Source organism: Dendropsophus ebraccatus, chromosome 7, assembly GCF_027789765.1.
Source record: "Dendropsophus ebraccatus isolate aDenEbr1 chromosome 7, aDenEbr1.pat, whole genome shotgun sequence".
In the NCBI taxonomy this organism is placed as follows: Eukaryota; Metazoa; Chordata; class Amphibia; order Anura; family Hylidae; genus Dendropsophus; species Dendropsophus ebraccatus.
This window is the reverse complement of record NC_091460.1, coordinates 7,126,918-7,271,096: the sequence shown is the minus strand read 5'-3', so window position 1 is coordinate 7,271,096 and position 144,179 is coordinate 7,126,918.

Sequence of the window (144,179 nt, the reverse complement as noted above, 5' to 3'; positions counted from 1 at the left end):
TTGGCAGAACTCCCTCCTCACTATATTCCCTGAACTATCGCCCTATAATTAAGAGAATAAAACAAGATCTCCAGAGATGGGAATCTCTACCATTGTCAATTCTAGGCCGTACCCACTTAATCAAAATGATGTGTTTTGGAAAACTGTTATATCCAATGCAAACAATACCCCTTTTACTCAAACATTCTGACGTTTCCCTACTCCAATCATATTTCACTAAATTTATTTGGCAATCAAAGAGACCTCGTATTGCCTATTCCACTCTCTGTCTCCCTACTCCTAAAGGTGGCGCTCAATGCCCAGATATTAGATTATATAATTTAGCTCTCTTTCGCCATGCTAAAGATTGGATTATGGACACGTCATATTTCTCCAATATTTTAATTGAAAAAGCTTTAGCAGCACCTTGGCCTTTACCCACCCTGCTACATGCTAAATTACCAAAACTACCCCCAGAAATTAAGAGAAGTGTTATCTTTAAAGACACCATTGCCACATGGAAGGCGATACGAAAATTATATGGTTTTCACCACTTTACCCACCTGACTCAGACAAATTGGACTACTCAGAGTGGCAGAGTGCACATGTTTCTTCTGTTGGGGATCTGCTGGATACTAATTCCAGCACTTTCTTATCATGGGATATCGTCAGAACACGATTTAAATTGTCTTCATTTAATTTACCTCAATACGATTCTATAATTGAATTTCTTACTTCCAGAGTGCGGGACATAGCAGAAGCAGAAAGTGATATAGAATTTGATAATCTATTCCCAACACCACCGGCTCATAATTCTTTATCACATACATATGGAGAACTTAGATCACGCTCTCAAAAGAATTTATCTAGACAATTTTTTTTCAAAAAATGGTCCTCCGTAATTTTTTCAGAGGATCTGACCCAACAAATATTGAGAGGATCTCAACTAGTGCATTCTGCCACTCCTAATGTGGTTCTACGTGAAATACATTTCCGCTTTATACACAAGGCTATATATGCCTTTAATATTCCTTTTTCCAACTCCCACACTTCTCACATAAACAGTTGCCCGAAATGTTCACTTCCTAAAGCAGACTTGTTTCATTGTGCCATTTTGTCCACTTGGGGCCATGCCATACCACTTCTCCCTCTTAGTTATCTTTTTCATTTTATTGATACAGACTCTACTACTCCCTCTCCTAAATTACTTACTTCTAAAGGAATTCATTTAACTCTATTAGTTTCCCTGAAATGTTTATTAACCCCTTGCCTCCGCAGCCTGTTTTGGCCTTAATGACCAGGCTCATTTTTCAAAATCTGACCTGTCTCACTTTATGCGCTTATAGCTCAGTGATGCTTTAACGTATGCTAGCGATTCTGAGATTGTTTTTTTGTCACATATGGCACTTTATATTAGTGGCAAAATTTGGTCACTACTTTGTGTGTTTTTTGTGAAAAACATCAAAATATCATGAAAAATTTTAAAATTTTGCATTTTATGAACTTCTGAAATTCTCTGCTTCTAAAAAAGGAAGTCATAGCACATAAATTAGTTACTAAATCACATTACCAATATGTCCTCTTTATTCTGGCATAATTTGGGAAACATATTTTACTTTTTTAGGCTGTTATGGGGCTTAGAAATTTATTAGCAAATTATCACATTTTGTGAAAGTTTCCAAAACTGATTTTTTTTTAGGGACCAGTTCTTTTTTAAGTTGATTTAGGAGGCTTGTATGCTGTAAAACCCCATAAGTGACCCCATTTTGGAAACTAGACACCTTAAAGAATTAATCTAGGGGTATAATGAGCATTTTAACCCTACAGGGGCTGGAGGAAAGTATTCACAATTAGGCCTTAAAGAAATCGAAAATTTTAATTTTCCAATAATATATATGTTTAGATTAAAGTTTCTCCTTTCCAAAAGGAACAAGAGAGAATCTGCACCCCACAATTTGTAACACAGGTTCTCTTGAGTACAACGGTACCCCATATGTGGGCGTAAACCACTGTATGGGCACACAGCGGGGCTCAGAAGGGAAGGAGCGCCAATTAGCATTTTCAGTGCAGATTTTGCTGAAGAAGTTTCTGAGCGCCAGGTGCGTTTGCAGCGCCCATGTAGTGCCCGTAGAAGAGAACCCCCCCAAAAGTCACCCCATTTTGGAAAGTACACCCCTCAAAGAATTCATCTTGGGGTGTGGTGACCATTTTGACCCCACAGGTATTAGAGGAAAGTATTTAAAATTAGACAGTAAAAATGAAAAACTCGAATTTTTCCAATAATATGTTCGTTTAGTTTAAAATTTCTCAATTTCACAAGGAACATGAGAGAATCCGCACCCCAAAATTTGTAACGCAGGTTCTCCTGAGTACAACGGTACCCCATATGGGGGAATAAACCACTGTATGGGCACACAGGAGGGCTCAGAAGGAAGGGAGCGCCAATTAGCATTTTCAGTTCAGATTTTGCTGAAGAAGTTTCTGAGCCCCAGGTGCGTTTGCAGAGCCCCTGTAGTGTCCGCAGAAGAGAACCCCCCCATAAGTCACCCCATTTTGGAAAGTGCACCCCTCAAAGAATTCATCTTGGGGTGTGGTGACCATTTTGACCCCACAGGTATTAGAGGAAAGTATTCAAAATAAGACAGTAAAATTGAAAAACTTGAATTTTTCCAATAATATGTTTGTTTAGTTTGAAATTTCTCAATTTCACGAGGAACAGGAGAGAAGCTGCATGCCCAAATCTGTAACGCAGGTTCCCCTGAGTAGAACGGTACCCCATATGTGGGCATAAACCACTGTATGGGCACCCAGCCGGGCTCAGAAGGGAAGGAGCGCCAATTAGCATTTTCAGTGCAGATTTTTCCGAAGAAGTTTCTGAGCGCCAGGTACGTTTGCAGCGCCCCTGTAGTGCCAGCAGAATAGAACCCCCCCAAAAGTCACCCCATTTAGGAAAGTACACCGTTCAAAGAATTCATCTTGGCGTGCAGTGAGCGGTTTGACCCCACAGGTATTAGAGGAAAGTATTCAAAATAAGACAGTAAAAATGAAAAACTCGAATTTTTCCAATATATGTTCGTTTAGTTTAAAATTTCTCAATTTCACGAGGAATGGGAGAAAAAATGTACCCCAAAATCTGTAACGCAGGTTCTCCTGAGTACAACGGTACCCCATATGTGGGCATAAACCACTGTATGGGCACACAGCAGGGCTCAGAAGAAAGGGAGCGCCAATTTGCTGGAGCAAAACCGCAGCTAGTAATGGTTATTAGAATAGCGCAGTTACTAAAATACAAAAAAAAAATGAGATTACAGGTAATGTGGGGTGGTTACGGATAATCTGCGGTGGTTACGGGCAACGAGGGGTGGTAACGGGCAACGTGGGGTGGTAACGGGCAACGTGGGGTGGTAACGGGCAACCTGGGGTGGTTACGGATAAACTGAAGTGCTTATAGGTAATCTGGGATGGGAACCTGTAACGTGCGGTGGTCGGGGGCAACGTGCGGTGGTCGGGGGCAACGTGCGGTGGTCAGAGGCAACGTGCGGTGGTCAGAGGCAACGTGCGGTGGTCAGAGGCAACGTGCGGTGGTCAGAGGCAACGTGCGGTGGTCGGGGGCAACGTGAGGTGGTCGGGGGCAACGTGCGGTGGTCGGGGGCAACGTGCGGTGGTCGGGGGCAACGTGCGGTGGTCAGAGGCAACGTGCGGTGGTCGGGGGCAACGTGAGGTGGTCGGGGGCAACGTGCGGTGGTCGGGGGCAACGTGCGGTGGTCAGAGGCAACGTGCGGTGGTCAGAGGCAACGTGCGGTGGTCAGAGGCAACGTGCGGTGGTCAGAGGCAATCTGGGGGGAATTACATGTGATTAGGGGCAACCTGGGGGGGTTACAGACAATCTGCGGTGGTTACGGGCAACATGGGGTGGTTACAGACAATCTGGGGTGGTTACGGATAAACGAAAGTGCTTATAGGTAATCAGGGGTGGGTACATGTAATTTTGGGTGGTTACGGCAATCTGGAGGGGGTCACTGGCAACGTGTGTGAGTTAGAGGCAACGTGCAGTGGTTAGAGGCAACGTGCGGTGGTTACGTGCAATATGCGGGGTTACGGGCAATCGGGGCTGATTACGGACCATCTGGAGGGGCTCACTGGCAATTTGGGGTGGTTACAGGCAACGTGCGGTGGTTATGGGCAACGTGCGGTGGTTATAGGCAACATGCGGTGGTTATAGGCAACATGCGGTGGTTATAGGCAATGTCCGGTGGTTATAGGCAACGTGCAGTGGTTAGTGGCAACGTGCGGTGGTTAGTGGCAACGTGCAGTGGTTATGGGCAACGTGCGGTGGTTAGTGGCAACGTGCGGTGGTTATGGGCAACGTGCGGTGGTTAGTGGCAACGTGCGGTGGTTATGGGCAACGTGCGGTGGTTATGGGCAACATGCGGTGGTTATAGGCAACATGTGGTGGTTATAGGCAACATGCGGTGGTTATAGGCAAAGTCCGGTGGTTAGTGGCAACATGCGGTGGTTAGTGGCAACATGCGGTGGTTAGTGGCAACATGCGGTGGTTAGTGGCAACGTGCGGTGGTTATGGGCAGCGTGCGGTGGTTATGGGCAACGTGCGGTGGTTATAGGCAACGTGCGGTGATTACGGGCAATCTGGGGTGGATACGGGCAATCTGGGGCGGATATGGGCAACCTGCGGTGGTTACGGGTAATTTGGGGGGGCTAGGGGTAATCTGGGAGTAAACTGCAATTATTACTATAATAAAAAGTGTGTGTTTTATTTTTTTGTATGTTTTTCACTTTTTGTACTTTATACACTAATTTTCACTGTATTACTATGATTACTGTGATATTTTCTATCACAGTAATCATAGTTCAGTGACAGAGACCAAATTGGTCTCTGTCACTTTAAATTTTCAGAGCTAACTGATTCTGGAGCGCATGCGCACTTCAGAATCAGCCTGGACGTCGAGGAGGACGGAGCTCCGTGGATCAGGTAACGTATGTGCGGAAGGGGGGGTGACTGGGGGACGGGGGTGACTGGGGGGGGTGGGGGGCGACTTGGGGGGGGGCACGGTGACACTTTTTATCCCCTGTCACCAATGATTTATGGTGACAGGGGATAAAAAGTGCTGATCAGCACTGGGAACAGGCGATCGGCGGTATATAGTATATACCGCCGATCGCCTGCTCCGGGACCACACGGGGGGGTCCCCGATCACTGCCCCATGCTCTCCGCTACCTCCGGTGGCGGAGAGCATGGGGCTTTGATCACTTATTCATTTCCATCCCTGCCAACAAACATCGTTTGTTAGCAGGGATGGGGGCGGCCATCTTGGATCTGATGGCCGCCCGGGGAGGGTGATCGGGGGGCTGATCTGGGGTCTGAGGGGACATTTTTCATCTCCCCCCACCGTGGATTCACGGTGGGGGGAGATGAAAACTATCGGCGGCGCCGGTAATGCCCGGTACCGGCGGATCGCCGCTAAAGAGGTAGTAGCGGCGATCCGCCGGTATCGGAGGACGAGGGGAGGGGGCCGGGGGACACAGACTGAGTGGCGGTGGGGGGAGGCAGCGTTCTGCAGCCTCCCCCCGCCGCCCGATCGGCGGGGGACACTGAATCTCCCCATAGACGCTGCGGTCGCATTGACCGCGGCGTTTATGGGGTTAACTGCCCGGGGGGGAGCGCGGCTCCCCTCCGGGCAGTGGCAGCAGGAGGATGCTGTGTGACACAGCCTCCTCCTGCTGCCCGATCTCACGCAGGGACAGAAGGGGGAGGCAGGGAAAGCATGACGTCCAGGGACGTCATGATGCATTCTGCCACTGCTTTTCATGACGTCCCTGGACGTCATATTGGGGGAAGGGGTTAAGACACTGGATACTGGATACTTTATCAGACATTTCTGAGGTAATCTCCGCTCTGAAGGAGATCTTTCATTGGGAACTTTTGGATGTATTGCGCACCAAAGAAAAATCAACAAAAACATTTATGTCCAAATGGACACAATTTCTAATTCATGATTTTACTATAGAAGAGAGAGACGATGTCATTAATCAATTTAAGGACACTGATTGGTATTGCATGGCCGCCCAAAAGGGAACTCTGGGACCCCACCAAATATCTTACGCTTTTCCCTTTCTCTGTTAAAGACAATTCTCTCCATTCTATTGGTAGCATATTTAATCTGACATCTATACCATGTTTTAAGGTGATATTATAAATTACTGTTTTTCTACTTATGTTTTTGGTAAGACTACGTTGTATTGTATATGATAATATATCTTTTAAGGTTATTACAAAGGCTCATTGTATCTGTATGATATTGTAAACATACAATCCTTTGTTGCCTGTGAGCGACTTTCTTTTTGAATATGTAATGAATTTTCAATATGTATGTTCAAATATTACATAAGCCACTAATAAAAATATTGTTTTAACAGATGTTGAGATTGATTTTTCAAAAAATTATTCAGCAATATAAACTGACCAAAATGGGCTTTTTAGCCACTCTGGAAAAATTTGACCACCAACTCCTCTGTATCAAATATTGATTAATCTAACAGATGTTCAGATTAATTTAAAAAAAACTTATTTAGCAATGCAGACTGAGAATTGACTTTTTGCCCAGTCCTGAAAAATTGGTACCATTGGCGGCAGCAAGAGGAGCCCAGCGGGGTAGATGGAGGTTGCGGTTCAACTAAATTAGGTAGCAGAACATGGCAGGAGAGATGGAGGAATTTAAAAAATAACCAGAGTTGGTGGTGTCCACCCCTGCTTTCTCATCCTCCTCCACTTCTTTCTCCTGACCGTCACCAGAGCCCTGGATAGCCTCATGGGCTCTGCCGTGGGAGCTGTACTGCCGGCCTGCACCCGCCCTCGACCTAGAACCAGTGCTTAAAGGAGACCTATACAACTGTGTAACAGTTAGGTCATCTACATTATCCGGTAAATAAGGTTCCTTGTCTGCCTCCTCCTCCTCCATCACTGATGAGACCTGCTGCCGAAGAGTGCTTAGCGCTTGTTCCAGTAAAAATATCAACAGAACCTAAAAAAGAATAATCATTTTCTTATATTTGGTCTTGCATCTATCTGTTGGATGGGGGGTTCTTTTTAACACTCATACCATTTTTGGTTATGTTTAAAGAGTGAAGTGTGCATATAGACCTTGCATATTGGAGCCCTTTATAGGACTAAAAAAAAAAAAATCAACAGATCTACCCACTCTCGATAAATCCACGTACACAAATCAAATGTACAATTAATTACTGGGTATAACAGATGTGAAGTATTTTTTTAAAGACGGACAGAGGACGTATTTCAGCTTATAGGAATGCAGCTGTAAAACTTAACAAATGCACGTACACAAATGAGGTGTACGTTTTATCACTGTATAACAGATGCCTACTATTTCGTATTTTTCCTGACGGACAGAGGACCTTTTTAAGCTTATAGGAATACAGCTGTAATAACTCAAGAAATTCATATACACAAACGAGATGTACGTTTAATCACTGTATAGCAGATGTCTACTACACAGATGTCTTCCTACACCTGATACTGCTCGCCTACCACCTCTGGTTCTCACCATATTTACAAGATAGATATAAAATCTTAGATAGACAAAAAAAATCAAATGATCTACCCACTCTCGATAAATCCATGTACACAAATTACATGTACGATTAATTTCTGGGTATAACAGATGAGAAGTATTCCGTATTTTTTTATGACTGACCGTATGTCAGCTTCTAGGAATACCGCTGTAATCAGTGAAAAAATGTACATACACAAACAAGGTGTACATTTAATCACTATATAACAGATGTGTACTATTTAGTTTTTTTCCTGACAGGGATCTTTGGCAGCTTATAGGAATAGAACTGTAATAGCTCAAGAAATGCACGCACATAAATGAAATGTACAAAATACACTTTTAGGCACTATGTATAAATTGCCAAATCCAATATGCAGCCTGTAATCCCCAAGATAATTATTGCTGTGGCTGTAATGGTGTCTATGGACAGGAAAATGCTTGTTGCAAATATGCTAGTGAAACTATGATGACCACCCCATTAATCTCACTGCCTATCTCTGTAATCTCACTAATCTCACTGCCTATCTCTGTAATCTCACTGCCTATCTCTGTAATCTCACTGCCTATCTCTGTAATCTCACTAATCTCACTGCCTATCTCTGTAATCTCACTAATCTCACTACCTATCTGTGAGATAGCTGTCTGTACAGAAAAGTGAGTGAGGAGACAATGGCGTCCAGAAAGCTTCATGGGGACAACTCGAAATGGCTGCATGCAGGCAGATGATACACTGCGATATCTGTCTGTACAGCACAGTGAGTGAGTGAGGAGACAATGGAGCTCAAAACGCATGGCAGTGTGGCAATGTGCAGGGAGACGATGCTACACTGCGATTGGCATTCACACAGCACGCTGAATGAGGAGAAAATGGCACCCAGACTGCGGCACAGTGACTTTTATGTGACATGGTCATGTGATTTTAGCAGCCAATGAGACCCCTACACCTCAGCAATGACGTTTCTGCTCTGCACTTATTGGCTGGCAAAAAAGGCGCTCGAACACTAACTCGAATGCTAACTGAAACGAACAGTAAAATGTTCGGTTCGAGTTCGAGAAAATCAAGATGTTCGACTTAAACTTTTCTCGAACAATTCAATCAACACTACTTCTTAGCGGTACTTAACCCTTTAAGGATGGGGCCAATTTTTGTTTTTGCGTTTTCAGTTTTTCCTCATTGTGTATAAAAGGCCATAGCACTTGCATTTTTCCACCTAGAAACCCACATGACCCCTTATTTTTTTGCGTCACTAATTGCACTTTGCAATGACGGCTGAATTTTTGCATAAAGTACACTGCGAAACCAGAAAAAAATTCAAAGTGTGGTGAAATTGAAAAAAAACAAAACGCATTTCTTTTATTTGGGGGGAATGTGTTTTTACGCCATTCGCCCTGGGGTAAAACTGACTTGTTATGCACGTTCCTCAAGTCGTTACGATTAAAACGATATATAACATGTATAACTTATATTGTATCTGATGGCCTGTAAAAAAATTCCAACCGTTAACAAATATACGTTCCTTAAAACCGCTCCATTCCCAGGCTTATAGCGCTTTTATCCTTTGGTCTATGGGGCTGTGTGAGGTGTCATTTTTTGCGCCATGATGTTTACTTTCTATCGGTACCTTGATTGCACATATACGACTTTTTGATCGCTTTTTATTAAATTTTTTCTGGATTTGATGTGCAATTTTGCACTTTGGGATTTTTTTGCGCTGACGCCGTTTACCGTGCGAGATCAGGAATGTGATTAATTAATAGTTCGGGCGATTACGCACGCGGCGATAGCAAACATGTTTATTTATTTATTTACTTTTTTTTTAAAAACCTGGGAAAAGGGGGTGATTCAAACTTTTATTAGGGGAGGGGGCTTTTTACTAATAACAATACTTTTTTTTTTTTTTTTTTTACACATATACAAGAAGCCCCCCTGGGGTTAGGGTTATTCCCCCTGAGGTTAGGGTTATTCCCCCTGGGGGACTTCTAGTATAAACACTTTGATCTCCCATTGAGATCTTTGCTGTATACTTACAGCAGCCGAAAACAAACGAGTGCCCAGCCGGGGACGGCGCCATCTTGGAGCGGTCCCCGGCCGGCAGCAGTAACGGAGATCGCTCTTCCTCCACTAGACACCAGGGAAGTGCTGCATCCGGTAATCGGAGGCAGCTGTCATCTTTGACAGCTGCATCTGATTACTGTATTAGAGGACACGAAGATCGGACTGTGCCCGCTAATACCCGCGGTCCCAGGCTACAAGCGGCACCCAGGACCGCGGCGGTTCAGAGCGGGGTCGCGCGGCCCCGCTCTGTACACCTCTTACGGGCACATGACGTACCGGTACCGTTACGTCATGCGTCCTTAAGAGGTTAAAGGGGAGCTATCAACAGGTTTGGCCCAAATAACCTGCTGGTATCACTCAGCCGTTCTTTACCTTAGAGCACCATCTGCTGGCTGTATTTAGTATTCACTCACTTGTAAAGGAAAAGGCCTCATGGGTAGGGCAAAGCATTCTGGGCAGCCAGATCAGTCAGAAGCAGGAAGTTCCCCACAGTACACTATATAGCATCCTCTTGTATTACTAAGTTCACTACCCTGGACAAAGTATATCTGGTAAGAGAACTCTCTCTGTTGCTGTGATATTATCTTATGTAGAACTGTTTGCTGAATTAGATTGCAGTTATTACTCATGGAGATGGTGATTGTTTGGAAGCCATGTACACATCGATAGGCAGCCATCTTGCCATGTGATTTCACTGTTAACTACAATGTCATAGTTATGTTATTTTATGTTCATTACTTATACCCTTGTTTTTGTATTCTTTTAGATTTACCATAACCGTAATCATAATCACAGTCACATGCTCACATGTTCGTGCCGTTAACCAATAAACAGGTTGGACTAGAGAGAACAGTCTGCTTGTTTTGGAAGACTGAAAACTTTTATGCCGCATGTCAGACGTGCAGTCTGGACTAGTGTTCTGTCTTCTAACACGTTCTCATTGTGTGCAACAGTAAAAACGTGTAAGAAAACAGAACACTGATCCACAGGTTAGGAGCATGTGCAGGAAGCAGCCCGTCACAAGCGGCCTAACTATGTATATATAACTATGCCTACTGGGTGGGCTAGGTGGGCCTAGGGGGTGCCCCGGGCGGATGGGCAATGCCCAGAATGCTCCTAACCTGTGGATTAATCGTATTTGAAATTGTCAAAAAGCAGCACAATACTGGGACCAACAGAAATAAGAATAACAGCAGAGCAGTCCTAATGAAAAGAGCGGCTTGGTGATACCAGCATGTTCATTGGTTGGGTTAGTGCTTCTTTAATAAGGATGTAAAGAAATACTCTAAACTTCCAATCTCTTGGGTGGGTCGTGTCTCCACGTCCAAGATGCTGCTGCTCCCTAAGATACTATATTATTTGAGAAATCATCCTATTTACTTAGCTCCAGCAGCACTAAAAGCAGTCATTACCAAGTATGTGTGGCTTGGCCAAATGGCAAAAGCATCAGAAAAGATTCTCTGTTTGCCTATTAAATAAGGTTGATTAGGGTGCCCTAACAATACATATTATTACTACACATTGATTGTTGACCAACTTAAACAATGGTGGGTCCTGGACAATAGTAGACCATGGGTGGATATTGACACGGCACTGTCATCGGATTGGGACAATTGGAAAATCGGGACAATTAAAAATGGAGAAGCTCCTGATAACTCACTTATATGATTGTTATAGCAGAACTCTACCCATGAAAGTAACCCTGCCCAACTGTCCTGTTGGGCAGAAATGAAGTGACCAAGGTAGTCTTCCAACTCTTGGTTTACGCGTTCTACCTGGCCATTGGTCTGTGGATGATACCCCGAGGAATAGTCCAGCTTCACCTCCAAGAGTCGATAAGGTGCTCTCCAGAATCTTGCCATGAACTGGACGCCACGATCAGACACGATGTGAGATGGAAGACCATGCATCCAGGGATGAAGCAAACCATCTTAGAAACGTGGTCTACCACTACCCAGATCACAGTGTTACCAGCAGAGGGAGGCAAGCCTGTAATAAAGTCTATCCCAAGATGTTGCCAGGGAGTCTCTGGTAGTGGAAGGAGGAGATCAGAAGCTTTGGCTCGAGGTGTCTTGTTACATACACAAACTGCACAAGCGGAGATGTAGTCCTGAGACTAAGCCACCAGTATTGCCTGGAGATGAGCTCCAGAGTTTTGTTTGCCACAGTGAACTTTGAAGAGGAATTATGCTTGTGTACCTGTCCTAGACATTGACATTTCCTGACTTCTCGGGACAAGACGGGACCACATGCCCCTTGCCTCCGCAGTACAGACAGAGGTGTACCGCCAGACATCACTGATGCTCCTGCGGGGAAAGCTTGTGATGCCACAGCTGCATAGGTTCCTCAGCAGACGGAACTGCTGGTGGAAGGATCAGTCTTTGGAATATAGGTGCCAGATGGCGCGGTCTTCTGAGGCGGGCAACCTACTTAGAATGTTCCCTTAATCTCATATCAATCCATATTGCAAGGAAAACTGAGTTATTCAGTATGGTGGATCTTTCACAACCTGCCAGCTCATACTTTATTCTGTCAGCTAGTCTCTCCTAGAAGACTGCTAGCTAAGTGTCCTCAGTCCACGTGAGCTCAGCTGCCAGGGTCTGTAACTGGATGGCATAGTCGCAAAGGTTTGGGACCCCTGGCACAAGCAAAGCAAGGCTGAGGCTGCAGATGTTGTTTGACCAGGCTCCTCAAATATAAACCAGAACTGAACCAGGAAGAGCTGGATACTAGAAGTCTCCAGACCTCTACATTCCCAGAGGATATTCGCCCATGCAAGTGACTTACCGAAGAGCAGGGAGATAATGCAGGTCACCTCGGAGTGCTTGGTGGGAAAGCGGTGGAGCTCAAATTGTATGGAACACTGGTTCAAAAAACCACGGCATTGTACAGACAGTACAGGCAAATGTGCAGATACAAGACCCACCAGATGAAAGCAGCAGATGCAGGTGACAGATGCTGAGGACGAAGACACAGGTGCAGGTCACACGGTGCAGTTCACAGAAAACAGGTAATTTGATGCAGGACCGGCAGCAGGTGAAAACACGGGTATGGTCAGGTTCACGCTCGGGACAGGAATACTGTAAGCAACTGGGAGTGTAAGATCAGACAGCAGGAACACAACAGCGGGAACACAGGAACCAGGTTGGACTGGGCAGGAACACTGTAGCTGGAACACAGGAAAACTTTTGCAAAACAGTTTCCTAGGATTGGATCCAGCCTTTCCCAACATCCTGGAAGGAGTATCAGGGAGTGGAGCAGTGATGAAAGGCCATCTCAGGCCATCTCACAACGTTTAGGGAAAGACAGACACCCGGTCACCACCACCTTCACCATAACTAACCTGCCACCATACTTTTCTTTACTTTGGTTTCACTTTCAAGCAGGGCCAGAAACAGAGGGGAAGAGACACAGCTACAACAGTTGCTCCTGTGGCTGTACATGATAGTCCACCCTGTTGTTGTAGCTAATAGTCTCACCTATCGCCCGTTACTTTATCTAGAGTCTCCCCTGTTAGTGTACCTGATTACTGTACCTGACTGTACCTGAAAAATTGCTGCTAAACATGTAAACCCTACTATATTAGAAAAAGTAAAAGGACTTTAACCAAATATTGCTGACATAGAGGAGACATTTTGTCAATGTGAATTGTCACCTCATTTATGTTGCATGACTATAGAGTGACATTTTTTCCACAAAGAAAGTGTTAATGTATCAACCAAAATTTACGACTAACACGAAGTACATTTTGTCTTAAGAAAATATTCTTTTGATAGGATTACGTTTCGCAAAGTTAACAGCTCAGAGATCGAGACTGGTCAGATTTGAAAAATAGGGCTCGATCCTTAGGCCAGATTCACACATCTGTAGTGCAGTCCACGGCCCGCACTAAGAATGTGTATCTGTAGTGCTCCGCACTTCACGGAGCACTACATTACACTTCATTCACCCTAGCGATCCGTGCCGCAAAAAAAATGACCCGCATTACAACATGTCCAGATTTTTCGCAAGACGGATCACAGCCCGTATACAGGTACGCACGTGTGAACGGGGACATTGGATAACATTGGTTTCATGCTCTGTCCGCAATTGCGTGCCCACAATCGCGGACAGAACAACGGATGTGTGACTTAGAGTTAGAGACTGTGAGTTAGAAGGTGAATATATGAATAGTTTCCACCTAATCTATGGCTACTGATTTCATTTTACACAGCTCCAAACCTGCCGATTCCCTTTATGTAGCTGTAAAGTTAAAAGGAGTTTATCGGACGTTACATGTTGTGACAGGACCAGGGGCAAAGTGGTGGATGGAATGTATGTTTCACCAAGGTTCCTGTCATATGTGTGTTAAATAAGCCGCCAGGGAGTTAGCGTAGCAAGGAGACTGGTTATTTGCTTTAGCTTTTGGCAAGGACTGAATAAAGGGGAGAGATGGGGGGCTCCTACTCCACTTGGCCACTCCAGGTATTGGGAGTGACTCTGGTTACTCAGGTGCAAGCCCAGGTGTGCTATAACAGGGCAGACAGCTCACAAGATGATGGCTCTTTCTGCTCCTGGGTAAAGTCTCATTGTGAGTACACTGTGCTGCATGTTCTGTTTGAGAGCTGTGCAGTAGGCTCAGCTCTGGTCAGTTAGTTGTGCAGTAGGCTCAGCTCTGGTCAGTTAGTTGTGCAGTAGGCTCAGCTCTGGTCAGTTAGTTGTGCAGTAGGCTCAGCTCTGGTCAGTTAGTTGTGCAGTAGGCTCAGCTCTGGTCAGTTAGTTGTGCAGTAGGCTCAGCTCTGGTCAGTTAGTTGTGCAGTAGGCTCAGCTCTGGTCAGTTAGTTGTGCAGTAGGCTCAGCTCTGGTCAGTTAGTTGTGCAGTAGGCTCAGCTCTGGTCAGTTAGTTGTGCAGTAGGCTCAGCACTGGTCAGTTAGTTGTGCAGTAGGCTCAGCTCTGGTCAGTTAGTTGTGCAGTAGGCTCAGCTCTGGTCAGTTAGTTGTGCAGTAGGCTCAGCTCTGGTCAGTTAGTTGTGCAGTAGGCTCAGCTCTGGTCAGTTAGTTGTGCAGTAGGCTCAGCTATGGTCAGTTAGTTGTGCAGTAGGCTCAGCTCTGGTCAGTTAGTTGTGCAGTAGGCTCAGCTCTGGTCAGTTAGTTGTGCAGTAGGCTCAGCTCTGGTCAGTTAGTTGTGCAGTAGGCTCAGCTCTGGTCAGTTAGTTGTGCAGTAGGCTCAGCTCTGGTCAGTTAGTTGTGCAGTAGGCTCAGCTCTGGTCAGTTAGTTGTGCAGTAGGCTCAGCTCTGGTCAGTTAGTTGTGCAGTAGGCTCAGCTCTGGTCAGTTAGTTGTGCAGTAGGCTCAGCTCTGGTCAGTTAGTTGTGCAGTAGGCTCAGCTCTGGTCAGTTAGTTGTGCAGTAGGCTCAGCTCTGGTCAGTTAGATGTGCAGTAGGCTCAGCACTGGTCAGTTAGTTGTGCAGTAGGCTCAGCTCTGGTCAGTTAGTTGTGCAGTAGGCTCAGCACTGGTCAGTTAGTTGTGCAGTAGGCTCAGCTCTGGTCAGTTAGTTGTGCAGTAGGCTCAGCTCTGGTCAGTTAGTTGTGCAGTAGGCTCAGCTCTGGTCAGTTAGTTGTGCAGTAGGCTCAGCTCTGGTCAGTTAGTTGTGCAGTAGGCTCAGCTATGGTCAGTTAGTTGTGCAGTAGGCTCAGCTATGGTCAGTTAGTTGTGCAGTAGGCTCAGCTCTGGTCAGTTAGTTGTGCAGTAGGCTCAGCTCTGGTCAGTTAGTTGTGCAGTAGGCTCAGCTCTGGTCAGTTAGTTGTGCAGTAGGCTCAGCTCTGGTCAGTTAGTTGTGCAGTAGGCTCAGCTCTGGTCAGTTAGTTGTGCAGTAGGCTCAGCTCTGGTCAGTTAGTTGTGCAGTAGGCTCAGCTCTGGTCAGTTAGTTGTGCAGTAGGCTCAGCCCTGGTCAGTTAGTTGAGAACTGTTCAGTTAGTTGCCAGACGGCGGAGGTTTTCTTTTGTAATATTGTTTCTTTTATCTGCTGCACAAAAAAATAAAACTGGTTGCTGCCCGTTGCACCTTACTTGCTGGTGTGGACTAAGTTTTGTGCCAAAAAGCGCCCATCTAACCCAGGAGATGGTGATCCCATGAGCTAATCTCCTCACAATGTTTTTCCTTTATGCTAAAAAGTGCTAGAAGGTTCCTGTATAGACTTATCGAAATCCCTTCCTTAGTCCTTTTAGTTCAGTCACATGATCCGAACATTACATCCACCCATCGTGTGTTGATTTCTCTGCAAATTTACCTCCCAATGTATAGTATCTCCCATCATCCCTCATGTGCCGTTCATTGGGCTGGGCTTATCTCAGCTACAGAGCTTTCCTGGTCCCCACCCACTTAGTGATCTGACCGGTGGGCTCCCTGCTTCTATTGCATGAAGCCCGATCTCCGCACATCACGAGGACACCAAGAAATTTCTAATAAATTGCAAAAAGCAATAAAAAAAAAAGGAAAGAAACAAGAGAAAAGAAGAAGAGGAGAGGACCGGAGATATCAGGAAGAATGAACAATTACAATGAAAATACATTTACTAAATTTCCCTCTAACACAACTTATTGTAGGTCCTTCCTTTTTTTTTTTTTATCTGTTCTATCAGGCTGCAGCCGCCACTAACAGGAGCCTAAGAGTTTACTTAGTGTCTACAGATTTCAATGAGAGTAATATAAATCCATTATTATCTATATCATAAAAATGAAAGTCTGTCTGTCTGTCCTTCTGTCTGTCCTTCTGTTTGTCTGTCTGTCCTCTATAGACTTCCAAACGCCTGAACCGTTTGACCCCAAATTTGGCCCACAGGTACATTGGGTGCCCGGGAAGGTTTTAGCAAAGGTCCCGTCCCCGCCAGATGTACAGGAGGGGAGGGGGAGGGGGAAGAGCGCCCCATAGAGATGAATGGGAAAATCTCCTCACTGCAAACACAGGTGATATAATTAGTTGCAGCAGACACGGCAGTTGGAGCCTTAGCAACCAATAGGATTACTGCTTTCATTTTCACAGGGAGCAATGGTTGCTAGGGAAGCTGCCTCACAACATCCACAGTAATAACTGGTAGACCCCCTACTCCAACTATACAGTACATGTATACAGGACCCCCTACTCCATCTATACAGTACATGTATATTCAGGGCCCCCTACTCCATCTATACAGTACATGTATATACAGGACCCCCTACTCCATCTATACAGTACATGTATATACAGGGCCCCCTACTCCATCTATACAGTACATGTATATACAGGGCCCCCTACTCCATCTATACAGTACATGTATATACAGGGCCCCCTACTCCATCTATACAGTACATATATATACAGGACCCCCTACTCCATCTATACAGTACATGTATATACAGGGCCTCCTACTCCATCTATACAGTACATGTATATACAGGAGCCCCTACTCCATCTATACAGTACATGTATATACAGGAGCCCCTACTCCATCTATACAGTACATGTATATACAGGACCCCTTACTCCATCTATACAGTACATGTATATACAGGACCCCCTACTCCAACTATACATTACATGTATATACAGGGCCCCCTACTCCATCTATACAGTACATGTATATACAGGACCCCCTACTCCATCTATACAGTACATGTATATACAGGGCCCCCTAATCCATCTATACAGTACATGTATATACAGGACCCCCTACTCCATCTATACAGTACATGTATATACAGGGCCCCCTAATCCATCTATACAGTACATGTATATACAGGACCCCCTACTCCATCTATACAGTACATGTATATACAGGACCCCCTACTCCATCTATACAGTACATGTATACAGGACCCCCTACTCCATCTATACAGTACATGTATATACAGGACCCCCTACTCCATCTATACAGTACATGTATATACAGGACCCCCTACTCCATCTATACAGTACATGTATATACAGGACCCCCTACTCCATCTATACAGTACATGTATACAGGACCCCCTACTCCATCCATACAGTACATGTATATACAGGACCCCCTACTCCATCTATACAGTACATATATATACAGGACCCCCTACTCAATCTATACAGTACATGTATATACAGGACCCCCTACTCCATCTATACAGTACATGTATACAGGACCCCCTACTCCATCTATACAGAACATGTTGTAGGGATCTTCCCGGGGATGGTGTGTTTGGACACAGTTAACAGCAGACTTGGACTTATGAAAACAGCTTGGTGTTTATTTGCAGCATAAACAGTCCATCATAACAGAAATATAGCAACACCGTGCTTTTAAGAACAAAACAAAACAAAAGGTCCTGCCCGTCTGGGCACTTACTAACAAAACAGATCACCTATCTGTCACTTCGATAAACAGTATCGCAGGGTATGAATAAGCCCCAGCAGCGGTGGTATCCCTTGCTCCCAGCAAACAGAGCATGCAGGCTGTTCACTCCTGGCTGAGAGCAAGGACCTGTACCCTCTGCAGGGCTTTTACCTTCTGAGGCTGATTAGGGTGAGATCTCACCTGATCCCAAAACCTGAACTGGATCGGGTGGAGGGAATGGCAAGTCCCACTACCAACCTACCCGCCATTCCAGTAAATCCAGGCCCGGTAACAATAAATAACACCTCAGCAGCATAATGCTGCTGAGTAACAGATCTCTCCCAGATTTACCATCTCACACTAAGCAGTAACCAAGGTGAGATGTATCTCCCCTCGAACACTTTACCAGTGACATGTCCACAATGTATATACAGGACCCCCTAATCCATCTATACTGTACATGTATACAGGACCCCCTACTCCATCTATACAGTACATGTATATACAGGGCCCCCTACTCCATCTATACAGTACATGTATACAAGACCCCCTACTCCATCTATACAGTACATGTATACAGGACCCCCTACTCTATCTATACAGTACATGTATACAGGGCCCCCTACTTCATCTATACAGTACATGTATACAGGACCCCCTACTCCATCTATACAGTACATGTATACAGGACCCCCTACTCCATCTATACAGTACATGTATACAGGACCCCCTACTCCATCTATACAGTACATGTATACAGGACCCCCTACTCCATCTATACAGTACATGTATATACAGGACCCCCTACTCCATCTATACAGTACATGTATATACAGGGCCCCCTACTCCATCTATACAGTACATGTATACAAGACCCCCTACTCCATCTATACAGTACATGTATACAGGACCCCCTACTCTATCTATACAGTACATGTATACAGGGCCCCCTACTTCATCTATACAGTACATGTATACAGGACCCCCTACTCCATCTATACAGTACATGTATACAGGACCCCCTACTCCATCTATACAGTACATGTATACAGGACCCCCTACTCCATCTATACAGTACATGTATACAGGACCCCCTACTCCATCTATACAGTACATGTATATACAGGACCCCCTACTCCATCTATACTGTACATATATATACAGGGCACTACAGGTATACCAAACTGTGACTGGGTAACATTGCCACACCAGACATGACCAATACCGCCATACTGTGCTGGATAACACTGTCATACTAGACCTGACCAATACCGCCACACTGTGACGGGATAACACTGCCATACCAGACCTGACCAATACCGCCATACTGTGACTGAATAATAATGATATATAATGGTGATATAATTAGCTGCAGCTTTGCCCAGCAGTAAACGGCAGTTGGGAGCCTTAGCAACCAATAGGATTACTGCTTTCATTTTCACAGGGAGCAATGGTTGCTAGGGCAGCTGCCTCACAACATCCACAGTAATAACTGGTAGACCCCCTACTCCATCTATACTGTACATGTATACAGGACCCCCTACTCCATCTATACAGTACATGTATACAGGACCCTCTACTCCATCTATACAGTACATGTATACAGGGCCCCCTACTCTATCTATACAGTACATCTATACAGAACCCCCTACTTCATCTATACAGTACATGTATATAGAGGACCCCCTACTCCATCTATACAGTACATGCATACGGGACCCCCTACTCCATCTATACAGTACATGTATACAGGACCCCCTACTCCATCTATGCAGTACATGTATACAGGACCCGCTACTCCATCTATACAGTACATGTATATACAGGACCCCCTACTCCATCTATACAGTACATGTATACAGGACCCCCTACGCCATCTATACAGTATATTTATACAGGACCCCTACTCCATCTATTCAGTACAGGTATACAGGGCCCCCTACTCCATCTATACAGTACATTTATACAGGACCCCCTACTCCATCTATACAGTACATCTATATACAGGGCACTGCAGGTATACAGGACCCCCTACTCCATCTATACAGTACATGTATGTACAGGGCACTACAGGTATACAAGACTCCCTACTCCATCTATACAAAACATCTATATACAGGGCAGTACAGGTATACAGGACCCCCTACTATATCTATACAGTACATGTATACAGGGCCCCCTACTCCATCTATACAGTACATGTATACAGGCCCCCCTACTCCATCTATACAGTACATGTATACAGGACCTCCTACTCCATTTATACAGTACATGTATACAGGGCAGTATTACCAGCTGCTGTTGCCCTTAGCACTAAACCTGAGGACACCCCATCCTCACTAACCAATTAGCATCATGAGAGATTGGTAGATAATAGCTCCAGAGGTCACATTTAACACCGCCATACCAGACCTGACCAATACCGCCATATCAGACCTGACTAATACCGCCATACTGTGACTGGATAACACTGCCATACCAGACCTTACCAATACCGCCACACTGTGACTGGATAACACCGCCATATGAGACCTGACCAATACCACTGCACTGTGACTGGATAACACCGCCATACCAGACCTGACTAATACCGCCACACTGTGACGAGATAACACTGCCATACCAGACATGACCAATACCGCCATACTGTGACTGGATAACACCGCCATACCAGACCTGACCAATACCGCCATATTGTGACTGAATAACACCGCCATACCAGACCTTATCAATACCACCGTACTGTGACTGGATAACACCGCTATACCAGACCTGACCAATACCGCCATACTGTGACTGGATAACACTGCCATACCAGACCTGACCAATACCGAAACACTGTGGCTCGATTACACCGCCATACCAGACTTAACCAATACCAACACACTGTGACTGGATAACACTGCTGTACCAGACCTGACCAATACCGCCATACTGTGACTGGATAACACCGCCATACCAGACCTGACTTATACCGACACACTGTGACTGGATAACCACCGCCATACCAGACCTGACCAATACCGCCATACTGTGACTGGATAACACTGCCATAGCAGACCTGACCTATACCGCCATAATGTGACTGGATAACACTGCCAGACCAGACCTGACCAATACTACCATACCCCTCTTCGAAAAGATTAGATTTTCTGGCATGTCTGAACAGGAGGTGGAAGACTAGAAAAATAAAAAAAAATTAAAAGTTGTTTCATTCCCCCTGCTCCCTGGTGCTGCGCCCATGCAAGGTGCTGCCCTAGGCAGACCACGAGTGCCTAATGGTAAATACGACCCTGCAGGTATACAGGACATTACAGGTATACAGGACCCCAAAACTATACACTACAGGTGCACGGGACCTCCACCAACTATATACAACAGGTATACAGGACCTCCACCGACTATATACTACAGGTATACAGGACCCAAAACTATACACTACAGGTATACAGAACCTCCACCAACTATATACTACAGGTATACAGCACCCCCACCAACTCTATACTACAGGTATACAGGACCCAAAACTATACACTACAGGTATACAGGAACTTCACCAACTATATACGACAGGTATACAGGACGCCAAACTATACACTACAGGTATACAGGAACTTCACCAACTATATACAACAGGTACACAGGACCCCAAACTATATATTACAGTTATACAGCACCTCCACCATCTCTATACTACTATACTACAGGTATACAGGACCCTCAAACTTTACAGTACAGGTATACAGGACCCCCGAACTATATACTACAGATTACTACAGGTATACAGGACCCCAAAACTATACACTACAGGTATACAGGACCTCCACCAACTATACACTACAGGTATACAGGACCCCCAAAACTATACACTACAGGTACACAGGACCTCCATCAACTATATACTACAGGTATACAGGAACCCAAAACTATACAAAACAGGTATACAGCACCCCCACCAACTCTAAACTACAGGTATACAGGACCCCAATCTATACACTACAGGTATACAGTACCTCAAAACTATACACTACAGGTATACAGGAACTCCACCAACTATATAATACAGGTATACAGGACCCTCAAACTATACACAACAGGTATACAGGACCCCCAAACTATATACTTCAGGTATATAAGATCTCCACCAACTCTATACTACAGGTATACAGCCCCGCCACCCCCCCCCCCCAATTATACACTACTAGTAAACAGGACCTCCCTCAACTATACACTACAGTTATACAACCCCCCATTACACACTACAGGTATACAGGACCCCCTCAACTATACACTACAGATATACAGCCCCCCCCCACCCCCCAACTATACACTACAGGTATACAGGATGGATGTTTGAAGTTTTTAGTTTATTTCTAATATGCATAAGCTACAATTTACATAAACACTGCAGAATTGTCGGGTATATAGGGGCATATAGGGCTACTGACGATTTCCCCTTAAACAAAAAATACAAGGACATAGATTGGCCTCCTTGGCACCTTAGAATAAATCTAATTAACACACTGAAACTTTATACCCGGGCAGCACCGGGTACATTTTCTTGTCTATATAATAAAAATGAAAGTCTGTCTGTCTGTCTGTCTATCTGTCTATCCCACATAGACTTCCAAACGCCTGAACCGTTTGACCCCAAATTTGGCACATAGAAACATTGGGTGCCCGGGAAGGTTAGAGTGAAGGTCTGTCCCCGCCAGATGTACAGGAGGGGGGGGGGGGAGGGGCAAGAGCTCCCCATAGAAATGAATGGGAAAATCTCCACACTGCACACACAGATCATATCATTAGAAATGGCAGTTGGGAGCCTTAGCAACCAAAAGGATTACTACTTTCATTTTCAAAGGGAGCTGGAATCTGAATGGTTGCTAGGGCAGATGCCTCACAACACCCACAGAAATAACTGATAGACCCCCTACTCCATTTATACAGTACATGTATATACAGGGCACTACAGGCATACAGGACTTCCTACTTCATCTATACAGTACATGTATACAGGACCCCCTACTCCATCTATACAGTACATGTATACAGGACCCCCTACTCCATCTATACAGTACATGTATACAGGACCCCCTACTCCATCTATACAGTACATGTATACAGGGCAGTATTACCAGCTGGTGCTGCCCTAAGCACTAAACCTGAAAATGCCCCATCCTCACTCACCAATTAGCATCAGGATAGGTAGATTGGTAGATAATAGCTCCAGACGTCACATTTCACACCGCCACACCAGACCTGACCAATACCACTATACTATGACTGGATAACACCACCATACCAGGCCTGACCAATACCGCCATACAGGGGCGTAACTAATGTCTCCTGGGCCCTGGTGGGACAGGTCAACTTGCCCCCCCCCCCTCCTTTTACGACCAAGTGATGCTATTGGTATTATATATATATACACACCAAGACAGATATTACCAATAACACCAGCACATAGGAAGAGAAAATATTATCGCCATAATGTTACTGACCAAATCCTGTATACTGAGACCAATATTAAAATTAGTATATAGAAAGGATATATTACCGCCACACCACAACCACTACCATCACCACCATATTGTTACTGACCAAATCCATACTGAGATTAATAAAACACAGTACCAGATAAAAGTAACAAATATTACCACCACATACTGACTAATACCATCACATACTCACTAACACCACCGCCACTACTAAATAACACCACCACATACTTACACCACCGCTGCTACTGACTAATACCACCACATACTGACTAACCCCACAGCTGCTACTGAATAATGCACTGTACACAGATCACTATCACCTCATACAGTCATATAGAGGTAGCCCCAGCTCTACACAGGTTTTATACACTATATACATTACAGTGCAGTTATATTAAGTGACTCACAGGGGACATCTTCTCTGATCAGAGTTGTTTTCATTTTCTTTTCCTAATCTACTGGGCCATTATGAGAACTTCTCCGAGCCACAAATCCACCGAATCTGCACTCTGGCACCATTCTCATCTACAAACTGCACATCTGTATTGCCCCCTTTATGCCCTCATTTAGTGGGTAGGCTGACACTATGTGATTCCCCCTTGTAGTATACGCGCCCCTCTTTGTAGCCTCCATATAGGCCCCCTTTTCCCCTTATGTAGTCCCCTTATAGATGGCACCCTCTCCCCCTTTACTTATACTCCCTTATAGATGCCCCCCTTAGTTATACTCCCTTATAGATGGCCCCCTCTTCCCCCACCACCCTTATATATGGCCCCCTCTCCCCCCTCCCTTATAGATGGCCCCCCTTCCTTAGACCCCCTTATAGATGCCCCCCTCTCCCCCTCCCTTAGAGATTGCCCCCTCTCCCCCCTTTCTTATAGATGCCCCCCTTACTTATACCCCCTTATAGATGGCCCCCTCTCCCCCCTCATTTATAGATGGCTTCCCTCTCCCCCCTCCCTTATAGATGGCCCCCTCCGCCCCATCGATCGCCCCCTCCCTTATAGATGGCCCCCACTCCCCCCATTATACATGCCGCCCTCTCCCCCTTTCTTATAGATGGCCCCTTCTCCCCCATTATAGATGGCCCCCCTCTCCCCCCATTATAGATGCCCCCCCTCTCCCCCTTCTAATAGATTGGCCCCCTTTTCCCCCCTTATTATAGATGGCCCCCCCTCTCCCCCATTTTTATAGATGGCCCCCTCTTCCCCTCTCCCCCCAGTGCACAGCAGATAAAAAAAACTCACCTGCCATCCGCTCCCCCGTTGAACCTCACGCCTCCTGCTTTCGCTGTCCGCGGCTGATGTGCGGCTGCCGGGGTTGTCCCGTCCTATCCCCGGCAGCGCACGCATCAGAGAGGTCCCGTGCGCCGGGGCTGGGACTTCCGGCACAGGAGCATCTCTGACGTGCGCTTCCTGTGCCAGAAGTCAGGGCCCGAGGCGGCCACCATACCAGACCTGACCAATACCATCTTACTGTGACTGGATAATACTGCCATACCAGACCTGACCAATACCGCCATACTGTGACTGGGTAACACTGTCATACCAGACCTGAACAATACCGCCATACTGTGACTGGATAGCACCGCCATATCAGACCTGACCAATACCGCCATACTATGACTGGATAATACTGCCATACCCAACCTGACCAATACCGCCATACTGTGACTGGATAATACTGCCATACCAGACCTGACCAATACCACCATACTGGGTAAAAGAAATGTATTCCAGCAGTCCAATAAAATCCGGTATTTGTTGTGTTAATTCCATAAAATTGTTTCGGCCCACTCTACGCGTTTCGGCCCACTCTGAGCCTTGATCACAGCATATAACAAAGTTGTGTACAGACTAACTTAAACCAACCTTCCACTGAGGAGGGCGGAGCAATTGCACACATACAGAGAAGGAAAATAAAGAGAAGGAAAAAGATAAATGGCAAAAACATACATATAAGACAGAACACAGAGAAAATTAAAAAACTAAATCCAAAAAACATGATGCAGAGAGCACACTATAATGTGTAATACTATGTTATTCCAATAGTTGTGCTTCACTCCCATCATGTAGTATTATAAAGAATCATGTCCCAAAAACTACATAGTATACTGTAATGATCTCACAAATTAAATAAATATAGTATTAGTAAGAGGAGGGTAAACAATTGAATATATAATAATAACACAACTATAAACTGAGGAGAAAGAAAAAATGAAAATGAATTAATAAATGTATAATCAATCCGATCTATAATTCATTCCATTTGGTATTCTGGTTTGTAATTTCAGAATCCAGAATGCCTCCCGGTTTAATAAAGTACGTTGTGTGTTGCCTCCTCTGACGTTCTGACATATTTTTTCTATTCCAAAAAACCTGAGTGTGTGAACTTGTCCTTGATGTTCATTGATGAAATGTCTGGCTGCACCTGAGGTGTTAACCGTTTGGTATCGTATGTCATGAATGTGTTCTGAGATGCGATCTTTTAATTTTCGAATTGTGCATCCAACATAAATGACGTTACATGTTGTGCATATTATACAGTAACCAACTCCTTTGCTATTACAATTAATGAATGATTGTATGGAATATGTTGTTTGTTGTTTGGAATCACTAAAGGTTTGAGTTTTGTGTGTGAACTGGCACATATTACATCTAGCTCCATTGCAAGGAAAAAATCCTTTCTCTGTTAGCCAAGTGGTGTTGGATTTTAGAGATGAGCGAACCGGGTTCAGGTTCGAGTCGATCCAAACATTCGGCATTTGATTAGCGGTGGCTGCTGAACTTGGATAAAGCTCTAAGGTTGTCTGGAAAACATGTATACAGCCAATGACTATATCCATGATGTCCACATAGCCTTAGGGCTTTATCCAACTTCAGCAGCCACCGCTAATCACATGCCGAAAGTTCGAGTTCGGATGGACTCCAGCATGCTCAAGGTTCGCTCATCTCTATTGGATTTGTTTTGTTTCAGTACAGTAGGTGAAACTATATTACTAATGGAAACATCTCTTTTTGCCACAATTCTGCAATTGTCCTGCAGAACTGTGCACAAAAACTGGTCTTGGTACAAAATGGGTATATATTTTTGGATTATGTGCTTAACCCCTTAAGGACAGAGCCTGAAATGGCCTTAAGGACAGAGACAAATTTTATGAATATGACCAGTGTCACTTTATTCATTAATACCTTCGGGATGCTTTTACCTATCGGGCTGATTCTGAGATTGTTTTCTCGTGACATATTGTATTTTACATTTCTGGTAAAATGGAGTCGATACTCATAACGAATCTTTATGAAAAAACACCAAAATAACGTGAAAAATTGTGAAAAAATGCATTTTTCCAACTTTGAAACCTTTCTGCTTATACAGAAAATGGTTATACCACATAAATTATATATTAAATAGCATTAGCAACATGTCTACTTTATGGTTGCGGTATTTATTAAACTATCTTTCATTTTTTTTAGACAATAGGAAGAACGGCTGTTGTATTGAAATAATGGCCGTTATTTACTGTTATATGGCGGCCATCCACTCAATTTCAACATTGTGTGAACAGATCCTTTCTGTGTTTTTAATCCACTCCTGGTTTTGGTTGCAATATGAAGACCTGACATGAGGACCAAATACAGCCTGAAATATACATAGTGTGAACCCAGCCTCAAAGTGTATTTGAGGGGCCTGTATGTTAGAAAGCCCCACAAAGCACCCCATTTCAGAAACTGCACCCCCCCCCCCCCCAAACTCTGCAAAAGCACATCCAGAAAGTTTTTTAACCCTTTAGGGGAGTCACAGAAATAAAAGCGAAGTGTGTAAGAAATTTGAAAAAAAAAATTCTGTGCAGAGATTTTATTGTAATCCAATATCTTTCATAATGATAAACCTATTACCAGAGAAATGCACCCTAATATTTATTGCCCCGTTTCTGCAGTTTATAGAAATACCCCATATGTGGCCCTATTGCGCTATTTGACACAACCACAAGCCTCAGATACAAAGGAGCGCCTAGTGAATTTCAATGCCTCCGTTATATTTGGTCATTTCTGACTGTACCACTTCAGGTTGGCAGAGGCTCTCGGGTGCCAAAACCTAAAAAACACCCCTAAAGGGACACCATTTAGAAAACTGCACCCCTCAAGGAATGTAACAAGGGGTGCGGTGAGCATCTGCACCCCACAGGTGCTTCGCAGATTTTCAGAACAATGTGGTGTAAAAAAGGAAAAATTCTATTTTTTACACTAAAATGTTGTTCTAGCCTTCATTTTTCATTTTTACAAGGGGATAAAAGAAAAAAAAAACACCAAACGTGTAGCGCAGTTTCTCCCGAGTACGGAAATACCCCACATGTGGACATAAAGTGCCAAGCGGGCGCAGGACGAGCCTCCAAAGGGAAGGAGCGCCAATTGGCCTTTGCAAGCTGGATTTTACTGGAATGGATTTCAAGGGCCATGTCGCATTTACAGAGCCCTCGTGCTGCCAAAACACTGGAAATCCCCACAAATGACCCCATTCTGGAAATTACACCCCTCACGGAATCTAACAAGGGGTTCAGTAAGCATATGGACCCCACTGGTGACGGGCACAAATGTGGAACAATGTGACGTGAAAGGGAAAAATTTCATTTTTTCACTTTCACGACACAAATTTGGCTGTCATCAAGGGGTCCATATGCTCACTGCACCCCTTGTTAGATTCCTTGAGGGGTGTAGTTTCCAGAATGGGGTCACTTGTGGGGAATTTCAAGTGTTTTGGCAGCACGAGGGCTCTGTAAATGCGACATGACCCCCTCGTTAGATTCCTTGAGGGGTGTAGTTTCCAGAATGGGGTCATTTGTGGGGGTTTCTACTGTCCTGGCCGCAGAGAGGCTTTGTAATTGCATCATGGCATCCTCTAATGGGAATGGTGGCCATACCTATTTAGCTGGGGAAAAGGGACAATTATTAATTTATTTGGGGGTATTAGGCCAATTATTAGTTTATAAGGTTGAAAATGACAGGTGTCCATCAAATTCAACCTGTGTTGATCCAGAGGAAGGCAAAAAACCCTTGTGAGGCAGACGACAGTAGCCTCATCACTGGGAAAAAATTCCTTCCTTCCTCCATAATGGCGATCAGAATAATCCCCGGATCAACGTGACCCCTGAAATAGGAATAAGGGACAGAATTTAGATAATGTAGAACCCCAATGATGTGTGGTGCGCCTTGGAGCAATCCTGTATGCAGAGGCCGGGGGGATCAGGACAGGTGTTACACTGGAAAATGGTGTCCTTCCTGATCCCCCTGTTACGCCACACTCTGCACTTCTTCTGGGGTCTCCCTTTCTCCAGTGTGGGGGACGTCACCTGGAAAATGTTGCCCTGGTGCGATATGGGGTCCTTCATATCCAGAAGCGCTGGGTCATGCATGGTTGCTAAATATTAGGGCTCTATTACTGCTTCTGATATTTTCGGATCGTGCCACAAGCTACAGTAGCTCGGGCAGCGACGGACCGGAAGAGGGGGTGCTGGTATAAAAGTTATCCCCGTACAGGTGGTGACCTTTATCCAGCAGTGGGAAGATCAGTTCCCGAATGATCTCCCCACTAACTCGGAGGATGGGGGGGGGCATCTGGGGGCATGATTTGGGTGTCCCTTCCTTCATACACTCTAAGGGTACGTGCACACTGCGGAATGGCGAAGGATAACCCTTTGTGCATTCCGCAGCTGGCACCCGCCGGCGGACTGATGGAGGTGCGCGTCTCCGCTCGTGTCACACTCCATTATATGCACGGGCGGATTCTGCCCTCTGTCCAAAGAATGAACGCGTTCATTCTTTGGACGGACGATGGAATCTGCCCGTGCATAGAATGGAGTCTATGACACGGGTGGAGACGCGCGCCTCCATCAGTCTGCCGGCGGGTGCCAGCTGCGGAATGCACAAAGGGTTATCCTTCGCCATTCCGCAGTGTGCACGTACCCTGGATCTGTAAGTGTACCCTGAGGTACGCTCACAGAGTTTGTAGAATTTCACGCCATACCGTGATCTCTTATTGGGACGGTACTGGCGGTACGCTACGCTACCCCCCAGACACGTCACTGGATGATGAGGATGAATGGAGGAAAGAGGGACCCCCCCCATTCATCCTCACTGGCAGTTTCGGTGTCGGAGGCAATAATAACGTATGCATCCGATGCCGAAAACATCTTTATATGGGGATTAGTATATGGGTATGTTAATGTGTAGTGGTGTAGTGTAAGACTTTATTCCATGTAGTGTAGTGTAGTGTTTTTTACGTGTTTTTTTGACAGTAAGAAAAAATATCCCTACGCCAAGAAAGGAGCTGCTGATAAATGCCGCACTTATGTGCGGCACTTATCAGCAGACAGTGGCGGTAGGATATAGGGGGGGAAAACGCCCCTACGCCAAAAAGGAGGAGTTGCTGATCAGCGGCGCACTTACGTGCGATGCTCATCAGCACTCAGCGGCGTTAGGGCGCAAAAAAAGAAAAAAAAAATTGGGAAAAAAAAAAAAATCTTTTTAACCCAAAGCAACTGATTAGTGAATGATATTCACTGATCAGCCGCTAGGGGGCAGTAGAGCGACGCTGCCTGAGATTGATGAGACCCGCCGAACCCGAGGACCCGAGCGTTTCCGAAGATTTCCGACGCTGGAAGACCGAACCCGGAAGTGAAGCGAAGAAGACGCGAGGACGGCGCGGACCGCAGATCTTCGCTCCGGACACCCAGATCAGGTGAGTATGGTACACCTGCACCACGCACACCTGTTCTGCACCCCTCAGCTACCTAGCTGAGGGGTGCAGAACCCGACAAAACAGTTTTTTTTACAGTTTTATCACCATGATGGGCCGGCCGGTACTGGCCGGCCTATCACGGCGATCGTGGGGGTGGCATCGGCGCCATCTTTCTTGGCGGACACTAATGGCGATTGGTGCTATCTCGGACAGCACCAATCGCCATTGCTTTCCGGGTCATCGGAAAGCTGTTTTTAGCTGCTATATGCTGATCTGTATTGATCAGCATGTAGTAGCGATCGTCGGCACGGGAGGGGTTAATCACCCCCCGTGCCGACGAGCAGAGATGGCCTGCTATACATTATAGCAGGCCATCTTCCCCGACCGCCGTGTGTGAACACACAGCGATCGGGGAAACATCGGGTGTAAGTATACGCCCGTTTACGTTAAAGCCCACCCTGCGGGGGCGTATACTTACGCCCAATGTCGTTAAGGGGTTAATGGCTGGGAATTGTTTACTATAAACTGTGGAGAAAACAACATTACTTTTAGTTTTTTTTACTATTCTCATTACGTGCACTGTGGTTGGACAATAAGTCCTCCCTATGTCTGTTGTCCGCTATTGTTTTGGCTCTAGTTATCATCCATTGTGGATAACCACGTTGTTTTAACCTTAAAGTGTCACTGTCGTGAAATTTTTTTTTGCAGAAATCAATAGTCCAGGCGATTTTAAGAAACTTTGTAATTGGGTTTATTATCCGAAAAATGCATTTTTATCATGAAAAAGCAGTTTGAAGCTCTCCCCCCTGTCTTCATTGTTCTCCTATGGAGAGAGCTAAAGAAAAGACCAAAACAGGACAACAAAGAGTTAATCTACAAATCCCTCAAGGGATATCTCCTGTGACAGTCACCAGTGACCTGTCTGAGCTCGGATTACAGCTGTCACCCAACTCCGTGCCTGTAATCCTCTGTTATCTGCTTTCTGCTGCCGGCTAACTCCCTCCTTCCTCCTCCCCCCTCCCCTCTCCCTAGAGCAGACAGGGGACGTCTCCTGCAACAAGTCACAATTTTCAGATTTTTCAGAGTGGATGAAAAAGAGGAAGGAGGGGGGGGGGGGCTGGGAAAAGGCTTTTTACATGCAGATAATGGCAGATTTGGCTAATAAACCCAATTACAAAGTTTCTTAAAATCGCCTGGACTATTGATTTCTGCAAAAAAAAAAATACGACAGTGACTCTTTAAAGATAATGTAGATGCAAGGTGTTCATAATCATGGTTTTCTGAGCAAGATCTTTTTAATCTCAAAAATTCTCCCACTGGTACCGCTTTTATTGTGTGAGAACGCTGGCAACTAGGGATGAGCGAACCGGGTTCGGGTTCGAGTCGATCCGAACCCGAACGTTCGGCATTTGATTAGCTGGGGCTGCTGAACTTGGATAACGCTCTAAGGTTGTCTGGAAAACATGGATACAGCCAATGACTATATCCATGGTTTCCACATAGCCTTAGGGCTTTATCCAAGTTCAGCAGCCACCGCTAATCAAATGCTGAAAGTTCGGGTTCGGATGGACTTCAGCATGCTCCAGGTTCTCTCATCTCTAGTGGCAGCTATCAGCTTGTAATATGCTGTTGCCAGCAGTTGGCTTCCTAAATTGCGAAGTTACCCCCCTTTGTTCAGTGGAGTCCCCCCTCAGACACAGATCCAAAAAATTTACTTTATCAAAAAACAAATCACTCGTAAAACGTAAATTTAAATGATTAGAATTGAGAAAGGAAATGAAGTCTGTTACCGCCGCCACATCATGACCCCACATGAACAAGAGGTCATCGATGTAACGGCCGTACTAGACCACGTCTCCCAAAAAAGGATTTTGTACATTAAACAAAAAAAGCACTTCCCACCATGACATATAAAGATTAGCAAGCGTGGGCGAGAAACAGAAGCCCATCGGGGCTCCTGTGATCTGCAAAAAACTCTGACCTTCAAATAAAAAATTATTGTATCTGAGGAGGTACTCCACTGATTTAATGATGAATTCATTTAAAGTGGAACTGTATAGGTTACATCTTTTCAAATGAAAACACAATGCTGAAATCGCAAGATCATGAGGAATGTGTGAATACAACCCTATCACATCACAGGTTAACCAGTGCATACCCTCTTTCCACTGAAAATTCTTTAAAGGGAATCTGTCAGCTCCTGGGCCCTACCTAAGGTGCTGACAGTGTGCTCTAGCTGGCAGTCCCCCAGTGAGCATGGTGCCTTTTTGGTAATTTTCCATGCAGCAGATTATGTACAATCTTATGTCACAGAGCAGTTGTTCGTGCCACACTTTGGTATGCATCCTCCTCCCTCTTCGTGAATAATTAATGCTGCCTCCTGCTCGCTCAGCTGTCAGATTGCAGATCAGAAACACTAGGGTATAATACTGAATCTCTTCTCCCTAATGTGTTGGAGCTGTGGTCTAGGGGTAACTCACCTGTCTAGAGACCTGCCAGCAGTTCAAAACCCCTGATGGAAATGAAATAGATGACTTTTTTTTTTTTCTTCTCATTATTGTATCATTTTTAAGGCTATGTATTTTTGCTCAGTATTTTGGTCAGTATTTTGCAACCAAAACCAGAAGTTTATTAAAAACACAGAAAGACTATGTTCACACACTACTGAAATTGAGTGGATGGACACCATTTAATAGCAAATAATTACTGTTATTTTAAAACAACGTCCAATATTTGCCATTAAATAACGGCCATCCGCTCAATTTCAACAGTGTGTGAACATAGCCTTTCTGTGTTCTCAATCCACTCCTGGTTTTGGTTGCAAAATACTGACCAAAATACTGAGCAATAATACTGTGTGTGAACATAGCCTTAAAAATGATACAATAATGAGAAAAAAAGACATCTATTTAATTTCCATCAGGAGATTCAAACCAGAGAATGAACTGCTGGCAGGTCTCTAGACAGGTGAGTTACCCCTAGACCACAGCTCTAACACATTAGGGAGAAGAGATTCAACTAACTGAGTGTTTCTGATCTGCAATCAGACAGCTGAGCAAGCAGGAGGCCGGGCAGCATTGATTATTTATGAAGAGGGAGGAGGATGCATGTCAAGTGTGGCACAAACAACTGCTCTGTGACATAAGATTGTACATAATGTGCTGCACGGAAAATTACCAAAAAGCCACCATGCTTACTGGGGGACTGCCAGCTAGAGCACACTGTCAGCACCTTAGCTAGGGCCCAGGATCTGACAGATTCCCTTTAAGGAGGTTAGCACCTGTTTACTATCCAGCAAGTATGCCTGAAAGGATTGGGCCATTGGTTGCAGTAATCCATCTATCCACACACTTAGTTTTTCTTGGAGAGACCCAATGCTAGAGATGATGGGGCGCAGACGGGGGGGAAAATTACCTTTGTGAATCTTTGGTAACCTGTGAAACACGGGCACCAACGGATGTTCTACTGTGAAATATCTTTTTTCAGTTTCAGAAAAAATCCCCATCTGCACCCCATCATCCAGCAGTGAGTCTAAGGGCCCCATTAAACCAACAGATTATCTGACAGATTTTTTTGAACCAAAGCCAGGAATGGACTATAAACAGAGAACAGGTAATAAAGGAAAGACTGAGATTTCACAAGAAAGCCTGCGGTATGTGCAAGTATCATTGAGGATCTCAAAGGCTTGGTTTAAATATAATTCCCTATCCAGGATTTTTAGTTGAGTCTTTTTTCAGAATTGATCTAGGACCTCTGTTACGTTTCCAGTTGTAAACCGTGTCAATTGCATAATTATTAATGTCTCTTTGGAGCTTCCTTTGCTTAAGTGCCATGAGGGTTTTTTGGAGTTCGTTCACATTATCATTCATCTTTTTTTCCAGAACTTGAAAGTATTTATCATCCAGAAAGGGAGTAAGAAGCTGCTTTGTATCTTGTATGTCTGCTTTCAGACTATTCAGCTTCATCTGCTCTTCCTCCACAATCAGTACCATTAGCTTAAAGGGGTTATCCAGCGCTACAAAAACATAGCCACTTATCCCCCTATTGTTGTCTCCAGTTCAGGTGCATTTTGCAACTAAGCTCCATTTACTTCAATGGAACTGAGTTTCAAAACCCCACCCAAACTGGAGACAACAGTAGGGGGAAAGTGGCCATGTTTTTGTAGCGCTGGATAACCCCTTTAAATGAACATTCTGATAATGCATTGTTCCATGCTTCTATGAATTTTTTGCTGAATACAGTAGTAGGTAGTTTACGTAGTCTGAACCACCATACTGTGACTGGATAACACTGCCATACCAGACCTGACCAATACCACCATACTGTGACTGGATAACACTGCCATACCAGACCTGACCAATACCGCCATACTGTGACTGGATAACACTGCCATACCAGACCTGACCAATACCACCATACTGTGACTGGATAACACTGCCATACCAGACCTGACCAATACCACCATACTGTGACTGGATAACACTGTCATACCAGACCTGACCAATACGGCCATACTGTGACTGGATAACACTGCCATACCAGACCTGACCCATACAGCCATACTGTGACTGGATAACACTGCTATACCAGACCTGACCAATACGGCCATACTGTGACTGGATAACACTGCCATACCAGACCTGACAAATACTACCATACTGTGGCTGGATAACACCGTTACATCATACCTGACCAATACCGCCATACCCCACCTCAAAAAGACACCAGATTTTCTGGCAAGTCTGAATGGGAGGGTACTGCCCCTCTGCAAGGTGCAACCCTAGGCACCAGACCATGGGTGCCTAATGGTAAATATGACCCTGCAGATATACAGGACACTACAGGTATATAGGACCCCAAAACTATACACTACAGTTGCACAGGACCTCCACCAACTATATATTACAGGTATAAAGGACCCGAAACTTTACACTACATGTATACAGGACCTCCACCAACAATACTTCAGGTATAAAGGACCCCAAAACTAAACACTACATGTATACAGGACCTCCACCAACTCTATACTACAGGTATACAGCACCCCCACCAACTATACACTACAGGTATACAGGAGCCCAAAACTATACACTACATGTATACAAGACCCCAAAATTATACACTACAGGTATACAGGAACTCCACCAACTATATACTACAGGTATATAGGACCCCAAACTATACACTACAGGTATACAGGACCCCCAAACTATATATTACAGGTATACAGGACCTCCACCAACTCTATACTACAGGTATACAGCACCTTCATCAACTCTATACTACAGGTATACAGGACCCCAAACTTCACACTACAGGTATACAGGACCTCCACCAACTATATAATACAGGTATACAGGACCCCAAACTATACACTACAGGTTTACAGGAACCCAAAACTATACACTACAGGTATACAGGACCTCCACATCTCTAAACTACAGGTATACAGCACCCCCACCAACTCTATACTACAGGTATACAGCATCTTCACCAACCGTATACTACAGGTATACAGGACCACCAAACTGTACACTACAGGTATACAGGACCCCCAAACTATATACTATGGGTATAAAAGACCTCCACCAGCTATACACTAGATTTATCCAGGACCCTCAAACTATAAACGACAGGTATACAAGACCCCCACCAACTATACATTACAGGTATACAGCATTAACTATACACTGCAGGTATACAGAACTTCCCAAACTATACAGTACAGGTATACAGCCCCCCCCAACTATACACTACTGGTATACAGGACCTCCCTCAACTATACACTACAGGTATAAAGCCCCCCCATCTACACAATGCAGGTATACAGGACCCCCCCCCCTACTATACACTATAGGTGTACAGCCCCCCCACCCCCCAGCTATGCACTACAGATATGTGGGACCCCTAAAAACTATACACTGTAGGTATACAGAACCCCTCCAAATATGCACTACAGGTATACAATAATTCCACTGATTAACTCAGATGAAACAATACCTTTAGCTTGGCCTCCTAGGCACCTTAGAACAAATCTAAATAACACACAAATCTAATTAACACACTTTAAACCCGGGCAGCGCCGGGTACATTTTCTAGTGAATACATATAATTCCATTCTCAACAACCGTACAATAGTGGTGGCTCCAGGATTAAAGGTGTGAACAAAAAATATTTTTAAGACCTCTGTATCCCAAAAACAGAACAGAGTAAGAAAAAGTTTTAAGTACATATTAGATGACAGCGACCCATCATTCCCATAGACACCTGGGTTTCTAGTTGTAATTTTGTTGATTTTTTTGCTGAACTAAAGCTATAGAAAAGAACTGTATACTTTATGTGAAATGCTCTTTTTCTCTTGATGTTTCGGTGATGGTTCATGAGATGTTCCCACATTACAAACCAGACAGTGACATTACTTACCCATGACAATATTTTAAAGGTACTCTATTTATCCCTTTATGATTAATCTGTATGATCATAGAATGTGCAGTGAAGATTCCTCCGATGATGATGTCTCCTTCCTGATAATACTCATACTCAAATCTATAATTATAGCTGTTAAGATAACATCCTGATTTCTGAGTATCACATTTACAAATCAGAGTCAGAAGAATAAACCAGAACAGACAATGTCCAAAAAGGCAATTCAGAAACTTCCTAATATCCAGATCCATTGTGGGGCGTCTAGTCCTGTCATTGTAGAGTCCTCAGTGACGGCAGCCCAGGCTCTCTGTGATGCAGTGTGTTCTCCTATAAGGCTGTGATGGGGAGCTGTTATATATCTTATGTCTCCTATTTATTAGCATAGAAACCTGTGTTACATTAATACAGTTACAGTAAAGCCATAGAGTGGTTACACCGGGGAGCGGCTCATAAGTCACGGCCTCGACTTGTTCTCTACTAGGATAGAAATATAATTTTACCATTCTTTGTATTTCATAAAAAGCCTCTACAATAATATTCTACGTATGGGATCATACTGAACTACAGATCATAAGATGGATTAACTCAAATATAAGGTTAATAAAGTGTCTTCTGAAAACAAAAAACTGACCTCTCATAGCCCAAAAACTTCCTGTAACATGTGTAAGTGCATGACAGGAACATTCCCAGCCACCTCCCTATGTCTGTCCCTATCACAAGCTTCCTTTCAGTTCTGCCATTTACGTATTGCGTTAACACACAGGCCTGCTCCAGCCTGCAGAAGTTCCTATGAAAGTCCTTTACAGAGCCTGAGCCTGAGTAACCAAAATACTGTATCCTGAATTTGTCTTCAAACTCCTGCAACTTAGGCTATGGCCTGTTAACTTACTAAAGAGGTTAACTACCAGAGTTGTATGGATCACACCTGTTCACGTTATGGAATATTTTTGCTTTCAAGTGGTTGGAGAAGTTGCTTAAGCCAATGCACCCTGCTGCCTAGTGCTTGGTTCCCTTGGCATGAGTCAATGGACTTTCTCTGTCCAGTCATTCAAATGTGGGGCTTATACTACTGTACTCTGTGATCTCTTCCAGTATTGAGATCCAAAAATTAGAAAAAACTATTGCACTTCCTTATAAATGACCTTTCTATACAAACAATAGTGAATCATAAAGAAAAATCATAGATGCAATAGCTGCCAGTCCCTGTGTCCTAAGTTGGACAAATAAGATAAAATCCTAATTGAAGGCAAAAGCATCTCCAATGCTGGTATTAAATGAAAAAAAAAAATTCTCTATTTCAGCATGGTAACTTACATAGTGACGTTTCCACCATTAGGGTCTTTATTAGTGATGAGTGAGTACTAAAATGCTCATGTGCTCGTTATTCGAGACGAATATCTCCTGATACTCGAGTGCTCGTTTCAAGTAACGAACCCCATTGAAGTCAATGGGAAACTCTAGCATTTTTGCAGGGGACCCAAGTTCGGTAGAGGAAAGGTCGTGTGAAAACCTGTCAACCTCAGAAAATGATGAAAACACCATGGAAATGGAAAGGAAACAGCAGGCGCACCATGCATGGATGCCTCTGAGGCTGCCTAATCGCACCATTATGCCAAATTCTGGGCAACAGCCTTGTAAAAACAGAGGTAGGCGTATGAACCACCCAAAAACTCAGCCTGACACAGCATGGCGATGAGAACACAGGCAACCATTAAAACAGAGGTAGCATATGAGCTACCCCAACATTTAGCCTGACACAGCATGGGGGTGAGGACAGAGTGACCAAGGTAGAAGCGGTAGCCAGTGAGCCTCCCAATAATTAAGCCAGACACAGCATGGCAGTGAGCACACAGAGAACCATTAAAAATTGGAGTGAGTCCAGGGGCTGGGATTTATAGTGGGCACGAACCTAGGTGCTGACAGCTAACTGGCTAGGCCATCTGTCAGTCACCATCAAGGGTACATTTGATGCCGATCGACCGGGCTGGCTGGTTGCCAGTAGTGATGAGCGAATAATAAAATATTTGAATATTCGATATTCGTACGAATATCTCCCAAATATTCGAATATTCGTTTGAATATTCGATCCCATTAAAGTCTAAAGGAACAAGTATTCCATTATTAAAAACCTCTATTCGACCACTTGGAGGTAAAAACCGGAAGCTGGGGGATTTGAACGCTTATCGAATATTTTTCGAATATTCGGCGAACTATTCGATAATATTCGATAGATCGAATACCTTACTATTCGATCGAATATCTATTCGATCGAACAGTATTCGCTCATCACTAGTTGCCAGGGACGCGATCGGCGGGCAGCCAGCAACAAGTCCCGCTCCTCCGCAGACGTAGTGAAGTCAGAGCACAGCAGTCAGGACACAGAGAACCATTAAAAGTGAGTGAGGTAGCAAGTGAGCCTCCCAAAAATTAGGCCAGACACAGCATGGCAGTGAGGACACAGAGAACCATTAAAAGTGAGTGAGGAAGCAAGTGAGCCTCCCAAAAATTAGGCCAGACACAGCATGTCAGTGAGCACACAGAGAACCATTAAAAGTGAGTGAGGAAGCAAGTGAGCCTCCCAAAAATTAGGCCAGACATAGCATGTCAGTGAGCACACAGAGAACCATTAAAAGTGAGTGAGGAAGCCAGTGAGTTTTCCAAAAAATTGGTGTGAGGCCAGGGGCTGGGATTTATAGTGGACACGAACCTGGGTCCTGACAACTAACTGGCTAAGCCATCAAGGGTACACCTGATGCCGATCGACCGGGGGTGGTGAGGCCCTGGCCGCGGCTACACAAAAAAAAAAAAGATAACACAGCTGGATCGGCGGGCCCCCGGCAACCAGTCCCGCTTCTTCACAAACGTAGTGACTTCAGAGCATGGCTGTCAGGACACATAGAACCATTAAACGTGAGTGAAGTAGCAAGTGAGCCTCCCAAAAGTTAGGTCAGACACAGCATGGCGGAAGAAGACTTGGCTGTTGGTTGAGAATTGAAGGAGGAGGAGGAGAGAAGATGCCAACAATCTTCATGTTGAGCTACTTTCCCCGGGTGGACACTTGAATTCAGGTGAAATCCAGGCTTTGCTCATTTTTAGAAACATCAGCCTGTCAGCACTGTCAGTTGACAGGCGGGTGGGCTTATCAGTGATTATGGCGCCAGCTGCACTGAAGACCCGCTCTGACAACACGCTAGCGGCAGGGCAGCCCAGCACCTCCAAAGCGTAAAGTGCCAGTTCGGGCCACTTATCCAGTTTTGCAACCCAGTAGTTTTATGTAGTAGAATGATCAGGAAGGATGTCAAATGCCTTGGAGAGTGTTCCCCTGCCCCTTGACAAGCTGCCTTCTTCACCCCTCCTCTCCCCTGCTCTTTGAACTACAAAACTACGTCCTCTGGCGCTGGTGGTGTCAGATGGGAAGTACATTTTCAGCTTCTGCATCAGGGCCTGTTGATATTGATTCACTCTCATACTGCGTTCCTCGGCAGGAATGAGAGTGGCAAAGATCTGTTTGTACCGAGGGTCCAGGATGGTGAACACCCAGTAATCAGTGTTGTCAAAAAAAATGTAACCCGAGGGTCACACGAAAGACAGCCTAACATAAAGTTAGCCATGTGCGCCAGGGTACCAACACGCAAAAACTCCCTCCCCTCTATAGGCTCAATTTCCTCCTCCCCCAATTCCTCCTCTTCAGGCCATACACGCTGAAAAACTAGGGATTGAGCATGGGTACCCTCTTCAGTCACGGCAGCAGTCTGCTTCTGTTCCTCCTCTTCTTCATCCTCCTCATCCTCTACTCCGTGAGGAGAAACTGACGTCAGGGTGGTCTGGCTATGTACCGGCGGATGTTATTCACCTGTCTCCTGAGACAAAGGCAAAGTCTCAGACTTCAGGCTGAGCAGGGAGGTTTGAAGTAGACACAGCAGTGGGATGGTAAGGCTGATGATGGCGGCATCGCCGCTGACCATCTGTGTTGACTCTTCAAAGGGGCCCAGTATCTGACAGATAGCAGACATCCACGTCCGCTCCTCATTGTAGATTTGAGGTAGCTGACTGACCTGACTACAGCTTCTTACCGAGGTTGACATCTGGCATTCCACAATGACTCTGCATTGCTGGTAAACCCTGTCTACCATCTGGAAGGTGGAATTCCACCTCGTGGGCACATCGCACAGCAGTCTGTGAGCCGGCAGTTGAAAGCGTCGTTGCACTGCCCTAAGGGTGGCAGCAACCATGGCTGACTTGCAGAAATGTGCACATATGCGCTGCACCTTGGTGAGCAAGTCAGCCAAATTGTGGTAGGTCTTAAGGAACCGCTGCACCACTAGGTTGAACACCAACCAGGCCAGGCATGGTACATGTGTAAGGCTGCCGAATTGCAGAGCCGCCACCAGGTTCTGCTTATTGTCACACACAACCATTCCTGGTTTGAGGCTCCGTGGCGCGAGCCAAAGACCTGTCTGGGCCGTGATGCCCTGCAGCAGCTCCTGGGCCGTGTGCCTCTTGTCGCCTAAGCTCAGCAGTTTCAACACCGCCTGTTGGCGCTTACCCCCCCCAGTGCTGATGCAGCAATCACTACAAAATGGAGGCGACGTGCTCGTGGAGGGTAATAAAGGGGGTGGAAGAAGAGGAGGAAAAAGAGGTATACAAATCATGAGAGACCACGATCGAGGTAGGCCCCGCAATCCTTGGTGTGGGCATGATCGTAACCAGGGTCAGACTCTGTCCCAGCCTCTACCAAGTTGACCTAATGTGCCGTGAGGGAGATACAGTGCCCCTGCCCGCCAGTACTTGTCCACGTATCCGTGGTTAGGTGGTCCTTGTCATTCATTGAGTTGGTCAGAGCATGGATGATGTTAACCGACACGTGCTGGTGTAGGGCTGGGACAGAAAACCGTGAAAAGTAGTGGTGGCTGGGGACAGAGTGCCGAGGGACAGCCACCGCCATGAGGTTCCTAAAAGCCTCTGTCTCTACCATCCGATAGGGCAGCATCTCCAAGCTCTGCCGCTTCCGTTCAAAGGTCTCTTGCAGGGACAGTTGAACGCTGCGCTTGGACACATTGCTGGAGGGTGTGGAGCATAGTGGAGGTGAAGGGGTGCGTGTAGGGCGGGAGGCCCTCGTGCCTGGGGCCTGGGGGGCGGGACTGACAGAGCCAGCGCGTGACACATGGGAAGGAGCAGGGGTGTGACTTGCACTCACTGAACGGCCTTGGTTCCACTGAGTGGGGTGTTTTGCACTCATATGCCTGAGCATGCTGGTAGTGGTTAGGCCGGTAGTGGTGGCTCCCCTGCTGATCCTGGCGTGGCACACGTTGCACACTACAGTCAGGCGGTCTTCCGCACTTTCTTTAAAAAACCTCCAGACTTGGGAACATCTAGGCCTGGCCACGGGAGTTTGACTCTGTGAAACAGTTGCTGATCTACTCGCTCTGCCCCTGCTTCTCCCTCTGCCCACCCCTCTTCCTCTTCCAACCGGTCCTCTGGCTGAACTTGCCTCCCCCTCAGAAGCATTGTCTTCACTAGCCTAATCCACCCAGCTCAGGTCAGTCACCTCGTCCTCATCCACCAGCTCTTCCTCCAATTCCTCACTCTGCTCCCTAGATTGAGTTACATCCATGACAACAACCCCACTGTCTGACAACTGGGTCTCATCGTCATCATCATCAGACACCTCTTCCAACCCCGCTTGCAAGTCCCCACTCTCATTACCCACTGACTGCGTGAGCTGCATAGTTTGGGCATCAGGACAGATCGACTGCTCCGGTTGCTCTGACTCAGGGAAGGGTCCAGAAAAGAGTTCCTGGGAGCATGGTGGTGGATCTGAATTCCTTCTTTCCCTGAAGGTACCAGGCTGTGGGGAAGGAGGCTGAGCTGCTAGAGCAAGGGTTCCACTCCCTTGAGTAGCGTGGGTGGACTGCGTGGAAGACTGGGTGGTGGATAAGTTAGTGGACACATTATTCGCTATCCAAGTGATCACCTGTTCACACTGCTTCGGTTTCAATATCGGTCTACCATGAGACCCCGTATGTTCGGCGAAGAAGCTAGGGAGTGAACGTCTGCGGTGTGCCACTGATCCCTCCTCAACGGGTGCTGCTGTGTCACCCTGCCCATAACCACGGCTTCTGCCAACTGCATCGCTTGGAACCCCACGCCCTCCTCCTCGTCCTCGACCCTTACCCCTTGGGTTCACCATTTTATGGACACTGCACAGTATGGAGCTTAGATATGCCTTGAGTAACAAATTCAGAAATAAAAAAAATGTATACTAGTGGTCCCACTAGTTTTTGGGGGGCTGTGGGATACAATCTGTTGGTGGCTGCACCTACAGTATACACACTCTGTGACACCCCCTTTACACTCTGCAAGCAGTAATGAACTTAACTATGGCTTGAGTAAGACAGAAATCTGGAAATATACTAGTGATCCCACTAGTTTTTAGGGGGCTGTGAGATACAATCTGGTGGTGGCTGCACCAATACACTCTGTGACACCCCCTTTACACTGTGCAAGCAGTAGTGAACTTAAATATGGCTTGAGTAAGAAAGACAGAAATCTGGAAATATACTAGGGGTCCCAATAGTTTTGGGGGGGCTGTGAGATACAATCTGGTGGTGGTTGCACCAATAAACTCTGTGACACCCCTGCAACACAATTGCTGCTATCTACATGTATGGGTCCCACGTGATTGCAAGATGTACCAAAGAGTCTCCTGCATGTTTATTGGCTGAGAAATAGCGCCCAAACTTACAGGAAACGGATGATGAGATTTTCTCGATTATCATGAGATGCTCGTCCGAGTAACATAGTAATATAGTAAATAAGGTTGAAAGAAGACTAGAGTCCATCAGGTTCAACCTAGTACCATTGACCACCAACGAGTACCATCGAGTACCCTAATACTCGATCGAGTACCAAGCTCGGACGAACATGCTCGCCCATCACTAGTCTTTATCAAGGTCTTGCTAAAAAGATTAATGGTTGAAACATCGCTATGGGAGTTGCTGAGCTGGAATAAAGAAACTTTTTTTCATTGGAGATGCTGTTGCCTTCTATTAGGACTCTTCCAGCATTAGAAGAAACGTCACAGCCACGAGTACAGGTTATTCCTCCTATTCAAAATATTTTGCCAAGGTTTTAGCCAAGTTGTCAGAATCCCCCCAATAATGTGCCATGCGCAATTGGACAGGCCCCTCTCCCAATAGCCCCCTCGCCACAAGAACAATTCTTCCTTAAAACTAACAAGGGTACCCCAAAGGTCCGTACTGGGCCCCCTTCTGTTTAACTTCTTTATTAATGATATTGTGAATGGAACTAGATTTGCATTTTCAGGGAAATACATAGTGCTTGAAAAGAGCGCCCCTTTATCAGTGACTTCCTTTTAAGAGAAACTTTAATCCTGGGTGCCTTTAAGAGTAACTTGGGTCCCATTCCTTTAAGAGCAACTTGGCTCCCGTCCCTTTAAGAGCGACAAGGGTCATTTAGGAGTGACCTGGGTCGCTTTAAGAGCGACCTGGTCACTTCGCTCTTAAAGGGACCTAGGTCGCTCTTAAAGGAACCCAGGTCGCTCTTAAAGGGACTAAGGTCGCTATTAAAGTGACCCATTTTGCTGTTAAAGGGACCCAAGTCCCTCTTAAAGGGACCCAGGTGGCTCTTAAAGGGACATATTTCGCTCTTAAAGGGCCCCAGGTCGCTATTAGAAGGACCCATTTCGATCCTAAAGGGACCCTGGTCACTCTTAAAGGGACCCAGGTCGCTCTTAAAGAGACCCAGGTCGCTCTTAAAAGGGACCCAGTTCCCTCTTAGGGTATAAACCCACACACCGTATATGCAGCGTATTTACTGCTGCGATACGCAGCAAACTCGCAGCAAACTCGCAGCAAATTAGATCTAAATAACTGAACACAGCATCAAATCTGTACCAACAAATCTGCTGCGTATTTGTTGCATATCTGCTGCATATACGGTGTGTGGGTTTATACCCTTAAAGGGACCCAGATCGCTCTTAAAGGGACCCAGGTCGCTCTTAAAGAGACCCAGGTTGCTCTTAAAGGGACCCATTTCACTCTTAAAGGGACCCAGATCTCTCTTACAGGGACCCAGGTCGCTCCTAAAGGGACCCATTTTGCTCTTAAAGGGACATATTTTGCTCTTAAAGGGACCCAGGTCGCTCTTAAATGGACCCATTTTGCTCATAAAGGGCCCCATTCCGCTCTTAAAGCGACCCAGGTCACTCTTAAAAGGACCCAGGTTGCTCTTAAAGGGACCCATTTCGCTCTTAAATGGACCCAGTTGGCTCTTAAAGGGACCCAGGTCGCTCTTAAAGGGACCCAGGTTGCTCTTAGAGGGACCCAGTTTGCTCTTAAAGAGACCAAGGTCGCTCTTAAAGGGACCCAGGTCGCTCTTAAAGGGACTCATATAGCTCTTAAAGGGACCCAGGTTGCTCTTAGAGGGACCCAGTTTGCTCTTAAAGGGACCCAGGTCGCTCTTAAAGGGACCCAGGTCGCTCTTAAAGGGACCAATTTCGCTCTTAAAGGGACCCAGGTCGCTCTTAAAGGGACCCAGGTCGCTCTTAAAGGGACCCATTTCGCTCTTAAAGGCACCCATTTCGCTCTTCAAGGGACCCATTTTGCTCATAAAGGGCCCCACTCCGCTCTTAAAGGGACCCAGGTCACTCTTAAAGGGACCCAGGTCACTCTTAAAGGGACCCATTTCGCTCTTAAATGGACCCAGTTCGCTCTTCAAGGGACCCAGGTCGCTCTTAAAGGGACCCAGGTTGCTTTTAAAGGGACCCAGTTTGCTCTTAAAGAGACCCAGGTTGCTCTTAAAGGGACCCATTTCACTCTTAAAGGGAACCAGATCTCTCTTAAAGGGACCCAGGTCTCTCTTAAAGGGACCCATTTTGCTCTTAAAGGGACATATTTTGCTCTTAAAAGGACCCAGGTCGCTCTTAAAGGGACCCATTTTGCTCATAAAGGGCCCCATTCCGCTCTTAAAGGGACCCAGGTCACTCTTAAAGGGACCCATTTCGCTCTTAAATGGACCCAGTTGGCTCTTAAAGGGACCCAGGTCGCTCTTAGAGGGACCCAGTTTGCTCTTAAAGAGACCCAGGTCGCTCTTAAAGGCACCCAGATAGCTCTTAAAGGGACCCAGTTTGCTCTTAAAGGGACCCAGGTCGCTCTTAAAGGGACCCATTTTGCTCTTAAAGGCACCCATTTTGCTCTTAAAGGGACCCATTTTGCTCTTAAAGGGACATATTTCGCTCTTAAAGGGACCCAGGTCGCTCTTAAAGGGACCCAGGTCGCTCTCAAAGGGACCCAGGTCGCTCTTAAAGGGACCCAGGTCGCTTTTAAAGGGACCCAGATCGCACTTAAATGGACCTATTTCTCTCTTTAAAAGGTACCCAGATAGCTCTTAGAGGGACCCAGGTCGCTCTTAAAGGGACCCAGGTCGCTCTTAAAGGGACCCATTTCGCTCTTAAAGGGACCCAGGTTGCTTTTAAAGGGACTCATAGGGGGCGTAGTTTGCTATTGAGACGGTCGGTCGCACATTCTCTGAGCTCCTGCACCACCAGCGATTATATAGCTTTCCACTGCACCAATTTCTTTTATACTTTACTCCGGGGACTACTGCTACACTTGCTACTCTCCTACGATGCGGTCAACATCAAAGAGAGCAACAGCGGCGGCACGGAGAAGAGCACAGCTATCTCTCCCTCAGGTCAGAGCGGCACAAGATGGCGCCGGTTCTTTCCCCACACACTGGCTGGAATCTCTCCTCTTCGATGTCGGGGAAGCGTGGGAGGCTCCCCCGGCACCCAGCACAGCAGCACGGCATCAGGAGAGCTCAGCATGTGCCAAGACACCCTCCAGAGTATCTAAACGGAGGAACCGGAGGGGTAAGCGCTATGATGGTAATACTAATCAGCCGCACTTAGCCGACACGGGAGAACAGCAGCCTCCTGTGTCCTCTCCTGCCTCCTCCCTGGTCCCCCCTTCCTCTCCTCCTGCTGCCACTCTGCATCAGCGTTCATATTCCGACCTATGTCTTCCTGCACTATTTGATGCAGACTCATTCACCACTTCTGATCCGGCATCAACCTCTCCTAATGCAAGTACTCTGACTGAAGCCTTATACAAGCATAACTCTACTCAAACTCCCTCAGACTCTGAACTGCTAGTTTCTGCTAAACACGATCGACTAGATGATCTACTTAGTGCTGACCGCCTCCCAACCATGCGTTCTCTCAGGAAGATGTTGCTAGCCTTTAGGGATTCTATACGAATTGAATTAGACCGTGCTATCATGGCTATAAGAGACTCGGTGAACAAAGTAACGATCAGAGTACAGTGCTTGGAAAATACCATGTCAGAAGTTATTAATGAACACAATGTATTGTTGGATTCTCATCGACACCTAGAAGCGGAGATGCACCAACTGAAAACTAAGTTAGCGGTGGTTGATGACCGCTCACGCGGTCATAACATCAAACTGCGAGGCGTATCAGAGATGGTTCTTCCATCAGAACTACCCAATTTCATGCAGGATTTTATTTTGGAAATGTTACCAGATCTCACCCAAAATGAGCTTACCGTCGACTGGGCATACCGTTTACCTAAACCCGCCCATGTGCCATTGGACGCCCCCAGAGACGTTTTAATACGTATTCGACATCCACACGTGAAGAGAGCATTTCTCATAGCGACTAGACAACGTGGTGCGTCTACCTCGTCTAAGTTTGCAAACATTTCAACTTTTCCTGACCTCTCTGCGTATACTCTAACTGCGCGCAGATCATTCGCCCCGGTCACTGCTGCCCTAAGGAAACAAAACATTCCGTATAAATGGGGAAGGCCAGCTGGTCTCATTGTGATGCACGACTCCGGACCGATTGCTCTCCCCGACGTAGCCGCCGGTCTACATCTCCTACAGAATTGGGACAGTGTTCGACTCCCACATCGCAACATTGGCTTCACGGCGCCCTCTCGGAACAACAATAGGGTTAATTAACATTTCCTTCTCTTTTTAGCAGTGGACCTTTCTTCGTCATGCTGAACAAGCAGGATGCTCTTCAGAGACCTTTACCATATATATCTGAAACAGCTTATCCTCAGTTTAAACTGGACTCTGTGCCCCTCTGCTAGACTGTGCTGTGTGAGGGTCAATATTTAGCACTATCCACAGCACAAGGCTGCCCTTGTTTATTTGCTTTGTTTTTATGATGTTATTAGCCTTTCTATGTGTTATATGCAACTTGTTCATATTTTCGATTGTTGTCAAAACTCTACCCTTACTGCTACTAGGGCAACTCTCTTATGGTGTGCCATCTGCCATTGCCCGTTCCGGCATGTCCTGTGTTTTATGTTAGTATGTCTTGTACCTTGGTTTGTATTACAATTTCCGGTAACATCATTTTGGTATTAATACCTCACCATATGGTTAGCGGCCCTTAATCCACAATGCCATGATCCTCACCACATGTTTCTTTGTCAGTAGTTTAGTCCTATTCGTTTCTTGTTTGTCTTTTACTATATAATATCTAGACCCCAGCACTATGTGTTCCCGCACATTTACCAGAACCTATGTGATGAGCAGTCGAGTTGGTCATAGTTTTCATTACATAGCGAATTATATCTCAGTTGATGCATTCGACCTCCCACAACATACCACCATGAAGCAAAAACTTATCTATTATCATACACCAGTGACTATGTGACTTGACACTACTGAATGCACTACTGTGTCCTGCCGATTGCTTATTGTTACTTGTTATATCCTGTCTGTAAAACATTTGAAAAAACCTGTCAATAAATAATATTGAAACATTAAAGGGACTCATTTCACTCTTAAAGGGACCCAGATCGCTCTTAAAGGGACCCAGGACGCTCTTAAAGGGACATATTTCGCTCTTAAAGGGACATATTTCGCTCTTAAAGGGACATATTTTACTCTCAAAGGGACCCAGGTCGCTCTTAAAGGGACCCGGGACGCTCTTAAAGGGACCCATTTAGAGCAAATTGGGTCCCTTTAAGAGCGACTTGGGTACCGTCCGTTTAAGAGCGACTTGGTTACCGTCCCTTTAACAGCGCCTTGGGTACTGTCCCTGTAAGAGCGACTTATGTAATTCCTTCTACACAGAGGCTTGGGTACCGTCCCTTTAAGAGCTGCTAGGGTACCGGCCCTTTAGGAGCGGCTTGGGTACCGTCCCTTTAAGAGCGGCTTGGGTACCGTCCCTTTAAGAGCGGCTTGGGTACCGTCCCTGCTACATGGCTGCCTCAGCTCTGCTATTTTACTGACTGACCTCTGCTACTTATAATAGTTAAGATCATTGCTCGGTTACCATGACAATCTTACTCATGTCAGTGAGACAAAATCGTTAAGGACCTTCCATATATTACATCTTCTATTGGCCAATAGTGGACATGTGACTGGATGTTGTGATACATTGCCTGACAAGACCTTAGAATTTCTATTGGCTGCTATATTTCAGCTATTTGCATATGTGCTGTGATTGGCTGTTAGCAGTTTAAGTGTGGCCACTATTTTCAATGGGCCATTATTTTCTATGGGAAATTACGGGTCTTTAAACGTGAATTTCTTAAAAACGACAAATCCAATCGAAACGAAAATTAGATAGCACACCTCACACCGCTAAGGGCTTCAAAACGCATTTTGAACGGAGTCTGTGCGCAAAGCGGTTCGGGCTGTATTACGCACAGAAATATGTCTAGAAGAAGAAGAAAAAGAAGAAGACTAGATTTGCATTTCCAGGGAAATACATAGTGCTTGAAAAGAGTGCCCCTTTAACAGTGACTTCCCTTTAAGAGAAACTTTAACCCTTGATACCCTCCCTTTAAGAGCGACTTTGGTACAGTCCCTTTAAGAGCAACTTTGGTATAGTCCCTTTAAGAGCAACTTTGGTACAGTTCCTTAAGGAGGGACTTTAGTGATAACACTTTGAGTGACCTATATACTTTCTCTTTAAGACCAGCTTAAGTACTCTCCCTTTAAAAACGACTTAGGTACCACCCCCTTGAAGACCAGCTTAAGTACTGACCCTTTAAGAGCAACTTGGGTACCGTCCCTTTAAGAGCAACTTGGGTACCGTCCCTTTAAGAGCGACTTGGGTGCCATCCCTTTAAGAGCGACTTAGGTACCGTCCCTTTAAGAGCGACTTGGGTGCCGTCCCTTTAAGAGCGGCTCGGGTACCGTCCCTTTAAGAGCAACTTGGGTACCGTCCCTTTAAGAGCGGCTTGGGTACCATCCCTTTAAGAGCGACTTGGGTACCGTTCCTTTAAGAGCGACTTGGGTACCGTCCCTTTAAGAGCGACTTGGGTGCCGTCCCTTTAAGAGCGACTTGGGTGCCGTCCCTTTAAGAGCGACTTGGGTACCGTCCCTTTAAGAGCGGCTTGGTACCGTCCCTTTAAGAGAGACTCGGGTACCATCCCTTTAAGAGCGACTCGGGTACCGTCCCTTTAAGAGCAGCTTGGGTACCGTCCCTTTCAGAGCGACTCGGGTACCGTTCCTTTAAGAGCGGCTTGGGTACCGTCCCTTTAAGAGCGGCGTGGGTAACGTCCTTTTAAGAGCGGCTTGGGTACCGTCCCTTCAAGAGCGGCGTGGGTACTGTCCCTTTAAGAGCTACTTGGGTACCATCTCCTCAGCTTTGCTATTTTACTGACTGACCTCTGCTACTTATAATGGTAAAGAAAGATCATTGCTCAGTTACCACGACAATCTTACTCATGTCAGTGAGACAAAATCGTTAAGGACCTTCCATCTTCTACATCTTCTATTGGCCAATAGTGGACATGTAACTGTGTGAATGTTGTGATACATTGCCTGACAAGACCTTAGAGTTCCTATTGGCTGCTATATTTCAGCGATTTGCATATGTGCTGTGATTGGCTGTGAGCGTTTACAGTGTGGCCATTATTTCCAATGGGCCATTATTTTCTAAGGGAAATTAGGGGTCTTTAAACGTAAATTTCTTTAAAATGACAAATCCGATCAAAACCGAGAATAGATAGCACACCTCACACCGCCAAGGGCTTCTAAACGCAGTTTGAACGGAGTCTATGCACAAAGCGGTTCGGGCTGTATTAATTGCAGAAAAATGGCTGGAAGAAGAAGAATACGGATTACAATATAATACTAAATTTGCATTTCCAGGGAAATACATAGTGCTTAAAAAGAGCGCCCCTTTACCAGTGACTTCCAGAGCGCCCCTTTACCAGTGACTTCCAGAGCGCCCCTTTACCAGTGACTTCCTTTTAAGAGAAACTTTAATCCTGGGTGCCGTCCCTTTAAGAGCGATATAAGTCCCTTTAGGAGCGACCTGGGTCCCTTCGCTCTTAAAGGGACCCAGGTTGCTCTTAAAGGGACCCAAGTCCCTCTTAAAGGGACCCAGGTTGCTCTTAAAAGGGAAAGGGACCCAGGTCGCTCTTAAAGGGACCCAGGTCGCTCTTAAAGGGACCAACGTCGCTCTTAAAGGGACCCAGGTCGCTCTTAAAGGGACCCATTTTGCTCTTAAAGGAACATTTTTCGCTCTTAAAGAGATCCAGGTAGCTCTTAAAAGGACCCAGGTCGCTTTTAAAGGGACCCAGGTAGCTCTTAAAGGGACCCCTTTCGCTCTTAAAGGGACCCAGGTCGCTCTTAAAGGCACCCATTTTACTCTTAAAGGGACATATTTCGCTCTTAAAGGGATTCAAGTCGCTCCTAAAGAGACTAATTTAACTCTTAAAGGGACCCAAGTCGCTCTTAAAGGGACCTAGGTCGCTCTTAAAGGGACCCATTTTACTCTTAAAGGGACATATTTTGCTCTTAAAGGGACGCAAGTCGCTCTTAAAAGGACCCAAGTCGCTATTAAAAGGACCCAGATCGCTCTTAAAGAGACCAATGTCGCTCTTAAAGGGATCCAATTTGCTCTTAAAGGGACCCAGGTCGCTCTTAAAGGGACCCAGGTCGCTCTTAAAGTGACCAATTTCACTCTTAAAGGGACCCATTTTGCTCTTAAAGGGACCAAGGTCGCTCTTAAAGGGACCCAGGTCGCTCTTAAAGGGACCCATTTCGCTTTTAAAGGGATCCAGGTCTCTCTTAAAGGGACCCATTTTGCTCTTAAAGGGACCCAGGTCGCTCTTAAAGGGACATATTTTGCTCTTAAAGGGACCCAAGTCGCTCTTAAAGGGACCCAGGTTGCTCTTAAAGGGACCCAGGTCGCTCTTAAAGGGACATATTTTACTCTTAAAGGGACATATTTCGCTCTTAAAGGGACCCAGGTAACTCTTAAAAGGACCAAGGTAGCTCTTAAAGGGACCAATTTCACTCTTAAAGGGACCAATTTCAAGGATCTTGGGGATAGTGATCTTTAAAGGACAACTCCCACAAAAATTTTTTTTTGCTCATTTAACACACATTACAAAGTTATATAACTTTGTAATGTGGTTAAATACCCGGCCTGGCCCCCTTCCCCCACTTTCGGACCCCCAACCCCCCGCCCGGAAGTTAAAGAATATATACATTACCTATTACGATCGTCACGGTCCTCTTCTCCCGGGCGGCATCTGGTGACGACGACGTCAGAGCCGGGGGGCGGTCCGGGTCTTCTTCCTCCTCGGCGTCTTCATGCAAAGTGAATGGGGATGAAAAGGCTGCTGGTGCACATGCGCACCAGCAGCCTTTTCATTGGCTGGAGCGCATCACATGGCTTCCAGCTTGCTCAGCCCTGATTGGCTGAGCTTGCTGGAAGCCATGTGATGCGCTCCAGCCAATGAAAAGGCTGCCGGTGCGCAAGCGCACTGGCAGCCTTTTCCATCCCCTGGAACCGGAAGTCGGAGACATCGCTGGATGGCGGACGGCGGCGACGGAGAGGCGGACGGCGGGCGAATCGAGTGGCGATCGTCACCGGAGGGATGGTGAGTATGGTGTCTGTGTGTGTCTGTGTTTTTTTTGGGGGGGGAGGTCCCGCCGGAGTTGTCCTTTAACAATAGAATATACAGAATTGTCTTTTTTCCACAACATTCCCCCCATGAAGACTCTTCTGTCCCTATAAAAGAACCTGACAGGACAGTGACAGAAACTTCTCTATACAGCAGTGTGAATGGCTGAGTATAAATGCAGGCAGATTATAGCAGGAATGGAGAGGAAAAAGATGGTAAAAAGAGCTGACAGAGACTGCAGGGAGCAGGAAGTAATGAGCAGGGCAGATGTGGGCACAGATTGAACTGATATGAATTAACTGGGCGCCTACTACCAATATAGTATTTGGATCTTACTAAATTCTCTCTTGTTTCTCTGAGATTATCACATAATGTTCATAAAATAACCACCACAGAAATAAAAGCAAAGTATAAATTTTATATATCATCTAAGGTTTTAAAAGTTTCTTATAATGAAAATCTTATATCACATGATCCTTTTTGTAATGGTTAGTAACATTGGTATGGATCCTTAAACCTACCTTTTGACTGACAGGCCTCTTTACAGACACTTGGACCCTTGCCCTCTGTTATATAGCTGGTCTTTTAAGGCCACTAGTATCACCTCAGACATTGGCTTTGTTCTCTCCCATAGCTTTGGCTGACCTGTAAAGAAGACACCAGTACAGACAAGGACACACCTATATATACCACCTGTAAGGACACACCTACATAGGCCACCTGTAAGGACATACCTATATAGGCCACCTGTAAGGACATACCTATATAGGCCACCTGTAAGGACACACCTACATAGGCCACCTGTAAGGACATACCTATATAGGCCACCTGTGGCAGTTGGATGAAGTCCACTTACATTCCCTGAAACAGGCAGGAAGATGACAGACTATGCAGACAGGCACTTTACGGTGTTACTTACAGTAGGTTATGACAGGTGTAGATAATACAATTCTACACAACCCTCTTTGCTATATTTGTTGACCCCTGGGCCGCCGAATGTGAGGATATTACACCACATTACACATGGCTTCCTTCTGCTGGTTTTGCCCAATAACTCACAGTAAGATACAAGGCTGTTGGCAAACACAGTTTTTTATTTACTGTCTGAATGCCATCTTTACCCTGTATCTTTTCTCCATCCGCTGGTCTCTCAGCTTCTCACTGCTAGTCTGTGGAAAAGACTTAAAAATAAACAGATCCACATCTCCCCCTCCACCTGTACACTTTGTATGGTTACCTCAGGAAGAGGCCGGAAACATCTCCTCATTCCCTTGTACACTTTGTACGGTTACCTCAGGAAGAGACCGGAAACATCTCCCCATTCCCTTGTACACTTTGTACGGTTACCTCAGGGAGATACCGGAAACATCTCACCATCCCCCTGTATACTATGTACGGTTACCTCAGGAAGAGACCGGAAACATCTCCCCATTCCCTTCTACACTTTGTACGGTTACCTCAGGAAGAGACCGGAAACATCTCCCCATCCCCCTGTACACTATGTACGGTTACCTCAGGAAGAGACCAGGAAACATCTCCCCATCCACCTGTATACTATGTACGGTTACCTCAGGAAGAGACTGGAAACATCTCCCCATCCACCTGTACACTTTGTACGGTAACCTCAGGAAGAGACCGGAAACATCTCCCCCTCCACCTGTACACTATGTACGGTTACCTCAGGAAGAGACCGGAAACATCTCCCCCTCCACCTGTACACTATGTACGGTTACCTCAGGAAGAGACCGGAAACATCTCCCCATCCACCTGTATACTATGTACGGTTACCTCAGGAAGAGACCGGAAACATCTCCCCATTCCCTTGTACACTATGTACGGTTACCTCAGGAAGAGACCGGAAACATCTCCCCATTCCCTTGTACACTTTGTACGGTTACCTCAGGAAGAGACCAGAAACATCTCCCCATCCACCTGTATACTATGTACGGTTACCTCAGGAAGAGGCCGGAAACATCTCCTCATCCCCCTGTACACTATGTACGGTTACCTCAGGAAGAGACCGGAAACATCTCCCCCTCCACCTGTATACTATGTACGGTTACCTCAGGAAGAGACCGGAAACATCTCCCCATCCACCTGTATACTATGTACGGTTACCTCAGGAAGAGGCCGGAAACATCTCCTCATCCCCCTGTACACTTTGTACGGTTACCTCAGGAAGAGACCGGAAACATCTCCCCATTCCCTTGTACACTATGTACGGTTACCTCAGGAAGAGACCGGAAACATCTCCCCCTCCACCTGTATACTATGTACGGTTACCTCAGGAAGAGACCGGAAACATCTCCCCATTCCCTTGTACACTTTGTACGGTTACCTCAGGAAGAGACCGGAAACATCTCCCCATTCCCTTCTACACTTTGTACGGTTACCTCAGGAAGAGACCGGAAACATCTCCCCATTCCCTTCTACACTTTGTACGGTTACCTCAGGAAGAGACCGGAAACATCTCCCCATTCCCTTCTACTCTTTGTACGGTTACCTCAGGAAGAGACCGGAAACATCTCCCCATTCCCTTCTACACTTTGTATGGTTACCTCAGGAAGAGACCGGAAACATCTCCCCATTCCCTTCTACTCTTTGTACGGTTACCTCAGGAAGAGACCGGAAACATCTCCCCATTCCCTTCTACACTTTGTACGGTTACCTCAGGAAGAGACCGGAAACATCTCCCCATTCCCTTCTACACTTTGTACGGTTACCTCAGGAAGAGACCGGAAACATCTCCCCATTCCCTTCTACTCTTTGTACGGTTACCTCAGGAAGAGACCGGAAACATCTCCCCATTCCCTTGTACACTTTGTACGGTTACCTCAGGAAGAGACCGGAAACATCTCCCCATTTCCTTGTACATTTTGTACGGTTACCTCAGGAAGAGACCAGAAACATCTCCCCATTCCCTTGTACACTTTGTACGGTTACCTCAGGAAGAGACCAGAAACATCTCCCCATTCCCTTGTACACTTTGTACGGTTACCTCAGGAAGAGACCGGAAACATCTCCCCTTTCCCTTGTACACTATGTACGGTTACCTCAGGAAGAGACCGGAAACATCTCCCCATTCCCTTCTACACTTTGTACGGTTACCTCAGGAAGAGACCGGAAACATCTCCCCATTCCCTTCTACACTATGTACGGTTACCTCAGGAAGAGACCGGAAATATCTCCCCATCCCCCTGTACACTATGTATGGTTACCTCAGGAAGAGACCGGAAACATCTCCCCATCCACCTGTATACTATGTACGGTTACCTCAGGAAGAGACCGGAAACATCTCCCCATTCCCTTGTACACTTTGTATGGTTACCTCAGGAAGAGACCGGAAACATCTCCCCATTCCCTTGTACACTTTGTACGGTTACCTCAGGAAGAGACCGGAAACATCTCCCCATTCTCTTGTACACTTTGTACGGTTACCTCAGGAAGAGACCGGAAACATCTTCCCCTCCACCTGTACACTATGCACGGTTACCTCAGGAAGAGACCGGAAACATCTCCCCATTCCCTTCTACACTATGTACGGTTACCTCAGGAACAGACCGGAAACATCTCCCCATTCCCTTCTACACTATGTACGGTTACCTCAGGAAGAGACAGGAAACATCTCCCCATTCCCTTCTACACTATGTACGGTTACCTCAGGAAGAGACCGGAAACATCTCCCCATTCCTTTCTACACTTTGTACGGTTACCTCAAGAAGAGACCGGAAACATCTCCCCATTCCCTTCTACACTTTGTACAGTTACCTCAGGAAGAGACCGGAAACATCTCCCCATTCCCTTCTACATTTTGTACGGTTACCTCAGGAAGAGACCGGAAACATCTCCTCATCCCCCTGTACACTATGTACGGTTACCTCAGGAAGAGACCAGAAACATCTCCCCATTCCCTTGTACACTTTGTACGGTTACCTCAGGAAGAGACCGGAAACATCTCCCCTTTCCCTTGTACACTATGTACGGTTACCTCAGGAAGAGACCGGAAACATCTCCCCATTCCCTTCTACACTATGTACGGTTACCTCAGGAAGAGACCGGAAACATCTCCCCATTCCCTTCTACACTATGTACGGTTACCTCAGGAAGAGACCGGAAATATCTCCCCATCCCCCTGTACACTATGTATGGTTACCTCAGGAAGAGACCGGAAACATCTCCCCATCCACCTGTATACTATGTACGGTTACCTCAGGAAGAGACCGGAAACATCTCCCCATTCCCTTGTACACTTTGTATGGTTACCTCAGGAAGAGACCGGAAACATCTCCCCATTCCCTTGTACACTTTGTACGGTTACCTCAGGAAGAGACCGGAAACATCTCCCCATTCTCTTGTACACTTTGTACGGTTACCTCAGGAAGAGACCGGAAACATCTTCCCCTCCACCTGTACACTATGCACGGTTACCTCAGGAAGAGACCGGAAACATCTCCCCATTCCCTTCTACACTATGTACGGTTACCTCAGGAACAGACCGGAAACATCTCCCCATTCCCTTCTACACTATGTACGGTTACCTCAGGAAGAGACAGGAAACATCTCCCCATTCCCTTCTACACTATGTACGGTTACCTCAGGAAGAGACCAGAAACATCTCCCCATTCCCTTCTACACTTTGTACGGTTACCTCAAGAAGAGACCGGAAACATCTCCCCATTCCCTTCTACACTTTGTACAGTTACCTCAGGAAGAGACCGGAAACATCTCCCCATTCCCTTCTACACTTTGTACGGTTACCTCAGGAAGAGACCGGAAACATCTCCCCATTCCCTTGTACACTTTGTACGGTTACCTCAGGAAGAGACCAGAAACATCTCCCCATTCCCTTCTACACTATGTACGGTTACCTCAGGAAGAGACCGGAAACATCTCCCCATTCCCTTGTACACTTTGTACGGTTACCTCAGGAAGAGACCGGAAACATCTCCCCATTCCCTTCTACACTATGTACGGTTACCTCAGGAAGAGACCGGAAACATCTCCCCATTCCCTTCTACACTATGTACGGTTACCTCAGGAAGAGACCGGAAACATCTCCCCATTCCCTTCTACACTATGTACGGTTACCTCAGGAAGAGACAGGAAACATCTCCCCATTCCCTTCTACACTTTGTACGGTTACCTCAGGAAAAGCAGAGAAACTACAGCATCGGCAGCTTCATCCATCATCCGTCTCTGAAGTTGACTGTGTGAACCTGAACTTTGCCTCAGCCACTCTCTATGGCAGCTTTTCTTCTTTGAACAGTTCTTTTGATCATTGGTCTGCCCAGGGACCCAACAAAATCTCTAATTTGCCAATTAACCCATAATTGTGGGCTTCATATAGACATCTGCAAAGTTACCTCCAACCATCTTACATGTCTCAGTGATTGTCCTCACACCTCGGACAGGGTGTTTGCTTTTAGTGGTACGTCATTCTGCATGGCGGTCACTGTATATCCTTGAGTCTTCCATCTTTGAAAAGTCTGGGATTATCTACAATGATAACTTAAAACTTTCATTAATATTTGGGCTTTCAATTACATTTTCATCTTTCAGATGAATGTGTGCTGGGAATCAGCTACATACTTCTTGATCGTGCGATGATCACGATAAAATGTCTTGGCAATGGTGATTGTGGTCATGCCTTGACCTAAACACTCTGCAATTTTTTCTTTTTCTTTCTTATTTTGGCTCAAAATGTAGGCTGCCTAATAATGTGGGCCAGCCTTCTTAAGTAGTCTTGCCTTTAATTGGACAAACCTGCCAAACTAATTAGCACAGGTGTCTGCAATTGCTTTCAGTGATATAAAGAGCCCTGACACACATTACCATCAATGAGTTTAACTGACAAACAAAATAATTCTTACCTTATCATTCCTAAACAGTTTTTGCATAATAATTTGGAACACAGTGTAGTCAAGGTGTTTTGGGTATACTACTCTATAAATTCTCAATTCCTAATGTTTAAATGTAATCCTTTACTACGTAATAACTTTGTTTTTCCACAGGCTTAGTGTATTATAATAGTTTGTTATAATCATCGCAAAACTGTTAACCCTAAAAATAAAAATACATGTTACACTCGGCTAGTCCCATAATAAAGGGGAACTCCAGGTAGAGGTAAAAAAAATTAGCTTCTGCAGAAGCATAAAGCATTACTTACCTATCTATTCCAGTTTTGAAACTACCAAAAATCCATTTGTTTTGGGGGTTTTTGTTCTGTTTTGTGTTTCTGCACTTCCTGGTTGAGCAGTTGTCCATCACAGTACTCCACCCTGCCCATTCCCTGCCCAAATCTGTTGCAGAACATCTAGGCTGTGTTCACACATTGCAGTTTCATTGTGTTAAAGTAATGCAAATAATTCAGTATCATTTCATTGTTATCCCACCCACATGGCACGCTGTATTCTCTACCTGTAACACCAAACAGCACTGTATTCTCTACCTGTAACACCACACAGCACACTGTATTCTCTACCTGTAACACCACACAGCACACTGTATTCTCTACCTGTAACACCACACAGCACGCTGTATTCTCTACCTGTAACACCACACAGCACGCTGTATCCTCTACCTGTAACACCACACAGCACGCTGTATTCTCTACCTGTAACACCACACAGCACGCTGTATTCTCTACCTGTAACACCAAACAGCACTGTATTCTCTACCTGTAACACCACACAGCACACTGTATTCTCTACCTGTAACACCACACAGCACACTGTATTCTCTACCTGTAACACCACACAGCACACTGTATTCTCTACCTGTAACACCACACAGCACGCTGTATTCTCTACCTGTAACACCACACAGCACACTGTATTCTCTATCTATAACACCACACAGCACTGTATTCTCTACCTGTAACACCACACAGCACACTGTATTCTCTACCTGTAACACCACACAGCACACTGTATTCTCTACCTGTAACACCACACAGCACACTGTATTCTCTACTTGTAACACCACACAGCACACTGTATTCTCTACCTGTAACACCACACAGCACGGTGTATTCTCTACCTGTAACACCACACAGCACGCTGTATTCTCTACCTGTAACACCACACAGCACGCTGTATTCTCTACCTGTAACACCACACAGCACTGCATTGTCTACCTGTAACACCACACAGCACACTGTATTCTCTACCTGTAACAACACACAGCACGCTGTATTCTTTACCTGTAATATCCCACAGCACACTGTATTCTCTACCTGTAACACTCCACAGCACGCTGTATTCTCTACCTGTAACACCACAAAGTACTGCATTGTCTACCTGTAACACCACACAGCACACTGTATTCTCTACCTGTAACACCACACAGCACACTGTATTCTCTACCTGTAACACCGCACAGCATGCTGTATTCTCTACCTGTAAGACCACACAGCACACTGTATTCTCTACCTGTAACACCACAAAGCACTGTATTCTCAACCTGTAACACCACACAGCACACTGTATTCTCTACCTGTAACACCACACAGCACGCTGTATTCTCTACCTGTAACACCACAAAGTACTGCATTGTCTACCTGTAACACCACACAGCACACTGTATTCTCTACCTGTAACACCACACAGCACACTGTATTCTCTACCTGTAACACCACACAGCACTGTATTCTCTACCTGTAAGACCACACAGCACACTGTATTCTCTACCTGTAACACCACACAGCACACTGTACCTCTCTACCTGTAACACCACACAGCACACTGTATTCTCTACCTGTAACACCACACAGCACACTGTATTCTCTACCTGTAACACCGCACAGCATGCTGTATTCTCTACCTGTAACACCACACAGCACGCTGTATTCTCTACCTGTAACACCACACAGCGCTGTATTCTCTACCTGTAACACCACACAGCACTGTATTCTCTACCTGTAACACCACACAGCACACTGTATTCTCTACCTGTAACACCACACAGCACACTGTATTCTCTACCTGTAACACCACACAGCACACTGTATTCTCTACCTGTAACACCACAAAGCACTGTATTCTCAACCTGTAACACCACACAGCACACTGTATTCTCTACCTGTAACACCACACAGCACGCTGTATTCTCTACCTGTAACACCACAAAGTACTGCATTGTCTACCTGTAACACCACACAGCACACTGTATTCTCTACCTGTAACACCACACAGCACACTGTATTCTCTACCTGTAAGACCACACAGCACACTGTATTCTCTACCTGTAACACCACACAGCACGCTGTATTCTCTACCTGTAACACCACACAGCACGCTGTATCCTCTACCTGTAACACCACACAGCACGCTGTATTATTTACCTGTAACACCACACAGCACGCTGTATTCTCTACCTGTAACACCACACAGCACTGTATTCTCTACCTGTAACACCACACAGCACACTGTATTCTCTACCTGTAACACCACACAGCACACTGTATTCTCTATCTATAACACCACACAGCACACTGTATTCTCTACCTGTAACACCACACAGCACACTGTATTCTCTACCTGTAACACCACACAGCACACTGTATTCTGTACTTGTAACACCACACAGCACACTGTATTCTCTACCTGTAACACCACACAGCACGCTGTATTCTCTACCTGTAACACCACACAGCACGCTGTATTCTTTACCTGTAATATCACACAGCACTGTATTCTCTACCTGTAACACTCCACAGCACGCTGTATTCTCTACCTGTAACACCACAAAGTACTGCATTGTCTACCTGTAACACCACACAGCACACTGTATTCTCTACTTGTAACACCACACAGCACACTGTATTCTCTACCTGTAACACCACACAGCACGCTGTATTCTCCACCTGTAACACCACCCACCACACTGTATTCTCTACTTGTAACACCACACAGCACACTGTATTCTCTACCTGTAACACCACACAGCACGCTGTATTCTCTACCTGTAACACCACACAGCACGCTGTATTCTCTACCTGTAACACCACACAGCACGCTGTATTCTCTACCTGTAACACCACACTGTATTCTCTACCTGTAACACCACACAGCACGCTGTATTCTTTACCTGTAATATCACACAGCACACTGTATTCTCTACCTGTAACACAGCACGCTGTATTCTCTACCTGTAACACCACAAAGTACTGCATTGTCTACCTGTAACACCACACAGCACACTGTATTCTCTACTTGTAACACCACACAGCACACTGTATTCTCTACCTGTAACAACACACAGCACGCTGTATTCTTTACCTGTAATATCCCACAGCACACTGTATTCTCTACCTGTAACACTCCACAGCACGCTGTATTCTCTACCTGTAACACCACAAAGTACTGCATTGTCTACCTGTAACACCACACAGCACACTGTATTCTCTACCTGTAACACCGCACAGCATGCTGTATTCTCTACCTGTAACACCACACAGCACGCTGTATTCTCTACCTGTAACACCACACAGCGCTGTATTCTCTACCTGTAACACCACACAGCACTGTATTCTCTACCTGTAACACCACACAGCACACTGTATTCTCTACCTGTAACACCACAGAGCACACTGTATTCTCTACCTGTAACACCACACAGCACACTGTATTCTCTACCTGTAACACCGCACAGCATGCTGTATTCTCTACCTGTAACACCACACAGCACGCTGTATTCTCTACCTGTAACACCACACAGCGCTGTATTCTCTACCTGTAACACCACACAGCACTGTATTCTCTACCTGTAACACCACACAGCACACTGTATTCTCTACCTGTAACACCACAGAGCACACTGTATTCTCTACCTGTAACACCACAAAGCACTGTATTCTCAACCTGTAACACCACACAGCACACTGTATTCTCTACCTGTAACACCACACAGCACGCTGTATTCTCTACCTGTAACACCACAAAGTACTGCATTGTCTACCTGTAACACCACACAGCACACTGTATTCTCTACCTGTAACACCACACAGCACACTGTATTCTCTACCTGTAACACCACACAGCACTGTATTCTCTACCTGTAACACCACACAGTACACTGTATTCTGTACCTGTAAGACCACACAGCACACTGTATTCTCTACCTGTAACACCACACAGCGCGCTGTATTCTACCTGTAACACCACACAGCACGCTGTATTCTCTACCTGTAACACCACACAGCACGCTGTATTCTCTACCTGTAGCACCACACAGCACGCTGTATTCTGTACCTGTAACACCACACAGCACTGTATTATCTACCTGTAACACCACACAGCACGCTGTGTTCTCTACCTGTAACACCACACAGCACGCTGTATTCTCTACCTGTAACACCACACAGCTCGCTGTATTCTCTACCTGTAACACCACACAGCACGCTGTATTCTCTGCCTATAACACCACACAGCATGCTGTATTCTCTACCTGTAACATCACACAGCGCACTGTATACTATACCTGTAACACCACACAGCACATTGTATTCTCTACCTGTAACACCGCACAGCACACTGTATTCTCTACCTGTAACACCAAACAGCACACTGTATTCTCTACCTGTAACACCACACAGCATCTTTTATCTTTGTAGTTGAGCCCCACAATAAGGCTCTGATCCTCTCTGCCATTTAGCATCATTTACTTGTGTTACTGCATCATTTTTGTGAATATACTGCAGTACTGCAATGACACTCCAACATATGTGAAGACAGCCCTAATTTCACTACATACTTCTGCACAATCAAAGAAATCAGTGCAACACCTGCTTCTGGCCAGTCAGAGATGGTGAATCACTCAGGGACGCATATATTGATTACCTCCCATACTTTCATCATAAACTCAGCAGTCTGCAACTATTTTATCAGCACTGTAAATACACAATCACCACGTTTTTTCTTTCTTTATACATTTTTTATATATAAAAATAATAAAAGTTAAGTTTTACCTTTTGGGCAAGCATGGTATTCTAGCCTCGGCTTTAAGTTCGAATTGTAGACCAATACCTCCCTCAAGGTTGGGATCACCCACCCCAATCATAAATCAAATAAAAGACACCTTGAAAATGTAATTATAACATAAGTGTCAGCAGTTTCAGCTTCCCTGTACAGTTTATAATAAAAATCTGTGGCCGCAATACATGTTTTCCCAAACATAAGCAAAACAAAGTAACTCATCTTTCCCCAGTGAAGTATCCTTGAAGTTTTGAAAAAGAATACAAAGGCTGTGCTCTCATCGTACCAGACTGTACACTGCGCAGCGTCGATACCCTCCCTCCCAGCTAACTGATAAGTAGAGATGAGCGAACCTGGAGCATGCTCGAGTCGATCCGAACCCGAACTTTCGGCATTTGATTAGCGGTGGCTGCTGAAGTTGGATAAAGCCCTAAGGCTATGTGGAAATCATGTATATAGTCATTGGCTGTATCCATGTTTTCCAGACAACCTTAGAGCTTTATCCAAGTTCAGCAGCCCCAGCTAATCAAATGCTGATCGTTCGGGTTCGGATCGACTCGAACCCGAACCCGGTTCGCTCAACTCGACTGATAAGAATGAAGGCTTCATAGCAGATCTTGTGTAAAAAAAAAAAAAAACAGACACTAGGACACATACTTATAAAAAAAAAATAATAATAAATTTGCTTAAAACTTATCAAGATAGATATCTCTGAAAAAAACTTTATACACAGAAGTGTGTAAGTTACAGTAATAAGTTACTCCGGGCTCTCATACTACTGGGTTCTTAATAAGTGCACAAACTTCTGCATTGGATCTTTACCAATTATCCCTTTTCTCTTGAAATTCCTTAGCGTTGGCTAAGGGCATGATAATAGGTGGTGTCATCTTAGAGACTGTTTCTGAAAACACCTTTTTTTCTCTAGGGGCAGAGGTCAGACGTGATGGAATGTGATCCACAATTGTAACAAACATGATGGGAGTTAGGATTTTTTCACACTATAAATGCAGTAGTCGCCTGCTCCGATCTGATACAAATATATTATACTCATTTTGAACACTTTTCCCCCCTCTAATACAAGTTTCTCGCTAATTCTGCATCAGTTTGCTTTTCTTTCTTATCTTTTTGACAACTTCCACCTGCGTGGAGGCACATTACTTGCACAGTCCTATCCACTATCCACGCTCTTCACGGAGCAGGCAGAAAGTGGCAGTCAGAAGCCGAGAGTTGAGGTTCATATGAACCTGAACCTCGGCAGGTTCGCTCATCTCTAATCAGGACGCTGCGCTGATCCAGGTGTAAGGCCTCTCCTACGTGATTCAACCAGAGCTAATCCCCGGCTGTCTCACTAGGCAAAAATCCGTGCACCCGATACCCAAACACAGCAAAAATAAAAATCACAACTTATAAACAGTGTTCACAATCCGGTCACAATTGTCCCATCTGGGATTGGAGTACAGTAAGCTCCCCCCAGAAGCTGAGCAACTGATACCCCCCATTTCCGCGCTTTACTACCGGACGCTCGGTTGTCCCTGTATGAGTCTGTACCTTGTGACATGACCGTAGCTAATCTAGCGATCTCACCCATGAGGCATTTATCTGTGGTGTCCGATTAGTGAACTCTGCACAGTGATAAGCCCAAAAAAGTTGCACCGGACACAGCAAAAAAAAAAACTTGCGACAACCGTAAAACATCAACTCAATACACAAAAACAAAAAACAACCAGTCGCATAAGTCCAGAGGGAGAAAACTGTAAGCAGCTCAGGAGATAGTCAGTTGGTTACGGCTATATACATATATACTAAAGGTTCTTAGGACAGTACAGCGGAGACACCTACTCACCGTTCAGTGACCTCCAGAGGTCGACACATGCACCCCCAGCTTCATTCAGAACTGTCTGATACACGGATAAGCCACAGATTTAAAGAATCAGTAGACTTACCATGTTCCAATGGAGGTGATCAGTCTCCTATGTCAGCCAGTCCTGTTTCCTCTGGTGAGTGGCAGGCAGTCGATCCCAAGAGCTCAGTGTCCCCTAGAGTACTATCCCCTCGAGTACTGTTCCCCGTACGGGCCACCACTGTCAAGGTGAGATTTTCATCTCCCTTATTCCCAGGTGACTATCCCTGTCCAAATTAAGTAAACTGAGTGCTAGCGACGAGGACATGACACCAGGCATAAAGACGGTATAACCACTTCTCTCAGCTTTAGTTAAGGATCACAAGAAATATATATAACTTTTAATACACTTTTAATTTTAATACATGTCACACTCTGGTCAGTCCATAAATGGCCAGCAGCATCCTGTCCTGTGCAGTCAGGCTGGCACAATGTAATGTTTACCATATATATTGTTAATAAAAAGTGTCTTGTTCTTATATTTTTGTTATGGCTACGATGTAGGTTCATGGTGCTTTTCTCCTCGGCGTTCTGCCAGCATTACTCTCCTTCTTCTAGAAGCAGTTACAAGGCTGAAGCCATTTTAAGGATTACAATGTTTTTAACCAAAGTACTAACCCCTTAATGGCCACCTTCACATCGGCACTACTCTAATTTTTCATTCTTCACTTGTTCTCCTTTTGTTACGGACATGAGATGTTTTCTTTATCGTTTTTCTGCTTTATTATAAGCACTATCCAGTATTTTTTTAGGATACTCTCTCAGTAAACCTAGTTAATTATTCTTTGTCTTGTCTTTGCTGTCCTTCCGGATGGCCATACGGATAATGGATGCTAGCTTTTACAACGCGACACTGTATTACTGGTAGTCGGTATTCTATATCCTGATGTTTCTATTCGTCCTTGTTTCAATAAAAACAATGGCCGTTCTTTTTATACTGGAATGTGTTGCACTAAATTCAATGCAAACAACGGCCGGTGTTCACACAATGTATTGGACAACTGCCAATGTTCCCTATAGCCATTGAAATAACTGACATGTAATTCAATACAACAGCAGTCTGACACTCAATACAAAGACCGTTGGATTGTCTGTATGTTGTGCGAGCATAGCCTTAAATTGGTATTTTGGCCCTACAGGAAAAAGTTGCTACCCTGGTGTGTGTGTTGGATGACCTCGGAAGCAGGAATAGTATTTTTATACAGGCAATTTTGCACCTTTAGTCTCAGTGAACACCCAGTCAGCTCCACTGAACCAAAGAGAACACTATGGTCATCCAGGTTCAGTTCTGTAGAACTGTAGGTTTTGTTTCAGTTGTTGTGACTGTATTAGATATGCTAGATAAGTATTAAGGCCCTATTACACGGCTGATCAGCGGGAGCAAGTGAGCTCCAACCTGACAGGTCAACGCTCGCTTGCTCCTCGTTCCCTGCTCATTTCTGGTGCTATTAAACACGGTAAGAGGGGGGTGGGGCAAAGAGCTACGAGGGGGCTGCCCAAAGATCGTCAGATCATCTGGACAGCCCATAGGAGATAGGGGCGGTCTGCTGTCGCCACTACTATTACGTGAGGCGACGACCAGCAGATCATTGCTATTATTATCGTTGGTCTTTCAACATGTTGAAAGACGTTAAAAGACAACGATCAGCCATCATTTTGCATGCTGACTGGGCCCTTACAGTGATGTAATCTTTAGATACAAAAATGTAATTAGATACAATAATTTTGATACAATTTATATTCAGCTAATAAAGTGACCCGGTCCATAGCGGGACATCACGGACTATTACTGCCTCTAATATAAAGTCAATAAGGCGGGGGTAGTACAGATGATTTATTAATATACTCCAATGAGACTGGCCTGACAGGGGGTCATTCAGTCATCATGTTATGTACTGAGATAATATATGATCAGTTACCTCTATAATATTATCTATATGAATGAAGAGAAGCCAAGAGCCCAATACATCCCAGACTGCAGCTGATACAAGGAAGGAAAGAAGGAAATGTCCCATGGGAAGGGAGGAAGAAAAGCCCCATAGTCCACTAACCAGTACCCGATCATCACAGAGAACCATTTTTTCTGATCCTTATTTAATTTGTTCACATTTCTATAATAGTTATCAAACTTCCCCCAAGCCTCAGCCTTTAGAGGATCCCTGGTCTTCTAGGTGCTGCAATAGGCAACACAGACATTAAATGTTATTGTGGATTAATGTTAAGTGGACTTAACAAACTTTTGGGGTTCAGCAACGTTCTCCAAACTGGAAACACTTACTGTCTCTTGTGCCGCCCCCAGTCCTCCTAGTGTGTAAGCTCTTGTGTTACTCCCAGTCCTGCAGAATCTGTTGGTGCTATACAAATAATAATAATTTCAGTCCATGGATTATTGCTTCTCCAGGAACTGCCTCCTACTGGTCATCTCCGGCCTCCTAATAATATTGTAGCATTTAGGGAAGAATATACAGCTCAGAATCCCAATCTCTGAAGCCAATATAGCAAATATCTCCACCAGGACCATCTTCTTCCCCTTACTGCTCAGATAGGCTGGGATGGCGCAGATCCACACACTGCAGAACACCAGCATGCTGAAGGTGATGTACTTGGCTTCATTATAGATATCAGGTAATGTCCTCACCATAAAGGCCAGAACAAAGCTCACCGCTGCCAGAAACCCCAAATACCCCAACATGAAATAAAATGCCCCAACAGAACCTTCATTACACTGAATGATGATCTTTCCAGGATAAGAGTCCATGTCCTGCTCCTGAGATGGAGGAGAAACCCCCAACCAAATAACTCCATTCAGGAGCTGAAGAGAGGAGCAGATCAATACTACAGAATTGGGCAGCTTTACCCCCATCCATTTCCTCCAGGAGCTTCCAGGTCTGGTGGCTTTGAAAGCAATGGAAACCATAATGGTCTTGGCCAGGATGGAAGACACGGCAACAGTGAAGGTGACTCCGGTGGAGATTTGTCGTAGCATGCAGGTTATATCATCTGGGTGACCAATGAACAGGAAGACACAGAATAAACTCAGCTTCAGGGATAGAAGAAGAATGAAGCTGATGCTGCGATTATTGGCTTTTACTATCGGAGAGTCCAGGAAGGAGATGAAGATCCCGGATACAGAGACGGTTATGATAAGAAATAGTCCAGATATGGAGGAGAACACTGCCGCCATTATGTCCTCATCATAGGACAGGAAATCTTTCATTTTTGGAAAACATTCATCTTTTTCCCCATTGGGCCACAGACCGTCAGGACACTTCTGGCAAATTTCACTGTCTGAAAATAAAGGACAAAATACATTAGAAATACATGTAACATAAGCAGACCTAGACTGATAATCTGATAGACCAGAAAAAATCCAGGTTGGCCAACCAGATTTGTCAGTTTGTGGGCCGGTAGCTTGGGGGAAAAAAAGAGTTCCCCAGCAGGTCCTCTCCCGGCATATTTTCTAAGCTTCCAGTGGAGGCAGCGCAGTATAGAGACATTGCCTGAGCCACATGTCCCCGGCAGCCTCTGCCCCTCATCTGCATGTATGCTTATCAAAAATACATACACAGATGAATGGCACGCTCCTGGATCATGTGTCCTGGATTCCCAGGAGGGCCATGAAGAACAGCACAGATTTTGTTGCCCACTGGATCAGAGGACTAGGACCAAGCTGCCTACACTGTAAGCTCTGGGAGAGAAGATGCTGGGAAATGGGTGACAAGTGAATTGTTTTTTGCTGTGTGTGAGAACGCACGATACAGCACATTGCACACAGTGAGGTAGTGCAGCTCCTGTCAGTGTCACCATGGTTCTGCCCTCTGTGTTCCCGAGGCAGCGCTCTCTATGTCTTGTGTGCCACTTGTATTAGTGCACCCCTTCTCTGACCTTTCTCTGTATAGCAATGAGTCCTCCCCCTGAGACCACAGGCCTTCAGTTCAGTGACCAGGTGATGGAGAAGCACCAGTGATGTGTCATCTTAAGCCCTCTGGCCATGTGGAGCTTGTGAGCAACAGCTGCATTGACTGGTATCGGGGCTGAGCACTATAAAAGTGCATCACCTCCTCGGTCCCTATAGTTTAAAATGCATTATCTCCCTTCTTTATATGACGCCATCGCCTCCCTATGTGGTGCACTATAAAGGATGGTGAAGAGGTGCACACTTTAAAAGAATGGGAAAGTAGGGAGCTGATGCACTATATAGAGGTTGTGGGATGTTAAGCTGTGTGGTTATTGTGTGGGAGACGGGTTGGGTTCAGAGTAAAACCACTGTGCAACTCAGCGAACACCGACTGGTAGACACCTGGCGTCTTTGCCATCCGACGGAACGGGACTATTCATTTTATTCCCCAGCACACAATGTATACTCACAGTTGGATTACTTTTTCATGCGCCATTGCGATCTCCCACTGTTGTTGGAAGCCTCGGTGGATAGCATTACCTTCTCTGATCATGCCCTCATAACGGTGTGTCTGGATATGCCCTCATTACAACGATCGCAATGGCAGTGGAAACTTAATGCCTCCCTCCTTCAGGACGTTGTAATCCGGAGAGATGTTGAGACGACCCTACTAAACTATTTTACCACAAATGTGTCACCAGACATAGATCCACTCACGGTGTGGGAGGCCCACAAGTGTGTCATACGGGGAGTTCTGGTAAAACACGGTGCTCGCCTGAAAAAGGAGAGATCCCTGAAAACTATTAGACTCCTGGATCAGCTCCAGTCTTTAGAGACAGAGCACAAAAGGTCCCAAACGGAGGACGCTACACGTGCTCTAATTCAGAAACGGGATGAATTTAGGGCTCATTTATTACACAACGCCAAAGCCACCTTAGTCAAATGTAAGAGGTATTACTACGAGCATGGCAATAAGCCGGGTAGGGCACTGGCCAGAGCGCTACGCACACAACAGAGGAGGTCGTACATACCCATGGTTAGATCGAAACGGGGCGCCCCTCTGCACCTGCCCACGGAGATAGCAGAGGAATTCCTGGGCTACTATGCCTCCTTATATTCCATTGATACATCCAATCCTAACACAACCAGTAATGGTTTTCGGAACCGTATCCAGGAATATTTGAATAGCTCTGGGCTGCCTAAACTGGCTGAAACCGCACTGGAGGGTTTGGAGCGATCTATCTCATTGGTGGAGTTAGAACTAGCTATTAAAGACTCACGGACCGGAAAAGCCCCGGGACCTGACGGGTTCCCTCTGACCTACTATAAGACCTTCCAGACACAATTGGCCCCTCATTTTTTGTCCGCCTTTAATGCAGTCTCCCAAACAGGGGGGCTTCCGATAGACACCACACGAGCATATGTCACAGTAATCCCGAAGGAGGACAAGGATGGGACACAATGTGCTAACTACCGCCCGATCTCCTTGCTCAACGTGGATTTAAAATTGTTTACGAAGATCCTCGCCACGCGCCTGTCTCCTCTACTGGCGGAGATCATTCACCCGGACCAGGTAGGCTTTATGCCTGAAAGAGAGGCACGAGATAATACAATTAGGGCCATTGACCTTATCCATAAGGCGAAATCGGTGGACATGCCTGTAGTGCTTTTGTCCACCGACGCGGAAAAAGCCTTCGATAGGGTCAATTGGCCCTTTATGATGGAGACCCTGCGGTATTTGGGCCTTGGACCAAGTTTCCTGAACTGGATCTCGGCCCTCTATAGCTCTCCCCTAGAAAAAGTCCGGGTGAATGGCCTCCTCTCCAGTGATTTTAAGATACGGAACGGCATGAGGCAAGGATGTCCCTTGTCGCCACTGATATTTATCCTGACACTGGAGCCCCTGCTGTGTAAAATCAGGTCCAACGTGGACATTGGGGGAATACAAGTACAGGATACACACCACAAGGTCGCGGCATATGCCGATGATCTCCTTTTCTTCATCTCCAACCCGCTAGTCTCACTTCCCACACTGATGAAGGAATTGGAGGAGTTTTCCCACATTTCCAATTTCAAGATTAATTTTACCAAATCTGAGGCATTGAATGCTGGCCTCCCCACTGGGATGGTCTCGCAGCTCCAGGGCGCATTCCGCTTTAAGTGGGCGACGACTGCCATAAGATACTTAGGCATATCTCTCCCAGCAGATCTTAGAAAGTTGTACAGTTCAAATTTCCCCCCCTTATTGGCTAAAATTAGGTCACTGTGTGATGGATGGTCTCGGGGCTACTTTTCCTGGTTTGGACGATGTTCCATTTTTAAAATGTCAATTCTACCTAAATTGCTCTACACCTTCCAGTGTATCCCCTGCAAAATTCCCCCTTCGTTTTTCAAGGAGGTGACGTCCCTCCAAATTAAATTTATATGGAACAACAAAGCGTCCCGACTAAACAGGGCGACGCTGTGCCGCCCGAAGGGCAGGGGGGGAGTGGGGTTACCCGACGTCCGTCTATATCATATGGCGTCTCTCCTGATGAGAGCGGTAGATTGGTGCAGACACATGCACATCAAACCGTGGGTGAGACTGGAACAGTCCTTTACCACCATTCCTATGGGTGGAGTCCCTTGGCTTCATCCTTCCAATTTACCAAACTTGCGTGTGCATCCCACCATTGGCCCTGCGATCATGGCTTGTGCTAGCTCGGTCAGTCGCACCTTCTTACTACCTAACAGATCAGTATGTCTTCCAGTGATTGGAAACCCAGCTTTCCCCCCTGGCCTTACAGACCCGGTTTTCCGTACTTGGGTCAGAGCCGATAAATTTAGGGTGGATTCGTTGCGTTCCGGATCGAATTGGCTCTCTTCATCTGCCTTGGCAGACGCTTCTGAACCGGTGCCCCTTGGCCCATGGCGCATTATACAGCTCCGTCACTTTCTTAATTCACTGCCTACTCCCACCTCCTTCAGTACCTCGCGCACATACTTCGAATCGCTCTGCCCGGGTAGCGGCGCTCTTCGTCACACCCTATCCCTCACATACGCTGCATTGGTCTCTCCTCCTGAACAACCACCACTCGATTACATTCTTAAATGGGAGAGTGATCTTGACCTCACTCTTACACCTAGTCAGAGAGATAAGGTGTTCACACTGGTACATAAGTCATCGGTCAGCTCAGGTGTTCAAGAAACGGGATACAAAATCCTGACCCGTTGGTATAGAGTCCCGACTAAGCTTCATGCTATCTGGCCTCATGTTGACCCGGTGTGCTGGCGGTGCGGCTCGGCAGAGGGAACACATCTACATATCTTTTGGTCTTGCCCCACCCTGTCATCCTTTTGGGATGCGGTGAAGAGGGAGATTAAACAGGTCACAAAGACGCAGGCCCCTCTTACCCCTGCGCTATTTCTTCTCCAACATTGCTCCCTGTCGGTGTCGGACTACAGGAAGTCACTGCTTCGTTTTCTGGTGATGGCTGCCAGGGCATGTGTCCCGCTTTACTGGAAAAAGGCAATACCTCCTCCTGTGTCTCTTTGGATCTCGAAGGTCAATGACTTGCAGTATATGGAAGACTTGTCTTCCTCCCTACATAACACTAATGCGAAATTTACCAAGACATGGTATGACTGGATGCTCTTCAAGGATACACCTGATTACGCCTCTTTGTTGAGTACTGCTAGTCCTCCCTAAATTACAGTTGATGTCCGGCTTCTGGGCCCACATGTGGGTGCCCGGTGGATGATCGGGGGTCAGGACCCCGGTTACGGGTGCTCTCCCCCTGCCCCTCCCAACCTTAACCCGGCCCCCCCCGCCTGCCCCTCCCCCCCTCCTGCCTGAGTGTGTGTGTGTGCGTGTTTTTTTTTTTTTTTATTTCCTATCTTCCTCTTGTTTCTTTCACTCCTCCCCCCCCCATTGTTTTTCCTCTCCAGCTCACTCTACTCTTCGCTTTCGGACCCTCCCTCTCTATCGTGGCTTCCTTTGTCTGCCACAAACAAAATATAAAAACTGTTGGGTGACGGGGGTGGGTCGGGCATGGCCCTAGGGGCCTCCTAGAGCTCACGTGTCCAGGGATTTATGCAGATGTCATCTTCTTTTGTATGCTCTTTCATTATTCATGCATATTTCATGTTTTGTCATAACGTATTATTTTGTGGGGGTCGGTGGGGCATGTTGCCGTCTCGCCCCCATTTGCCTGACATTTGTATAAATAAAGAATTTAAAAAAAATAAATAAAAAAAAACACTGTGCAGCCCTAACTTTATTACATGGAGGAGATATTTACCAGATACATTGGATATATGTCCTTCTGGACACGGAAGACAATCATGGCAGCAGGTGTGATAGTTTTCTTTTGGAGATTGTCGAGTTCCTGGAACACAAGCTTCAGAACACAAACTTACTGGAATCTAGAAAAAATATAGATGGATATTAAACTGGAGAATGGTCGCTGGACCTGGAATAGCTTCTGTGAACAAATAATATCTCTGATACAAAAAGGTGCGCTTCCCCATCTAAGTAATAGGCAGAGAGGGGCCTTGGTGAAAGAAGGGACTGGGAACCTGATGGTCACTCTGGATGAGATCCAAATATCCTGCACAGAAGGACACTGCAGCCTCCATCAATCTGGCTTTATGGAAGAGCCAAGGAGCAGATGTATTATGATCTAGCACAGGCTTTAAAAAAAAAAATAAATAAATCAAAATTTTTTTACAAAACCCCTGTTTGACCAAAAATTGGGCGTCTTTTACAATTTTTACAAAGAGAGGGCAGGTAGGGAGATGTCATTGTTGTGTCCTTCCTGTGCACAAGATTTATGAGGATTTTTGCCTCATTTAGGCAAAAATTAGTCGTAAAATCTACACCAGCTTGGAGCTGGCAGAGATATTTTAACCTACTAGAGGTGTGTGCCTCATGATAAATCCAGCGGCACAAATGCAAATTTTTTTAATTCGAGCTCCACAAAACAACGCAGCTCTTGATACATCACAGGACATTTACCACAGCAAGGAACTGATCCCCAGCAAGACAAAGAGCAGCAAGCTGAAGTATCTTACTGAATAATGCACAGCTCTTCTTGAAGGTCTCGGGAAGTCTGCTATGCCCAGTAGTAAAGTCCTGGAACTTTTACTACCCAACCTGGCACTCTCTGATCTGGTTGGGCAGAAGGCGGTCAGATAGTGAAGTATATAAATGTGAGTACAGGTATTCTTCTACACTACTAATCCTGGCATAGCACAATACTAATTGGACAAGGCCGCTAAGACAGTGCCTACCCCTGCACTAAGTTACAGTACCTCTACCTTTCTTTCTACTCTTCACTTCTGTCACCTACACCTGCTGAGTTTACCACAATTATCCTTGTATTGCACTGAGGTTTCCCACAAGTCATCTAAGGTTAAGTGCTGGACTCTGTCCTATTTCTGTGTCACCGCATCTGCAACTACACCTACACTTGGGCTACCCCTTCAAGCGCGGTGCCCGTGTGTCTAGGGGTGGGTCATACCACTCCTAACCACCTCTCACCTTGTCATCATGGGGTATTCAGGGCAGAATGATGGGGAACAAGGGGCAACCTAGCAAAATGTGAGAAAGGTGAAAGGATCTGAAGACTGTTCGAATGCCTTGTATATATACTGTATATCTAAATGTGGTTGCAGCACTCTAGCACTTAAAAAAAAGTACAAACACTCATCAGTGGAAGACAACGTTTTGGTTCCTTCCTTCTTTCTGAAGAGACAGAGAACGGATTATTATAGTGCTTGAAAAGCACTATATTGTAATCCGTATTCTTCTTCTTCTTCCAGCTATTTTTCTGCGCGTAATACAGCCCGAACCGCTTTGCACACACACTCCGTTCAAAATGCGTTTCGAAGCCCTCGGCGGTGTGTGGTGTGCTATCTATTTTTCGTTTCGATCGGATTTGTCGTTTTTAAGAAATTTACGTTTAAAGACCCCCAATTTCCCATAGAAAATAATGGCCCATTGCAAATAATGGCCGCACTCTATGATCGCTCTTAAAGGGACCCAAGTCGCACTTAAAGGGACCCAAGTCGCTCTTAAAGGGACGGGAGCCATGGCACTCTTAAAGGGACCCAAGTCGCTCTTAAAGGGGCGGGACCCAAGTCGCTCTTAAAGGGAAGGGACCCAAGTCCCTCTTAAAGGGACGGGACCCAAGTCGCTCTTAAATGGTCCCATGTAGCTCTTAAAGGGACCCAAGTCACTCCAAAAGGTATGGGACCCATGTCGCTTTTAAAGAGACCCATGTCGCTAGAGTGACCTGGGTCCCTTTAAGAGCGACTCGGGTCCCTTTAAGAGCGCCCTGGCTCCCTTTAAGAGTGACCTGGGTCCCCTTAAGAGCGACCCGGGTCCCTTTAAGAGAGACCTAGGTTCCTTTAAGAGCAACCTGGGTCCCTTTAACCCTTAGGGGACACAGCCAGTTTTCATTTTTGCGTTTTCGTTTTTCCCTCCTCGTGTATATAAGGCCATAGCGCCTGCATTTTTCCACCTAGAGACCCAAATGAGCCCTTATTTTTTGCGCAACTAATTGTACTTTGCTAAGGCAGATGTAATTTTTGCCTAAAATGTGCCGGGAAACCAGAAAAAAATTATATGTGTGGTGAAATTGAAAAAAAAAAACGCATTTCTTTTATTTGGGGGAAATGTGTTTTTACGCCATTCGCCCTGGGGTAAAACTGACTTGTTATGCATGTTCCTCAAGTCGTTACGATTAAAACGATATGTAACATGTATAACTTATATTGTATCTGATGGCCTGTATAAAATTCAAACCGTTGTTAACCAATATACGTTCCTTAAAATCGCTCCATTCCCGGGCTTATAGCGCTTTTATCCTTTGGTCTATGGGTCTGTGTGAGGTGTCATTTTTTGCGCCATGATGTGATCTTTCTATCGGTACCTTGATTGCGCATATATGACTTTTTGATCGCTTTTTATTACAATTATTCTGGATTTGATGCGACCAAAAATGCGCAATTTTGCACTTTGGGATTTTTTTGCGCTGACGCCGTTTACCGTGTGAGATCAGGAATGTGATTAATTAATAGTTCGGGCGATTACGCACGCGGCGATAGCAAACATGTTTGTTTATTAATTTATTTATTTATTTTTATTTATAAAATGGGGAAAGGGGGGTGATTCAGACTTTTATTAGGGGAGGGGATTTTGTGTTATTAAAAATACTTTTTTCTTTTACTTTAGACATATACTAGAAGCCCCCCTGGGGTTAGGGTTATTCCCCCTGTGGTTAGGGTTATTCCCCCTGGGGGGGCTTCTAGTATATGCACTCTGATCTCTCATAGAGATCCATGCAGTATAGTTATACTGCATGAATCCATGAGATCGGTGTTCTATTACTTTTGGCTGCTGCAGCCAAAAGCAATAGAATGCCGAGCCGGGATCAGCGCCATTATGGAGCAGACCCCGGCCCGGTATGGATGCAGGGATCGCCCCCCCGCAATCGCGCCGCAGGGGGGCGATCCCCCCACTAGACCACCAGGGATGTGTAACCGCAAGTATTTAGAAGCAGCTGTCAACTTTGACAGCTGCTTCTAAGTACTTAATTAGCGGGCACGGCGATCGGACCGTGCCCGCTAATAGCCGCGAGCCCGGGCTACTCGCGGCACCCGGGATCGCGGCAGTTCAGAGGGTGGTCGCCGCGCGACCCCCCTCTGAACTCCCATAGCGGCACGAGGACGTTAAATAACGTCCTGGTGCAGCTATGTTAAGAGCGATCTGGGTCCCTTTAATAGCAACCTGGGTCCCTTTAAGAGCGATCTGGGTCCCTTTAAGAGTGAAATGGGTCCCTTTAAGAGAGACCTGGTTCCCTTTAACCCTTTAAGGACCGTGCTAACTTTCGTTTTTGCGATTTTGTTTTTTCCTCCATTTGCTTAAAAGGCCATAGCACTTGCATTTTACACCTACAGACCCACATGAGCCCTTATTTTTTGCATCACTAATTGTACTTTGCAATGACAGGCTGAATTTTTCCATAAAATATGCTGCGAAACCAGAAAAAAATTATATGCGCAGTGAAATTGAAAAAAAAACATTTTTTTGGGGGGGGGGGGCTTCATTTTTACGCCGTGTCCTATGGAAAAACTTAGTTGTTATATATGTTCCTCAAGTCATTACGATTAAAACGATATATAACATGTATAACTTTTCTTGTATCTGGTGGCCTGTAAAAAATTAAAACCGTTGTTAACAAATATACGTTCCTTAAAATCGCTCCATTCCCAGGCTTATAGCGCTTTTATCCTTTGGTCTATGGGGCTGAGTGAGGTGCATTTTTTGCGCCATGATGTTTACTTTCTATCGGTACCTTGATTGCGCATATGCGACTTTTTGATCGCTTTTTGCGCTTACGCCATTTACCGTGCGAGATCAGTAATGTGATTAATTAATAGTTCGGTCGATTACGCACGCGGCGATACCAAACATGTTTGTTTGTTTGTTTGTTTGTTTGTTTGTTTATTTATTTTTATTTGTAAAATGGGAAAAGGGGCGGTGATTCAAACTTTTATTAGGGGAGGGGATTTTTTATTAATAAAAACACTTTTTTTTACTTTCACTTACAGTAATATGAAGCCCCCTGGGGGACTTCTATATACACAGAACTGATCCCCCTGGGGGACTTCTATATACACAGCACTGATCTCCCATTGAGATCAATCCTGTGTATATAATAGAGCAATGATCTATCAGATCATGGCTCTATTATAATGGTCTGCTGCAGACAATCTGAATAGATTGCCGAGTCGGGAACGGCGTCGGAGCGACGCTGAGCCCCGGCCGGCTCAGTACAACGGATCTCCCCGCCGCGATCGCATCGCGGGGGGGAGATCCCCCACTAGACACCAGGGAGATGGGCCACATTCACTATTCAAATGCAGCTGTCAGCTTTGACAGCGGCATTTGAATGGTTAATTAGCCGGCCGCGGCAATCGGCCGCGCCGGCTAATACACGCGGTCCCTGGCTGCACTTAGCAACCGGGGACCGCGCACTGCAGAGAGGGCTCACGCCGGGAGCCCTCTCTGTTTACTCTTAACGGCCGCATGACGGGTATACCCGTCATGCGTCATTAAGAAGGTTAAGAGCAAAATGGGTCCCATTAAGAGCAAAATGGGTCCTTTTAAAAGCGACCTGGGTCCCTTTAAGAGCGAAATAGGTCCCGATAAGAGCGAAATGGGTCCCTTTAAGAGCGACCTGGGTCCCTTTAAGAGCAAAATATGTCCCTTTAAGAGCAAAATGGGTCCCTTTAAGAGCGACCTGGGTCCCTTAAAGAGCGAAATGGGTCCCTTTAAGCGTGAAATATGTCCCTTTAAGAGCGAAATGGGTCCCTTTAAGATAAGAGCGATCTGGGTCCCTTAAAGAGCGAAATATGTCCCTTTAAGAGCAAAATGGGTCCCTTTAAGAGCAAAATTGGTCCCTTTATGAGCGACCTGGGTCTCTTTAAGATCGACCTGGGTCCCTTTAAGGGCGAAATGGGTCCCTTTTAAGAGCGCCCTGGGTCCCTTTAAGAGCTACCTGGGTCCCCTTAAGAGCGACCTGGGTCCCTTTAAGAGCAACCCGGGTCCCATTAAGAGTGAAATATGTCCCTTTAAGAGCAAAATGGGTCCCTTTAAGAGCGACCTGGGTCCCTTTAAGAGCGACCTGGGTCCCTTTAAGAGCGACCTGGGTCCCTTTAAGAGCGACCTGGGTCCCTTTAAGAGTGAAATGGGTCCCTTTAAGCATGAAATTGGTCCCTTTAAGAGCAACTTTGGTACCTTTAAGAGCGAAATGGGTCCCTTTAAGCGTGAAATTGGTCCCTTTAAGAGCGACCTGGGTCCCTTTAAGAGCGAACTGGGTCCCTTTAAGAGCAAAAATAAGTACCTTTAAGAGCGACCTGGGTCCCTTTAAGAGCGAAATATGTCCCTTTAAGAGCAAAATGGGTCCCCTTACAAGGGACCTGGGTCCCTTTAAGAGCGAAATATGTCCCTTTTAAGAGCAAAATAGGTCCCTTTAAGAGCAAAATGGGTCCTTTTAAGAGCGACCTGGGTCCCTTTAAGAGCAAAATGGGTCCTTTTAAGAGCGACTTGGGTCCCTTTAAGAGTGACCTGGGTCCCTTTTAAGAGTGAAATGGGTCCCTTTAAGATCGAAATGGGTCAGTTTAAGAGCAAAATCGGTCTCTTTAAGAGCGACCTGGGTTCCTTTTTAGAGCGACCTGGGTCCCTTTAAGAGCGACCTTGTTCCCTTTAAGAGCGACCTGGGTCCCTTTAAGAGCGAAATGGGTCCCTTTATAAGTGACCTGGGTCCCTTTAAGAGCGACCTTGGTCCCTTTAAGTGCGACCTGGGTCCCTTTAAGAGTGAAGGGACCCAGGTCGCTCTTAAAGTGACCCAGGTCACTCCTAAAGGGACGGGAGCCAAGTTGCTCTTAAAGGGATGCGACCCAAGTCACTCTTAAAGAGACGGCACCCAGGATTAAAGTTTCTCTTAAAAGGAAGTCGCTGGTAAAGGGGCGCTCTGGAAGTCACTGGTAAAGGGGCGCTCTTTTCAAGCACTATGTATTTCCCTGGAAATGCAAATCTAGTTATTATTATTATTATTATATTTATTTAAATCTTTTGTGGGAAAATTGAGCTTAGTATTTCCTCTCTGGGCAAGAGAAGCCTTCTCCATAGTCATTGGATGTGACTGTACTGTAATCATAGAGCATGGATCTGTCCCCAGCCAGCTTGCTGCTTGTTATGATAATCAATGGAGTGGGTTGGCTGGATCATTGCTCTGGGGGCAGGGCAGTGCTCCTAACGGTGCTCCAGACCAAGGATTAAACTACCAACAGCACAGGAATGGTGTTGAGGATGAGGATAAGAGACATAGCTTCATCCTCTGCGCCTCCTGTGCACTATAGGGCTATCAGCAGATTCCCCTTTAAACACAAGTGATTTATAAATTTCTTAGATTAAATGTTTGTTGTAAGTCTTTATTATAGATGTTTGGAATTTCCTCCTCACCTTTCCTTGTTTCCATATTATCTTCTGTTGGAATACAGTCAGCTGCTTATCCTCTTCTTGTGATGGGCTAAAGTTACCCACAATATTCATACGGTTATAAGAACGGGTGGGATTAAACACATTAGCTCTTTGTTTCACCCAGTTCTCAATCTTTACATGTTCAAGCATTTCTCCTTTCTTGTTATAGATGTTTTTTCCATCCTGGGCACTTCTGATTTCATATAGAAACGTTCTCAGCTTACAAAACAGAAAACATCTTACATTAAAGGGGAACTCTGACATCAGGTAAAAAAAAATGCTGCAGAAACAAATAACATACCTTACCTGTCTGCCCCAATTCTCAAACAACTCAAAAAAAATCCTTTTGTTTTCTGCATTTCTAATCTTTTCCCCTAACACATGACAAACACTACTTCCTGGTTGAACAGTTGTTCATGGCTACAATTCCCAGAATACATTGCTTCCCCAATTACTCATCACAGCCCTCCCACCCTCCCTACTCCTCTCACAGAACTCCTGACTGTTCCATGTCCAGAGCTTCTGCAGAACATTGAGTAAATCAGTCTGCAGCACCTGCTGTATTCATTCTGTCTACCTCTCTACCTGTTTCATCGTTCAGCACAAGGCAACATAGAATAATTAGACCTTGTTCTTCCCTATATCATAATAATAAAATATTCATTTATTTTTTTTAGAGAACATGCTCATTTGAGCTCACTATTTACTTGAATATCGTAGTACTCAAAAGTATTCCTGGCATGTACTGCTGGGTTAAATCTGTGAATGAAGGTGATCTATTGCTTTTCCTATGTATTACTGCATTTGGTCACTAGGTGTCACTATCACAGGCTGCAGGACTATCCTGATTCTATGAGCTTTAGTCACCAGGAGCAGATTGGAGAAGAGCTTATTCGCCGATGTACCCCACTGCCACCCTCAAGGATCTAAGGTCAATACTGATGGCTAGCTTTTCCAGTTCTGGAGCCTGTATTACTTGTATCACACTGCAGGAGAGGGTAATGTTGGGTTCATGGGTGAGATACTACCATTGTTTGTCCCGAGTTACCACAATGTATTAACATGCACAATGGTGTACACCAGAGAAAAATCAGTGGCTTTTCCCAGCTGTAAGCCCCGCGCGTCTGGTGGATGGACAGGTGGGCACAGCAAGGCAAGGAGGTGTGGTGGCCTCCTCTTGTACCTGATTTATCATGGTTTATGCCTGCAAACAGTTGTAAGTTATGGCAAAAATCTTGAAGCTTCTTGTGGAGATTGAGAAATCAGCAACAGATCGGAAAGAAAGGATACTCTACCGAGATGGACTCAATATAACTGTTTGACATGAGCGTTGGTCTTTGAAAAAAGGGTTTTCACTAGGAAGGGCTACACTTGGCTGCCTAAGCCTTATAATGCAAAAAAAGAACCCATGGAGCCTCATGTAAGAGTCTCGAAAACACAGGACTAGCAAGATATCCCTCCCCTTTAGCTAGCAGCCGGCAGTGTTATCTTTGGTTGGTCTCTTTCATCTGTTTCTCTTGTGACTCTACTAGGCATTGCTCCCACCTAACCAGAATCCTTCTCAAGATTGATGAGGGGCAACATTACAAAACAGCTGTATGTGGATGGATACCTGGTCTTGTTTTTTCCCTTGTCATTACATTGACTTATAAGTCCACTAAATTTGGTGGTTTCCCTACAGGAGCCACCCCCTGGCTGGGTCCTTCCCGGAGGGATATCTGGCTAGTCCTGTGTTTTGACACTGTTAAATGAGGCTCCACTGGCTTTTTTTTTTTTTGCATATTCATGTTTTCGAGGGAACAATGCACCAAGGATTTCACTGCATTGAGTGCTTTAGCTAGCAGTAGACGGCAGTGTTATCTTTGGCTGCTCTCCTGAGATAATGGCTGAGTAAAAGCCTCATGATCAGCAATGGAAGCAATAAGGGCAGAAAACTAATAGGGAAAACAGCCAGAGATACCCATCCACTTAAAAAATGGCCACTCTCCCTTCAAAATTATATATAACCCTTTATAAGCTCCACCCACTGATACTTTACCCAGTCTATCAACATCCTGACCAGCCGTCCCCACCTCCTTCCGCTGCTTGTCAAGCAGCATCTCCATGCTCACCGCCTTCAATTAAATACAACCAACTGGTTTTTATTTTAAATGAGAAATAACACAGCACAAAATTCTAAGAGAAAACGATCCAGAATTGTTATTTCACCATTAATATTAAATGATTTTACTTACTTTATGATGAAACCAAAATGTTATCAATTTCTCTGCTCCAGTTATGTGGAAGAAGGAGAACAAATCACAGAGAGCGTACGCCATACTCATGACTGACACATACACTTGGTGGACTACTGGATCTCCAACAGAATTAAAAAGCTCCGTATATGTCTCCTTCCCAGTACAGTTATGTAGGGTTAAACTCAAGCTCAAACTTACAACTCTGCGCCACTGAAGACATTATTCACAAAGTGGGACCCATTATCATTGTATTTTTTTTTTTTTTTTTTTTTCAGGTATCCAAACCCCAGTAATAACTTCTTTCACCAGTGCTTTAGTTACAGTGATGGCATCTGGATTGCCTGTAGGAAATACCTCTATCCACCTTATAAATGCATTAGTAATTACCAAACAGCAGGATAGACATTTTTTTTTTTTTTTTTTTATTAGTAATTAGAAATCCCTTAGATATCATAATTAGAAATCCCTTAGATATCACCTCTACCATCCCCCCTGTTGAGACATGACTTGTCCCATGGCTCAATATAGCTGTAAATCTGAAAAGATTACTAGGTAGTATATATTTACCTAGTGGACATACAACTAGAGCTTCATGTAGGATTGCACATTTGTTTACCCATTCTGTTACTCATCATCCCTAATATCATGTGACACAAATTCTAATCAGCATTTAGATCCACTATGTGTATAACATCACTATGTGTATATCACCACTATGTGTATAACATCACTATGTGTATATCACCACTATGTGTATAGCAATAACTGCAGGCTCCTTCATTTCATCTTGCTTTATTTCTTTTCCCTTTTCTGTTAGGACATAATATATTTGTTGGGAGGAGCAAGAACTGTTACATTTAACCTAAAGACTGTCCTTCTCCCTCTGGGGTCCCACCTCTCTCCTCCCCTCTATGACACCAGTCTCCACCCCCTTGAATTGGGTGAATTTGTATTCCTCTTGTTTCCCCGTTAGTTGCTGTCTGGGGATAAACTCTATCTTACTGTCCGATGGTGACACAGTACACACAAACCATGAACAGACACATAATACAGACATATACAAGCATAGATCACACATGGGCCCAGCACACCATACATTTCATACGAAAATATAAAAACATGGAGCTCCTTAAAAAATGAATAAATGACCAAAAAATGCAAAAATAGCCAAAATAAAAATGATTATCAAATCAAAATTGCAGTACTAAGTATAGCCTATTATCTTCTTCTTTCTGGCCAAATATGTTCCTGAAATGTAAGTAGATAATTAGTGACATTATTAAATACCGGGGCTTTCTCGACGTCATCCTGCAACTGTGAAATAAAACGTTATAATTGGACAGATTAGTTGTGGTGTCCCACCACTGTGGTTCTCTGTCTGACACCTGTCACAAAAGTTCTTCTAAAGTTTAAGTGGTGATGGAGGTAGAATTCTAGTTTTACCACTTAATTTTACTGTATATTGCACAGCTGCAGATGAAAGCAAAGCTCCAGATTTCTTCCAAACTAACTACCATAAACGCTATGCAGTGCTCAGCCATGGAACACCCTAATCCAAGCCCTCTCTCCACACTGCTACTCTTTCTCCTGTTACTAAAGATTCCACTATCCACCAAGTTTCAGCACTAAAAAGACTATATATATATATATATATATATATATATATATATTATTTTTTTTTTCTTACTGTACCTAGTATCAAGTGATCAAGATTATTTCAACTGTCTACTGTTTTCTATGAAAGATCCACAGTAAAGCTGCTATTATTTTTTTATCTTATCTGGGACTCTGTCTTCTATCTCACCAGCACCCACACACTGCACCGTACCCCTTGGGTTATTTTCATCTCACTGTGGGTGGCGGTACTGCTAGTCTGGGTGGATCAGTTACCACTCAGGAATACCATGACAAGAGCCCCAGGGACCCTCACAAGCCTTGTTAAAAGCAGGTACCCGCATCCTACCTGTACACTACTACAGTGCTGGCGTCACGACAGACAACACCCCTGTCCGAGTACCACATTAGTAGCTTTACTACAATTGTAAAAACAAACTTATTGTCTGAGAGAATCATAATAAGCTCAGACCTATCACCACGTGGATTTTACTTTGTTACATATCAATTCAAATGGATCCATCACATCACACACATTCCCTCAACCTAAGATTCAAACAGCTTCACAATAGAACAAAACATTTGCAATCTATATCACACATGCATACCATAGTATATATTGTTTCTGCTCATTGTAAATCTCCCAAATTATATCATAAGATGTAATCCATTCTAGTGTCATCATATAACATCAGACCAGCTTTTTACTTACTAGTCTTCCCACCAAGAGAACGTGCTCTGCTGTGACACAAACTCTTCCCACACAGCTTTCCCAGGTGTTGAATAGCAACAAGTTATCAACAATGCATTCCTTTCTTTCCATGTCTAACACTAAGTATATATCACTTCCTGTCTCCCATTACAACAAAAGCAGCCACATCCCAATGATTTACGTACTTAATTGCTCATAATTACTCAGCTGACAAGGTATTATTCTTAAAATACTTTGAAAGGAAAATACCCTCGTCTCTGATCTATATAGATCTTAAAACACAACAGAAGAGCAAACAAAAACAGGAGGAAGATAATCAAAGAAAATCCCTCCAAACAATGAATATCTACCCAACAAACGGGAAATTCACAAACATCACCAACACTGGACTTATTCATGAGAGACTCTTGAGACGAGACACAATACATATAATAGTTGTGATTTTACTTGGGGACGTGTTCCTCCCTCTTATTTCTTATTCAATAATAAGAAATCACTCCTAACGGGATCCCTTATACAGCCAGGAATTTTATGTATGAATTCCTTATATCAGTCACTCATCCAGTCACACAGACCATTCAGAGATCCTCATATATGGTGACACAAATTTGTTGGGCATGTGGGATGAACTAGAAATCTAGTTCGTGAATAACAATGCTCGCTGCGTTCAAGACTGTGGGTCAAGAACCGTTTACCAAACCGTTATTCTCCCAGGACTTCAATGCTCCATGCACCCTGTACGCACAGGGCCGCTTACCAAAACAAAGTCCACAGAACAGTAAGGCCGCTCACCCTTGGTGACCACAGCGGGGGTGTAAGAGACTGTCCCAACTCTTACTTTTGCAACATTTATTCACAGACAGAACGCAGACAAAATAGAAAGACAAAGACACACAAAAGAAAACAAATGAATGTTCAATATAAATGATCCAGATCAGTTTCCTTATACTCTACGTAGCACATTATAGTCACTTCCCTGAGAATTCTCTACTATCACAATCCTTTCGGTTATCGGGCATGCACGGAGTATTCTTTCCTGTAGCCTCTCACAATGGCTGTGGACGATAGGCCAGACCATAAGCAATATAAAACTCAAGCTATACTTTATCATTGCCCTATATCCTTATCTCTGTCGTATCCCATACCTCAGTGACCTTAGTGACTCAACACAAAATGGTCTTACCTTAACCCAGGTGAATGGTCCCGTTCTGAAGGACTATAAATACGAACCCGTCACTCCACTCCCGAACAGGTGGGCTGGCCTCTGTTTACAACAATTCAGTTGGAGGTCTTTCCATCAGAAGTCCCAGACTTCCCCGTGCACGGTATCAGGCCACGACTGGACAGGAGCTGGAGATGTTGGGTTCCGGCTCGAAGGACCAACTTGTAAGGAAAATTCTTCTCTATCAAGTAGGACCAAACACCGAGGTTATAGTAAGATTTATTCCTGCAGGGAGAGCTCACACACAGACAGCGTCCAGAGTGAGGTCTAAGGAAGACACAATGGGCTTAGCTTTTATAACAGCTGAGATAACAAGGAGCTGACTTTTTTTACAACATATGGTACAATACAGAGATAGAACTTGCTTACTCAGGAGTCAACCAAGCAGACCTTCAATCTTTATTTAGCCAAGAAGACTCCTTCACATACCTTACTGTGTCCTTCTCCCTGGCACACTGCTATTCTCAAACTGTACATAAATATATCAATAATACATATTAAATCAACCCTTAAATTAACCCTTTATGATATATTTTAAATATTTTCCTAACAATAAGAGAATAAATACCATGAAGTCCATGGATTATTGTCTCTCCAGGAACTGCCTCCTACTGGTCATCTCCAGCCTCCTAATAATATTGTAGCATTTCGGGAAGAATATACAGCTCAGAATCCCAATCTCTGAAGCCAATATAGCAAATATCTCCACCATGACCATGTTCTTCCCCTTACTGCTCAGATAGGCTGGGATGGCGCAGATCCACACACTGCAGAACACCAGCATGCTGAAGGTGATGTACTTGGCTTCATTATAGATATCAGGTAATGTCCTCACCATGAAGGCCAGAACAAAACTCACCAAAGCCAGAAACCCTAAATACCCCAACATGAAATAAAATGCCCCAACTGAACCTTCATTACACTGAATGATGATCTTTCCAGGATAAGAGTCCATGTCCTGCTCCTGAGATGGAGGAGAAACCCCCAACCAAATAACTCCATTCAGGAGCTGAAGAGAGGAGCAGATCAATACTACAGAATTGGGCAGCTTTACCCCCATCCATTTCCTCCAGGAGCTTCCAGGTCTGGTGGCTTTGAAAGCAATGGAAACCATAATGGTCTTGGCCAGGATGGAAGACACGGCAACAGTGAAGGTGACTCCGGTGGAGATTTGTCGTAGCATGCAGGTTATATCATCTGGGCGACCAATAAACAGGAAGACACAGAATAAACTCAGCTTCAGGGAGAGAAGAAGAATGAAGCTGATGCTGCGATTATTGGCTTTTACTATCGGAGAGTCCAGGAAGGAGATGAAGATCCCGGATACAGAGACGGTTATGATAAGAAATAGTCCAGATATGGAGGAGAACACTGCCGCCATTATGTCCTCATCATAGGACAGGAAATCTTTCATTTTTGGAAAACATTCATCTTTTTCCCCATTGGGCCACAGACCGTCAGGACACTTCTGGCAAATTTCACTGTCTGAAAATAAAGGACAAAATACATTAGAAATACATGTAACATAAGCAGACCTAGACTGATAATCTGGCAGATTAGACAAAGTCTAGATTGGCCACCAAGATTGTCAGTTTTTTGTCATCACCTCACCTGTTCCCCAGCAGGTCCTCTCCTGGAACATTTTCTAAGCTTCCAGTGGAGGCAGCACAGGAAAAAGAGATTGCCTGAGCCACATGGCCCCGGCAGCCTCTGTCCCTCATCTACATGTATGCTTCTCAAAAATACATACACAGATGAATGGCACGCTCCTGGATCATGTGTCTTGGATTTCCAGGAGGGCCATGAAGAACAGCACAGATGTTGTTGCCCACCGAATCAGAGGAATAGACCACGATTGAGCCAGGTGGAGGAGAAAAGTGAAAAAATTTGGAGTCCATGGGTGTAACTGCACTGTAATCAATAATGTAGGAGTATGATTAAGTTATAGGGGCCCAGTCACGTTTTTGCATGGGGGAGGGGGTCGGCTTCTGAAGTCCCTGCTGATAGCTAAATCTTTGGAGGGCAGTATACCTGCTCATGCATTAAATAGTTAATAGTACTAATACAGTGACACAGTATTAATATTAAGTACTTTCTGTGCAAGAACAAGGCAGGTCCCAGATTACTGCTGTGTGTGAGAGTGCACGATGCAGCACATTGCACACAGTGACATAATGCAGCTCCTGTCAGTGTCACCATGGTTGTGCCCCCTCTGTGTTACCGTGGCTTGTGTGCCACTTGTATGACTGCCCCTCCTTCTCTGACCTTTGTTTGTGTAGCCATAAATCCTCCCCCTGAGACCACAGGCCTTCACTTTGGTGACCAGGTGACGGAGAAGTGCTAGTGATGTGTCGTCTTAAGCCCCCTTGCCACGCTGAGCTTGTCATCTACAGCTGCACTCACTGGTATCGGGGCCGAGCACTATAAGGCTATGTTCACACAACGTATATTTTGAATTAATCACAGCCCTTGTTGCAAATTGCAACACCGGCCGTAATTAATTCAAAATATACATTGCATTAAAAGTCAATGCAATCACAGCTTTGAGTGTATACACATAGTATACACTCCGGCCGGGATTCCTGGCGGCCACAGGAAAAATGACATGTCAGTTTTTTGTGGCCACACTTCCCATTGTGTGCTATGGTCAATTGCGATTGCACCCACATCCCAATTCAACAGAAATGAAGCTCATCCAATCTGTACTGCAGTATCGGCCAGAATGAACTTCACTGACACCGGCCGTTCTGTGACGGGCGGGTCACAGAACGGTGGTTGTAACCTCCTTAGTCCCTATAGTTTAAAGTGTATCATCTCCCTACTTTATAGGGCACCATCGTTTTCCTCTGTGGTGCACTATAAAGGATGGTGAAGAGACACACTTTATAAAGTGCACCAACTCCCTACTTTCCCATTCTTTTAGAGGTCGCGGGGTGTTAAGCTGTGTGGTTATTGTGTGGGAGACGGGTTGGGTTCAGAGTAAAATCGCTGTGCAGCCCTAACTTTATTACATGGAGGAGATATTTACCAGATACATTGGATATATGTCCTTCTGGACACAGAAGACAATCATGGCAGCAGGTGTGATAGGTTTCTTTTGGAGATCGTCGAGTTCCTGGAACACAAGCCTCAGAACACAAACTTACTGGAATCTAGAAAAAATAAAGATGGATGTTAAACTGGAAAGTGGTTGCTGTGTACCTGGAGTAGCTTTTGTGAACTAATAATATCTCTGAAACAAAAAGGTGCGCTTCCCCACCCTAGTAATAGGCAGAGAGGGGCCTTGGTGAAAGAAGGGACAGTCTGGCTGCGCTCCAAAGATCCTGCACAGAAGGTCACTGCAGCCTCCAGCAATCTGGCTTTATGGAAGAGCCATGGAGTTTGCTAGAAAGCACCGACAGGACTCCAAGGGGCAGATGTATCATGGTCTAGCTCCGGCTTGCAAAGAAATCGCAAATTTTTCCACAAAGCCCCTGCTTGCCCCAAAATTATGCGTCTTTTACTATTTTTACCAGCTGATCGTTGTCTTTATTACACGGAGCCTTAATCGTCCGAATCGGCCGATTATCGTTCCGTGTAATAGTACCCTTACTGTATTAAAAAAAAAACTAATCCAAAGAGCTCTAAACCTCAGATTGGGGGATTTATCTTCTAACAAAACAACGACCAAGATTTTTCCAAAACTAGCATACTCGTATGTCGGTCTTAAATAAAGCCCCACTCCCAAAAACTCTGCCAGGTTCATTAAGAGGCGCACAGCAGGTGCAGAAGTCTATACTTGCTCCAAAGAAGATGTAGATTTCTTTCATGATTTATGCCCATTTGCAGGTATACGCCTCTTCCTTGTCTTCCCCTGCCTGTCCATCAGCTGAGTGGCACTTACCCAGGACTCATAGTTTAAAATCTTCTCTTAATGAAATGAATGGTTGAAAATCCCCATATCCAGATGTAAACCTTGTGGCCTCATAGTCAAAAATAGTGGAACACAGAATCACTGCCCAAGGTCCTTCACCTAATGCCGAGGAACCGCTCTGAATACTGATGGTGATGGTAGATTCTAATTTTCAAAGATTTCTACCACTCTGTTCTCACCTTGTCAATATGGGGTATTAAGGGCAGAATGATGGGGAACAAGGGGTAACATAGAAAAATGTGAGAAAGGTAAGAGGATCTGAAGACTGTTCAAATGCCTTATATATATACTGTATATGTAAATGTTGTTGCAGCACTCTACCTCTTTAGAAAAAGTTATAACGTTTCCTCATTTATCGATGGAAGGCAATGTTTTGGTTCCTTCTTTCTTTCTGAAGAGATAGAAAAGGGCTTCTTTGTTTTGTTTTGTTTTTGGATCACTGTATATAGTGGATTCTATTAAGTAACAGTACTGTAGACAAAACTACCAAACCGACAAACAAGCAACTGAACCTCAAGCTTGTATCAACATGAAAAATCTTTATTGTTTAAAAATACACATATAGACACATGGAGCAGGAAAAAAAGCAATGAACCACTACTGGAGAAGATATTAAAAGAAACAACAACAATGATAACGAACATACAAGCAGGGGGTAATGCAGGTGGACCACGGAAGGTGTAATATAAATGGAGGTGAAAATAATACCCTATCTACTGAAGTCAGAAAAACATATACACCTGTATATTAAGTCACAGTGATAAACATCAATGTGACAAATCAGAATAATAAAGGTATATTACCCAGGTAATAGTGGAGTGACGTGTCCACCGGCAGCCCCCACCCCGACGTACGTTTCGGCTATGCCTTCTTCAAAAGGGGTATTGTCTGATGGAGATGCCTGTTAAATACGATGTGTTTTACAATGAACAATATCTTGGTATAATATAATGTAAGTCATATATATACTACTGACCTCACCATAATAGCATAACACTATTCACTGTATAAAGTGATTGTAATACTGACATAATATCATATTCTATACTAAGGGGACGTGTATAGGTTGGAAACAGATACATAAGCTCTATTCACGATTCCATGACGTATGTAGGGTGGTGATGCCAGTACACAGCACGATAACTATACATCCATAGCTGGAAACAGGTTATGCTGATGCATAGAGAAAGAGTTCTATATTTGTTGTGGTCATATATGTGCAGACACACACACTCAATTATAATAAACACACCCACACATGACATTGACAGTGAGTCATGAACCCTATATAAGATGGTAGTCACCAAGATGGAGGTTGGTTGGATCAGGGCTGTACAGAAGGTATGAGCCCTATGTCACAAGAAGGATCCAGAGCCTTCAAGGAGAAGGTTGTGATGTAAGCGTGAGGAATCCATGATGGAAGCGTGAAGGAAGGAATGTCTCCCAGGATGCTTGAGTGAAGCAACATCTGCCTGAAGCTCGTGACGATTTGTAAGACAAACCCTTCACTTCAAAGGACTCTTATATGAACTATGGACACTAGACACTAAGGGCTGTAAGACGTTTTTCTGATATTCATTTCTATTCAATTCTGTAACTTTCACTACTTTTAAAGAAGAAGCAATAAATCCCTATTTTATAAAGAAACCTCTCTGATGTCATCCTACTGCGGCGAGCCATATACTACAGGTGCCAACGCCATTTTCTAAATTTTGGCGAGTGCCAGCCATACCAAGCTCCTTCAGCTTGAACAGGGGGAGGGAGTCGAAACCCCAGAGACATACGTTTCAAGCTTTCGGAACACGGAGAACCTAAGGACAGTAGGAAGGACAACGGGAATCCAGACACGTGACTGTGCTGATGATCAGGAACAAAGGTGTAAGTATGGAGACTTTATCTTCTATTACTGAGAAAAGTGCTGTAGAATGTACAGTAAAGTCTAGTGATAAGCCAGATTTAAGTATAGCATAGATGCATTTGTATTCACAATGTAGTGCTATGAATAGAAACTTAGATGAGGACTTAAAATTGAAAAATATTGCCCAGATGGTCAGTCTTTTTCATTCTTTTGTTGAAAAATGTATGGATCCTAGTGTAACGACTGTAACTGCTCCAACAATAGACACAGTTACGCAGTGTAGTATTTCTGAAGAGAATGTGTCAATGGGCCATGCTGAAGACAGTTCTTTTCAGAAGAAACTTTTAAATATAAAGGAAGCCAGCTTAAAACTGAAGGTGGAAACATACTTATTTAATCTAAGTAAGGAATTACCTGCATATGATGAAAAACTGCATGTATGCAGGAATTCTGAGATTTTTGAGAGTTTTGCTGAGAAATTTGATTTATCAAATGAGCAAAAGAACAAATTGTTTAAAATGTGGCTACCAGTAAACTTAAGTAGATGCCTAGAATTAAAAAAGTGTTTTGACAATGATGAATGGTTACATTGTGATGACGTAGGACGGTTAAAGTTACTCTGCAATGCTACAGAGGGAGTTCCTACATTGGACATTTTGAATAAATTAAGAATTGGTTGGAATGAATGTACTTTTACATTTATGTCCATTTACCAAAGAGCATATAAAGCAATTTGTTCAAACATGTTCAATGTAAAAAGTAACTTTATACAGAAGTTCAAATTCTTAGATCCCGTAACCAGAGTATTGGCATCTGACAAGGAATCTATTTTGGAAGCTGCCAAGGTAATCGATATCGCCAGACGGCAGGAGTCCCACAGAGAAATCCCACAGAATAGTCAGAAAGGGATTAAAAGAACAAAACAGACATACACCTCTAAAACATATTTCAATGATGAAATATATTTAGAGAGATGTAAAAAGATTCATGTAAAACCCAAATCTTACTTTGAGACAATGTCAAAAGTAAATGATTGTGGAGTGAGTGTGACAGCTGTTCAGACACCTAAAAGTAGGGAGAGACCAAGGATACGTGATCCTCGGCCTGTCACAGAGCTGTCAAGCAAAGACAGATTGGTACCAAATGGTTCCAAAGCTGACATGCTTGCACTCATAAATAACAAGATCAGGAAAATGCATAAATTAGGAGAACCTCAATATTTGAGAAATGCATTTCATATAGTCAATGATTTTCTAAATCATGAAGTGTTTAGACCTGGAATAGGGATTGGCTAGATGTTTCATATGATATGTGAAAGATATTAATGACTGGTAACGGACCCGGCTTTGTACTAAGGACTTGAGTTATTTAATTACAGAATAAAAAGTAGTTATTATGTATTATTAGTAATATATGAGATATTATTAATATGGATAATGCAATGCAAATTAATACATAATAATAAGGATAATAATAAAAATAATATTTTTTATTTATATAGCGCCAGCAGATTCCGTAGCACTTATAATTATAGTTTAGATCCTGAGAAAGGGAATTAATGACAGTTTTAAAAGTGTAACTGGTATAGATATATACAGTGTATATGGTTTAAGCTAATAACCTTTCTCCCCCTAGAAATTCTTTTTAAATGTCAAAGGCTATAAATAAGTGTATGGGTTACTCCTCAGAAGTCAGGATATGTATGTACAGGGATTCTGTATTGTATCTATTACTTTTCCATTTGTTATTAACTCTAGTAGTTAATTTCAGGAATCACTCCCAATGGCTAAATTCTTAAATGTATGATATGTGATTCTAATGATATTTTCTCTCATTATAGAGTCTTCACAAAAAAAGAATATGAGCATTTTTGTGGTTAATGGTGGAATGTAAAGTAATAGTTTTGTGTTGGCCGGCAATGCTTTTTAATGATGTAACTAATTTGTCATAACAAAATCTGTCACTAATATAAGAGGAATTGCATTTGCTGAGATTAAACAATGTATTGTACTGTTGCATGTTATTCTCATTCAGTGTAAGTATAAGGCATGTGTTTGGATAAGTGATTGATGGGAACAGGAGGGCCTGGAATGTCCTTAGAGTTATAAGAGACTAATACAGATATATTTGTATACATGTTTCCTCTCTCTCTCTCTCTCTCTCTCTCTCTCTCTCTCTCTCTCTCTCTCTCTCTCTCTCTCTCTCTCTCTCTCTCTTCTGTCTCATGTCTATATGTTTTTTTCTGTGAAAAGACCATTTTAAAGAAAGACCTATATTTTTCTTCAACATGGAAGAATCGGTATATTGAGGTACAACCAATACACCAAGACTTGTTGGATCCATTAAACATCTATTTTTTATAAGTTTCCTAGGAAAATACTTAAGGTTTTTATGCGCATTATTTTTTAAGAAGAGACTAAATGTGAAAATCCTCTGAGATGAATGAATGTACACATGTCAGGAATAAGTGATGTGTGAGATGTGTAATAGCAGCTGCTCAGTAAGGGAATGTATGAGTATGCTACCGTGTGTGATGTATCATGTTACTAAGGGAAAGTGTCTTAGTTGTTCTAATGTCTACATGAGGTAATATCGGAAGGAATATTAAGTGCACAATATTTTATCCTGAGTATCATCATAAGAATATTGATATATATTTGATGTTTATCCAAATAATATACAAAGACACATTTTCAGAGATACATAATGGTTTAGGGGTTATGTTTAATCATGTGATTATAAATATGTCATAATCAGAAGTTCAAGTTCATTTTTTAACAAGTTTCAGTTTCCTACAGGACCGTTTGATGGTGTCATTTCATTTCTTTCAATTGAAAAGTCCAATACACAAACACAAATGTGTGAACACTCAGTGTGTGCCTATGTCTACAAACATATAATTATTTAACAGTAGTATGAATATATATTCACCCATATATATATACATATATATATTCATATGTTTCATTTGGGTAGATTTGTTTATTTTTAATGTGGAACTACAATACTACTGATGTCTGCCTCAGGTTACAAGAAGATAAGTGTCTGCCAAGAATTAGCAAGACATATCACATAAAATATTTCATTCACTCATACAAATATGGTGGTTATAGAAGGTGAATAATATTATATTGCGGTATTATTTATAAATATAGCAAATACATGTGGTGATGGTGTTCCAGTAAATAAAGGAAGTAGTATATAATATAATAACATGTGAAAGCACACTGACTTTTAACAAAACAAGGTCTATAACAATAATATTGTTTCATTGATTAGGAATTGTGTTTTTTAATGGTAAAAACATTCAATCTATATTTTTGGTAAATTGTGGTAATGCTTCTTCACTGAATATGGTTACAATAGTCTGGACTTTTGATAGTATTATCTTGGTGACATATTCATTGAATGAAACATTCTGTTATTTATTCTATCTGAATAATGTTGAAAACATCTTTGGGTATAAGGACACCAAGTCATTTCATGCTTAAGATAATTTAAAGTGATCTAACTATTGCAGGACCATATTCTATTCTTACTGAATACATAGATGAATATTCTAGTAAATGGGGTTTTTGAGTAAAATAGATATGGGAATAGTTAAGGTAAAATAGAGTAATATGCTATGGTACACTGTGATTATCATAGGATAGTAATAATCACCAAGTTTTTGGTGTAGGATAGGGAAGAAAAAGTAGATCTTCAATCAAGACATCAAAGCCTAGAATTTTTGTATAGATTTTTGATTGTTTTCCAGCGTTGATGACCAGTAGCAAGAGAAAGAGACTGATCTGTAATTCTTATCCAAGTAAAGCACTTGAAGAAAACAGATAAATCATGGACTGTTTTACTATTCTTTTCTTTGATCAACTGGCAGGCTGAGACTTCTAGTACCACAAGCTTCTAGATGGCTATTGAACTTTCTTCAGGTGATCTATCCTGGGACTATGCTAAAGTATCTTCATGATTGACATTCTTTTGCCAACTACAGATGCCATGACCGGAAGGCGAGAGGGCAGAGTGTGAGGAAAGCTGAAAGTCTGCACAATCCTCTACTGCTAACAGCAAGTCTACAAGTGAGTTTTAAAAGACTTTGTTCATTTCATTAAATCTCCTCCAGTGGTCATGATGGCAAAGGACAAAAGATGGCACATATAAGTGATAGTTGCTGGACTATGCTTTTATCAAGTGTAAGTTATACAAGATTCTATCCACCTCAGCGAGTTGTTGGAAAAGATTGCTCCTAAAGTCTGAGAACAATGGACTTTGTGCTATAAGCTAAATCTTTATCTCCACAATCTGGATGAGAAATGACTGTTATGTTACAAGATGTCTGCTCCAGGTACTGATGACCCTTGTAAAGACTACAGAAGTCAGATGAAATGAGGAAGTCGTTTGCACAAACAAGGGGGGTCAAGAAGTGTTAACCCTTTGTTGTGTTTTTCAGTAGCCTAGCAGGTGTCACCTGACAGCTTCAATTCCAGAGAGACAAAGACTCAAAGACTGTTAACCATGCAAAGGAAAAGAGATGGATTATTGCATGAGGGATAATATTAAGACATTGTACTTTTTCAGTGAAGGAATTATTTTTCAAAAGACTTTGCCAATCATATTTTGATTAATTAACAACAAAGTATGTATAACCTAAAGACTTTGCTACACCAAGAAGAATAAAGTCATCTGAACTATTCCAAGTTTACCATGGGTCCAGATGGAGACAAGAAGATAAATTTTTTAGACTAGGCCTAGCTAGAATTCTATCTTTTTATAAAATCAAATCACAGTTTCTCATAACATAATAATGTAAATGCTACAAATCTATTATGGTTTGGGTAAATCAATAATTTCCATAGACTTGTTATTAAAGTGATAGACGTTGTCCTGTGTGTTTATAAGAAGAATGAAGAAAGAAGATTCCGTGATCTCTAATGTATAAAAGGTATTGTTCATTGGAAAGTCTTGATACTTTGAGGAGTCAATACAATGTATTTCATCCTCAAGAGGGGGAAATGTTAAATATGATGTGTTTAACAATGAACGATATCTTGGTATAATATAATGTAAGTCATATGTATACTACTAAACAGAACAAATTTGGAGGCTCTACCAAAATATCAGTTATAGGGGTGCCACTTTATGTCCAGAATGAATTTTTTCTTTTTTGGTTTGCATATATATATATATATACTACTGACCTTACCATAATAGCACAACACTATTCACTGTATAAAGTGATTGTAATACTGACATAATATCATATTCTATACTAAGGGGACGTGTATACGTTGGAAACAGATACATAAGCTCTATTCACGATTCCATGACGTATGTAGGGTGGTGATGCCAGTACACAGCATGATAACTATACATCCATAGCTGGAAACAGGTTATGCTGATGCATAGAGAAAGAGTTCTATATTTGTTATGGTCATATATGTGCAGACACACACACTCAATTATAATAAACACACCCACACATGACATTGACAGTGAGTCATGAACCCTATATAAGATGGTAGTCACCAAGATGGAGGTTGGTTGGATCAGGGCTGTACAGAAGGTATGAGCCCTATGTCACAAGAAGGATCCAGAGCCTTCAAGGAAAAGGTTGTGTCGCGTGAGGAATCCATGATGGAAGCGTGAAGGAAGGAATGTCATCCAGGATGCTTGAGTGAAGCAACAGCTGCCTGAAGCTCGTGACGATTTGTAAGACAAACCCTTCACTTCAAAGGACTCTGATATGAACTATGGACACTAGACACTAAGGGCTGTAAGACGTTTTTCTGATATTCATTTCTATTCAATTCTGTAACTTTCACTACTTTTAAAGAAGAAGCAATAAATCTCCATTTTATAAAGAAACCTCTCTGATGTCATCCTACTGCGGCGAGCCATAAATTACAGGTGCCAACGCCATTTTCTACAAGGCCCCAGTACAAATACCCATACTCAGCTAGGAGGAGACCAATCACTTTATCCCTCAACAGGTGTGATAGATAATTACCCAAATCTTTGACGCCACATACACAGTTATGCCGTATATTACCAGGTCCAGCAACTATCCGCCCCGTTCCTGTGACGTCATGACGTGCCGTCCGTTGATCACGTGGGGACGTTAATCACATGGTGCCCGTCCCAGGAACGTAGGAGATGCCCGTCATGTGATGTGTGTTAATCATGTGACACATCACGTGCGATGTACGTGCGCACTGCCGCCATCAAGTGGACATCAATACACATTGCTACTGCAGTCTATTAAACATTACTATATATTGCACATAATGTTGTTGCCTTTTAATGAGAAGAAAAGTGCCAATTAATAAGTTTTAAAGTGCATACAAAGCCCACAAGAAAATACTTTGTCAAAATAATAAATAATTAAAAAAGTTAAGATTATTACATGATTATATCAATTACATACAATATTAACACCTAAATGCATAAAATACAGCCACCCGTCATGGAATTTCATAAAATTGATAATGTATAAATGATGAGAATAATGATAAATAATGAAGAAAATTTATTTTGAAAATAATAAAAAAGTATAAAAAATTGTTGATGTAAAGTGACCATCATGGTATCATGTAAATAATATTGTGCAAATAATCAATATGAATTGTCTATGTGAAATACTAAATCAACCTGTCATTACATAATCCAAAGAAAAATGTAAAACTGTATACAGAGTGAGTCTCTATATATAATCATGATCAAAAACAAAATCATAATTCTAATAACATAATATGGTACAATATGATGAAAAATAGATATATATCTATATCTCAATGATAGTGAAGTGAGAAACACAAAGTGCAAGTGCAACACACGTGTAAGGTGAAATACACACAAAAAGCAAAGTGCTAAGCTACGAACAACAACCTTGTAAAAGAAAATGAAGATGCTTACGTGCAGGAACGAAATTCAATGAGGGATTGGCTGTACAGTAAACACGCCTAATAGAAAAAGATGTCATATAGTGGTGCTGATGTATTAAAGCTATGATTGGGCCATATTACACAACGCAATACTAAAATGCAAGTATATCAAAATGCAGCATTGAATCAATGATCACACTGGGACACTCAAATACCATCGCCACGACGGTTACGTATAGTCCATATAGGTAATGTCCATATAGGTAAGATGACATATATAGATGTTCTCAGATTTTTGTCATCAACGCATGGAGAACTGGACACTGAAGACGTCAAGGAAGAGTTGAGGATCGCTTAAATAACGCCAGGATAACATAACACTATCTAAAGTGAGGGATAGAGAAAACAAGTGATTAATACATAATTGGATAAAAAGAGAGAGAGGGTGTAGACTTAAAAAATAAATAAAAATGCGGATGATACCACATAATATAAAGAACAAGACCACAAAAACCTTTTACAGGGGCCACTCATGGGCAGAGCGGTCAGATAAATGGTGCAAAACTCAAAGTCTCATTGAAGCCATAAGGGGCAACAGTCTTAAGTTTCTATATCCAGCGGCTTTCACATTGGGCAAGGCGTTTGGCATTATTGCCGCCCCTGATGCTCACATTAATTTTGTCAATCCCTTTAACCCTAAAGCCTGTAGGGTCACAGCCATGAAATTGCCAAAAATGTTTAGCCACTGGTTTTAGGCCCTCTGGGTTGTCAGTCCCTCCTGCTCGCAGAATGTCCCTAACGTGCTCTCTAACTCTAATTTTGAGCTCTCAGGCCCACATATATTCTCCCACAAGGACATGTGGCATGATACACCACCATTTTTGTAGAGCACGTTATATGTTGTGTGATTTTGTAGGTTTGTTCACCAGAGCTATCACAGAATTCAACTGCCCTCAACATGTTAGGGCAGGCGATGCAGTTCCCACATGGGTAGCAACCCCACTTTGGGCCTTTTGAGCCGAAGGGCTTACCTTCAGCCCGCGGTAGATGTTCGCTCTTGACTAATATATCCAGGAGATTCTTAGCTCTGCGTGCAATAATGGCTGGTTGTGATGGTAAGTATGTCCGGAGTAAGGGGTCTGCAAGTAGAACAGGCCAATGTTGTGTCAAACATTCCCTCATACGTTCCCACTCACAGTTATAATTTGTAAAGAATCTCACCACATTAGTGGAGGTCTTGTCACCAGTGGGCGATAGTAGGTCACGTCTCGGAGTGCTCTTGGCTCGTACATACGCTCGTTTTAGGGATCTTCGACTGTATCCTCTATTGAGAATACGTTCTTTTAAGTCTTGTGCTTGTTTCTCCAAGTCAACCTCAGAGAACAACTTCTTCTAATGCGAAGGTATTGGCCTACCGGGATGTCACGTCACGATCGTGGAGGGTGGATGAGAGGATGTCGCGTGCAAATAGGAATTGGCCGCAGTCTTCTTGCGGAAAACGTCTGTCTCAATATAGCCGTTTTCATCCCTGCGGAGGGTGACATCAAGAAAGTCAAGTCAAGTTAGATAGCACGTTAGGGACATTCTGCGAGCAGAAGGGACTGACAACCCAGAGGGCCTAAAACCAGTGGCTAAACATTTTTGGCAATTTCATGGCTGTGACCCTACAGGCTTTAGGGTTAAAGGGATTGACAAAATTAATGTGAGCATCAGGGGCGGCAATAATGCCAAACGCCTTGCCCAATGTGAAAGCCGCTGGATATAGAAACTTAACCCCTTAACGACATCAGGCGTAAATTTACGCCCTCGCGCCCTGGTACTTAACGCATCAGGGCGTAAATTTACGCCCGATGTTTCCCCGATCGCTGCGTGTTCGCACACAGCGATCGGGGAAGATGGCCTGCTATAAATCATAGCAGGCCCTCTTAGCTTCTCGGCACGGGGGGTGGTTAACACCCCCCGTGCTTACGATTGCCGCTATTGGCTGATCAATTCAGAACAGCCAATAGCGGCGATCGGAACCTTTCCGGGTCATCGGTGACCCGATGACCCGGAAGAAATGGCGGTCGGTGCTGTCCGAGGACGGCACCGACCGCCATTACTGTAAAAAGTAATGGTGGTCACGGTGCCACCGGCCCGATCGCCGTGAACCGCCGGCCGGCCGTTCACAGCGATCGGGGCGGTGGCACGGCGATCAGAGTCCACAAAAATAGTAAATATCTGCTCTGGACCCCTCAGCTAGGTAGCTGAGGGGTCCAGAGCAGGTATTTGTACATTACTCACCTGTCCCGGGGTCCTGATCGCCGTCTTCCGGGTTCGCGGCATCCTCCGTCTTTCCATCGGTTCTTCGGCTATTTCCGGCGGTCCCCATCGGCTTTTTTCGGCTCCAGCCTCGTCTTTTTCCGGATTTTGCGCTCTGCTGCCCTATAGCGGCTGATATGTGTAATACACTTATCAGCAGCTACAGGGATGTTCAGAATGTAGAAAAAGTTTTTTGTTTTTTTTTTCCAAATTTTTTTTTTCTATTTTCCACACCCTATCGCCGCTGAGTGTTGATCAGCATCGCACGAAAGTGCGCTGCTAATCAGCAACTCCTCCTTTTTGGCGTAGGGTGTTTTTTTTCTATATTCTACTGCCACGGTCTGCTGATAAGTGCCGCACATAAGTGCGCCATTTATCAGCAACTCCTTTGTTGGCGTAGGTTTTTTTTTTTATACTTACTGTAAAAAAACACGTAAAAAACACTACATTACACCACACTACACTACATTGAATAAAGTTTGACACTACACCACTACATACCCCATATACCAATCCCCGTATAAAGATGGCCCCCAGGGTGTTTTCGGCGTCGGACGCATACGTTATTATTGCCTCCGACACCGAAACAGCCAGTGAGGATGAATGGGGGGATCCTTCTTTCCTCCATTCATCCTCATCATCATCATCCAGTGACGTGTCTGGGGGTAGCGTAGCATACGCTGACCCCCAGACACGTCTTTTCCGCCAGTACCGTCCCAACAAGAGATCACGGTATGGCGTGAAATTCTACAAACTCTGTGAGAGTACCTCAGGGTACACTTACAGATTTAGGGTAGGTGCACACTGCGGAATGGCGAAGGATAACCCTTTGTGCATTCCTTGTTAGATTGTCACTGCACCCCTTGTTAGATTCCTTATGGGGTGTAGTTTCCATAATGGGGTCACTTGTCAGGGGTTTCTACTGTCCTGGCAGCACAGGAGCTTTGTAATTGCGACATGGCCTCCATCCTCCATTCCAGACTCTAAATGGCGCTCTGTCCCTTTGGTGGCTTGCCCTCTGCCCATATGGCACATTATGCCCACATGTGGGGTATTTTCGTACTCAGGGGAAACTACCCTACACGTTTTGTGTTCATTTTCTTTTTTTAACCCCTTGTGGAAATGGAAAAAAATCAAGGCTAGACCAACATTTAGTGTAATTTTTGTAAAATTTTTACTCTAAATCATTAATCTTGTCATGATTTTTTCATTTTCACAAGGGGCTAAATGATAAAAAAAAAACACTAAATGTGTAGAGCAATTTCCCCTGAGTACGGAAATACCCCACATGTGGACATAAAGCGCCATGCGGGTGCAGGGTAAGCCTCCGAAGGGAAGGAGCGCCATTTGGTTTTTGAAGGCTGGATTTGGATGGAATGGATTTCGAGGGGCCATGTTGCATTCGAAAGGCCCCTGTGTTGCCAAGACAGTTGAAACCCCCACAAGTGACCCCATTATGGAAACTACACCCCTCAGGGAATGTAACAAGGGGTGTAGTGAGCATATGGACCCCACTGGTGTCGGGCACAAATGTGGAACAATGTGGCGTGAAAATGAAATATTACATTTTTTACACTATAATGTTGGTTTAGCCTTGAATTTATCATTTTCACAAAGGGTTAAAAGAGGGGAAAAAAACAAAATGTGTAGAGCAATTTCCCCCGAGTCCAGAAATACCCCACATGTGGACATAAAGCGCCATGTGGGCGCAGGGCAAGCCTCCGAAGGTAAGGAGCGCCATTTGGATTTTGGAGGTTGGATTTGGCTAGAATGGATGATGAACGCCATGTCGCATTTACAGAGCCCTCGTGCTGCCAAAACACTGGAAACCCCCCACAAGTGACCCCATTCTGGAAACTACACCCCTCAGGGAATCTAACAAGGGGTGCAGTGAGGATATGGACCCCTTGATGACAGGCACATTTGTGCCATGAAAGTGAAAAAATGAAAATATTCCCTTTCACGTCACATTGTTCCACATTTGTGCCCGTCACCAGTGGGGTCCATATGCTCACTGTGCCCCTTGTTAGATTCCTTGAGGGGTGTAGTTTCCAGAATGGGGTCACTTGTGGGGGGTTTCCAGTGTCTTGGCAGCACGAGGGCTCTGTAAATGCGACATGGCCCTTGAAATCCTTTCCAGTGAAATTCAGCTTCCAAAAGCCAATTGGCGCTCCTTCCCTTTGGAGGCTCGTCCTGCGCCCCCTTGGCACTTTATCGCCACATCTGGGGTATTTCCGTACTCGAGAGAAACTGCGCTACACATTTTGTGTCTTTTTTTTCCCTCTTATCCCTTTAAGAAAATGAAAAATTGAAGGCTAGAACAACGTTTTAGTGTAAAAAATAAATTTTTCTTTTTTCACGCCATATTGTTCTGAAAATCTGTGAAGCACCTGTGGGGTCCAGATGCTCACCGCACCCCTTGTTACATTCCTTGAGGGGTGTAGTTTTCTGAATAGTGTCCCTTTAGGGGTGTTTTTTAGGTTTTGGCACCCTAGAGCCTCTGCCAACCTGAAGTGGTACAGTCAGAAATGACCAAATATAACGGAGCCATTGAAATTCACTAGGCGCTTGTTAGGAATGTGACTTTGCGCTCCTCAGTCCATGTCGGGCGGCCAAGGAAGCGCTGAGTTTATGTCTGCTGTTGCACTGGTTTTGTGTCTGAATTGTGTTTCACTTCTCAGCCACACCTGCCTGGCCTGTCAGACTTCTGGCAGTGTAGGGGTTACTGCACTGCTAGGTCTGTTCAGCTGAGCTTGATGCTGGGATCTGGGCTGCTCCAATCAGCTGCTGGACCTGGTCTTTTTTCCTGGATAAAAGGCAGTCAGATCCTCTGTTCCCTGCTGGTTATTAGTTGTTACTAGTCCCAGCTCCCCTGCTCCTTTCCCAGCGTTCCCTGTCCTAATCCCCTTGCTATTGCTCTGCCCGTGTTCTGACCTCTTGCTTGACATTTGACTATCCGCTCTCCTTCTGATTTTGTACTGCGTTGTCTGTTTGGTTTTGACCCTGCTAGTTGACTATCCTCCATTGTGTTTTGTTTGTCTGTCTACGTTTTGTGTATCCACCTACGCAGTGTAGGGACCGACTCCGTGGTTGTCCGCGACCGTTTAGGGTCGACTGAGGCAAGTAGGCAGGTGACAGTGGGTGGGTTCAGATCTAGGGCCCACTGTCTTTTGTCTTGTCTACGCCTGCCAGTCCTGACAGCGCTCCCTTATATCTGAGGCTTGTGGTTGTGTCAAATAGCGCAATAGGGCCACATATGGGGTATTTCTATAAACTGCAGAAATGGGGCAATAATTATTGGGGTGCATTTCTCTGGTAATAGGTTTATAATTATGAAAAATATTGGATTACAATAAAATTTCTGCACAGAAAATTAAAATTTTCAAATTTCTTACACAGTTAGCTTTTATTTCTGTGACTTCCCTAAAGGGTTAAAAAACTTTCTGGATGTGCTTTTGCAGAGTTTAGGGGGTGCAGTTTCTGAAATGGGGTGCTTTGTGGGGCTTTCTAACATACAGGCCCCTCAAATACACTTTAAACCTGAACAGGTCCCTAAAAATATCTGATTTTGAAATTTTACTAAAAGTTTGGAAATTTGCTGCTAATGTTTTACGCTTTCTATTGTCTAAAAAAAATGAAATATAGTTTAATAAATGCCGCAAGCATAAAGTAGACATGTTGCTAATGCTATTTAATATATTAATGTGGTATAACCACTTTCTGTATAAGCAAAAAAGTTTCAAAGTTGGAAAAATGCATTTTTTTCAAATTTTTTCACTTTATTTGGGTTTTTTTCATAAAGATTTGTTATAAGTATCGACTCCAATTTACCAGAAATGTAAAGTACAATATGTCACGAGAAAACAGTCTCAGAATCAGCCGGATAGGTAAAAGCATCCCGAAGGTATTAATGAATAAAGTGACACTGGTCATATTCATAAAATTTGTCTCTGTCATTAAGGCCATTTCAGGCTCTTTTCTTAAGGGGTTAACCTCTTAAGGACATAGGACGTACCGGTACGTCCTATGTCCTCATTAGCACTTCAAAGCGGGGCCGCGCGGCGGCCCCGCTTTGAAGTGCCGCGATCCCGGGTGCCGCGAGTAGCCCGGGACCGCTGCTATTAGCGGGCACGGTCCGATCGCCGTGCCCGCTAATTAGCTAATCGGAGGCAGCTGTCAAAGTTGACAGCTGCCTCCGATTACCGGAGGCAACGTTTCCCTGGTGTCTAGTGGGGGAGATCGCTCCTCCGGGACCTTGTCCCGGAGGAGCGATCTCCGTTACTGATGCCGGCCGGGGACGCGTCCAAGATGGCGCCGTCCTCGGCTCGGCACTCGTTTGTTTCCGGCTGCAGCAGCCGAAAGCAAACGAGTGCCGATCTCATGGATCTCTGCAGCATATCTATGCTGCAGAGATCTCTATGAGAGATCACAGTGTATATACTAGAAGTCCCCCAGGGGGGCTTCTAGTATATGTGTAAAAAAAAAAAAAAACGTGTTGTTAATAGTAAAAATCCCCCTCCCCTAATAAAAGTCTGAATCACCCCCCTTTCCCCAGGTTTTAAATAAAAGTAAACAAATAAATAAATAAATAAACATGTTTGGTATCGCCGCGTGCGTAATCGCCCGAACTATTAATTAATCACATTCCTGATCTCGTACGGTAAACGGCGTCAGCGCAAAAAAATCCCAAAGTGCAAAATTGCGCATTTTTGGTCGCATCAAATCCAGAAAAAATGTAATAAAAAGCGATCAAAAAGTCGTATATGCGCAATCAAGGTACCGATAGAAAGATCACATCATGGCGCAAAAAATGACACCTCGCACAGCCCCATAGACCAAAGGATAAAAGCGCTATAAGCCTGGGAATGGAGCGATTTTAAGGAATGTATATTGGTTAACAACGGTTTGAATTTTTTACAGGCCATCAGATACAATATAAGTTATACATGTTACATATCGTTTTAATCGTAACGACTTGAGGAACATGCATAACAAGTCAGTTTTACCCCAGGGCGAATGGCGTAAAAACACATTTCCCCCAAATAAAAGAAATGCGTTTTTTTTTTCAATTTCACCACACTTTGAATTTTTTTCTGGTTTCGCAGTGTACCAAATGCAAAAATTCAGCCTGTAATTGCAAAGTACAATTAGTGACGCAAGAAATAAGGGGTCATGTGGGTTTCTAGGTGGAAAAATGCAAGTGCTATGACCTTTTAAACACAAGGAGGAAAAACCGAAAACGTAAAAACGAAAATGGGCCATGTCCTTAAAGGGTTAAAGTGTCACTGTCGTTAATTTTTTTTTTTTGTAGAAATCAATACTCCGGGCGATTTTAAGAAACTTTGTAATTGGGTTTATTAGCCAAATTTGCCATTATCTGCATGTAAAAAGCCTTTTCCCAGGTCCCCCCTCCTCTCCTTTCTGCTGTCCACTCCTCAGAATCAGGAAATCTCAACTGTTTTTTCATCTCTTTCATCAGTTGGATCCTGTCTGGTCTATGGAGGGGGGAGGGGGAAGGAGTGAGATTAGTGGGCAGCTGAGAGCCAAGAACAAAGGATTGCTCAGCAGGGGAGCTATTCAGAGCCCTAATTAGTGGTCAGATAGCTCAGTGCTGATGTCAGAGAAGAGAGACCGGGGTGTGAGTGTAAATTAACTCTTTGTTGTTCTGTTTTGCTGCTTTTACTTTCTCTCTCCATTGGAAAACCATGAAGACAGGGGGGGGGGAGCTTCAAACTGCTTTTTCATGATAAAAATTCATTTTTCGGCTAATAAACCCAATTACAAAGTTTCTTAAAATCGCCTGGACTATTGATTTCTGCAATAAAAATTTTAACAACAGTGACACTTTAAGACTGTTGCCCCTTATGGCCTCAATGAGACTTTGAGTTTTGCACCATTTATCTGACCGCTCTGCCCATGAGTGGCCCCTGTAACAGGTTTTTGTGAACTTGTTCTTTATATTATGTGGTATCATCCGCATTTTTATTTATTTTTTATGTCTACACCCTCTCTCTCTTTTTATCCAATTATGTATTAATCACTTGTTTTCTCTATCCCTCACTTTAGATAGTGTTATGTAATCCTGGCGTTATTTAAGCGATCCTCAACTCTTCCTTGACGTCTTCAGTGTCCAGTTCTCCATGCGTTGATGACAAAAATCTGAGAACATCTATATATGTCATCTTACCTATATGGACATTACCTATATGGACTATACGTAACCGTCGTGGCGATGGTATTTGAGTGTCCCAGTGTGATCATTGATTCAATGCTGCATTTTGATATACTTGCATTTTAGTATTGCGTTGTGTAATGTGGCCCAATCATAGCTTTAATACATCAGCACCACTATATGACATCTTTTTCTATTAGGCGTGTTTACTGTACAGCCAATCCCTCATTGAATTTCGTTCCTGCACGTAAGCATCTTCATTTTCTTTTACAAGGTTGTTGTTCGTAGCTTAGCACTTTGCTTTTTGTGTGTATTTCACCTTACACGTGTGTTGCACTTGCACTTTGTGTTTCTCACTTCACTATCATTGAGATATAGATATATATCTATTTTTCATCATATTGTACCATATTATATTATTAGAATTATGATTTTGTTTTTGATCATGATTATATATAGAGACTCACTCTGTATACAGTTTTACATTTTTCTTTGGATTATGTAATGACAGGTTGATTTAGTATTTCACATAGACAATTCATATTGATTATTTGCACAATATTATTTACATGATACCATGATGGTCACTTTACATCAACAATTTTTTTATATTTTTTATTATTTTCAAAATAAATTTTCTTCATTATTTATCATTATTCTCATCATTTATACATTATCAATTTTATGAAATTCCATGACGGGTGGCTGTATTTTATGCATTTAGGCGTTAATATTGTATGTAATTGATATAATCATGTAATAATCTTAACTTTTTTAATTATTTATTATTTTGACAAAGTATTTTCTTGTGGGCTTTGTATGCACTTTAAAACTTATTAATTGGCACTTTTCTTCTCATTAAAAGGCAACGACATTATGTGCAATATATAGTAATGTTTAATAGACTGCAGTAGCAATGTGTATTGATGTCCACTTGATGGCGGCAGTGCGCACGTACATCGCACGTGATGTGTCACATGATCAACACACATCACATGACGGGCATCTCCTACGTTCCTGGGACGCGCACCATGTGATTAACGTGCCCACGTGATCAACGGACGGCACGTCATGACGTCACAGGAACAGGGCAGATAGTCGCTGGACCTGGTAACATACGGCATAACTGCGTATGTGACGTCGTAGATTTGGGTAATTATCTATCACACCTGTTGAGGGATAAAGTGATTGGTCTCCTCCTAGCTGAGTATGGGTATTTGTACTGGGGCCTCTCCATCGGACAGTACCCCTTTTGAAGAAGGCATAGCCAAAACGTACGTCGGGGTGGGGGCTGCCGGTGGACACGTTACTCCACTATCAGGGCCGTCTTATCAATTGGGCATGGTAGGCGGCTGCCCGGGGGCCCTTGCGTCCTAGGGGGCCCCTGCCCTCTGTCACCTGTATTTTTGGCTTTATAAGACGCACTTATAAAACTAAGTGCGTCCTATAAAGCAAAGACGGCTCCCAAGCAGTGCTGAGCACCGCAAGGAACCGTCCTGCCCGCCCCCTGTATTGCCGCTCACTAAGCATATGCATAGTGAGCGGCCCTGAGCGACCCCCTCCGCCCGCCCCTTCTATCGCTTCTCAGCTGACAGCCGATCAGAAGCCCAGGAAAGTGCAATGAGCAGCACTTTCCTGGGCTTCTGATCGACTCAGCTAAGCGGCGATAGAAGGGGCGGGCAGCCCAGGAACTCACCCGTCCGCCGGCCCCAGCAGCTCCTCTCCCGGCAGCGCGCACTCCCGTCATCCTCTGGCCCAGGCAGCGGGGTACAGAGACGCTGCCTGTGTCCTGGTTGTGTCATGCAGCCGGACACTTCCGGCACAGACAGTCTCTCTGTACCCCGCTGCCTGTGCCCGGAGGATGACGGGAGTGCGCGCTCTGCCGGGAGACATCAGCTGCTGGGGCCGCCGGACGGGTGAGTAACTGGTTTGTTGTTTTGGGGGGCACTGGCTACTATGGGGAGGGACTGGCTACTATGGGGGCACTGGCTACTATGGGGGCACTGGCTACTATGGGGGCACTGGCTACTATGGGGGGCACTGGCTACTATGGGGGGGGACTGGCTACTATGGGGGCACTGGCTACTGTGGGGGGCACTGGCTACTATGGGGGGGGACTGGCTACTATGGGGGGCACTGGCTACTATGGGGGGCACTGGCTACTATGGGGGCACTGGCTACTATGGGGGGCACTGGCTACTATGGGGGCACTGGCTACTATGGGGGGGGGGACTGGCTACTATGGGGGCACTGGCTACTATGGGGGGCACTGGCTACTATGGGGGCAGTGGCTACTATGGGGGGCACTGGCTACTATGGGGGCAGTGGATACTATGGGGGGCACTGGCTACTGTGGGGGCACTGGCTACTGTGGGGGCACTGGCTACTGTGGGGGGCACTGGCTACTATGGGGGGCACTGGCTACTATGTGGGCACTGGCTACTATGGGGGGCACTATATGGGGGGATTGGCTACTATGGGGGGCACTATATGCAAAGATGTGGGGGATTTGATGGTGGCGGTTGGGGGGGGGGCAATTCTCACCTCTGCCCAGGGGCCCATAATACTGTTAAGACGGCCCTGTCCACTATTACCTGGGTAATATACCTTTATTATTCTGATTTGTCACATTGATATTTATCACTGTGACTTAATATACAGGTGTATATGTTTTTCTGACTTCAGTAGATAGGGTATTATTTTCACCTCCATTTATATTACACCTTCCGTGGTCCACCTGCATTACCCCCTGCTTGTATGTTCGTTATCGTTGTTGTTGTTTCTTTTAATATCTTCTCCAGTAGTGGTTCATTGCTTTTTTTCCTGCTCCTTGTGTCTATATGTGTATTTTTAAACAATAAAGATTTTTCATGTTGATACAAGCTTGAGGTTAAGTTGCTTTTTTGTCGGTTTGGTAGTTTGTAACTAGAACCCTAATTATGTTGGTTTTTTTTACACAATACCCATTTCCCTATTCAGATATGAGATAGCAATAGTTACTGATTCAGGTAATACTGCTTACTGAATTTCGGTGTATACTGTAGACAAAACTAACCCGCTGATAGCCTCTAATTGCGCAGGAGGTGTTGAGGATGAAGGTACCTCTTTTACGTTCATCCTCAGTCCCATTCCAGTGCTGTTACTAGTTTAAAGGGGTAGTGCCGCGGTAAAGAATTATTGACAGAATAACACACATTACAAAGTTATACAACTTTGTAATGTATGTTTTGTCTGTGAGTAGCCCCCTTCCCCGTGTCCCACCACCCCCGCCCGTGTACCCGGAAGTGTGGTGCGCTATACATACCTGTCACGTGCCGACTCGTCTCCGATCTTCAGTCTGCGATGTCGTCTTCGGACAGCCGGGCCGAATCCCTCCGACCATCCTGAGTGCCGACCGCCCTCTTCAGCATCATCAGATGCTCAGCCGCGATTGGCTGAGCACAGTTATGCTCAGCCAATCGCGGCTGAGTAGCCGATGACACGGCACTGAAGATCGGAGACGAGTCGGCACGTGACAGGTATGTATAGCGCACCACACTTCCGGGTTAACGGGTGGGGGTGGGGGGACACGGGAAAGGAGGCCATTCACAGACAAAACATTCATTACAAAGTTGTATAACTTTGTAATGTGTTATTCTGTCAATAATTCTTTACCGCCGCACTACCCCTTTAATCCTCAGTCCAGAACACTGCCCCATGCACAGAGCATTGATCTGTCCCCAGCCAGCCCGTTCCTCCTAATGATAATCCTTGGAGTGGGTGGGCTGCATCCGCGCTCTGTGGGCGGGGCAGTGCTCCTTACGGGGCTCCATTAGGAGACCAAGGATAAACTACCAACAACACAGGAAGACATAGCTTCATCCTAAGCACCTCCTGCACATTAGAGGGCTATCAGCAGATTAGATTTGTCTTCCCCTTTTAACAAAAGTAATTTACACATTTCTGGAGTACCCCTTGAATTTCTGAGTTGGAATTTCCTCCTCACCTTTCCTTGTTTCCATATTATCTTCTGTTGGAATACAGTCAGCTGCTTATCCTCTTCTTGTGATGGGCTAAAGTTACCCACAATATTCATATGGTTATAAGAACGGGTGGGATTAAACACGTTAGCTCTTTGTTTCACCCAGTTCTCAATCTTTACATGTTCAAGCATTTCTCCTTTCTTGTTATAGATGTTTTTTCCATCCTGGGTACTTCTGATTTCATATAGAAACGTTCTCAGCTTACAAAACAGAAAACATCTTACATTAAAGAGGAACTCTGACATTAGATATAACCTGCCTAGAGAGGACTTTTCTGCAATCAGACACACTGGCTGACAGCTGAGTGAGCAGGAGGCTGGGCAGCATTGATTATTTATGAAAGAGAGGGAGGAGGAAGGAGTCGTGAGGTGTGACACTGGGATGAAGACTGAGCGGAGGAGAAACCCTGCTAGGTAATGTATGCTGCAAGGACATCGGTAACAATGTCCCTGAAGCCCTCTCTAAACGATCATCGGGAATAGGCCCAGTAAGCGAGTGCTGATCTAGCAGAACGGCCCTTGCTTACATTATTGATTGGCCCGTGGAATAGGGCCCTAAGGCTAATACTGATGGCTAGCTCTCCCAGTACTGAAGCCTGTATTACTTGTTTCTTGCACTATCACACTGTAGGAGAGGGTATTAGTAACACATTAAGAGGCGTGTGTTGGGTTCAAAGGCGAGCCACCACCATTCTGGGCCCCTTGACAAGCAGTACCGCAACACCTAGCATTTGCATACAACATGTAGCACCCCTGAGTTGCCACAACTTATTAACATGCACAATGGTGTACACCAGAGAAAAATCTATGCCTTTTCCCAGCTGTAAGTCCCGCTAGTCTGATAGCTGGATAGGTGGGCACGGCGAGGTGTGGCCTCCTCCTACACCTGATGCTTTATGCCTGCAAACAGAAGTAAATCATGGCAAAAATCTAGGAGCTATTTGTAGAGCTTTTTGTGGAGATTGAGAAATCGGCAACAGATACTTTTCCTGCTTGGACTCAATATAACTGTTTGACATTAGCGTTATTCTTTGACTGAAAAGGGGTTTCCCTAATGCTGCCAATTGCCTTTTCCCCTAGAAAGGGCTGTGCTAGGCTTCCTAAGCTTTATAATGGCTAAGTAAAAGCCTCATGATCAGCAATGGAAGTAATAAGGGTAGAAGACTAATAGGGACAACAGACACCCATCCCCTTCAAACTTATATATAACCCTTTATAAGCTCCACCCACTGAGACTTTACCCAGCCTATCAACAACCTGACCAGCCATCCCTATCTCCTTCCACTGTTCGTCAAGCAGAATCTCTATGCTCACTGCCTTCCACTAAATGCTACCAACCGCTTTTCTATTTATTTATAAATGAGTAGAGATGAGCGAGTAGCACTCGATCGAGTAGGAATAATACGCAGTAAAGATTCGATTCCACTCCCACCTTTCCTGGCACCTTTTTTGGACCAATAACTATGCAGGGGGGGGGGGGTGTAAGAGGCCCTAGGAGCACGCTGGCATCGCGAGAACAGCGTTTACATTCATTGGCTGGCTTACTCATGTGACCTCCATAGTATAAGAACTTGAGATTTCCTGCTCGTCATCAGATTCCATCTTTACAGAGATAGAGGATCCAGCAGGGAGAGTTAGGTTTAGCGGATTTTAGGCAGGAGGGACCCCATAAGTCCTTTTTAGGGCTACAACTATACATAGCAAAGTTTTATCACCCGATATACAGCGATTGTAACAACAGCTAGCAACCCATCAGTGTGTTCTCATAGACAGGCAGTAAAGCGCAGTGTGAAGAATAGGCTGCAGTTCAACTACTTCGTCATTCAGTGTATGTCAGTGTATTTTAGCAGTTTGAGCTTTTGGAGAGAGGAAAGTGAGGATTTTAGAAGATTGTAGGCAGGAGAAAAAGTTAAAGCCCTTATTACACAGCAGAGTAAATATCTGCTTCCATTATAGTGGAGAGACTGTCTAGCAGCATATCTTACAGTGACTCAGACAGTCTTGCAGATTAAAATTCGTCTGCATTTGTTGCTGCAACCTATTGAAAAAAATAAATAATTCTATATTTTCATGTATCGCCTATTGCTGTTTGTAAAAGTTGAAAACACCTACTGTTTCTGCCCAAATTGGCGTACTTCTGTTGGGATATTAAACAGCAATCGTCTGCTGTGTGACATATTAAAAGAAAAAATCTATATTCTCTTGTATTACAGCATTTAATAGCAGCTTCCTTTGCATATCACAGTGACACAGTCAGTCACGCAGCTAGGGCCTTATGCACAGGTTCAGTATTTCTTTCTGGTCCTGAAACAACCCGTGAGAAATTGCGGATTGGACATCCGTATTCCATCCGTATTTCCGTAATTCCATTTTTTTACTACTCATTGCTTTTCAATGCACTTCATCCGGATTTTTTTGCGGAAATACGGATGCCAACATGTTACAATCCGTAAACAATCCGTAACCAATTGATTTCAATGAGAGGATCCGCAAAAAAAAATGGGTCCGCACCCGGTCCGCTTTTTTTTTACGGATTGATTTTCATCCATTTCTGCTACTGATCGTGTGAATAGCCCAATAGACTTCAATGTGCACTAACTCGGATCCGTAAATATGGATCAGTAAATTATGGAACGTGTGAATAAGGCCTAGGTGTTTGGGTTCATTGCCTGATAGAAAACGGGTACCTGAGTACCTGGCCAACTGTAACCCTGTACTCCCTGATCCCTTTTTAGACTGCAGTGAAAGGGCGCGTGGCCTGAACTGTACCTCTACGCCTAGGAGACTAGAGAGGGCCGCCCCTGCCCTCAGTTTTTTCCCTGAGACTGTATTCAACGCACCCGGGGCATTATCAAAGATAAGCTTAGCCGCCTGATAAGCTCAGCCGCCTGTGCTGACAGGCTGACGTTTATCAAAATGAACAGCCACTGGATTAGTCCAGACTTTGTACCTGTAAGGGTGGAAAGCAGCAAAACATGAAGTGCCATATGTGTTCTCAAGCTCTGACAGACAACTCCAATGCACCCCTATCAACACAACAAAGTGTATGAAGTGCATGGTTCAGCTCATTTCTTCCTCTTCCTCCTTAACCACCAGCTTATAAGCCAATAATGAAAAAAATTAGGCGAAACAACACAAGACTCAACCCAGGGGTGTCCATTTCAATGTTTGGAGAGGGACTCAAAGGCCACATTCACACATTCCATGTTCCACACAGAACACGGCTGTAGAATGTCTGTCACAGGCAACATCTGTTATAGGATGCTGGGAGCGGGGGCTTTCCACGTCCGTGTTCCGTGCACGGAACATGTGAATGCGGCCTAATTCGATTTATGGAAGACTCAACCCAGGGTTCTATTTTTTTTTTTAAATCGACTATGCCGAAACGCTACTGGTGGAGACAGGTTAGAGAAGATGGAGCAGAAGAAGTCTGTGACTGCATCCTGTGAGCTACAGATAACTCAGTAGCTTGCTAGACTGAACCCCCTTACTACTTTTTGCAGTTGGGGTAACATTCTCAACATCATGTGACTCACCGCTTGGTCACAAATCAATTGTTGTGCCCTTTTTTTCTAACTAACTTGAATACAGTACCCACAGTTTTTTTCTTCCTTCCCTGGAAATTTCTGCATTTAATCTGCCCCATGTGAATTTCCCCTTAGTACAGCCCTGTTACACACCATATCACTTTTTTAGGAGCCTCTTTTTTTATTACAAATTTTATTGAGGTTTTTCAATTGCACTTTGCGTTTTAGGTAGTGTACACCGCTTTTTTTTATTTTTCATACTTTTTTAAAAATGTTTAAAATGTTTTATAATTTATGAGAAGTCATTTCAGAAGACCACGAGGAGGAGGAGGGATTCTCTGAGCTGTCTGTAAGGGTTGACAGTGTACCGTCAGGGAGATGTAGCGTTCCTGACCACATGTGCTTGCCTATGTTTTGGTTATCAAGTGGACCTTTGCGCTAACCGCGTAACTCAGGGCCCGCCCAATGTTACAATACACTGCACAATGGGAAAATTAGTGACGGCTAGGGATGGAATAGTGAGGTGCTGCAGCCACTATCAGGTTGCGGAAGGATTCAGTTTCCACTGCTTGAGTTCATTGCTTTTCATCTTGCTAATTGTTTCTGTTTATGTCTTTTTCAGGTCATTGGTGCTTAGACTCCATTTGAAATTTTGTATCTTGCAGCCCCGGGATTTTACAAGACCACATTAGTGCAGTGGCATAGCAGTAGTGGTCACTCAGGTTACTATTTTCAAAGCCCCTACTCAACTTGGAATGACACAGTGCTCAAACCACGTTCAATGTGTCGTTTGCACACCGGTTAAGATAACTTCACACCAAGGAAGAACGAGTCCTGTAGCGGGGGCCTGCTACAGGGAAGAGCTGCGACCCTGTTGGCTCTAGCCTGCCTTTTCCATACGAACTGTCCTCTGCCTCTGGCCACCCCACTGCCTCTTCCTGCCTTTCGCCGTGCTACACATGCCTCAAAATCCCCACAGCTTTAATCGCTAAACATGACACCGGGCCAGGTCGGGTCATTCACTTAGTTGGAAGCCAATTTTAAAGGGGATCTGTCAGGACTAGCAATACGGACAGGACAAGAGACAGTGGGCCCTAATCTGAATCCACCCACTGACCCTGACTGCTAGCCTCAATCGACCCTAGGCGGTCACAGACAACCACGAAGACGATCCCTACGCTACGTACATGAAACACTGAACAAGACGGACAAACACGACACAAAAAGAGGAGTAAACAAGCCGGGTCAAACCACAGGAGCAACGCAGTACAGAATCGGCAATACAAAGAATAGTCACGTCAGGCAGAGGTCAGAATAACAGTAGGTCGGGCAGGAAGGAATTAGGACGGGGTTCGCAGGAGTAGACACGGGGAAGCTTGGACCAGGGGTTAACCTAATAGCCAGCGATTTGCAACTGGCACTGACTTCACTTTATACTGGATCAGGAGCCCGGACCAAAGACTGATTGGTCCGGCCTCCTGAATCCAGCCACATTGCAGCTGGTGCACTGCAGGCTGAGTGGCAGAGAGATCCGTCACTCAGCCTGAGTACAACAGCACTCAGCTGCTCGGCCGTGTGACGCTTACTGACGAGAGACCCGCGGCTCCCTTGGTTACTAGGGACGCCGTCGGGTCTCCGTGACGTCACCCGGCCCTGCCGAGGAGGGCGGCGCTGCGCTCCAGCCGGGACAGACGACGCTGGAGCGCGGTCAGGAAAGTTGCTGACAGGATCTGTCTGAGCACATAACACACACACACTCACACACTGACAGTTAGGGGTGGGTGTTTGATTTCTTCCTTGCCTATGCCATCTGCGGTTTTATAGTCAATTCGATTTAAAGCGGTGCATGAAAATGTTTCTTTTGCTTTAAATTTGGTTTTCGGTCCATGCTAAGGTAGAAGAAAGAAGGTTTCCATGTACTTTTTTCCACTTTACATAGAGGTTATATTGTGTTTGGAGTGTATTGTAGACAGGCTGTGATAGATGCACCCAAGCATGCTTCCCCTGCTGTCCCAATTGCATTCCAGAGGTGTGTGCACCATTTTCTGAGATGTCATTGTGGACTTGGAAACCTAAATTCGACCACTTGGAGATCACCAAGTCACAAGCATTTTCTTCCCATAGACTTTATTGGGGTTCAGTATTCGATCAAATAGTCGAACATCATGGTCCTTTTGAAACGAAATTTGAGCTTTCTAATATTTCACTACTCGCTTATCTCTATAAATGAGAAATAACACAGAAACAAAACAAAGTTCTAAGAAAAGCCGATCCAGAATTGTTATTTTATCATTAATATAGAATTATTTCACCATTAATACATAATGAATTTACTTACTTTATGATGAAACCGAAATGCTATCAATTCCTTTGCTCCAGTTATGTGGAAGAAGGAGAATAAATCATGAACAGCGTACGCCATACTCATGACTGACACATACACTTGGTGGACTACTGGATCCCCAATAGAAGTAAAAAGCTCCGTATATGTTTCCTTCCCAGTACAGTTATGTAGGGTAAAATTAGAGATTTCTGAAAATAATTTATTTTTTTCCTTATTTTCTGTGAGACACAAATGACTATATATCCAGATGTCCTCCAGTAAGGGATCATCTGGTCGGTTAGATGGATGAAAATGGGATAAACGTTCTTTCAGTTTAGAGTAGCGTCTACGTTGAGGAGAAAGCACCAAACACCGATCCAGTATATTATCGATCGGATCACCAAAAAATTCTATGGCACCTGACCATGATACCGAAAGGATGGCTGTTCTTTGCCTCAGAATATCTGCTATATCCATAAGTAACTTCATAAAACTAATTACTAACGTCCCACAAATAATAAAAATCTGAGAAGATGAGGAGTTCAGTTCTTTGACATTTTTAATAGAAGATTCTGTTTGAGAAAGTTTAATTTTAAATTCAGTGCAAATTCCATATTTACTGAGTGTTCGGATGAGATGCTCAGCTTCACGCTCTCCGGGATCATCGCCTGAGGTTATTACCCCGACCCAGTTCCATCCAAAACTTTTAATTAATTTTGCAATTGCTACATGTTGTGTCTCATAGTCCTGGACAGTTCGGAAAAAGTTTGGATAGAGCTTCCTGTTGCTCAGAATTGGATCTCTGGCTCCATAACTGATCTATAGGCATAAGGTTACAATCAGACAATGCAATCCCATCATTCAATGTCTTATTAATAAAGTCTCAGAAATAAATGTAACCAGTCTCTAGGTCTATGTATTTCATGGATATAGACCATAAAAGTAATGAACTTCAGTGAAGGACTTACCTAGTGGGGCATGGAAGAGAATATATTGAGGATTGGCTGCCAGGATTAATGAGGGAAGCCCATGCAATAACACAGTCACTACTGTAGCACTGTCATGTGGCAGAGTGACCACTGACTAGTGATGAACATACCCATGAATATTCAAATTTGACCAATTCATTTTCAAAGAAAAAAAGTTTGACAACTTGGGTTTTTACCTGAACTTTTGCATGGACATAAACCAATTGAAGTCAATGGGGACCCAAACTTTGGGCCACAAAAATGGCAGTAAAAAGGGGCAGAATGATGCAAATGCAACCGAAATGTGCTTTAACAAAAGGGATAGTTAATTCAAATTAAATTTAAATTTGGAAATGCTTAAAAATTCAATTCAGTTTCAGAGTGTAAAACTGCAACAAGTGATTAATAACAAGATTAAACTGGTACAAGCTTCTGCAGTGTGGAGAGTGGATAGGAGCGCAGCGGTGAGGATGCAGAGCATGTGATGGGGTAATAACCAGGTTCTACATTCCACAAGGACTGAAGCCCATGAGAGTCTGGAGAAAGAGGTGATGGACCCGCAGCCCCTGCCACCCAGTTTCCCCGTAACTAGTTGGCTGACTGGTACAGGCCACTGCGCCCAGAGTCACCAAAGCCAGCTCAATGACATGGCATCTCCGCTAGTAAAGTGCAGTGACTGCAAGACATGGGTGTTTTTCAGGCCCCAACTATTTCCCATTAGTCCAGCTGTGTTACTGTCAGGCAGCATAGACTTTTTTTTGCTAATACACCTTTACTGGTCTCCGACTGTTAACAATAGGCAGAATTGTGGTTCAATTTAAAGGAAAACCCTCTGTTTTTACATGAGGTTGATCTGGTCACTTTCCCTTTAAAGCGACTCTGTACCCACAATCTGCCCCCCCCCCCCAAACCACTTGTACCTTCGGATAGTGCTTTTAATCCAAGATCTGTCCTGGGGTCCGTTTGAAAGGTGATGCAATTATTGTCCTATAAAAGAACTTTTAAACTTGCAGCCCTGTGTCAAATTGGCATGGCCTAAAGTGTCTATGCTTTAACCTTGCATCGCCTCTCTATCCCTCCTCCCTGCTCTCCTCATCATTAGGAATGCCCCAGGCAGGATTTTTCCTATTCATCACCTGTGTGAACACTGCACATGCGTTGGATCGTTAAGGCACCTGTGATGAATAGCAAAAATGCTGCCCATTGGCGTTGCTAATGATGGGGAGGGTGAGGAGGAGGGATGAAGAGGCAGTGCAAGGCTTGGCCACACTCACTCTAGGCCACGCCAATTTGACACAGGGCTGCAAGTTTAAAAGTTGTTTTTTTAGGACAATAAGGCTGGGTTCACACTGCGTTTTCAGCATACATTTAACTGATCCGGTTTTTTTTAACGGACAAAAAAAGTGTCAGCAACGTTTTTGTGTCCGTTTTGATCCGTTTTTTTTTTTTTATAATGGAAGTCAGTGGAAAAACGGTTCAAAACTGATGCACACAAATGCAAAACGCAGTGTGAACCCAGCCTAACTGCATCACCTGCCGAACGGACCGCAGGACAGATCTTGGATTAAAAGCAGCTATCTGACAGTACAAGCGGTTTGGGGGGGTCAGATTGTGGGTACAGAGTCCCTTTAAGAGCTTTGCTGTTAGCACGTTAACTGACAGATCTGAGTATGAGACAATTTAAAGGGTTGACATGTCTAGATTGCTTAAGGAGGTGACTACTAATTGAACACAGTGCAATTAGTATCTTGTTTGGCTTGCTGGGACTAAAGGCCCTATCACACCAAGCGATTATCATCCGTATTCAGCCGATATCGGCCTTTACAGCCGATAATCGCCTTTTGTATAATAGAAGGCAACGATTAGTCGACATAAACAATGTCGGCTAATCATTGCTGTTGTTTGTCCTTCAACATGTTGAAAGACAAATGACTATGATAGCAGCTATGTGCTGCCGTTGCTCCGTGGAATAGGAGCAGTGGCAGCAGGCCTCTACTATCTGCTATGAGCCGCCCAGATGATCTAGCAATCAACCGGGCAGCCCCCTCCCCCCGTGGCCTGCCCTGTACTCCCCTGTCGGAAGTGAGTGGGGAAAGAGGAGCAAGGGAGCACTGACGGCAAACGTTTGCTCTCCTCCGTCGTCCCATGTAAAACGGGCTTTAAGATGAATGAATCAGATTTTTGCACACTTCGTTAAAAAAACGTAGCTAAACATGATGGTCATGATGGTGGCCGCATATGTTTTTCTTTTTTTTACAGTGGGTGGGTAGGCTCAACGCATTGTCCATAATTCCTTGCAACTGAAACCCTCGCCCCCTGTACATATGCTGACGGCTTCCTGGGGGCAGGGAAGGCATTTTTGGGGGGCGGAGGGCAAGGTCTGCATACAGGTGAGATTACCAGACCTCTGACAACTACATCATCCTGCTTATTTAACCCTTTGTAGGCTACACATGACTGAGGAAGAGGTCACATGCATTGGCCCATCTACCACCCAATAATATACAATCAGAAAAAGCTTTTTGTGGTAGAAAAGGACATATTATCCAAAATATATAATACAAAATAGAATATATAATAAAACATCACCTCTTTATAACTTACAGCAAATTATTATTGCAAATCCTGTAACTTATCCCTGCTACACGAGGTAAAGAGAAGGGGTCCCTGCAGGCACACATCCACTAAATCCCCTTTATTCAGCAACTCAGTCTGAACCTTGCCAACAGCCGTAATGCACCTGATCAAAGGACACCCATCTTCCAGACCTAATAACCCATCTCTATGGTGCACCACTATCCCGCCATTATGTTAAACAAATTTGCCAATGACTTTATTCACCTTGGCGTGTGCTCTGTTAACACCTGGTACTGACCGAGCTGGCCTCCACCCCATGTATGCCACAATGTCCGACCACACGATAACAATTCCCGGGAAGGAAGACTGCATTCGCAATAAATACAGCTTGGCATCTCTAGTGCATATTGTGCCTGGAGATCATTCCCTCCCAGGTGGATGACTAACACACCAGGAGCCCTATCTAGGCCAACATAAAAATACAATTCCAGCAGCAACCTCTGTGACAACACACCACAGGACTCCAACCTTCTACCTGCACCCACTCCGGATTGAAACCCAGCTATCTCCCCACCGGCTGGCCAAACATCTGCCCAGATTCCACCCCAATGCAAGAACAAATGGCCCATTATCCATATCTAACAAGGTCCAGCATCTGTAATGACAAAAAAGAACAAGTCCAGCACAAAGCAAAACAGCAATACACATCCCCCCGCCACATCAATCAAAAAACCACTACACCCACAGTTGAGACCACACGCACAATCCATAGTGGACGACTCCCACCTACCAATGTGCTTAACCATGTCTCTCAACAGCCTCACCTTGCAGCCTCTGTCTTGGCCCCAAACGACTGAGAACCGTTCCTCTAATTTCACACCCAACTCTGACAACAAATTAAAGAACATCCTGAGTAGCCGAACCCCTTCTGCTTTCCTGTATCCTTTTGTAGCCTGCCACACCAAAAACCATTTCATCACATCCTCCCCCCCTCTTGCTTTAAACGAAAAGGCCATTGCCATCAATTTCTTCCCCATACTAGCCACAGAAAAAAACCCACTAAAATGGCATCCGACAAAAAAAAGCAGACAAGCTTTCCTAGCCTAGGGATCAAAAGGCAACCATCTGGGACCGAACCCAGCAAGGTCCCCCATTCACCTTACACGTTACCATACACGGCTTAAGTCTCTTTGCTGACCGAATGCAGCACCAAAGACATAGCATGACTCATATCATTTGCCATACATCCTCCAGGCATTGGAGACCTTTGTTCTCCAACTACAGCACCAACTCACCTCTCAATAGTAATATCACCTCTCCCTCCATTAGCAACCCCCGGAACAGGTACAGCAGTAAAATATGTTGAGAGACAAGCTTACCAAAACAAGCCGACATAACAACGATACTGCCTTCACTGCCCCCATATCATCACACCATAACCTGAGCCGCCAACACCACAAGCAATAACCCCACACTTCTACAGCAACCAGAATAAGGAACAACTCTAAGAGGGTTCCTTTTAAGTTCCTAACTATTCCCTCCGCCAATCCAGCCACGCCACTGTGCACCATGCTGAGACTCGCGGAGACCCTGCAGCGGAAATTTGGCCTTCCCATCCACAGTCTTTTACAGTATGTGATGTACCCATGTGCTGGGACCCCAACTTACGTGTGCTGCAAAGTTTGTGAGCAGCTGCAGGCCATAGTCGAGTTAGTCGAGCTGCAGAGCACACGGGTGAGATGCAGAATGGTAAAACCCTTTCCAAGAAGTGGAGGGACTGATCTAAGTCTTGATCATCACAAGTTTCCCGGACAACTTCTTTTAATGGGCACTGACATTCCATCAGTCAGAGAAATGGTCCTGCCTAAATGGTTACCAAAGAGCTTAATTAAAAAAAAATATCAGAGCCATTTCTCTATTTCAAATATCTATATCGTGTAGATGACAAGGGGAGCATATACGATAAAGTTGCCGTTTCATCCTTCTGTTTATGTCATTAGATATGTCAAAAGTTATTGATCACAGCAGTTCTCACTGCCAAGACCTGCTCTAATTAGGAGATATTGCCAGGGAGAGATCGCTGAAGCACCATCCACTCCAATATTTTCTTATAGCCTTACATTGTAAAATATTAACAGGAAGAGCAGCCAGCCAGGAAGTGGATCTCACTGCCGCGATCTCTCCATGGCTATATCTCCTGATCAGAGCGGGTCTCAGCATCAAGACCTGCTGTGATCAATAACATATCTCTAATGATATGAGAAAAGTTATTTGTAGGGACAGGGGACAGGCACACTTTTGGGCCCCTTGCACATCTCTGTGTTACAGATTCACATTCTCGTCTGCATTACAGATACAATTTTCGAGGGGGGGGGGGTTGTCCCACAAATATTGAGTATTACTGTATTCGTTTTTCTTTTATTTATTGTTTTATCCCCTGCATTTCTCTCATTACAACTGATGTGATTCCTTCATAATATGGCTCAGCGATTTCCACATAGTAAATGGGGGGGGGGGGAAACTCCAGAAAAAAAGGAGAAGGAAACAAACACTAACATATATGTGCACATGCCTCCAAATGAAGGGAACTTTTTTTAGAATTGAAAAACCTCTACAAACAACTCTGCCTTGTGTGAATAGACCCAAAGTAATCTTGGGAAGTGCAGTTACCTGAGTGTATCCAAAAATGCTCAATAGTTGTGCCATCGGGATTGTAGTTGAAGAACCGAGGTCCCCGATGTATCCGGCCAGTCTACCATATTTCTTATAAGAATAGTTAGGAACTGGACTTGTGCTCCACATCCCGGTCATTATATGCAGAACGTCCTTTATAACTTTATTTCTATCTCCACAGGAATCAAACACATGATAACCCAGGGTGACATTAGGGAGGACATGAGGGTTCCTGTTAATCTCATCAATGGTGGAAATAAAAGCTTGAAGCTGCTCATATCCTATGACCTGTGCACTGCGGGAGAAAGAAGAAGATGTCATCTCATATTGTATATCTCTATATCTGTATAGACACAATGCAGAAGTCTATGGATGTATTTAAAGAGGTTATCTAGCGCTACAAAAACATGGCCACTTTCCTCCAGAGACAGCACCACTCTTGTCTCCAATTTTGGTGGGGTTTGCCACTTAGTGCCATTGAAGTGAATGGAGCTTAAAGGGGTTATCCAGCGCTACAAAAACATGGCCTTTTTTCCCCCTAATGTTGTCTCCAGGTCAGGTGCAGTTTGCAATTAAGCTCCATTTACTTCAATGGAACTGAAGTTCAAAACCCCACCCAAACTGGAGACAACAGTAGGGGGAAAGTGGCCATGTTTTTGTAGCGCTGGATAACCCCACACCTGAATTGGAGACGAGAGAGGTTCTGTCTCTGGAAGCAAGTGGCCATGTTGTTGTAGTGCTGGATAACCCCTTTAACAGGGTCTTCTTAGGATACAACAACAAAAAAAATCCCATGAGATGCAGTTAATGGCAGGTTTCTCCTGTAGGAAGCACTTTATAAGCACTTTGTGGGCATTGTTGGTATAAGGAGAGCAAAAGAATCAATTTGAAATTCAGAAAGGTTTCATATTATTAGTTTGGATGATACCTCAGGTGATCATTCCAAACTTTGCAAAAAGTTTCTTTAGGGAACTAATCAAACTTTGGAAAGTTTGTAATGAAGTTTGTCCAAAATAGTCACACATGGTATGTTACATCAAAGCAAATACGCAGGTGGAAGGGGTTATCCATAATCCCTTGCAGCCAAGGAATGGGCTGCAAGTGTCCCCCCCACACACGCACACACGCAACGTCACAATTACTTCCACACCTCGGGTTCTCAGGCAGACTCTAGGCACAGATCAACAATTGCATGTATAAGTTCCCTAAGGCAGCGGCAGTACTCCACAACAAGCTGTCAGTGTTCCTGCTCCGAAGAAACGCCCACTCACATCAGCGGTCTGGCAGTTTTTCGTTGTCGATAGCGGCAAAGACTATGCAGCATTTTCTGCATTTCTGAGCACAAAGTGGGCAGTGATTGAGTTCAAACCCAGATGCGATGCAATGACCAGGAGACAGCATTACTCAAATAACAACCCAACGGCACAGACACTAAACGCCCACCTGACTAGGCTTAAATCCCTCCCATTCTACTTAATTGAATCAATGGTATTTAGAGACCTGATGGCTTGTGCACATCCGAGAGGGAGAGTTCCCACTCGCCACTTCTTTTTCATAACACAATTTAATAAATGTACCTATAGCTACAAAAAAAGTTGGCGACTCTTTGGGCCTCTCTTTGTCTAATTGGGTGCACCTAAGCACGGACATGTGGAGTTCCAGCTATGACCAGGGGCAGTACTGTATGTCAGTGACTGCCCATTGGATTAATGTAGTGCCAGGAGTGCTGCAGCGGCAAAAGGGAGCAAAGGAGGTCACACCGCTGTCTACTCCAAGAATTGTGCAAGGACAATCTGAAGAGCTCAACCTCTGCCTCCACCCAGTCCGAGTGGTGTACCAACACTGCCAAGCCCAGCGCTGACTGTCTGTCCTTCACCTGCACAGCCTGGGGGTAAGAAGTTACACTGGGAACAAATTCCTGCGGGCAATGGAGGTTGATATTGCAAAGTTGCTGACCCCTCGGCATTTACAGGTTGGCAACATAGTGGCTGACAACGGACGTAACATCGTTACTGCACTGAAGCGTGGAGGGCTAACGCATATTCCTTGCATGGCTCATGTGCTGAACCTGATCGTGCAAATTTTCCTTGGCCCCATCCCAGGACTGACAATCCTCCTGAAGATGACAAAGAAACTGAGCACACACTTCAGCCATTTGTACTGTATGTGACACGAAATGCCCTCCACAAGATACAACGCCAACATGGACTGCAGGAACATTGGCTGATCTGCAATGTGCCAACGCAGTGGAACTCATCCCTCCATATGTTATATTGGCTGTATCAACAGAGATCGGCGGTGTCTGACTTCCTTGTCATTCTGGCAGCTTCATAAAGAACTGCAATTTCAAGGTCACCAATTGGCAGATGATGTGTGATGTGTGACGATTGCTGGTACCATTCAAGGAAGCCACTCTGTTAGTTAGCCACAACTAGTTTGGTGAATGAAGTCGTCCCCTACTTCACATCATGGAGTATGCACGAAATAAAGTCATCGCAGAGGGTACTCGGGGGTAGTGCAACCACTTATGATTTCCATCTGAGCCCGGAAATGGACCAATTGGTGCTTGAGGAGGAGGTATACAGCTAGGTGTTTTAAACACCACCAGTTACCATCTCTAACCAGGAAACACCCGAGGAGATGGAGAAATCCATTTGGGAAGAGGATGACTATAGTGCACCCTGGTATTACATCGAGGACACTGGTGAGGAACAGCAGTTGACCAAGCTAGTTCATATGGCGACATGCCTCTTGGCCTGCTTCTGCTCAGGCACGCGTGTGAAAGACATGCATAGGAGGGACGAGTTCTGGCTAGCCACCCTGGTTGACATTAATGCTAGGTGAAGGGCGTTAGATAGGGGGAAAGTTAGTTAGGAATAGCTAGTTAGGTTTAGTTTTAGGGAAAGTCTTTTAGTGCTAGGGTATGTTCACATTGAGGAATAGGCGAGAAGTTTCAAGCAGTATGCTTAATTCTATGCGTATTCCACTTAAAATTCCACCTGTAAAATATGTACAGAGCAATGTCCCATTATTGTTCACACGTTGGAATTTAAAGCGTAACTGTCATTTCAGGGTCATTTTTCTGAAAACATTAAATATCAACAGTTCAAGCGATTTTAAGAAACTCTGTAATAGGTTTTATGTACTAAAAGAGATTTCTTCTGGACTGAAAAAGCAATCTCCCAGCCTCCCCCCTCACATCAGATGAACCAGGATTTCTGTCTCCATTATGTGGCTATGGAGAGGGGAGGGGCTATTAGGAGTGACTGAGCACGGAGCAGTCCTGCACAGCACAACACCCTGCAATCTTCTCTCAGTAAGTTCATAGATAAGCACTGACCTTTCTGACACCTGAATTTAGCGTTTTAGCTGCCCAGAGAGTCTACAAACAGCTGACCTTCATGTCACCTCTTCCTGCTCCCTCATCTCCCTCAGCCCCTCCCCCCTTCATAGGCTTACAATGGAGAGAGCAGAGCCCGTCTTCACTGGCTTCTCTGTAATGAAGACGTGTTTGCCTGATAATGCACAGATAAGAAGTCAGGGGGGGAGGCTGGGAGATTGCTTCTTGAGTACAGAAGGAGGCTTTTTTGGCTGATGAAACCTATTACAGAGTTTTTTAAAAATGCTTATACTACTGATTTCTGCAATAAAAAAAAACATGACAGTTACACTTTAAGCTCAGAATGTTCCGCTGCAGAGACGCTTTCCACTCAGATAATTGACATGTCAATGCTTTGGGCGGATTCCGCTAGAGAAATCCCATAGAAGTCATTGGGGCATCGAATTTCTGCTACTTGCTTTCCACTTGCATTCCCCTCAAATAGCACTGGAATTCCGCTCATATTCCGCCAGAGCTGAAGAAGAGGACACTTCAAGCAAAAAACTTTCCTTTTCGATTCTTCGCCTATTCCTCAATGTGAACATATCCTTAGCTTTAGATGCTCACTGCTGGCCTAAATGATTACTTTAAGGGATGCAGTTTATATTATGGGGTCACTTATGGGGGTGAGGTATCGTTCCGGCAGCTCCAATCGTTTGCTAAATGGAATAGGAGCCTAAAATGATGTGCTGAAAGCCAGTGGGTGCTAATTTCCTGCCATGAGACCAAGCAACCAGATATGGCCCAAGTGGGGATACTGTCTGATACAGAACAAAGAGCATGACAAAAATTGGGGTGATTTTCCTTCATTTTACAAGCTTTCAGTGGAAAATATGTTCGACGAATGATGCAATTTTGAAAAAATAGCAAATTTTTATTCATTTTTTTATCTGATGTTGCATAACTCCTAGTCTCACATGAAGGGTTCAAAGTCCTAAAGGCATAAATGATTAGTTTTGGGGGTGAAGTTTTCATAATAGGGTCACTTATGGGGTTGGGGTATTGTTTTGGCAGGTTAAATCCTTTGCAAACCTAATACGGTGTCTGTAAAACATCTTAATAGAAAAGAAGGCCCAAAAACCATAGGTTGGTATCTGAGGCCTGCATGCCCAGCAGCACACCAGGCCACATATGAAATATTTCTAAAAACTATTGATTCGGGGTAAAATACTGTACATTTAGTTGAATTTTTCTATTGATACCTGCTGTGTTAAAGAAAAAAAAATAACTAAAAATGAAAATTTACAAAAAACTTAGAATTTCTTAATTTCTCCTCTACTTTGCTTTAATTCCTGTGAACCATTTAAAGGGTTAACACACTTCATAACACCTGTTGTGAATTCTTTGAGGGGTGCAGTTTTTAAAATGGGGTAATGTTGCAGGTTTGTAGCATACAAGTCTCTTAAATTTTCTTTGGAAATTAACTAGTCCCTTTAAAGTGATCTGTAACCACAATCTGCCCCCCCCCAACCGCTTATACCATCGGATCGCCTATTGATTCAAGATCTGTCCTGGGGTCCGTTTGTCAGGTGAGGCAGTTACTGTCCTAAAAAAAATCTTTTAACCTCTTAAGGACCCATGACGTACCGGTACGTCATGGATCACTGTCACTTAAGGACCCATGACGTACCGGTACGCGGGTCCTTTAAGAGGGCGCCGCGGCCGGCCGGGTCCCGATCGGGGGAGATAGCCTGCTATAATACATAGCAGGCCATCTCTCCCTGTCGGCATGGGGGGTTGTTAACCCCCCCCCATGCCGACGATCGCGGCTATTGGCTGATCAGCCCATAGCGGTGATCGGAACCTTTCCGGGCCATCAGTGACCCGATGACCTGGAAAAAATGGCGGTCGGTGCTGTCCGAGGACGGCACCGACCGCCATTACTGTAAATAGTAACGGTGGTCACGGTACCACCGTCCCGATCAAAGTCCCCACAAGTAATAAATACCTGCTCTGGACCCCTCAGCTAGGTAGCTGAGGGGTCCAGAGCAGGTATTTGTACATTACTCACCTGTCCCGGGGTCCTGATCGGCGTCTTCCGGGTTTGCGGCGTCCTCGTCTTCTCGTCGGGTCTTCGGCTCTTTCCGTGACGTCCTGTTCGGCTATTTTCGGCTCCAGCGTCGTCTTTTTTCGGATTTTTTCGGCTCCAGTGTCGTCTTTTTTCGGATCTTGCGCTCTACTGCCCTCTAGCGGCTGATAAGTGTAATACACGTATCAGCCACTATAGGGATGTTCAGCATGTAGTAAAAGTTTTGGGGGTTTTTTTCCATTTTTTTTTTTCTATTTTCCGCACCCTATCGCCGCTGAGTGTTGATCAGCATCGCACGAAAGTGCGCTGCTAATCAGCAACTCCTCCTTTTTGGCGTAGGGTGTTTTTTTCTATATCCTACTGCCACGGTCTGCTGATAAGTGCCGCACATAAGTGCTGCATTTATCAGCAACACCATTTTTGGCGTAGGTTTTTTTTTTATACTTACTGTAAAAAAACACGTAAAAAACACTACATTACACCACACTACACTACATTGAATAAAGTTTGACACTACACCACTACATACCCCATATACCAATCCCTATATAAAAGTGGCCCCCGGCGTGTTTTCGGTATCGGACGCATACGTTATTATTGCATCGTCCGTCCAAAGAATGAACACGTTAGACGGAGAGCGGAATCCGCCCGTGCATAGAATGGAGTCTATGACACGGACGGAGACGCGCGCCTGCATCAGTCAGCCGGTGGGTGCCAGCTGCGGAATGCACAAAGGGTTATCCTTCGCCATTCCGCAGTGTGCACGTACCCTTAGAGTGTATGTAGGAAGGGACACCCGAATCCAGCCCCCAGATGCCCCCTCCCCCCCCATCCTCGGAACAAGTGGGAAGATCGTCCGGGAACTGATCTTCCCACTGCTGGATAAAGGTTACCACCTGTACGGGGATAACTTTTATACCAGCACCCCCTCTTCCGGTCCCTCGCTGCCCGAGCTACTGTAGCTTGCGGCACGATCCGAAAATATCAGAAGTAGTAATAAAGCCCTAATATTTAGCAGCCATGGGGCGGACCCAGCGCTTCTGGATATAAAGGACCCCGTATCGCACCAGGGCAACATTTTCCAGGTGACGTCCCCCACACTGGAGAAAGGGAGACCCCAGAAGAAGTGCAGAGTGTGGCGTAACAGGGGGATCAGGAAGGACGCCATTTTCCAGTGTGACACCTGTCCTGATCACCCCGGCCTCTGCATACTGGATCGCTTCAAGGCGCACCACACGTCATTGGGGTTCTACATTATCTAAATTCTGTCCCTTATTCCTATTTCAGGGGTCACGTTGATCCAGGGATTATTCTGATCGCCATTATGGAGTCGGGAAGGAATTTTTTCCCAGTGATGAGGCTACTGTCGTCTGCCTTACGAGGGTTTTTTGCCTTCCTCTGGATCAACACAGGTTGAATTTGATGGACACCTGTCATTTTCAACCTTATAAACTAATAATTGGCCTAATACCCCCAAATAAATGAGAATTGTCCCTTTTCCCCAGCTAAATAGGTATGGCCGCCATTCCCATTAGAGGATGCCATGATGCAATTACAAAGCCTCTGTGCGGCCAGGACAGTAGAAACTTCCCACAAGTGACCCCATTCTTGAAACTACACCCCATAAGGAATCTAACAAGGGGGGCAGCGGGTATATGGCCCCCTAGTGGCGGCCACATTTGGGACGTGAAAATGAAAAAAATGGTATTTTTTATTTTCACGGCACATGTTCTACACATGTGCCCGTCACCAGTGGGGTCCTTATGCTCACTGCACCCCTCGTTAGATTCCTTATGGGGTGTAATTTCCAGAATGGGGTCAGTTGTGGGGGGTTTCTACTGTCCTGACAGCACAGGAGCTTTGTAATTGCGACATGGCCTCCATCCTCCATTCCAGCCTCTAAATGGCGCTCTGTCCCTTTGGTGGCTTGCCCTGTGTCCATATGGCACATTATGTCCACATGTGGGGTATTTTCGTACTCAGGGGAAATTACCCTACACGTTTTGTTTTATTATTTTTTTTAACCCCTTGTGGAAATGGAAAAAAATCAAGGCTAGCCCAACATTTAGTGTAATTTTTTTTTTTTTTTTTTTTACTCTAAATCATTGATCTTGTCTTGATTTTTTCATTTTCACAAGGGGCTAAAAGATTTAAAAAAAAAACAAAGTGTAGAGCAATTTCCCATGAGTACAGAAATACCCCACATGTGGACATAAAGCGCCATGCGGGTGCAGGGTAAGCCTCCAAAGGGAAGATGCGCCATTTGGTTTTTTGAGGCTGGATTTGGCTGGAATGGATTTCGAGGGGCCATGTTGCATTTAAAAGGCCCCTGTGTTGCAAAGACAGTTGAAACCCCCCACAAGTGACCCCCATTATGGAAACGACACCCCTCAAGGAATGTAACAAGGGGTGTAGTGAGCATATGGACCCCACTGGTGACGGGCACAAATGTGGAACAATGTGGCGTGAAAATGAAATATTACATTTTTTACACTATAATGTTCGTCTAGCCTTGAATTTATCATTCTCACAAGGGGTTAAAAGAGAAAAAAAAACATAAAATGTGTAGAGCAATTTCCACCGAGTCCGTAAATACCCCACATGTGGACATAAAGCGCCATGTGTGTGCAGGGCAAGCCTCCGAAGGTAAGGAGCGCCATTTGGATTTTAGAGGTTGGATTTGGCTAGAATGGATGATGAACGCCATGTCGCATTTACAGAGCCCTCATGCTGCCAAAACACTGGAAACCCCCCACAAGTGACCCCATTCTGGAAACTACACCCCTCAAGGAATCTAACAAGGGGTGCAATGAGGATATGGACCCCTTGATGATGGCCACATTTGTGCCGTGAAAGTGAAAAAATGAAAATTTTCACTTTCACGTCACATTTTTCCACATTTGTGCCCGTCACCAGTGGGGTCAATATGCTCACTGCACCCTTTGTTAGATTCCTTGAGGGGTGTAGTTTCCAGAATGGGGTCACTTGTGGGGGGTTTCCAGTGTCTTGGCAGCACGAGGGCTCTGTAAATGCGACATGGCCCTTGAAATCCATTCCAGTGAAATCCAGCTACCAAAAGCCAATTGGCGCTCCTTCCCTTTGGAGGCTCGTCCTGCGCCCGCTTGGCACTTTATGTCCACATGTGGGGTATTTCTGTACTCGGGAAAAACTGCGCTACATGTTTTGTGTTTTTTTTTCCTTTTTTTCCCTTTGTGAAAATGAAAAATTGAGGGCTAGAACAACATTTTAGTGTAAAAAAATACTTTCGTTTTTTTTCACGCCATATTGTTCGGAAAATCTGTGAAGCACCTGTGGGGTCCAGATGCTCACTGCACCCCTTGTTACATTCCTTGAGGGGTGTAGTTTTCTAAATGGTGTCCCTTTAGGGGTGTTTTTTAGGTTTTGGCACCCCAGAGCCTCTGCCAACCTGAAGTGGTACAGTCAGAAATGACCAAATATAAAGGAGCCATTGAAATGCACTAGGCGCTCCTTTATATCTGAGGCTTGTGGTTGCGTCAAATAGCGCAATAGGGCCACATATGGGGTATTTCTATAAACTGCAGAAACGGGGCAATCAATATTGGGGTGCATTTCTCTGGTAATAAATTTATAATTATGAGAAATATTTGATTACAATAAAATCTCTGCACAGAAAATTAAAATTTTCAAATTTCTTACACAATTAGCTTTTATTTCTGTGACTCCCCTAAAGAGTTAAAAAACTTTCTGGATGTTCTTTTGCAGAGTTTAGGGGGTGCAGTTTCTGAAATGGGGTGCTTTGTGGGGCTTTCTAACATACAGTCCCCTCAAATACACTTTTAACCTGAACAGGTCCCTAAAAATATCTGATTTTGAAATTTTACTGAAAATTTGGAAATTTGCTGCTAATGTTTTAAGCTTTCTATTGTCTAAAAAAAATGAAATATAGTTTAATAAATGCTGCCAACATAAAGTAGACATGTTGATAATGCTATTTAATATATAATTTATGTGGTATAACCATTTTCTGTATAAGCAGAAAAGTATTAAAGTTGGAAAAATGCATTTTTTCACAATTTTTCACGCTATTTGTTTTTTTTTAATAAAGATTCGTTATAAGTATCGACTACAATTTACAAGAAATGTAAAGTACAATATGTCACGAGAAAACAGTCTCAGAATCAGCCGGATAGGTAAAAGCATCCCGAAGTTATTAATGAATAAAGTGACACAGGTCATATTCATAAAATTTGCTCCGATCCTTAAGGCCATTTCAGGCCCGGTTCTTAAGGGGTTAAACTTGCAGCTCTGGGGGCGTGGCTAGCAGCTCATGGCAGCGGTCGCACAGTGAGAAGCTCCGCTCCGTATCCAGGCCCGTAGCGGCACAAACAGGCAGTTCCCCCACAACAACTGCACACGAGTGGGTTTTCTGGACACCAGAGACCACAGACATCACTCATGATGGCCAGAAAGAAAGCCAAGAAAAGCCCTGTGAAGCTGACACAGTTTTTCCCGGCTGCTGAGGGGTCCCAAAATGGCGCCGCCGGATCGCATGCTACCAGATCCCGGCAGCAGGAACTATCCCTCCCGGCATCCCCAATGTCCGCAGCGGAATCACTCACCTCGGCCTTTTCCTCAGCGGACAGCCCGAGATCGTCACCGCAGACAAACCACGCGACAGGTGAGACAGTCGGTGCACAAGCTTGGGGCAATGGCGCACACAGCAGCCCATCTAAAATGGCGCCTTCCTCCCAGGCCGGAACAACATCTAATACTGCAGCCTCTTTGGGCGCACAGCCGGCCCCGCTCACCGAACCCCTACTAAGAAGCCTCATGGCGGAACTGCGTGCCTCATTACAAGCAGACATAAAGGCAGCAGTAACCTCGCTGCACCAAGAAGTCACTTCATTAGGCTCTCGCACATCACATATTGAGGGGAAAATGGCGGAGCTAACAGCTTCCCACAATATTGTTGTGGACTCTACTAACGCCGCTGAAGACGAGATACAAGCTCTCAAAATGAAAATTGCTGATATGGAGGATCGCTCCAGACGCAATAATTTGCGATTCCGGAACATACCAGAGCTTGTAAAGACTGAAGAGCTACATGATTTCCTAATTGACTTCTTCACAGCATTGCTGCCCCAAGCAACCACCTTGGACCTGACTATAGACAGGGTCCACAGACTTCCTAAACCCAAAAATCTCTCCTCGGAGGTGCCAAGGGATGTTATTGCCCGCATTCACTTTTTCCATATCAAAGAGAGGCTGATGGAGGCAACCCGGCGCAACCCAGAGCTCCCTGACAGGTTCAGTCAGATATCTATCTTTGCTGACCTCTCAGCCCTTACACTTGCCCGCAGACGAGAGTTTGGTCCTGGTACTAGAATCTTACGTGAGCGAAGCATCCCATACAAGTGGGGATTCCCAGTCAAGCTCATCATTACATATGGAGGGGCTAAGCATGTGGCCTCCACCCCAGCAGCTCTACGCCGCCTCTGCACCGAGTGGGACCTGATGCCACCAGAAAGAGGGACATCCCCAAGGAGACCAGGAGGTCCCCGAGAAATCCCTGAAGAATGGATCACCGTGACCCATAGGAAGCGCAAGACTGTGTGACTGGTCTGTTATCTATCTATTCCACTGATGTAGTGGAACATTACCAGCAAGCTAAGGATGAGTCAACACCATCCCCCCTTGTTACTGGGCTAACAATGCTGACGAGCGATATATCTGGACATCAGTAAGTTTCTGTTCTGTTGTGGGGAACGACCCTAATTTCCACAGAAGGCCTTAATATGCAAACTCATGGTGCCTTTTAGCTCACGTACTTTCTCCCCACTGTACGTACATGTACACTATTTACCACTTTCTATTCCTGTTTACTGGTGTTTTTTGTTTAAGGTTTTAGTTCTCCTATGTGTATGCTCGGAACGTAATGGATCCAGGTTAACCAGTGAAACTCCACAATGTAATAATGATGTGGGGATAATCCTGAAGTTTATACGCAGTCGGCCAGCATCCGCCTCTACATCTTCCAATGGGTATTAAAATCTTATCCATAAATGCCAAGGGGCTCAATTCGCCCTTTAAACGTTCCATGCTATGGGCAGAAGCCCGACACTCAGCTGTGGACGTGTTATGTGTGCAAGAGACGCACCTCCTAAGTGCGGACTCCCATCGCCTTAAAAATAAGAGGTACCCCCATATATTTTATGCCCCTGCCCCACGTAAAAAAGGGGGAGTGGCGATTGCTATTAGAGACTCTGTGGCATTTTCCATGCAGCATGTAGAGGTGGATGAGGGTGGCAAGTTCATAATCCTAATATGCTTAGTGAACAACATACAGTATACGTTTACAGTAGTTTACGGTCCCAACCGTAAACAATGCGCCTTTATGAGATACATTCTAAAAAAAGCTAAGGGCATGGCTAAAGGCTTGTTTATAGCAGTTGGAGACTTCAACTGCACACTGTGGCCCTCGATGGATTCTTCCTCATCGGCCATCAGGGCAGAACCCACTAGGGCCTTCTCTGTGGTTTCTAAACTGGGGTTGTTTGATGTCTGGCGTGTGTGTCATCCCACCGAGAAGGACTTCTCATTTTATTCTGCGCCCCATAAGATATACACGCGCATTGATTATTTTTTGACAAGTAAAAACGTACTACCATTAGTAGAGAAGTCAGACATCAAATCCATCACTTGGTCTGACCATGCCCCGGTAACTTTGCACTTAAAAGAGAATTATACATCACACCCAGCCTCTCTTTGGAGATTAAATAATTATATTCTCCAACACCCAGAATACTCTCCTAAAATTTCATCTGGAATACAGGAGTATTTTTCGGTGAATGACACTCACGACATATCGTCCGGTACCTTATGGTGTGCCTTTAAGGCAACAGTACGAGGGCTATTCATATCACAGACCTCTTATGATAGGAAACTGAAGCAGCAAAGCCAAATTGACCTACAGATGAGAATAGCTGACCTGCATAGATTGAATAAGCTCTCGTTCTCTGCCCAAAGAGCATTAGAGATATCTACATTACAGGGACAGCTACATGCACTTAACCTGCACAAGTATGATCTAGCCCTCAGAAAACTTAAGATGACATACTACCACCAAGGTAACAAAGCAGGAGCAGCACTAGCACGACAGCTCAAGCAGAGAGAGGCGAAACTGAGAGTCCCCTTCATATTAGACGATCAGGGTAATAAGATTTTTGACCCTCAGGGCATGGCTGACTGTTTCGCAGCTTATTACGAAAAATTGTATAACTTACGCCAGGATGGTAGTACGCCTCAGCCAGCGGAGGAACACATGGCGATGTTCTTAAAGGCAGCACACCTCCCTAGTATCCCAGAGGAATTAACCCACTCCCTATCTAAAGAATTCTCAGTGGATGAGATCATTGCATTATTTAAAACCCTTAAATCCAACAAATCCCCCGGCCCTGACGGCATTACTAATGAATTCTATAAGAAACATGGCCCTTTAGTGGCTCCCTACCTCACCAGACTGTTCAATGAATTTGCATCCTCCGCCATCAGAAATGCTAGAAGCTGTTGTTGTTACATTACCCAAACCAGGGAAACCGGCCGATAGACCTGCCAACTTTAGGCCGATCTCACTGCTTAATGCAGATATCAAACTTTACGCTAAGTTACTGGCTTCCAGGATGGTGGACGTACTCCCCTTGATTGTGCACAACAACCAAGTAGGCTTTGTAAAAAACCGCCAAACACTTGATGGCACTCGCCGTTTCCTTAATGTGATACACGCGGCTCGTGCGGGCCGAACGCCTTCTCTGCTCCTGTCATTGGATGCGGAGAAGGCGTTCGATCGAGTACATTGGGGATATTTGAGGGCGACTTTGGCCGCCTTTGGGTTCCCTCCTAGGCTAACAACAGCTATTATGGCTTTATACACCTCACCATCGGCAAAGGTATACACTGCTGGATCTCTTTCCACTGGGTTTAAAATCACCAACGGCACAAGACAGGGGTGCCCCCTGTCTCCCCAGATATTTGCCTTAGTCATGGAGCCATTCGCCCAACATATACGATTGTCTAGTAACCTGACAGGAGTTATGGTGGGAGGCGAGGAGCACCGAATAGGTCTCTTCGCTGATGATGTTATAATATCCCTTACTAACCCAGAAACATCCCTGGCGGGGGTAATGGCCATAATTAACACATTTAGTGAAGTAAGCTACTACAAGCTTAATGCGTCTAAATCAGTGATCCTTGATATCGACATCCCTGCATCAATAAAACACCGCATCACACAAGATTTTCCGTTCCAGTGGGCCCCGGGGGAACTAACGTACTTGGGCATTATACTCACTAAATCCCCTAATAAACTTATATCCTCCAATTGTACCTCATTACTCACCCAACTTCACAATGATATAGCTGCCTATCTACCTCTTCCGCTTTCATGGCTGGGGCGTATCGCCACTGTTAAAATGATACTCTTGCCCAAGATCCTGTATTTATTTAGAAATCTACCTATTTTAATCCCGATGCCCATTATACGTAAGATCCAATCCACCCTTATGAAGTTTATTTGGAAAAACGGGAGACATAGGGTAGCAGCTTCCGTCCTATATCTCCCTAAACACCTAGGCGGCCTGGGCTGCCCGTGTGTACTGACCTATTATAGAGCGGTAATACTAGACCAAATTAAGCGTTGGTGGAATCATAGTGACTCCTCGGCCCAATGGGTCCACATGGAGGCAAGGAGTGTGGGCCCTCAGCGCCTATCAGATTGGCTATGGTCCTGTAGCTTGATGAAGACCCAGGTATGTAACCTGGCCCCACCGGTAAGGGCTGGAGCTCAGGTATGGCTGCTGGAGAATCCCACTAGAGCACTCTGTCCCATACGACTGAAGGATCTTCCGTTGTCTGCAGTACAGATTGCGTTGCCCAATACTAATCTTAACCCCTGGATCAGGGCCGGTATCAGCACTGTCAATGACATAGCGTATAACGGTACACTGCTACCCTTCTCAGACATAGTAGCGCAATATAACCTATCAAATTCAGACTTCTTTAAGTATCTCCAAGTGAGACACCTCCTCTCATCCCTGACGTTACCATGGGACGCTCCTGCTACAAAATACGAGACCTTTTTCTATAACCCTGCGATGACGACCAAAGGTATATCCAAGACCTATACTAACTTATTAGAAATGCAAAAACACGACAGACTATCATTTCAATCTAAATGGGAAAAAGATCTTGGGACAACCATGACAGACGACCAGTGGAATTTTGCCTTCCACCTACCATACAGGGTCTCTCACTGCGCTAATCATTTAGAAGCTTCTAGGAAACTGCTATATAGGTGGTATTACACTCCATACAGACTATCTCGGATATACCCCACTTCCTCTCCGTTGTGTTGGAGGTGTGGTAAATCTGTGGGCACATTGCTCCACATTTGGTGGTCTTGCGATGGACTGAAGGATCTATGGAGACAAATTCACAATAAGTTGGACGACATGGTTGGGTACCCTGTGCCGTGGGGTCCAGGGGTGGCACTCCTGTCGATAGGGCTTGATGAACTTCCTATCTCCCACCTGACGATCTTATTCCATGTACTTACAGTGACCCGCACAACCATAGCACAACATTGGAGGTCGGCAGATATTCCAACTCTAGCTCAAATATTAGCCATGGTCCAACATAATTACCTCATGGAGGACCTAATCGCTAGACGTACTGGTACTCACGCAAACTTTGTGAAACGGTGGGAGAGTTGGGGAAGCTTGTACGCTACTCCCTCATGAAAAAGATATGTTATGTCAAAGGGATTCCCCCATACATTAGGATTTCACCCGAACATTGAGCATCTAGAACAATAGTATATACAGGAGCTATTCTGTTCCGAGCAAGTTGATCATTTCATGTTTTCTGTTTCATAGTTAAATATTCTCCCCCTACCTATCCTTCTTCCCTTCCTCCCTGTCCTACCTTCCCCTTCCCCCCCCCCACTTCCTCTTTCCCTCCCCCCCCCCCCCTCCCCATACCTCCAGAGTACATGTCAATGTGTTAGGTCAATGGGATATACCAAATGTTGAGTACGTGTACTTTTCTGTATGTGTTGTATTACTGGAAAAAATAATTTCTTAAATAAAGTGTTAAAAAAAAACAAAAACTTGCAGCTCTGTGCCACATTAGCGTGGCCTAGAGTGTCTGTGCCCTTGGCTTGCACCACTCCTCCTCACTGCCCTCTTCATCATCAACAATGCCCCTGGGCAGGATTTCTCCTAATCATCATTTTTCTGAACACTGCACTTGGACCTTTACAATCTAGCACATGTGCAGTGTTCAGACAAGTGATGAACAGGAAAAATCCTGCCCAGCGGCATTCCTAATGGTAAAGTGGATGGGGAGGAGGGGTAGAAGCGTGGTGCAAGCTTGGGGCACAGACACTCTAGGTTACGCCAATTGAGGGGCTGCAAGTTTTTTTAGGACAATAACTGCATCACTTGCCAAACTGACCCCAAGACAGATCTTGGATTAAAAGTAGCTATCCAATTATACAAGCTGTTGGTTGGGGTGGGGTGGCAGATTGTGGGTACAGAGTAGCTTTAAAACATTAATTAGGAAAATTTCATGAAAATTTAAAAATTTGCTGCTAAACTTCTAAGTCATCTAATGTCTTAAAAAAAAGTAAAAGAGCACTTATTAAATGATGACAACACAAAGTAGACATATTGTAAATGAAAATTATTAAGTAATTTATGGCATGAGTATCTTTCTTACAAGCAGTGAATTCCAAACATATTAAAATGCTAATATTTTCAATTTTTTACAACATTTCTGTTTTTCACAACAAATGCTGAATATATTGTCCAAAATTTACCACTAACTTTAAGTACAATGTGACACACACACACACAAAAAATAACATTCTTAGAATCACTTGGATAAGTTAAAGCATCACAGAGCCGCAAGCACGTAAAGTAAGATGGCCATCAGTCATAAAGATATGCAGGCCTTCTTAGCTCAGTCATTGAAGGGTTAATGCTTTACCTAAAGACTATATGGAAATCCATGCCTTAAAACAGGATTATCCACACACACATCCCCACAACTATCTTTTACAAATAGGACATTTCCCTTCTTGTTGACCATTGCCGTGGAGTTTCGACCCTGGCACTTGTGCCAAGGAATCTTACCCTTCGTGTCCTATTTTTCTGGACAGGCATGGTGACTGGACAATAACTGTTCTTGGGGTTTTAAAGATATCACGAGCGCACACAATGGTGTTGGATAAGGTAATTGTTGAGTACATATTAGATGACAGTGACACATTACACCCATAGACACCTGGGTTTCTCATTGTAATTTAGTAGAACTTTTACTGAACCAAAGCTATAGAAAATAATTGTCTATGTGAAATGCTCTTTTTCTCTTGATGTTTCGGTGATGGTTCATGAGATGTTCAAACTTTACACACCAGACAGTGACATTACTTACCCATGGCAATATTTTAAAGGTACACTATTTATCCCTATATAATTAACCTGTACGATCATAGAATGTGCGGTGAAGATTCCTCCGATGATGATGTCTCCTTCCTGATAATACTCATACTCAAATCTATAATTATAGCTGTTAAGATAACATCCTGATTTCTGAGTATCACATTTACAAATCAGAGTCAGAAGAATAAACCAGAACAGACAATGTCCAAAAAGGCAATTCAGAAACTTCCTAATAGCCAGATCCATTGTGGGGCGTCTCGTCCTGTCATTGTAGAGTCCTCAGTGACGGAAGCCCAGGCTCTCTGTGATGTAGTGTGTTCTCCTATAAGGCTGTGATGGGGAGCTGTTATATATCTTATGTCTCCTATTTATTAGCATAGAAACCTGTGTTACATTTATACAGTTACAGTAAAGCCATAGAGCGGTTACACAGGGGAGCGTGTCACAAGTCTCGGCCCGGAATTGTTTTATACTAAGATAGAAATATAATTTTACCATTCTTTGTTTGTATTTCGCAAAAAGCTGCTACAATAATATTCTACGTATGGGATCATACTGAACTACAGATCATGCAATGGATTTTCTCCAATATATCAGTCAAGTGTCTTCTGAAAATGAAAAACTGACCACTCATAGCCCCCAAAACTTCCTGTAACATTTGTCAGTACATGACAGGAACATTCTCCGCCAACTCTTTATGTTTGTCCCTATCACAAGCTCCCTTTTAGTTCTGCCCATCAGGTATTGAGTTAACACACAGCCTGCTCCACCAATAGAAAACTAGTTCCATATTTTCCTAATAAGATTGGTGAGCAGGGGAAGGCTGGGTTCACACTGCGTTTTTGCAATTTTAATGTATACGTTTTATGGAAAAACGGATGCAATTGTGTGTCATTCGTTTGGATCTGTTTTTCTATTGACTTCCATTGTAAAGAAAAATGGATCGAAACAGATGCTTTTTTTTTTACGGACACAAAAGAAGTGTTGACTACGTTCTGTCCGTTAAAAGTAACCAATTAAAAATGGATATGTTGAATAGATTGCAAAAACACAGTGTGGACCCAGCCTGCGTCTGGTCTAGTGTAGTTCCCGAGCAGACCTACACCAAGCAGAAGTTCCTGAGGGAGTCCTTTCCAGGGCCTGAGCCTGAGTAACCAAGAAACTGTATCCTGATTTTGTCTTCCAACTCCTGCAAGCCAGGCTATGGCCTGTTGTCACGGCCGCGGCGGCGTCCCGTGCTCCGGGCTGCCGCTGCGACCTCTCTCCGCCCCATGCAGCCGCCGGGGTCCATGTGCAGGGACCCGGCGCTGCTACCTGTTCGGCCCCGGGGGGCGCCTTACCTCGCCCCGCTCCTGTCTCCGTCTGTGCCGTCCGGCGCGCGCATCCCCGCCTCCTGTCTCAGATTTAAAGGGCCAGTCCGCCCCTAATTGGAAGTTGCACCAATCACTCCCTATAAATCCCAGCATGCCCTGTCCCTCGTGTTGGAGCCTCTACATGCTTCCATAGGGTTTGGCCCAGCTCCCTGTTGTTCCTGACCTCAGTCCTTGTTCCCAGTTCCTGTCCACTGTCCCAGTCCCTAGCTCCTGTCCGCTGCTTAACCCGTTGTTTCCAGAGTACTGTCTGCCACCTGCGGTTACGCCTACAGACCTCTGCCTGCACTATCTTCTGCCTACTGCTCCTGCCACGCCTCGCCTGCTGTCACTAGCAACCGAGCTAGGGGTAGCGACCTGGGGGTCGCCTGCCGCAGCAAGTCCATCCCGCCCTGCGGCGGTCTCTGGTGAAAACCAGCGGCCCCTTAGACTCCGCTCCCTGGTGAGGTTAGTGCCATCATTAGTGACGGTTCAGTGGATCCACGACTCCAGGCGTTACAGTAGGCTCCAACCATGGATCCGGGCGAGGTGCCTGATATCCGTGACGTAGCCCGAGTGGTCGCCCAACAGGCGCAATAGTCGCAGCAGATTCAGTAACTGACAGCAACTTACAGCAGCTTACTTCAGCCCAGCGGGCACCACCTCCTGCAGCCCCTTCGAGACTTTGACTGGCTCTCCCCAAATACGGAGGCGATCCCAAGTTGTGCAGAGGATTCCTGACTCAATGCACCATGCACATTGAACTTTTAAGTAGTCAGTTTTCCACCGAGCGCTCTAAAGTGGCTTTCATCATCAGCCTACTGGAGGGTAGAGCTCTGTCTTGGGCCACGCCTCTCTGGGACCGAGATGACCCTGCTGCTGCCAATCTCCGAACCTTCCTGGCAGAGTTTCGCTCCGTCTTTGAGGAACCTGCCCGTGCGTCTGAGACAGCTCTCCTCAATCTCTCTCAAGGGAGTTCCACCGTTGGCGACTACGCCATCCAGTTCCACACCCTGGCAGCAGAATTAGACTGGAATGAGGCCGCTCTAATAGCCACGTTCAAGAAGGGCCTGTCCAGTCGGGTAAAAGACGTGCTCTCTGCCCGAGATCTTCCTACCTCCTTGAACGATCTCATCCTACTGGCTACCAGAGTCGACAACCGGTTTTACGAGAGAGAGGAGGAGGTCCGGCAAGAACGGTGACTAAGCCTGCCTTGTCGCCATCACTGGCTTGCACCGGTTTTCCAGAATCCCGTCGCTCTAGTACCCCAGGCGACTCCTGAAGTACCCATGCAGGTAGAACGAGCTCGCCTGATGTCATATGAGAGAGCTCGTCGACTGGAGCTGAATCTCTGCCTCTATTGCGGTGGCTCTGATCATTTCCGGCAGAGATGTCCCCAACGTCCTCAGCGTCTGGGAAACACTCGCACCTAGGTCCAGTAGGAGAGGCCTCCCTAGATGTGAATGCTACCTCTCCAAAGTTGTCTATGCCAGTGTCCATCCAGATACCCTCAGGACAAACGCATCAGACTACTGCCTTTATCGACTCTGGGTCTGCAGGCAGTTTCATTGCAGCCACATTGGTCCAAAGATCCCTGTCTATCTCCTCGGTCAAGGGCGAGACTCTTACCGAAGCTGTACACTACCAGACTGCACCTCTAGTCCTTCAGGTGGGCGCCTTACATCAGGAGAAGATCTCCTTCTACGTCTTGCGCCATTCCTCTTCTGACATCCTGCTGGGCCTCCCTTGGCTGCAATTACATACCCCTAAGCTAGACTGGAGAACCGGGGAGATTCTCAGTTGGGGTCTGGACTGTCCTAACCGATGTCTGAAGCCTCCTCAGCCCAAGTGCTCTATGATGTCACCTGACTCCGTCAAGCCTCTACTCGGCCTACCGGCAGAATACCAAGTCTTGGCTGACGTCTTTTCTGCCAAAGAGGCGGACTCTCTACCCCATCACCGGACCTATGATTGTCCCATAGACCTCCTTCCTGGAACTTCTCCTCCACGAGGTCGGGTGTACCCTCTCTCCATACCCGAGACTGAGGCCATGTCCTCCTACATCCGGGAGAACCTACAGAAGGGTTTCATCCGCAATCCTGCGTCCCCTGCTGGCGCAGGATTCTTCTTTGTGCAGAAGAAGGACGGTTCTCTCCGCCCATGCATAGACTACCGGGGCCTAAATAAGGTGACTGTCAAGAACCGATATCCTCTTCCGCTTATCCCCGAGCTATTCGACCGTCTCCGTGGAGCCAAGATCTTCTCTAAGCTGGACCTCAGGGGAGCATACAATTTAATCCATATTCGTGAAGGAGACGAATGGAAGACCGCTTTTAACACCAGAGATGGGCACTACGAATACCTGGTCATGCCATTCGGCCTATGCAATGCCCCAGCGTTTTCCAGGAATTCGTCAGCGACATATTCCGTGACCTCCTCTATGTCTGCGTCATCGTCTATCTTGACGACATTCTGGTCTTCTCCTCTGACCAGCAGACTCACGTGACACAAGTACATCAGGTCCTACGAAGACTACGGGCCAATCATTTGTACGCCAAGCTGGAGAAGTGTGGTTTCCATCAGCGCAGCCTTCCGTTTCTTGGGTATA